Here is a 135,242-nt window from a genome sequence, read left to right as displayed (position 1 = left end):
CATTCATTCACTCTAATTTAAGGTTTCACATGCCGGTAATACATTTTAACGTTTTTAGAAGGTCTCTTTCTATAAGTCTATAATATATAACTAAATTATTGTTGTATGTAAAGTAAATAAGGTTTTAAAAATGTTTAAGAAGCTTCATTTAAAATTAAATTAAAATGCAGAGCCCCCCAGACCGGTGGCCAGGACCTGGGCAGTGTGAGTGCCACTGAAAATCAGCTCGCGTGCCGCCTTCGGCACCCGTGCCATCAGTTGCCTACCCCAGAGCTAGACAATTGCAGGCTGGAAATAAGGCGCACATTTTTAATGGTGAGAATAATTAACCCTCCTGGAACAATTTACCGAGGATTGTGGTGGATTCTCCATCACTGATCATTTTAAAATCAAGATGGGAGGTTTTCCTAAAAGCTCTGCTCCAGGAACTATTTTGGGGAAGTTCTAGGACCTGTGTTATCCAGGAGGTTGAATTAGATGATAATGGTTCCTTCTGGCCTTAGAATATATGAATTTATGAACTGCATTAAACCCATATGTGAACGCTCTTATTCAGAATTAAAACGCCTTAATTCGGTTTAGCTTAATTCACTTAGCCTGCTGCATACCCTGCTTGCTTCAGAACAGCATCCCCTACCACCCTAAGGGAGTCATTCCCACCCACTTTAAGACTCCTTTGTGCTCCCATGTTCTAAAGGGGCTTGCTGAGTCTAGTTATTTGGACTCAGATCCTGAAAGCTTCTCAGGTTGAAAACTTGGAAGCCTGAGCCTTAGATTCTAGCTGCCTATAGATTCCTCTTCTAACTAGAATTGGGCCCCAAACTAACCTTTCGGGCCCCAAAGGTCTCCTCAAACTTTTGGTCCAAATCTGGACCTGACTCCACATTTTGTGTATGAGGCTGAACCAAAATCCTGGATCCAGAGTGACACTGGTGTCTGCAGTGGTGCCCAATCCAGAAGGTCAAAAATCAAGAGTCAGGCCATTCAACTGCCTTAAAAATTATGAGTTTTTTTTTTAAAAAAAAAGACACTTTGGGTTCTTTTTATTTGCCTTCTGCTTCCTGAGCCTTTCATGTGGCCCTCCGGATGGGCTTTCATGCCTCCACTCCCAGAATGGTTAAGAAAAGTCCTTTTAATTTTTTAAAGGGAAGCTGACATTCTCCCTTATTCACAGGACTCCGGGAGCTGGGGCTTTCTGAAAAGCACCAATTATTGCAAGAATTGGCAGCACTGAGTTGGCGACATGGATCTGACCTTGATGGGTGCCCTCAGGCCGATGAACCAAAACCAGAGGATCCACCCCTAGGGCATAGTGCGCATATTCTGAACCACAGTTTTGCAGGCTACTCACTGTGGAGTTCAGGGGTCACCTCCCATGCTTTGCAAGAGCTCGGCTTTCTTCTGCTTTCCCTCCCAACTGGCTGTGCATAACAACAGAGGCTGTGGCTGGGAAGCTCAGCCCTTAAAGGCACAATTCCCCACTACACCACACCAGTGTTCTCCAGCGCGATAAAACATGCGCCCTCAGTGTGTATGACATGCTCCCTTCTGCGTCTCATCTACCTTTTTGTTCTGTGTCCGTACTGCACCTACCACAGTGGGGATGCTAGTTCATGACTGGGACCCCTAGGCGCTACCGTAATACACCAAATAAATAGTAATGTACAGAACCTAGCACAAAGGGATCTTGGTCCATGTCCGAGGTGCCGAGACACTACCATAATACACCTAATAAATAATAATAATTTTTCACTGCCCCCAGCTCAGGGCTGTAGCCAACCCACATGCTCTGTGGGGCAGGCAAAGAGGGCACCGCAAAACCCGCACTGACTCGTGAGTTCCGTGCCCACCTCTGGTTTATTAAAAGAGGGTATGTTGCCCCCTCCCCACCCCCAGCTCCTGCAGTAGAGCCTCCCAGCAGCGAGAGCATTCCTAGCCCGTGCCTATTTCCCGCCGGGTTGTGCTAGGAAGTGATGCGTCTGGGAGCCCGTGGCCTACTCAGAACACGAAATGCTTTTCTCATGGGTAAGGGGCCCAGGGCTGCTTGCTGCAGCCGGGTGTTCCACTGATGCGTCGCTCCAGTTACGGCTGCTTCACGCCTCACGCCCCCGCGCTCCCACCCACTCTGCTGCTTTCCGTGTTCGCACCAGAACCCGGCGTGTCACTGCAGACAGCCGAGCTCCCCTTCGCGCTGACGGGTTTAGAGAGCAGGGGAGGGCAAACTTTTTGGCCTGAGGGCCGCATCTAGTTTTGGAAATTGCATGGAGGGCCGGTTAGGGAGGGGGTCATGGCCCGGCCCCACCCCTATCCGCTATCCGCCCCCCGGGACTCCTGCCACATCCAACCCCTTGTTCCTGATGGGCCCCCTAGGCCTCCTGGCCCCTCCACTACCACCCCGCTCCTGTCCCCTGACCGCTGCCAGAACCCCTGCCCTGACTGCCCCCCGCCACCCCATCCAACCCCTCCTCTCGTTCCTGATGGCCCCCAAGGACCCCTGCCCCATCCAACCACCCCTTCTCCCTGCCCCTGACTGCCCCCAGAACCCCTGCCCCTGACTTCCCCGCCGCCCCATCCACCCCTGCTCCTTCCTGACTGCCCCCGGGACACCTGCCCCATTCAACCCCTGTTCCCTGTCCCCTGACTGCCCCTGGAACCCCTGCCCTGACTTCCCCGGTCACCCCATCCAACCCCTGCCCCTTCCTGACTGCCCCCCTGGGACACCTGCCCCCATTCAACCCCCCTGTTTCCCGCTCTCTGGCCCCCCCGGCCCCGATCCACCCCCACCCCTGTCCATCCCCCTGAACTCACCTTCCTTCTGTCCAACCCCCCAGCTCCCTGCCCCCTTACCGTGCTGCCTGGCACATCGGTGGCTGGCGGCACTACAGCTGTGCCGTCCGGCTGGAGCCGGCCACACCGTCACCTCCGTGCAGCACAGAGCACCGGCTCAGGCTGCAGCTCTGCAGCTGCGCTGCCCCAGAAGCTCACATCCCTGCTGCCCAGAGCATTGCACCAGTGGTGGGGCGAGCTGAAGCTGCGGGGGAGGGGGAACAGTAGGGGAGGGGCTGAGGGCCAGCCTCCCTGGCCAGGAGCTCAGGGGCTGGGTAGGAGGGTCCTGCGGGCCGGATGTGGCCTGTGGGCCGTAGTTTGCCCAACTCTGGTTTAGACTGAGAAATGGGGGGTGGGTGGTGGTGGGGGAGAATCTTCTGCTGCTCAGGAGACTCAGATCTTCCTGTATGGGGGAGGTGGCAGGACCGCCCCGGGGGGGGGCAAGTGGGGCAATTTGCCCCAGGCCCCGGGCCCTGCAGGGGCCCCCACAAGAACATAATATTCTATAGTTTTGGAACTTTTTTTTTATGAAGGGGCCCGCGAAATTGCTTTGCCCCAGGCCCCCTGAATCCTCTGGGCGGCCCAGTGAGGTGGGATCTAATGGTTAAAGCTGTGAGTCAGGTCTCCTGGGTTCTTGTCCCAGTTGTAGGCGGTAGTGGGGTTAGAGCGGGGGCATCTGGGAGGCAGGACTCCTGGGTTTTATCCCTGGATCTGGGAGGGGAGTGGGGCTGAGTAGCCAGAGCTGGGAGCCAACCTTCCTCAGTTCAGCTGCCAGCTCTGGGAGGGAAGTGGAGTCTAGTGGGTGGAGCAGGGGAGGGTGGGAGTCATGGTACGTGGGATCTAGGATGAAGTGTGCCAGTTGTTTAGCACAAGTGACTGGGAGTCAGGAGAGGTGCAGTCTAAGCCATCCGAAGGGAGGGAGCTTGGGCCGATGGTTAGATCCAGGTGAACGCCAGGCCGCTGGGAAATGCAACCCGTCGGGTGCAGCAGTGACAAGTCCCGTGCGGCCTAGTGGCTAAGGCGTTGATCGTGTTCTCCAGCTATTCTTCTATAGCCACATTATTTAACGACAGTACAGGCCTCCAAGGGCCACATTAACCAATCCCTCTGTCGCCTCGGCATGCTCCCCCCTTTGCCATTGGTTCCCCTCCTCCTGCCTGCCGTCCGCACCATTCCTCCCCGTGCCCCAAGACCCAGGCCAGTCTGAGCAAGGTCAGTCTCCCCTTTTCTCGCCTCAGCCTGACTCATACTCCCCCGTCCCTGATCAACACATTTCAAGCGCCCGTGTGCCCTGCTCCCTTCCCGTGCGTCTCACACACCCCTTTGCCCCCCCTTCCCTTTGCCCATCCCCCTCCCATGCCATCTCACACACCCCTTTGCCCATCCCCCCTCCCCTTTGCCCAGTCCCCTCCCATGTCATCTCATACACGCATTTGCCACATTTGCCCATCCCCCCTTCCCATTGCCCGTCGCCCCCTCCCATGCCATCTCACGCTCCCTTTTTCCCATCCCCCACTCCCATGCCATCTCACGCTCCCCTTTGTCCAGCCCCCTCCAATGCCATCTCACACTCTGGGGCACTGTACCTTGGGGAACACCCTGCACCTCCATGTTCATCCTTATAATATGACTGTGTGGTATCCAAAGCAAATTTTTTCATGTTGGGTGTCTTTGAAAGGCTCATGATGCACTGAGCACTGTTGTTATAGTGACGTTATAGGGTCTAATTTCCTGTATATAGTTATGAGGCTGAAGATGTGTCTTCATGGCTTAAAACAAGCCCAGGAAAATCTCTCCAGGAGCAGAGGCCCAGGCAAAACGCTCCAAGTTCACACCTCATCAGGGCATGGATGGGACAAACCCAGCCCAGCCCCACAGGATCAAAGGACACTGGCCTAGGCAGCAACAAGGATCTGTTGGACTCTCAAGTGAGTCACCCCCCTTCCCTGGGTCAGTTTGGGTCTGCGATGAGGTGATGCTCACCTGACCCTGAAGTGGGGGAGGGGCAAAGCCAAGAGGGAAGAAAGGACGTGATAAAAGGGAGAGATGTTTGCCAGGTTCTTCCTCTCTCTTCCACCTGCATCTACAGACACCACCATCAAGCGTTGAAGCGCTGATCAGAGGGGAGAGCCTGGCTGAAGGGCAGCCAGCCAGCCTGTGGTGAGAAGCATCTCAGTTTGTAAGGGCACTGAAAGGGTTAAGATCAGTTTAGAATGCATTTTGATTTATTTATTGACCAAATCTGACTTCATAGAATCTCAGGGTTGGAAGGGACCTCAGGAGGTATCTAGTCCAACCCCCTGCTCAAAGCAGGACCAAACCCAACTAAATCATCTCAGCCAGGGCTTTGTCAAGCCTGACCTTAAAAACCTCTAAGGAAGGAGATTCCACCACCTCCCCTAGGGAACCCATTCCAGTGCTTCAGCACCCTCCTAGTGAAAAAGTTTTTCCTAATATACAACCTAAACCTCCCCCACTGCAACTTGAGACCATTACTCCTTGTTCTGTCATCAGGTACAACTGAGAACAGTCTAGATCCATCCTCTTTGATACCCCCTTTTAGGTAGTTGAATGCAGCTATCAAATCCCCCCTCATTCTTCTCTTCTGCAGACTAAACAATCCCAGTTCCCTCAGCCTCTCCTCATAAGTCATGTGCTCCAGCCCCCTAATCATTTTTGTTGCCCTCCGCTGGACTCTTCCCAATTTTTCCACATCCTTCTTGTAGTGTGAGGCCCAAAACTGGACACAGTATCCAGATGAGGCCTCACCAATGCTGAATAGAGGGGAATGATCATGTCCCTCGATCTGCTGGCAGTGCCCCTACTTATAAAGCCCAAAATGCTGTTAGCCTCCTTGGCAAAAGGGCACCCTGTCGACTCATATCCAGCTTCTCATCCACTGTAACCCCTAGGTCCTTTCCTGCAGAACTGCTGCCTAGCCACTTAGTCCCCAGCCTGTAGCAGTGAATGGGATTCTTCCGTCCTAAGTGCAGGACTCTGCACTTGTCCTTGTTGAACCTCATCAGATTTATTTTTGCCCAATTTTCTAATTTGTCTAGGTCCCTCTGTATCCTATCCCTACCCTCCAGCGTATCTACCACTCCTCCCAGTTTAGTGTCATCTGCAAACTTGCTGAGGGTTCAATCCATGTCATCCTCCAGATCAGGGGTCAGCAACCTTTCAGAAGTGCTGTGCCGAGTCTTCATTTATTGCCTCTAATTTAAGGTTTCGCGTGCCAGTCATACATTTTAACGTTTTGAGAAGGTCTCTTTTGATAAGTCTATAATATATAACTAAACTATTGTTGTATGTAAAGTAAATGAGGTTTTAAAAATGTTTAAGAAACTTCATTTAAAATTAAATTAAAATGCAGAGCCCTCTGGAACCGGTGGCCAGGACCCGGGCAGTGTGAGTGCCACTGAAAATCAACTCGTGTGCTGCCTTTGGCATGCGTGCCATAGGTTGCCTACCCCTGCTCCAGATCATTAATGAAGATATTGAACAAAACCGGCCCCAGGACCGACCCTTGGGGCACTCCACCTGATACCAGCTGCCAACTAGACATGGAGCCATTGATGACTACCCGTTGAGCCCGACGATCTAGCCAGCTTTCTATCCACCTTATAGTCCATTCATCCAGCCCATCCTAGTTGTGCTTTGACTTATAGTCACTTAAAATCTTTTGTAGTTAATACATTTGTTTGTTTCTTCTACCTGAAGCAGTGAATTTGGTTTGAAGTGTGTGTCAGAGGCTCCCATTGGGATAACAATCCGGGTACATATCGATTTCTTTGTTAAATTGACGAACTCATATAAGCTTGAAGTGTCCAACGGGCATAACTGGACACTGCAAGATGGAGGTTCCTAAGGTTATGTCGGGGAGCGGAGATATTGACTAGTGTCATTCGGTTGCACAATCCAAGCAGCTTTCATGCTAGAGACAGTGTGTGAATGGCCCAGGAGTGGGGGTTCTCATAGCAGAGCTGGGTAAAGCTGGCTCCCAGAGTCGAGGATTGGAGTCACGTTGCAGATCACCAGTACAGATAACACCACAGTGGCGCAGCGAGCAGGGTATATAGACAGTTTTTTACTTCAAGTGAAGTTCAACAAACTTTAAGCCCTGATGTTTGTGATTTTAAGTGAGTCTTAAGTGCAGCGGCTAAGAACAGTCAGGAGGAGGTCGCAGTTTTGCTATTTTCTGTTTGTTTATTTTGAGAAAAGGAAGTAAGAACAGGAAAGCAGGAAAATGAGTGAAAGCAGCGAAGCGATTGCGAAGCCGGAGCTTTTTAGGCTGCAGGTTGCAGAAAAGGCGCGGGAGCACCAGGGATTATTACAACGGAGAGAACTGGAGCTAAAAGAAAAAGAGAGAGAAGAAAGACAAAGAAAGCAAAGCCACCAGCTTGACCTGCTAGAGAAGCAGAAGCAGAACCCCCCAACCCCAACGAGTCCCATCACTCCAAAAATCCACAAATGGGAGCACTTATGTCCTGCAGGCAGTGAGGAGGACGATACTGCTGAATATCTGACTACCTAAGGCTGTGTGTAAGACGTGAAATCCCTGATGATAAGAGAGTTCCTACCCTGATTGTGAAATTAACCGGTAAAGCTCGGAATGTATTCCATGGAATCCCCATTGAAGATGCTTTAGACTATTGTCAATTTAAAGATACTGTTTTGCAAAGTTTTCCGATTACCCCTGAAACAGAGAGAGTTCAATTTAGGAATCTTAAGAGGGATATTGGGCTGAGTAATGGGGAATATGTAAATAAAATGAAAGAGGTGTTGGGAAAATGGGTGAGGGGTTCCTTCAAAGTGGCAAGTTTTGAAGGAATGTTGGCGCTTGCTGCGCAAGAGCATTTCCTAAGCGTATGTAAGGCTGAGGTGAAGCAGTGTCTGTGGGCTAAAGATGTAAAGACTGTGGATGAGGTGGCTTTTTTAGCGGCCGCCTTTGAACAGATTCAGGCGTCTACTGAGGGCAGGCCACAGAAAGGGGGGTTTAAAACTGGTGGGAAGGGAGGGTCCCATTTTGCCCCTCGGAAGAGAGAAGAGGGTTGGGAGCCTAAACATTCTCTTACCCAAAAACATCCTTCAACTGCTAACCCTCATCCCAAACCTCCTGGAAAAGCAGAAGGGCCCAAAAGGTGCTAGCAGGGTAATTTCACTGATCACCTGAGGAATAAATGCCCTGTGCTTGGAGGAAGCAGGCAAGCAGCAGCCCATGCTAGTTCTGCTGTCCTCAATGCAGGAGCCCATCACATTGGTTCTGTGAAGTTAGCCTCTGCAGATCCAGATATGGAGCATGTTAAGGCTGTCCAAATTAATGGCAGTGAATGCTTGGGGCAGAGGGTTATAGAGGCCCAGATCTCTCTGTGGTGTGGTCCCAAAGGCCAGTAATGTTGCCTGGCCAAATGGCAGAGATCATAGAGGTGAGTGAAAGCAGATTGCTTATACTTAGATCTCATAGAGCTGGAAGGGACATTGAGTCTAGCCCCCTGCCTTCACTAGTAGGACCAAGCACTGATTTTTGCCCCAGATTTGTAAGTGGCTCTTTCAAGGATTGAACTCACAACCCTGAGTTTAGCAGGCCAATGCTCAAACCACTGAGCCATCTCTCACCCCTCCTGCTGCTACTCATTAACATCCATGTGGTTTGGGAAGGTTTGGGAAGTGTTTTGACTGTGGGGCCAGGGCCAGGGACCTGCTCCTGGGTAACGATTTTTTCCGTGTAGCTCAGGTTAAAGTATTTGCCTTCAGCAGGAGGGGTTTTAAGCTGGGACCCCCGAGGGAAAGGGAACTGCTGAGAGAATGGGAGAGCGTCTCCTTGATTCCTCTGCAGGGGGAAGCCACATGCTTCCAGGGGGGAGGGTGCTTGTGTCGGAGAAAAACAGAGTTTTCACTCTTTGGTTGGGTGCAGCAAAGTCAGATACTTTATTAGTTTTAGCAATTGCGTGGAGGGAGAGAGCTAAACAGGTCTCTCTCCTGGTAAACAATTCCAGCAGCATTTCTACCTTTTGTTACTGACAATAATAAGCAACAGCTGCATTTTGTTTATACATAGGTTATTTTGATATTTTTTTTTATTTAGACTATAGTTTACATTCCATATTTAACATAAGGTCGCAACAACTTTTCACATGGTTCTTTTTCACTCGCCTTACACAATTTTCGCTTTTACAAATCTTGCATTATTAGGGTAACAGCTGGCCTGACGCTTGCTCACAGAAGAGACTGTTTGCATTGAAATCCCCTTCAAATTCCTGTCAGTTCTTGCTTTACTTTTACAGTTGACACCAATTCCTGCATGGCAGCTGGAGGCAACACCACATCAGGGAGGGATGGGGCTGCAATGCCTGCCAGGGAGAGAACTGTGTTGTGGCGGCTCGTAAAAGGCTCGAAGCAGGGATCAGAGCCTCACCGTGAGAGGTGCTGCACTGACGTGGAGTAGACAGTCCCTGCCCCAAAGCATTTACCGTCTAGGTTAACAACAAGATGCAACAGGGGGAGGAAACAAACCGCTAGAGAGGGAGGACAAGGTAACAACCGTATGAGCGTGTTCTCCGGCAGACTAGCTGTGCACCCAACGTAGGCATCATTTCAATCATCTCTCGAAAGTGCCTGGTTGTGGTGTATCTATTGGGTTCCCAGGAAACGGGGCGGGCGGAAGCCCGCCCCATGCTAATGGATCCCCCCCCCGCAGCCTAAGGGGAGGATCCACAGGACCTCAGAAACCCACTAGAACTGTGCAGGTTGTTAGCTGCCAGCAGGTCGCAGCTGAACCAGAGGCAAACCCAGCTCCAGGGAGCAGAGAGAAATGTGTCCCAGCGGAGAGCCCAGAGAAGGGGCAGGGGATCTCAGAAACCACAGAAGTGGGTGCAGATCCCTGTCACTCTGCAACACAGGGAAGCAGGGCGCTTCTACGTATGGGAGTGGCTGAGACTAGCTCCTTTCCACAGAAGGCAACAGACACTCAGGAAAGGTGTTGTCGATGATTAAGGAAACTGTCCCAGTTGTTAGCTGGATGAGTTTTGTAGTTGAACAAGGGATAGACCCCTCCTCCCTAGGGAGCACAGAGGAATGTGTCTTAGGAGGGGGCCCAGAGGAGGAAACTGGGGGAGGAACAGGGGTGGGGTACACTGGTCATTTGGGAGAGGCTGCCCAGGACACAATGACTGAGTCAGCATCTGTCCACCCAGTTTTGAGGGGGGGACTGTGTGACCGACTTCCTGGAGGGGAGCAGTCACACAGCTGACTTCTCGGGGACAGAGAAAGGGGTGATGGAGGCTGCCCCGATCCAGGTCCCCGTTTTCCAGGATGCTATTTCTGAAACGTGTTTGGAAAGTAACGGTGTCTTTTTACATCAAGATGCAGCTCCAATGCCTGGAACAGCAGAGGAGTTGAGACCAGGAAATTGCCAGGTGGTAGTTTGTGAGAACACAAATGACTCAATTGGCAGAGAAGGAGGTATTTTTCCCCAGGCTGGTGAGACACTGAGAGCAGTTATGGAAAAGCTGCTGGGAAAAGGTGCTTTTGATCACACCTAGCCCAGAGATCACAGCCCTCTAGAGGGCAGGGAAGGACTCAGTGCTGGGAGGGGGAAACACAGGGTAACCCCAAAAGGGAGCTGAATTTTCTGCATATGTACAGTCCTGGGGTTGGGAGATCATTCCCCAAAGGGCCAGCCAATGTGCAGGATCCCCCTGGACCCTTATCTTGCCAGACACCCCAAAATTCCAGAAACATGATTAAATTAAGAGCCCGCACAGAGGGGAACGCTGGAGGGAAGGAAAAGCCAGTGACTGATTACATGGGAGAGAGTCAAAGGACACCATGGGTAAAGAACAAACTAACCTCAAACTAGAATAGCTGAGCAGAGGGTGTGGCATCATACAGATAATTGTAAAGGCACATCTGTGATAAAAATGTTGGTCTTAATGTTAAGTTTTGGGGATAAGAATTTTGACATGGATGTTAAACCTTATGATGATGCTACTTTTCAATTAATACCTGTAAACAGACCACAGCAGAGAAACCATAACACACCTGGTTTGCTGGGTGAGGGGGAAACTGAGGCATGCTGCCTCATGGCCTTAATGGCTGGATGCCAAGAGAACTGTAACACAAACTGCCTTTGAGATAGTCAGTGACTAACTCTCTTGCAGTAAGCTAAGGGGGCAGGTGTGACATTCTGTACCTCAGGGCAACACCCTGCACCCCCCATGTTCACAGGTTTATAATACGGCTGTGTGGTATCCAATGCAAAAAGTTTGTCATGTCGGGTGTCTTCAGAAGGCTCACGATGCACTGAGCATTGTTGTTATAATGATGTTATAGGTTCTAATTTCATGTATATAGTTATGGGGCTGAAAATGTGTCTTCATGGCTTAAAACCAGCCCAGGCAAAAACTCTCCAGGAGCAGAGGCCCAGGCAAAACTCTCCAGGAGCAGAGGGGCGGTTCACACCTCATCAGGGCATGGATGGGACAAACCCAGCTCAGCCTCACAGGAACAAAGGACACTGGCCTAGGCAGCAACAAAGGATCTGTTGGACTCTCGAGTGAGTCATTCCCCTTCCCTGGGTCAGTTTGGGACTGCGATGAGGTGATGCTCACCTGACCCTGAAGGGATGAAGGGAGGGGGGGCAAAGCCAAGAGGGAAGAAAGGACGTGATAAAAGGGAGAGACGTTTGCCAGGCTCTTCCTCTCTCTTCCACCTCCATCTACAGATGCCACCACCAAGCGACTGAAGTGCTGATCAGAGGGGAGAGCCTGGCTGAAGGGCAGCCAGCCAGCCTGTGGTGAGAAGCATCTCAGTTTGTAAGGGCACTGAAAGATCAGCTTAGACTGCGTTTCGCTTTTATTTCATTTGACCAAATCCAGCTTGTACTTTGACTTATCATCACTTAAAATCTACCTTTTATAGACAATAAAGGTGTTTGTTTCTCTTTACCCATGAGTCTGTATGACGTGTGGGGTAAATCTGCTCAGGCTGGCGTGTATCTACTGTCCATCGTTGAAGTGGTGAACCAATTCATAAATGTGCACTGCCCATCTTGAGCAGTGCAAGATGGTGTATTCCCGGGGTGGTCCCCTTTGCCCATCCTGCTTCGCATATCATTTCAAGCTCCCCTTTGCCCATCCCCTTCCCATGGCATTTCACACTCCCGTTGGCCCATCCCCTTCCCATGACATCTCAAACGCCCCTTGGCGCATCCCCCCTTCCCTTCGCCCCGCCCCTCCCATGCCATCTCTCGCTCCTTTGCCCATCCTGCTTCGCATATCATCTCAAGCTCCCCTTTGCCCATCCCCTTCCCATGACATCTCACACTCCCCTTGGCCCATCCCCCTCCCATGCCATCTCAAACGCCCCTTGGCCCATCCCCCCTTCCCTTTGCCCAGCCCCCTCCCATGCCATCTCTCGCTCCCCTTTGCCCATCCCGCCTTCCCATATCATCTCATGCTCCCCTTTGCCCATCCCCTTCCCATGGCATTTCACACTCCCGTTGGCCCATTCCCCTCCCATGCCATCTCAAACGCCCCTTGGCGCATCCCCCCTTCCCTTCGCCCAGCCCCCTCCCATGCCATCTCACAATCCCCTTTGCCCATCTCCCTTCCCTTGCCATCTCACGCTGCCCTTTGCCCAGCCGCTTTCCCTACCACAGGGGTAGGCAGCCTATGGCGCGGGTGCCGAAGGCGGCACGCGAGCTGATGTTCAGTGGCACTCACGCTGCCCAGGTCCTGGCCACCGACCCGGGGGGGGGGGGGTCTGCCTTTTAATTTAATTTTAAATGAAGCTTCTTAAACCTTTTAAAAACCTTATTTACTGTACACACAGCCATAGTTCAGTTCTATATTATCGACTTATTAGAAAGAGACCTCCTAAAAACGTCGCAATGTGTGACCGGCACGGGAGACCTTAAATCGGAGTGAATAAATGAAGACGCGGCACAGCGCCGCTGAAGGGTTGCCGACCCCCCCGCCCCCCCATCTCAGTCTTTTCTTTCTTTCACCCTGACACCTCCTCTCTCGCGTCTCCCGTCTTTCTTTCACACTCGTCAATTCTCTCGCCCTCATCCCTTTTCTGTCTCCGGCTCCGCTCCCCCCGGCTCCCCATGATGAGCGGGTTTCTTTCCCCGCAGCTCTTTCCTTTCCTGGCCCCGGTGCTGTCAGTGGAAATTCTCAGCCGCGCTCCCGCTTCCCTCGGCGCCTCCCTCCCGGGTCCGCCCCGCGCCTATAAAGCCCCGGGCGCCGGGCGCCGCTGGCTCATTTCTGCCCCGGACCTCAGCCCCAGCTCGGAGGGAGCAGCCGCCTGCCCCCATGACAGCTCCAGAGCGCAGCCAGGACCCCGAGAGCCTCCTCCCCGCCGGCTCCCGACGCGCCTGCCCCTGTCGGAGCCTGGACTGGTGCCTGCTGCTGGGGCTGTGCGCCCTGGGCGCAGCGCTGCTGGCGTTCGCCTTGGTCTCGGCCTGGAGGGTCCTGCCCCGGCCGCTGGAGACCCCGGAGCCTACCCTAGCCTCGCCCAGAATGAGAAAGGTAAAGGGGGCGGCGGGGAGGCGTCTGTCCAGCCCATGGTCCCCTGTCTGTCTGCCCCAGCGACCGGGGCCCCCTTCTGTCTCCCTGCCCACAGGGCAGGGGTCTGTGTGTCCGGCTAGGGCAGTCCCCCCTCCCCTCCTGCCTGTCTGTTCCTGGCAGCCTGGGGATCTGTCTCTCTGGGGAGAGGAGGGTCTGTCTGTCTGGCCCCTGTGTGTGTGGAGATAGTGGGGTAGGGTCTCTCCCCTTGGCTAGCTGTCTGTCTCCCAGCCCTGTGGGGTCCCCCCTCCCACTTTCCATACCAGACCTTCGCGGACCCCTCTCCAACACTTCAGGTGTAAATACCCACGTGCACAGATTGTTTGGACAGCCATTGCTTAACCTCCTCACGAGCGAGGAGCTGTACGCTGAGGAAGGGTGGCCTAGGGGGTAGGGTGCTGGCCTGGGCCGTGGGAGACCTGCGTTGAATTCCCAGCTCTGCCACAGACTGTCTGTGTGACCCTGAGCAAGTCACTTCATCTCCCTGCCTCAGTTTCCCCACTCTTCTTTGTCACAGGAGTACTGGGCAGTGTTCAGATGCTACAGGTGAGGGAGGAGGACGGTGTGAGGTAGCTGATTCTTAATTTTCGGGCACAGTGGGTGATTTAGGGATGTGACACTTTAAGCCCTAAATCATCTGTCAGCTGCCAGTAGTTGCTTGGGGTTTTGTCACAGATCCTGCCAGCTAAGCAGGACTGGGAGCGGAGGTGCTGGAACACTTTGTATAGTGGGTGATGCTGAGAGCCACTGACCCAAACTGTAACCCCTGTATGTAATGGAAACCTCTTCAAGCTAGGAGCAGCACCCCTAGTTCCATCACCTATGACTGGGACTCCATTTAACCCAGGGATCGACTTGCCACCTTGGGGCCCAATTTCTAGAGGTGCTGGGTACTTGCGACACAAACCGAAGTCAACAGCGGCTGCAGGCATAACTTGAAAACCAGGCCTGGGACGTCACAGGCAAACATCAGCCCCGAAACCCCAGTGTCCGCCTTTGCAAAATGTCACTCTGTGTGACCGGCAGGCCGCTGGAAAGTCCTTTGCATTCCCAGCTGACAGCGTCTCGGCTCTCGAGTTCTGCATCTCAACTTCCCCAAAAATTTGCATGCGCCCGGGTCCTGCCTTTGAGTCTACATCCGTCGGGCCTAATTTATATTATCTAGTTGGTGCTGCCATATGCGCTAAGGTGTCTGGAGTGGGGAGGGGGGGAATAGTATCTTGTCTGATCCTTGCGGGAAACAGCTAGTCTCTGAGCATTGTCAAGTGCATCTTTTTTTTGTAAAACAGCCCCTCTCTCTTCCTCTTTTCAGGAGGCTGGTGCTCAGATGATGCCCACAAGCAGTGAGTATTTTACAGTTACTTGACATTAATGGCTCCTGTTTTCCCTTTCCTGAAGGGGGAAAAATGGGAGTTTGGGGGACCTAAATTCTGTTGAGGCTCTGGGATGGGAGACTGATACGCTGTTTGCTTCGCTGACATACACAAACCAATGTATCTGCTGTCGCCTGCGGCAGGCTGGATAATTCCCCATGCTCCACCCCCTCTGTCCATCAAAGGAGACTCTCAGACTCAGGCTGTTTGTACAGTAGGGAAATCTGTCTCTGTCACGCTGCAGATCTAAGCAGGTTTGAGCTGGACCGATGCTTAACATCCGACTAAGCCGGTGTTCATTTAATCAGGTTTCGGGTTTGCATCGGAAGAAGTGGGCTGTGTAGCCCACGGAAGCTTATGCTCAAATACATTTGTTGGTCTCTAAGGTGCCACAAGTCCTCCTGTTCTTCATTTAATCAGGGGTGCTCTAGCCTCTAAGCCAGAACCCCAGACCACATTACACTTTGGCTGCAATGCCAAACCGAATTGTTGTCTACTCCTGCTCCTTTCGGCAAACATCCCATACAGGGAGTAGGTTGCTACCTTCACTGTCTTGACTAAATTCACACTCTAGTTATATTCTGCTGACCTAAACCACAGACATACTTTCCGTTGGATAAGTGAGATCCCCCATTTGCTTCCTCTCTGAAACTGTCACAGGAGTATTGTGAAATGTTCAGACATGAAAGTGGTGGAGGAGAAAGGCGTGAGACAGATGATTGTTAAATTCAAGGGCACAATGGATGATTTAGGGATGTGACCTAAATCGCTCGTAAATCTGTTCTGCTCCACCCCAGAGGTGGCTGCATTTCCATGGGAGACATCAGTGATTCTGAAGTACACCTCTACCTCAGTATAACGCTGTCCTTGGGAGCCAAAAAATCTTACCGCGTTATAGGTGAAACCGTGTCATATCGAACTGGCTTTGCTCTGCCGGAGTGCGCAGCCCCACCCCGCCCCCGGAGCACTGCTTTACCGTGTTCTATCCAAATGTGTGTTATATCGGGTTGTGTTATATTGGGGTAGAGGTGTATAAAGCTGGTGGAGTCAAGCAGTGAGTGCTTTTGAGATCTCTCTGGGTGAAAGAGCCATAAAACAGATGGTGAGGTGGGGCTGATTTGGTATTTCGCCTAATCACTAGAACGCTGGGGTTCTCCAGCCTCCTGACTTGGACAAAGGCATCGTTACAAAGCTGTGTGGATATATTTCCCAGCCTCCAAAGAGTGAATTGTGGGTATTTCTCTCCCAGCAGTGATTGATTGATGCTGTATATTTCCAGGGCCACCTAGAGGATTCAGAGGGTCTGGGGGAAAGCAATTTTGGGAGCCCCTTCCATAAAAAAAGTTGCAATACTATAGAATACTATATTCTCGTGAGGGCCCCTGCGGGGCCTGGGGCAAATTGCCCCACTTGCCCCCCCTCTGGGCAGCCCTGTATATTTCATGAGCACCTCACCACTCCTAGAGTCAATGAGAGTTGTCTTGGTTACACATGCTTGGGAGAATCCAATAGGGTGTCTAGAAATGGGGCGCTGTGACCTAAAGACTCCGTTAAGGCAGAGCATAAAGAGAAGGCCGTGAAGATAGAAATCTAAGCTGTGTTGCCAGCAGCGGACCCTAGAGAGTGCTTCAGCTCTGAATACGTTGTTCATGGGTCACGCGAACAGAGTCCAGGCCACTAGATTGACGTGAGTCGTGTTGGCGTATTCTGCAGCATGTGACCTTCTCCTGCCTATGGGAGCAGGAAGGAAATGGTTTCACTGCTTGCAAAATTAAAACCAGATGCGGAGAAGTCGTAAGGCAGCAGTCCCAGTGTGAGGGAATGCCTGAAAAGCCCCCTGGCTCGGACCCATGAGCTCGTACTGGGGCTGGATCGCCAGTAGACATAGCACAGGGCTCTGCGGTAGGATGGCACCATCCTGCAGGGAGAAATCCCTGAGCTGAGGATTGGGGTGAGGACGTGTTGTCTAGTGGTTAGACAACCCCTGCCGCTAAAGGAGAATCTCTCATTAGCTCTTGTCAGGGCAGAGCCGGACACACGGTTGAGCAGTTAAGACTCCATCCAGGAGAGGTCACTGTGGTGCATGCGTTGACTAGCCAGGTCACTAGTAGACTCCCATACTTTGCAGGCCCCAGCTCTTCTATCGCCCTTTTCATCAGTGCTTTGCAAAGGGCGTGATCATTCTCCCCATTTCGCAGCTGGGGAAACTGAGTCTTTATCCCCGTCTCTTCAAAGATGACTAACATGCCTTCCCTCTTCTACCCTGTTTCTGCAGCTGTAATCAAGGACAGAGTAATGGAGTTCGATCATCTCCAGGGTATTGATGGAGTGATTTTAAACTCCCACTTCAACTACAACGACATTTCGCACGCGCTGGAGGTGAAGGTCGGCGGCCTCTATTTTATCTACGCCCAGCTTGCCGTCAAATGCATTGCTGATAAGTCATCTTGCAATAAGTCGCAAACAGTCAAACTGATCATCTGGGCTCTGGACTCTGGACTCTGTTCGCGTGAGCTGTCCAGGGGCACCCACAGCCCTGTTCTGACCATCTCCCTGCGCTTGTCCACCAATTCGGAAGAGACCCTGTCCAAGTTCTCGGCGGTTCTGCGGCCTCTGAAAAAAGGCGACTCACTCTGTGTGAAGATGGACACTAATAACACAGACATCGAGAACTGGCAGCTGGACCAAACCGACAAAAAAGACAACTTCTTTGGCCTCTTTAAGCTACCTAGTTCTGCTGAGTCAGTGGACCAGTAGGCGGGAGCAAGGACCTTAGCGGTGGGAGTGGCAGTCAGTATATCGCCTTCGGTTCTCTCGGACTCTCTGCTAGAGGTTGTGGAGGGTAGATTCCACCTAGCAAAATTCCCAGGGTAACAACCAACAGCAGACACTGGGAAAACACGGTGTGTTGCTAGCTCTGGCATGGCACCGTCGCTTTGAGTGGCGACAGCTGGTTTCCATTCGAAGCAGGCCTGAAAGGGAAGGAACACGCTGTGAGGCGCGCTCGCCACACCGAAGAACCGGCGTGGGTCTGGTTTTAGCGATCAGTGATATTTATTATGATGTGTTTCTTTAGCATTCTGTAATTTATTGTAAGCAACTGGGAGATTGAATGAACGGTGCTGCTTTTTTTTTTATTTGTGTGTGGGGGTTGCTTTAAATGTTGACATGGACAGATATATTTCCATTGGGGCACACAGCAACCTTAATACTGATGTAGTAATTCCCGTGACGGTCAGCATTATGATTATCCGATCATTGCTGCACGTGGTATTATGCCATCCCTTTGGTCTTATGGTGCTAGTGTATGGTGCTGATCAGTATGGTTTAGCCATTGCCCACTGCTGGCTGGCATTGTAACTGCTCAGTCATGTGTCATAGGCCCTATATTGCTGAAAGCTACTGGAGATTCTCTTTTAGTAGAAGTAGATTGAAGCCCTAAGAGGCGACAGATTTGTTACAAGAGGGTGTTTGCCTATTTTGCATTCTGTGATTATGTATCTTAAAGTAGAGAGTGTCAGCATCTGTGTGGCCCCTCCCCCACCCCAAATTAACTACTAAAAATACACCTATGAAAATGCATCTGTTTGAAACTTAATTGGAAAGAGTCCGTTTAGAATTTAAGCAGCCTTCTGCCATGCTCCTAAAATTGGGTCTTATTCACTAGCACAGTGTCTCGTCAATTTCCATTTCCTGGTTGTGGTGTTAGCTCAGGGTGGAAATTGACTAGCTGGTTTCCACTGTACAATCTGAGTGACGTGTAAACAGCGTAAATGGGATTATTAAAAAATGCATTTAATCCCTAATAGTCACTTGGTCGGGGGTCGCAACAGCTTTCACAGGAGGCTTCTTGAGTTATTTAAGAAGATTGTGATTATTTTTAAAGCAATTTAGAGATGCTTAAATTAGCAGATACAACAGTTGCCAGGTTTCATGACTTTATCATGAGTCTTAGGATATTTAGTCCTTTTCTTAAAGCCCCAGGCTCTGGTGTCATGTGAATGCATCAACTCTCAGGAATCATTTTAACAAAAATCAATCCTAGCTCTAGTTTGTGGAGAAATGCTGGAAAAAAGTGGCCCCCTGAAGTGCAAAATCCAGAAAGCAAAAGAAATCCCAATTTTATTTATATCCTTTTAAAATCTCCTGATCTTTTTTCAGCCAAGCTCACGATTTTTGTGCAGCCTGACTTGTGATATTTTGAATGCTTGGGACTGGTAACCCCTGCACAGAGAACTACAATCATGCCAATAACTTCACTTGAAACGGCACTTATCAAAGGCTCGGGTCTATCACTGCAATAGCATTACTCAGAGTAAGATACTATTCTGCACGCAGAAAGTGAGCAGTGCTGGCTCCTAAGTTATTGGGGCCCTGATCTTTTTATTAAAGGAGATGAGACTGCAGCTCACCTTGACTTCAGCTGGAGTTGGAGGGACTTTGCACTTCTGGAATAAAGACTTCCATAGCTCAATGCTGTTCTCTTGCACTCATGCTCTTCAGAACCCCTTAGGTAAAGCAACAGTGGTTCCAGACCTGTGTGTTTTTAATACATTGTCTGTGAAAGTTTGTCTGACATTCAGATATATGCATTTTCTTCCTCCATACTGGGGTATATTTAATATATGACTATACAGTTTAAGTATTTATTAGCAATACATTTTTATTTCCAGCCAGTGGATTAACCCACAAGAACTAAGGTAAACTCAGTCATGAGTGAGTTTAGAGGAGTAGTTTCTTAACCTTTTCCATCCTTTACAAAAAGCATCTAGAGATTCCCTTTCCTCTCATCTTAAAAAGTGTGAAAAGGTGTAACCCCATAGGCAGAGAACCTCTGATTTTAGGACACTTGTTCTCTGGTGGCTGGAAATAACTTGTTCTCATTTATTTAAATAAGGCCTGTACCATGTGCATGGGAACAGCTAAGACTCAGGTGTATTATTGTCATATATGCTCTAACTTGTTTTGTAAAAACACTTCTGGAATATATATACTATATATTTAGTATGCACTTTAAATTGCTTATTTATTTTGATACAGCAGTTAAAATGGACGTGTCCATCAATAATAAACTATTTATACTCAAGAGTCCGCATGAGCGTGCACTGTATTTTATAATCTAGTTTCTTTGATCCTTTTGGGCCCAACCCTCCAGTCGTACTGTTGGAAGGAGGAATGTGAGTTGAGGCAGATCAGAATCTGCTTTTCTGTGTTAATTATCCGGCAGGTGTTTCCGTCCTTTGGAAAAAGCCGCACTGTCTAACCCAGCCTTTCTCCGCTATCCCCCCAGTGGTCGGTCAAAATTCAGTTTGGCCTTAGATCGAAAGAACTATAAGTCCAGTAATGAATAGCTCTGGATTGGTCTGGGGAGATGGAGCCTATGCGGCTTTGTAAGTTTGTCACATGGCCAAAACTTTTACAGGTACCTTTGCTTCTACATCTCCAGGCAGATGGATCTTGAGCCTAAGGCTTAAGAAGTGACCTCAGTTGGAGAGGTGGGTGCTGACCATTTAGACACCAAGGGCCTGATTTTCACAGTTGGCTGCTAAATTCAGTGCCTGATGCTGACAATGTTGGTCTCCGCCATCCCATGGTGAGTGACAGAGCTAACTCCCATAGGAATCCTTTGCTCTGCCCTCTTCCACTCACCCTCAGAATTGTTCTTGTTATCTTGGTGCAAATCGGAGCAACTTCATTGCATTCTGTGGAGTCGCTCCACAGCTGCCCTGGGGTAAAAGAGAGCAGAATCTGCCCCATGGCTACTTCTCCCAACCTTCTGGAGGTTTTTTCCTACGGTAAAACTTGAGCGACATTCCAGAGTTGTGGTCGTCTTATGGTCCATCCATAGGAAGATACCCAACAGCTGATCGGGAGGGAGGGGGAGGCGCTGATCGGTGGGGCTGCCGGTGGGAGGCGCTGGGACCAGGGGTGGGGGAGATGATGGGGGGCTGCTGACGTATTACTGTGGCTCTTTGGCAATGTACATTGGTAAATTCTGGCTCCTTCTCAGGCTCAGGTTGGCCACCCCTGGGCTAAGGCCTTTGGCGAGGCAGCCATAAGCCGGTCACATCCTCAAATTCCAAACTAGTCCCATTGAGATAAGGTGGTGTTGGGCTGTTAGGAATACAATCCTGTCCTGATAATGCCGGTCACCACCAGATAAAGGCGGTTAAAGAAAACTTAGTTTGATAGCATCCTGTCTGGCAAGAACTCACTTCTCAGTAGTTGTGGTTGTGAAACCCTCAGTTCTGTATGTTTTATCTTTATTTGGGCAAAATCTGTTAGTCTTTCAGGTGCCACCGGACTCCTCTTTTGTGGATACAGACTAACACAGCTCCCCCCGCCCCCCCCCTCCCCAATACTTGGCACTTTTCTCTTGTTAAGCTGTCTGGTTCTCTAATTGTTTCTGTCTGCTGTATAATGAATCTTGCTAGGTGTAAGTTAATTAGGGTAGTGGGATATAATTGGTTAGAGAAGTATGTTACAATCTATTAGGACTGGTTAGATAGATTTCAGTAGAATGATTGGTGAAGGTGTAGCTGAGAATATCACTATATAAATTAGGGGCAATCAGGAAGTAAGTTGGGATTCGAAAATAAGGAAAAAGGAACTTGGATTTAAGCTGCTGGAAGTTCACCCCGATAAACATTGAATTGTTTGCGCCTTTGGACTTCGGGGATTGTTGCGAGAAGGAGCAGGGACGTGGGAGGGTGAAGGAAGAGGCCCTCTAACACTGCTTTGAACCGTTCCCGAGTGGCGACACATGACCGATGTCTCCCCTCACCTGGCCCTCAAGCTTGGAACTGGCTCCTCATGGTACATCACGGCCTGACGCACTTGGCACCTCAGCTCAAGGGTGTGACATCAGGCCCCCCAGCCTACCCATCGCAGGGGAGCTCCCTGCACAGCAGGGAGGAGACGGAGACAGGCGCTGCGGTCATGGCCCCAGATGCTCATATCCTTCCACCCTCTCTGGTGGAAACTGACGTGAGCTCAAGGCCAGAGGCATCTCTCTCTCTGTCTCTGCGTCAGCGCCACCTCCTCGCTCCCTCCTAAACAATAACAAGGGAAGTCTACACAACAACCCACACAAAGCTAACCACATCCCTAGCGGTGACAATGTGAGCGCCAACTCGCCCCTGGTTTTAATCCTTTCCTTCCCTGTGCGATTAATGATCTCGGGGCCTAAGTGTCAGGTTCGGCTGTAAGACTCCTGGCTTCACTTGCTTGGGCGTGGCGCTGCCCAACCCTGTGCCTCAGTTTCCCTAGCTGTTGCATAGGGAGAACAATCCGTCCCCTTGTTCAGACTGTAAGCTCTTTGTTTCTTGCTATGTGTCTGTACAGTGCCTGGCATGTTGGGGATCTTGTTTTTGCTAGGGCACTCGAAGTGCTGCTGTGATGCAAGGATTGGTGGCAGAGGGGGCACACCCTGAAAGGTTTAGCATCTCTTCCCCTGAAGTGCCAGGATGAGTGGGAGTCCAGTTCCCAGCAGGCCATTGCAGTGCAATGGTTCTGTGGGAACAATGCTGCCCACACGTGATGGCGCCAGAGTGACATGCAACCTACTACTGCTGCTGACTCTTTAGAGGGGAATTCTGCTTTAACTTACGTGGTGGTGGCTTGGGGGTTTGGATCAGGCTTGTAATTGTGCTTCCCCGTAAAAGTGATTTAATATCCGCGTGTTGGGAACTCTGCAGGAGCACGAGCTGCGTGCAGAGCTCCCAGCTACTCCAGTTCTGTCCCCTCCCAGCAGGGGGTGCTATAGGGATGGGCCTGGCTGGGTGCTGTAGTGTGGAAGCAAAAGTGCTGGGTGTGAGGGAAGCCACTCTGTGCCTCAGTTTCCCCACATATAAAAGGGACAATGCCAACTCTCTTGCGAGGGTTGCATGACATTAACTTTTTCTCATCTGGCTCTGGCAAAGCTCTAAATCCCATGAGCTGGAAGGGGCGGGACTCAACCCCCGCCTCCCCCCCGCCCACCTTTGACAGCAACGCTTCCCAATTGCACAACGCTTTCCTGTCTTCCTGGGCCGGAGCTGGCAGCCGATGTGGTCTGAGGCCTATGGGCCTGGCAGACGCCTTTGTTCCATTCCGCTCCGCACAGCATCTACCGCCCTGGGCAGATCAGGGAACAGGCTGGGGATGTAGAGCCGATTGCATCACGCCACGTTGCTAATAAAATCAAGGCTCTCGGGGCAAAAAAATCATATCCTGTTGGCTCAGCCAGTTAGAGACCAGGAAAGGAGGCGAATGGGTCAGAAATGGTTCAAATGGCTCATTTTTAAAAAGTGGGGGGGTTTTTTGTTAAAAAAAGTCTGGCATTTCCCCCTCACTTTTTGTGTGTGTGTGTGGGGGTGGGGGGGAAATCTGAAATTGCAAAAAAAAATTAGCCTTTTAATAGTTTTTTCTTTCCTTTCCCCCTTGTGGTTTCCTTCCCCTTTCACATCTTATTTTTATCTCTCTTTTGACTTTTTTCCTCAAATCCCATTTTTCTTGCTGAAAAACCAAATGTTAATTTGAAGATCTCATTAAAAAAAAAAAACTTCCAAGGGGGGTGGAGCAGAATAGAAAATGGAAGCAGCAAACAAAACAAAACAAAACAAAACACCCCCCCCCTCACAACCGGATCAATTTTAAACTCCACTAAATGAACATTTGGAGATTTTTTCATTCCCCCCCAGTTGTTTTTCTCTTTTCAATGAGTTGTTTTTTTTTTGCGAGGGGGGCAGCATGTGGGGGAATTGAACTCTCCCCCTCTGTGTTTCCAGGCTGGATGGTAATTCTGGATAAATACGGGAGGTGATCAATACACACGAAACATCTGATGCGGCTGAGAAATGAAGCGGCGACGTCAGTCATTCTGCTGCTGGTCCAACGGGGCAGCACTGAGGTGGGAGGGGGGGTTTTCCCTTGTGGGTGGACTCCAAGGCGTGCTACGCTGAGTAGGTCTCATCCCAGCCGCAGTCAGTTTCCCAGGGCGCAGTGCGGAGGCTGTAAGATGCAAGAGCAGAAGTGGAGAAACTGAGTCCTCTCTGCAAGCAACTGGGACTGGAGGAGCTGGGAGCTCCCCCAACAGCCAGGGCTCCTGCCCCTTCCCTATAGCGCCCCCTGCTGGGAGAGGCTGGGCAGGAGGATCCAGCCACTCGACCTCTTGTTGTGGTCTCAGGGAGATGGAGTTGGAATCCTGGTGGCACCTCACCACATCCACCGGACCTATTTCCTGGGGCGATAGACCACAGCATGGAGCTGATTCACTGACAACTCATCCGCTTGCCCTAACTCACTCGCCCTCAGAGCTGTGGGCTAGAACCCAAGAATCCTGGTTGCCACTTCCCTTCCTCTGACCCTTAGCCCAGATCTCATCCCCAGCACCTTCTAATAGAACCCAGGAGTCCTGACTTCTCCTGGTCCAGTGCTCTACCAAACCAGATCGTAAACCAGAACCACATTCCCCCGGCCAGAACCCAGGAGTCCCACCTCCCTGCTTGACTCACTAGATCCCACGCCCCTTCCAGAGCTGGGTCTAGAACCCAGCAGCCCTGAAGTCCCAGCCCCCCAACACATGTTACGCCATTAGCCAAGGCCCCTGCCCCCTGGCTAGCCCTGTGGAAATGTGGTCCCCGCCTCATATGATCTAAGCAAATATATTTGGTTCCCAGAGCTCTTCCTGTCGAAGCTGCTCACTAGGGACTGGAGATGCAATCCCTGGGCTGGTTCACCCCCCACCGCCCCCATCGGGTCTGCTCCCGCAGATCAGGGCTAATGAGTTTCTGTAAGAGGCTGGCAGCATAACAAGCCTGAGAATGATGAGAACCAGGTGGCGAGACGCTGGGGAAGCAGGGCTGCTGGCTGAGCTGTCGCTGTGATTCGCACTAGCTAATTGCAGTTCTCACCCTGCCCTTGGTTTGACCCAGATCCACAAAGGGCCCTAGGTGCCCAAGGCCCTCCGTGTGGGGGTTCCTGTCCCCCCAACACACACTTGAACGAGCGAAAGGATTTCTGAGAACAGGATTTCTGAGCTACGTGACATTTGGGGGGATGCCTCAGTTTCCCCTGTTGAAGCTGTTCCATTGTGGATCTAATTCAAATACCCCCTGGAGCAGGGCGGGTGGGGTGGCCCCTGGTCTCCCACCTGAGTGCTCAAACCACCAGTCTAGAGAGTCATTCTCAGTCTCCTCTCTGTGACCCAATGGCTCTTTAATGATTTAAGCCAGTGGTTCCCAAAGTGGGGGTCCCCCGTGGGTTATGCAGGGGTCCGTCCCTTGAGCCAGGGCCGGAATGTGCCAGAACAGTGTTCCGGCACTTCTGATGCATGGCAGATGCTCTTTTGTTCTCAGACGGCACCGTGACCTTGCACACACTGAGTGTGAGAGGTCTCACTGGCGGGGGCCTTCTCTGGCTGGCGGGGGCATTCTGGCAGTACCAGGACTGAAAGTCAGTCAGATGCCAAAGGGATCCTGGGTAGCAAAAAGTTTGGGACCCGCTAGTGAATGAAATGCGTCGACCCCGAGGCGCTGACTTTCTAACGGGCCAGGTGAGGTCATGCATTTCGTCTCACATCTGGCTGGCTGAGGCTGTTGTCACTCTGTAGCACAGGGCGAGGGGTTGGGAAGCACCTCTCTTGCTCACACAGTCTAATTAAGCTCACACCGGTTCCCTCCCACAGCTGGAGATAGAACACAGGAGTCCTGACTACCAGGCCCCTGCGCTAACCACTAGACCCCCACCAGCCCCTCTGCTCTAACCACTAGACCCAACTCTCCTCCCACAGCTGGGGACAGAACCCAGGAGTCCTGACTCCCAGCACCCCCTGCTCTACCCACTACAATCATTCCCTCCTTACCAGTTTTGCTAAATCTCATATTTTCCCCCTCCCCACCCCATCCGCCCTTAGCCCCTGTCCGTGTTTCAAACCCGCCGCTTGCTCCAGCAAACCTGGCCGGCAGCGAGCCAGGCAGGAAGCGCGTGAAGCTCTGGTTCTGATGGTACCGCCCAAGGTTCGGCTGAGGCGGCTGCATGGGAGAAGAAGCTGTTCTCGGAAGGTAAGGGGGGGAGTAGGAAAGAGGGGGTGGGGAGAGGGGATTTTGGGTGAAAAATAGCACGAGCAAAATTCCATCCTCGGACCTGGCCCCCGCGGGGGCTGCGGTCGGGATTCTCAGAACGGAGCAGACCGGGGGCTTTTGGCACCCGGGTCATGCTTATCTCTGCCCATCAGGATGCATCTCAGGTGCATGCTGCTGGGCCCTGGCCTATTTAGAGACAGAGGAAGCTGAGGTCAGAGCTGGTTGGGGCCCTGAGCTTGGGTGGGGAGTTTACGTGCCGGAAAATATAAACAAACAATCAACAACTTGCATGCCCTGCACCTTGCTGTTAACACACCCAGCAGTGCTAGGGCCTTACCCCTGCTTTAGCTATGGGGAAACTGAGGTCCAGAGCCACACGCCCAGGGAGGCAGCAGGGGCATTAGGAATCAACCCTACAGCTCCAAAGAGACGAGTGAGCTGAGCACCCCACCCACTGTACCATCCTTCCCCTCTGCTGCACCAGCCCTGCTCAGTAGGTAACCAGAAGGCATTGAGACCAGTATGTAACAGCCCCCAGGCATCCTGGTTTAGTTGAGGATTGGCCCTGCTTTGAGCAGGGGGTTGGACTAGATACCTCCTGAGGTCCCTTCCAACTCTGCTATTCTATGATTAAGCCTTCGCAGCCTGGTACTGCTTCTCTTCCTTGTTGCTGAGATCCCAGGGTGGCACAGGCAGCTGGCATTGCAGCCAGCGCCGGGCCCAGCCTCAGCGCCGTCCAGCTGAGGAGCGCAGAGTACTGAAAAGAAAGCCCAAACCTGCCTCTCCCCCACAGGGTGGGTATTATCGCTCCAGTGTTACAGAGTGGGAAACTGAGGCACACAGCCAGGAAGGGACTTGCCTTAGTGAATCCCTGGCAGAGCAAGGAATAGAACCCAGGAGTCCTGACCCAACACCACCCTTCGTCTAGCCCACTAGACCCCACTCCTCTCCCAGAGCTGGGAGCAGAGCTATGGAGGGCAGACTCCCAGTCCCCGCTTTTCTGACCATTAGACAGGGCCGGCTCCAGGCACCAGCAAAGGAAGCAGGTGCTTGGGGCGGCCAATGGAAAGGGGCGGCACGTCCGGGTCTTTGGTGGCAATTCGGCGGCGGGTCCCTCACTCTCCCTCAGAGGGAAGAACGTGTTGCCGAATTGCCGCTGAAGAATGAAGTGGCGCGGTAGAGCTGCCGCCGATCGCGGCTTTATCTTTTTTTTTTTCTTCACCGCTTGAGGCGGCAAAAAAGCTGAAGCCGGCCCTGTCTACCCCACTCCCCTTCCAGAGTACAACCAGGTCCCTCTTTGTCAAGTTTGTGAAGGGACTGCTCAATGCAACACAAAATAAATCCATGCACAGGAACTGCAGGCTGGGAACTTGCTGCTTTGTTGAACCACATAGCAGCAGCGTGGGTGTGGTGGGGGGACCACCCTCTAACTAAACAGGAACAAAGGGAGGGGTGGAGCATGGTGCTAACCATAATACTGTGGGTCACCCAGTTAACCCCTGGATGATCACTTTACTGGTGCAAGGCACGGCCCTCCCCAGTGGGATTCTAGGTATACACTTAATGCAGCTTGTTTACTGATGCTCTAGGCGCCAGTCCTGGGACAGAGGTGGGCGCAAACTGTGCTCAGGCCAATCTGAGATTTCAGCCCAAGCACCAATGCCTGATCCCCATGAAGTTATCCAGCATGGACTCTAGGGAAGAAGATTTAAGGCCTGGGCTACACAATGATTTTGTACCCATATAAGTATATTACGGTAGCACCTAGGAGCCCGACTGATGGACCAGGACCCCATTGTGCTGGGCGCTGTATGTTATTATTAGGTGTATTACGGTAGCACCTCGGAGCTCAGTCTCATAGACGTATAAACTTTAAGGCCAGAAGGGACCATCACGATCTTCTAGTCTGACCCCTGTGGACAGCACAGGCCACGGACCCTCATCCACCCATTCCTCTAGTAGGCTCCTAACCTCTGGCTGGGTTAATGACTCCCTGAACTCTTGATGTGAAGACTTCAAGTTACAGAGCAGCCACCATTTGCACTAGTTCAAACCAGCAAGGGACCCGTGTCCCATGCTGCAGAGGAAGGTGAAACCTCCCCAGGCTCTCTGCCAATCTGGGGGGGAAAGTCCTGCCTCACCCAAAATGGGATGATCATTTGGCCCCTGAGCATGTGGGTGAGACCCACCAGGCAGACACCCGGGAAAGAATCCTGTGGAGTAACTCAGAGCCCTCCCTCCCGAATGCCATTGGAGGTGACCTCATCAGATCATCCCTGCGAGCTCAGTCGTGAAGCCAGTTCGGTTTGTTACACTCGCCGTGGGAGGCTGGTCCACTCCTCTGATGGTTAGAAACCTTTGCCTAATTTCAGGCCTAGATAACTTCCCCCTGGTGTTCATCCGTCTGACTTATTTATACAGAGCAATCAGAGCTCCTCTCGGCCTTGGTTTGGTTAAACAAGCCAAGCGCCTTAAGTTTCCTTTCGTCAGGTAGCTTCTCCATTCCCCTCATCAGCCTGGCAGCCCTTCTCTTCACCTGGTCCAGTTTGAATTCATCTGCCTTAAACATGGGAGCAGGACCCCCTTGTGTGCACATTATTTATTAGGTGTATTATGGTAGTGCCTAGGAGACCCAGTCATGGAGCACCACCTCCTTGTGCTGGGTGCTGTACACTATTAGGTGTATTACGGTAGCACCTGAGAGGCCCACCTCCTCACTGAGCTGTCTCTATACAAACACCGATTAATAATCCCTAGCTCTTATCATCGTTAGCTCTCAAAGTGCTTTACCAAGGAGACCAGTATCATTATCCCTATTTTACAGATGGGGAAACTGAGGCACGGGGAGGGAAAATGACCTGCCTAAGGCCACCTATCAGGTCAGGGGCTGAGCAGGGAAGAAAACCCGGGTCTCCTGAGTCCCCATCCAGAGCCCTACCCATAAGGCTGTGCTGCGAAAGAGGTAGGGATATGATTTGTTTACTGCTATGGTAGAACAAGACCCAATGGCTGGACGTTGAAGCCAGATAAATTCCAGTTAAAACAAGGCACATTTTTACAGTGCACGTGATTAACCAGTGGAACAAACTGCCAAGGGAAATGGGGGATTTTCTATCGCTGGAGATCTTCAGATCAAGACTCCGTCCCTTTCTAGAAGATGCATTAGCCAAATATACAAGTTACTGGGCTCAGCCCAGTGGGGCTGGGTGTACTTCTCTGGCCCATTACACCGGATACCAGCTCGGATGATCTAACGGTCCCTTCTGGCCTTGAAATCGATGGATCTATCCAAACCCCCTAGTATGGCTGGAGATAAACTGCTCTAAAGGTATTTCATATCCCGTCCCATATAGGAATAAACTATACTGGGTACAAGCACCTTTACACTGATATAACTGTGTCACACTATGTTGGGGCGGGTTGTATCTGTAACCATAGTCTGCTGTAGTTAAAGAGACACAACTTTTGCATACAGACAAGTGCTTTGAGATCTACTGATGAAAAGCACTAGATAACCACTAGATCGTAATTAATAATAACCTAATAATAATAATAATTGTTATTATTAAGGCCAAGAGCAAACTCCCCAGCTGTCTGGCGGATCAGACCAATGGTCCACCTTGCCCCGTATCCAAGAGTGACCTTGCAAGAAGCCCCCCCTAGTGGTCACGGGTGGGTCACCTGCCCCTAATATCTCCCACTCCTGACTGCAGCATTTGCGCCCTGCTAGGCACACTGTGTTAGCATGGAGCATGTCGCAAACCCTGTGGGCTTTAGATCCTTCCCTTTGATCATTTTGCTCCAAAGAGGAAGGGGTTTCCTACATCAGCCTCCCCTCTCTAGCAGCCTGGCTTGGAATCCTGTCCGGGGTCACAGAGAAAAGTTTTGTGGCTACTTCCTAAGTTGTAAGGGGATGTCGTAAAAGTGGTGCTTAGCTGGGCCAGATTCAGGACAATTGGCTGCCTCTGTTCAAGAGCAGGCCAGGGCTGGGACAGCAGGGGCAGAGCTGAGAAATCCCCCTGTGCCAAGCACAGCAGGCCACTCACTGATGGCTTTTTCGCTTTAACTATGGAACAGGAGCGCCCTCTGCTGGAGCTGAGGCCCAGCTGCAAGTGATCCTGACAGCTCTGCAGAAGGGAGATAAGGTGGGTGAGGTAATAGCTTTGACTGGACCAACTGCTGTTGGCGAGAGAGACAAGCTTTCAAGCCACATAGAGCTCTTCTTCCGGTCTGAAGTCACATGATGGGTGCATTAAGCCCTAGGTGATCCTAAACTGCTGTTGTGTGGCTGTATAAACAGCTGCTGCACTCCACCTCAGAGCCAGCTGCATCTCAGCATCAGATGAGGTATCCTTGTATAAACAGCCTCCATGCCACACCCCAGAGGTGGCTGCACCTCAGCACCAGGTGAGGGATTCCTGTATAAACAGCCGCTGTGCCTCACCTGGGAGGCAGCTGCATCTCAGCACTGGGAGAAGGAGCCATGGATAAACAGCTGTCACACCCCATCTCAGAGGCAGCTGCATCTCAGGGACAGATAAGGGAATCCCCATACAAACACCCCGGCTACCGCTGCAATTCTGTGCTGGGCAAGGGATTCCTGTATAAATAGCTGCTGCACCTCACCCCAGAGGTGGTTGCATCTCAGTGCCAAGTGAATCACAATGGCATCAAGTGGCAGAGAGTTCCACAGATTAACATTCCATTGTGTAAAAAAGCATTTTCTGTGATTCATTTCAAATGTGCCACCTTTCCATTTTATTAGTTCCCTGCTTGTTCTTACACCATCAGAAATTGTACACAGGAGCAGCTTTCTCTGTACCATCCATTATTTTAGTACTTAAAGAGAAGGATCCCTATATACAGCCCATGCTCCTCACTCTAGAAGTGGCAGCATTTCAGTGTCGGCCAATGGATCCCTGTATAAAACAGCCCCCAGATCCCAGCCCAGAGGTGGCTGCATCTTAGCACAGGGCAACAGATCCCTATCTAAATGCCTACTGCCTGCCTCCTACCCCCTTAATTTTAAAGAAGCATTTGTCTCTATTCCATCCACTATTTTATACCACTCCAGCAATTCAAGGCAAAAGTCTCCTCTCCACAGCTGATCAAAACATGCCAATTATTTTTTATGGGAAATTTGGGATGGGGACATTTTCTTTTTTCAATTTCCCGCTCATTTAAAAAAAAATTCGATGAAAAAAACAAACACGAACCCTGAAAAAATTCCATTTTTTAAAAACAAAGTTATTAAAAATGGCCAGTTTTCAGTAAAAAAAAAAAAGGTTTTCAACCCCCAGACCATTTTTAAACAACCCCCCCACCCCAGATTTTCAGGATTCCTCCATTACATTTTTTCTCATCAAAATATGGACAAAAAGCTGTGTCAAAAACGTGGGCAATTTTGCAGAAAAATTAGGGAGAAATGTGCATTAAAAAGGGGGGGATGGTGTCAAAAATGAGGAAAAAAAATTAGGGTGAAAATTGCAAAATAAAGAAAAGAAAAGTTTTTTAATGAAAACCTTTTCACCAGCTCCCATCCCGCGTTGCCTGGTCCCGCTTACCCTACAGTGCCCTCTAGTGCCCCCAAAAGGTATGGCACTGACTCATTGCAGGTTGCTGTCATTGGCTATAGCGCCGACTAGTGTTCCGTGGTAGGTATTGCATCCATCTACTCGCTCTTATTGGGTCTGGGTGAGAACCGTGCTTTCAATAGGTTGGAACAACTTTGCAGACCGAAAGCTTTGCAGCTGAACCTTCCACTGTCAAACACCAAAGCTTTTTCCTTTTCCTAAACCAGAAGAAAAAGCCTGTGACTCACCTCAAGGCGAGACTCCGGCTGACCGCGCCCTCCCACCTCTTGCCTTTGAAATACAGGCCGGGCTGTGAAAGAGGAGGCCGTTGGCAGGGCAGGGGGAGGTGGGCTTTGAAGTGGCACCTCACAAGATCCCAGGCGCTAATTGCACAACTGTAAAAAATATTCATAGCTATAAGCCTGACTCATAGCTGGAGGGGGCTGTGTGCTACTTTCACTATTGCAAAGCACAGATTGCAAGCTCGGAAGCCTGCAGCGAGGAGACAGCACAAGCTAACAGATGCCTAGGATGGTGAGAATCTCTGAGCTGGGAGCACAATGGCCGCTAAATCCACCCCTGCAAACAGCCCCGGGGGGCGGGGGCGCTGCTTCTTGGTTACTCTGGTCCTGGGCTTGTGGAGGGTTAAGAAGGCTTTAAACTATCTTTGAGTTCCCTAGTTGTTATTTGTATTATTGTAGTGCCTAGGAGTGGCAGCCACGGACCAGAACACCCCATAGTGCTAGGAGCTGTACATTATTTATTCAGTGTATTACGGTAGCACCCATGCACTCTCATCACAGCCCAGGACCTCACTGTGCTAGGCACTGTATGTTATTTATTAGGTATATTATGGTAGCACCTTGGAGCCCCAGTCACGGCTCAGGACCCCTGTGTACAGACACAGTCCCTGCCCTCAGAGAGCTGACAATCTAACTATAAGGCAAGGGACAGATGGACACAAACAAGGACTCCCTGAGACTCTGTTGGCCCCTCTATTCTTTAGGCTGTGGCTGGTACTTGGTCAAAGTTAGAGCAGCCTCAGGGCTGCCCTAACTCATGCTCATCACTCTCCACAACGGCCTCCTATGAGAAGCAGAGAAAAGCCATGCCCCTGAGTCCTCCCCTCCACCAGCTCAGCACCACCCAGGGAGGCAGCATTGTCTGGGAGGTGGCTCTACCCATGTCCTTTATAGAGCCTTAATGCCACTTATGCCCTTAGGATCCCTTAAGCAAGGGGGGCTGTGCCAAGTGCCACTGAGTCCCTGGCAATGACACCACAGGTGCTGAATTTTATTTTTCCTGGTGGGCGCTTCACCCCCTGCTCTGTTCTGAGGCCCCACCCCCCACTCCACCCCTTACCCTGAGGCCCACCCTCACTCCGCCTCCTCCCACCCCTGCTCCTCCTCCTTCCCCGAGGGGCCCCCCTGTCTGCCGCTTGCTGCTCTCCCTGAGCACCTCCTGCCAGCTGCCAAACAGCTGATCGGTGCCCCCACCGAACAGCTGTGGCTGGTGTGTGCTGAGCACCCACTATTTTTTTCCCGAGGGTGTTTGAGCCCTGGAGCAGCCACAGAGTCGGCGCCTATGAAAGACCCCCCTGCCCCCTTCCTGCACATTTAAATCTCCAGGGTTGTACACAGCTTAAAAACGACTTTGGCGTCTAAACTTGAAACCTGGGGAGGAGCAACTGTGTTGATCCCTCCCAAGGCAGGCGAGTACCCGGATCTGAGCGGAATTCACACACCGGGATGTGCGGGAGGAGAGACTTAATGTATGGCAGGGTAAATCAGCAGGGCCCTTTGGCACCCTCTAGTGGCAGTGCTGCTCATGGATGATGAGCTGTAGACTCGCATGCGTTCATACTCAGAGCTCCTGGGTTCAATCCCACTCCTGACAGCCACTGTGTTACATTAAATAAAGCCAGGGATTTCAATAGGAACTCCGCTGTGGAATCACCACAGCTTGAGTTCCACCGTTGTCTCCCTTGTTACCACACAGTGGCTGAATGAGGTACTGCCGGCAAATGCATCAAGAGGGCCACAGCACGTTGCAAGCTTCTGTCGAGGATACGGCGTGAAGAGGGAGATGATCGTGTCTTTTTCTTGCTTTTCGGGGGGGCCCATGTCCCAGTTGTACCTCTGAAAATCCCCCCCCCCAGGCAGCTTAGAGTGGCAGGTGAATAGTGAGACGGATGAACAAATGGATGGCTAGGCTGATAGATGGCTAGAATGGATAGACAGCAAGAAGGCGAGATGGAGAAACAGGAAGACAGGCTGGTGGATGGATGGACAGACACACAGAGGTGGAAATGGGGCCCTGACAGAGCAGGGAAGGTACTTGGTGCTGGTGGAATATCTGCTACTTTGTTTTTTTTTTTCAACCTGGGGCAACCAGGGAGTTTCCTTGCAGGGAGAGAGGTGCCAGTCAGTCACTAAACTACCGGCAGACCGTGCTCAGAACTTCTCAGCGGCAGCCCAGCTCCTCCTTTTGCAAAAGACCCAGCTCCTGCCAAACAGGCGAAAGGGGAAGCTCTTAGAAGCACTGACCCTATAGCTAGGGCCCTACCAAATTCACAGCCATGAAAACGCGTCACGGACCGTGAAATCTGGTCTCCGCCCGTGAAATCTGTATAATGCAGAGGAAGAGCACACAAAAGACCTTTCACAGGGGAGACCAGCGTTTCTCAAACTGGGGGTCCTGCCCCAAAAGGGAGCTGCAGAGGGGTCGCAAGGTTATTTTAAGGGGGTTGCGGTATTGCCACCCTTACTTCTGCGCTGCCTTCAGAGCTGGGCGGCCAGAGAGCAGCGACTGGCAGCAGCACAGCATGCCATGCCATCCTTACTTCTGCGCTGCTGCTTTCAGAGCTGGGCGGCCGGAGAGTGGTGACGGATGACTGAGAGCCCAGCTCTGCAGGCAGCGGCGCAGACGTAATCGTGGCAATACCATACCGTGCCACTTCTGCGCTGCTGCTGGCAGGGCGCTGCCTTCAGAGCTGGACTCCCGGCCAGCAGCCACTGCTCTCCGGCCGCCCAGCTCTGAAGGCAGTGCCGCCGCCAGCAGCAGTGCCGTCCCTACCCATAGGCAAAGTACGCAGCTGCATAGGACACCAGGAAATTCCTACGTAGCTGCGTGCTGCTCCAGCCCCTGCTCTGCCCCAGCCCAGCCCCCACTCCACCCCTTCCCCAAAGCCCCCGCCCCTGCTCCACCCCAGCCCTGCCCCCACTCTCCTAGGGTCGGGCCTGCACTCATCGCCGGCGGTGGGAAGTGCAGTGATCCGGAACTGCTTGGTGCCACCGGTGAGTGTTGGGGGGAGGTTCCCCCACTGCCCCCCAAGCCAGCCCCCACCACTGCAGAGGCCTGCCCCCCCCTCCGTGGAGGAGGGGGCTGCATAGGGCCCCAGAATGGCTAGGGATGGCCCTGTGCAGAAATAAGGGTAGCAGTATCACAACCCCCCCACAATAACCTTGTGACCCCTCCCCCAACTCCTTCTTGGGTCAGGACCCCCTACAATTACAACACCCTGAAATTTCAGATTTAATTAGCTGAAATAATGAAATTTACGATTGTTTAAATCCTATGACCTTGAAATGGACCATGAATTTGGTAGGGCCCTTACCTAGAGCACACGCAGGTGAGCTGTTCTCATTCCTTTCCAGTAGAGGGCAGCGGTTTACCCCCACCCCCACCCAGCCCACTACCCCAGGCCTAAATCCCTCCAGCAGGGGGCAGCAAGGACACGGACACACGTATACACACAGCTGGTTTCCGACGCAGTGTCTGGCAGGCTGGGCCCATGTGCCTTCCCCTTGCAACACAGCATCCTCACGGGTACGTAGGCATCTAAGGCCCGTGGGCCTTGGGGCCTCACCCCAGGGACCTGGCCTCGGGGACACCCCCCCCCCCCCACACGGGAGCCATCAGCAGAAGGAAGATTCCACCCGTCAGGGAGCGTCTGAAATCTCCACGGCCGCCTGGTTTCTCTTGCCCTCATCTAGCCGCTTTCCCTTTGAAGAGAGTAAACTTCCTGTTTAGAGCATTTCTACTCGGAAACCCGGCTCCCCTCCCCCACCCACGCCCCAGCACAGATAAGAGCAGCCCCAGCAGGCTGTTTCCAAGCACAGCGGCCCGATATCATCGCAGCCGCGGGGCTGTATACTCCCTCCTCCACCCCCAGCCCCAGCCCCCGGGGGCCGTGGCCCCAAAAGGCCCCTGCTCTGTCAATTTCCCCCCTCCTCCAGAAATTTGCTAGCAGCAGAGGCGGGGGCTGGAAACTGATTTCAAGTACCAGGGGGGAAAGCCTGCCGTTCCCTGCCTCACAGCAGGCCCCGCGCTGCACCGGGAACTGGGGGAATCCAGGGCCCCGTGCAGCATGGCAGGGAATAGGGGAATCAGGACACCCGTGTCCTCTTCCCAGCTGTGGGAGGGCAGTGGGGCTGGTGGTCAGAGAAGGAGGGGCTGGGAGCCAGGACTCTGGGGTTCTGTCCCTGGCTCAAGAAGGGGAGTGGGGTCTAGAGGTGGGGGGGAGAGGGTCTGAGAGTCAGGACACCTGGGTTCTATCCCAGGCTCTGGGAGGGAGTGCTGTCTAGTGGTTAGTTTGGGGTGGGAGTTGGTTTATATGCCACTGAAATGTATCTGCTTCTGGGGCGGGGGGGTTGGTGTGACAGCTGTCCAGCAGCCACACAACAATACTGCACAGGGATTGTGCACCCAGGGGCTGAAATGCAGCTGCCTCTGGGGTGGGGCGTAGCAGCTGTAGGACGGCCCCTGGCAATGCAGCACCCCTGTTTAAGACAGGAACTGAAGAGGACTCAGGGGGAACCGTAGTATGACCAGGTGTGAACACAGGCAGGACGTCAGAGTTCACAGCCGTACGCTCTGGTAAAACCCCAGTGGAGCGTTAATGACCTGAGCGCCTGGGACCTGGGCTCTCTCTCTCTTTCTCTTGCCCCTTATCTTGAAGATCCATCTTCCCCTTCTCGCTTCAGCAGCAGCTCGAGAGCTCCACAAACAGCCAGGAGGCAGCGCGATCAGCGAGGCCCACCTCCATCGCGGGCACGGCCGAGATAAGGGATTCGCAGAATCACCCACAGCCCATGGTTCTGCTGCTGCTGCCGGCAAACCCTCCGGTGCCTAAAGTAGGTCGAGGCAGCCACAGGCCATCGAGGTTGCAGCGAGAGCCTGAGTGCAGCAGAACAAGAAGCACAAAAGCCCCATGAACAATGGAGAAGCCGCGGGAGTCTGCCTGGCACCACGCTGACCCTTGGCATCAGCTCAGGGCCGGATTTAGGGACAGGCGACCCTGGGCACTGGGCCCCCTAAAAGCAAGAGCAAGACATTGGTCTTTTCCTCTTTGCTCCCGGTCGTGCCCTATCCTCGACAGACGCTTGCAACGTGCTATGGCATTTGCCTGCAGTACCACATTCAGCCACTAGCAGTCGCTGTGTGGTGGCTGTGTGGTAACAAGAGAGACAAAGTGGAACGCGAGCTGGGTGGCTGCTTTGGTTAGTAAATGCCCCCTCCTCGAGGAGGACTCTGGGATTCCACCACCAAGCACGTGTTGAAGTCCCTGGTTTTATCTGATGGAACACGGTGGCCGGGCTTGGGGGGTCCCGGGTTTTGGGGGTGCTGTTTTTGTTGTTTACAGATTCTTGCATGCAAATGTATCGTCTTCTACGACCGGGATAAATCGTGCCGCAACGGTGTGAAAGGGGCTCCCAAGGCAGTAAAAGATAAAGGATTCAAAAGTTCAACAAATGGAAAGGATGTGGGGGGGGCGGGGCCAAAGACACTCGTCTCCTGGGGCACCATTGGTCTAGGGCCGGCCTTGCGTCAGCTTTTCGATGGCTGGCGTTGAGACCCGTGACAGCACGGTTGCAAGACCCCCCTCTATTGTCCCCTCTCAGGAGCCCCAGCTTCCCCCCACCTTGCTCCTTCCCTTCCCTTCCCGGCTCACCCTCGGGGGATGGGTCTATCCCACTTCCAAGCCGCTCCCAGGAGTCGCTGTGGTTTCGGCAACAGCAGGCGAGGGCCTGGCATGCTCCCAGCTGCGACGTGTGAAGCCAGTTGTTGCGATTGCCATGTGTACGCAGCAAAACACCCAGCGCCTTACCTCTTTTCACTGGCCACCGGCGAGGCAGTAGAAAAACTGGCCAGGCTGGGCAAAAACCAGCCAGTGGCAACCCAAGCCCACCCCCAGCCCAGCATGCTCAAGTAGTGCAGGTTTCACCATATGTGGCATGTTATACTAGTGCCAGGATTTACGCTGCCAGCTTCTGCACACAGATATCACAGCTCCCCTGGGAGATAGACCAGGTTGTCTACAGGTCACGGAAGGGGAAACTAAGGCACAGAGAGGGGAAGTCCAAGGTCACACAGTGAGTAAAGAACCCAGGCGTCCTGATTCCCAGCCCCCCCTGCTCTAACCACTATACCCCACTCCCCTCCCTTCCCAGTGCTGGGGATAGTCACCAGGTCCCTGACTCCCAGCCCATCACCCAGCGGACCATGCTGCCACTCAAAGATCTCAGCTGCTGAGAGTCATTCTCTACACAAACAAGAGCCATCTTGCTTTGATTAATTTTCTTTCTTCCCACTTGCGGGCTCTGAATTTTGCCATTTCATTGTTATAAATATCCCGCCTGTAGGTGCCCGCTCCCCCCCAGGGCCTGTGGGTTTGCAGCGCTGAGTAACCCGGCGCTGTTTCTTTTACTGTAACGCTAGTTCCCCGATGCTTATCACACCCACAGCCACCCAAACTCTTCTTTCAAGTCGGTTTCATTTCCCAGGGCAGCGCCTGTTGCTTTGGCACAGAGATTCAGCTGTCGGTGGGGAGGGGAGAGCCGCCCCCACCCTGCACCACCCCCTCGGGTTGGATTGGTTCCCGAGCTGATGTGCATCTCTTAATGCTGAATCCTCTTTAGACAGGGGCTTCCCCTTCTAGTCTGTAGCCAGCAGCATCGAGCATCTTGAATGCAAATCCACGCCTCAGTAGAGTAATAGATCCTAAAGCTGGATCATCTAATCTCACCTTCTGCATGATATAGGTCAGAGCATTGGTTTCCATTTTCTACCTAGGTGACATCAGTGGTCCCAATAACCATTGAAACAAGTGCCCAATGGGAGCCCAATTGAGTTCTGAAAGAACTCAAATGTGAAGTTGCGGAACTATTAACTAAGGTTTGTAACCTGTCCTTTAAATCGGCTTCGGTACCCAATGACTGGAAGTTAGCTAATGTAACACCAATATTTAAAAAGGGCTCTAGGGGTGATCCCGGCAATTACAGACCGGTAAGTCTAACGTCAGTACCGGGCAAATTAGTTGAAACAATAGTAAAGAATAAAATTGTCAGACACATAGAAAAACATAAACTCTTGAGCAATAGTCAACATGGTTTCTGTAAAGGGAAATCATGTCTTACTAATCTATTAGAGTTCTTTGAAGGGGTCAACAAACATGTGGACAAGGGGGATCCAGTGGACATAGTGTACTTAGATTTCAGAAAGCCTTTGACAAGGTCCTCACCAAAGGCTCTTATGTAAATTAAGCTGTCATGGGATAAAAGGAAAGGTCCTTTCATGGATTGAGAACTGGTTAAAGGACAGGGAACAAAGGGTAGGAATTAATGGTAAATTCTCAGAATGGAGAGGGGTAACTAGTGGTGTTCCCCAAGGGTCAGTCCTAGGACCAATCCTATTCAATTTATTCATAAATGATCTGGAGAAAGGGGTAAACAGTGAGGTGGCAAAGTTTGCAGATGATACTAAACTACTCAAGATAGTTAAGACCAAAGCAGACTGTGAAGAACTTCAAAAAGATCTCACAAAACTAAGTGATTGGGCAACAAAATGGCAAATGAAATTGAATGTGGATAAATGTAAAGTAATGCACATTGGAAAAAATAACCCCAACTATACATACAACATGATGGGGGCTAATTTAGCTACAACGAGTCAGGAAAAGATCTTGGAGTTATCGTGGATAGTTCTCTGAAGATGTCACGCAGTGTGCAGAGGCGGTCAAAAAGCAAACAGGATGTTAGGAATCATTAAAAAGGGGATAGAGAATAAGACTGAGAATATATTATTGCCCTTATATAAATCCATGGTACGCCCACATCTCGAATACTGTGTACAGATGTGGTCTCCTCACCTCAAAAAAGATATTCTAGCACTAGAAAAGGTTCAGAAAAGAGCAACTAAAATGATTAGGGGTTTAGAGAGGGTCCCATATGAGGAAAGATTAAAGAGGCTAGGACTCTTCAGCTTGGAAAAGAGAAGACTAAGGGGGGACATGATAGAGGTATATAAAATCATGAGTGATGTTGAGAAAGTGGATAAGGAAAAGTTATTTACTTATTCCCATAATACAAGAACTAGGGGTCACCAAATGAAATTAATAGGCAGCAGGTTTAAAACAAATAAAAGGAAGTTCTTCTTCACGCAGTGCACAGTCAACTTGTGGAACTCCTTACCTGAGGAGGTTGTGAAGGCTAGGACTATAACAATGTTTAAAAGGGGACTGGATAAATTCATGGTGGCTAAGTCCATAAATGGCTATTAGCCAGGATGGGTAAGAATGGTGTCCCTAGCCTCTGTTCGTCAGAGGATGGAGATGGATGGCAGGAGAGAGATCACTTGATCATTGCCTGTTAGGTTCACTCCCTCAGGGGCACCTGGCATTGGCCACTGTCGGTAGACAGATACTGGGCTAGATGGACCTTTGGTCTGACCCGGTATGGCCTTTCTTATGTTCTTATGTTCAGGACATCTCCCGCTGGCTCTCAATTCAGACTGGCGGCCTCGCTGGGAGATGCTTTAGTCAAACACAAGCAATGGGGCTCAAAACAGGGCAAGGAGGTGAAATTCTCGGTGGTCTGAGAGTCTCTTCTGGCCTTAAGCTGTGGTCAAACTAGAGAATAGGAGAGCACGCCTGGTTTTCAGCGGGGGAAACTGAGACGCAGAGGTTTACCTAAGGTCACTGGCAGAACTGGGAATGGGAGGCGGGCACTGGGACGCAGCCTCCCACTGCAGCGAGGCCACGTGCTCCACTGACGGTGCCGTCAGCTTCCCGAGGCGCGTGGGGGACTGGACTCGGCCCTACAGCTGAGTGAAAGTTTTCAGCTGAAACTGTTGTGGTTGAAAAATGCAGATTGGCGACGCCGAGCCACTTCGTGAGGTTGAGTCGGTTATGCTAAAATGTTTTGGCTGTAGCAAAACCAAACAAAAGACAGTCCTAAAACCCCCCAAACATTCCGCTTTGACATTTGCAGAATGAAGTTTTTCGGCTGGAAATTAATTTCCATTTCAAAGTTTCCTATACATTTTTAAAAAAAAATAAAACATGTGTGGAAATGGACCAGATCATGCTTGAATCTGATCCACCCTGGCAATTTCTCTGTTACTAACAATATTGTAATGTCATATGTGTGTGTGTGTGTGTGTGTGTGTGTGTGTGTGTGTGTGTGTGTGTGTGTGTGAGAGAGAGAGAGAGAGAGAGAGAGCCCTCTGCTCTCTGCAATACTATCATGAACTGAGTAATGGGTGTGCAAGTGAGCATGTGTGACTCCACTGCCCTCTCCTGGATTCAAACAAAACCACAAAGGTGGGTGTCAGACTCCAAACACCTGCCAGCAAAGGGAGATTCTCCTGTGCTCTTAAACTAGCAGCAGGCAACCACACAGGCAAAGTCCTAAATGGGCTGCGGGCGGTTTTGTTATGCTCATTTGCACTTCTCTAGTTTCCTTGGGCTACAAATGGTGAAACTGAGGTGGAGCCAGAGGAAGCAACTTGTACAAGGTCACGCACTGAGTTACTAGCTGGATGTAGAGCCCAGGAGTCCTGACACCCAGAGCAGCTGCTGTAACCACTAGACCCCGGCTTGGAATCAATGTGTCCTGACTCATAAGCCCTGTAACCACTTGACCGGACGTCCCTCCTAATGCTGGCTGTCACAGGGCATGGCTGCCGCGTAGCATCCTCTGTTGGCCAAGCACAGCACTGCATCCCTGCCTCAGTTTCCCCTCCCCCAGGTTTGGTCTCTCCCAGAGATTCATGTGGCTCGGCCCTCCGGCGGGGGCACACCCAGAATTCAGGATAACTAAAAGCCAGACAAACTACAAGTCCTTTCACCCCACGTGGGTGCCTCTTCCCAGAGGGTTAGGGTTCAGGATCTGTGGCTCAGGATGGCGCCCTGCCTCTTTCTCTTCTGCAGAAGCCCAGCACGGGACATCGCGCTGGGTGGTGCTTTCCCCACCCTTTTACGAGGCCCAGGTGTTTCAGGCTGTCACCTAGCCGCAGCTCTCTTAGGCCGGGAGGTGACTAATCGCTCCACAAGGCAGGCTCCCTTGCTCCAGGCCTCCTGTCCCTCAAAGGCCAGGCCACACTGGTACCCCAGGCAATGGGCCAACCATGACTTGGCTTCGTGATATTGTCCCCCTGAGCTGAGCTCTCCTCCTGCTGTGTCCATATGCCCCACTTTTCAGTGCCACTGAGCCACAGCCCCTGAGCTCCGGCTGCAGGAGCTGATGCAGAGCTGCCCTCGCCCGCTGAGCCGTATCTGGTCACGGCTTGCAGCAGTCAGGAAATCCTCCTGCTCTCATGTGGTGGGACCTAGAGGGCCAGATAAGCAAGTGCATGCGAGAGAGCAGAGCACACGCTGCCAAGCTGATGCCGGGCGTTTCCATCACAGCCAGGGGCCCGGTGCATAATGGGCTTCTCATCTCTGGCACCCCTGGATCTCGGAAAACCGTGGACCCGTGCAGGAAGCATTCTCAGACCCACTCATCCCTCAGGTCAGGAGTGGGGACTGTAGCCATCATCCACAGCTCCCTAAAGCCTCCTGCACTGGAGCTAATCACTTCATCCACAGCTCTCAAAGCGCTTTGCATAGTGTCATTATCCCCATTTTACAGGTTGGGAAACTGAGGCACAGAGCAGTAACGTGACCTACCCGAGTTTGCCCAGCAGTGCAGCTGGGAATAGAATCCAGGTCTCCTGAGACCCAGTCCTACCCACTAGGCCATGCTGCTTCCCTGCTCACACTTCCACCCTGAGCAGGAAAGAGAACCCAGGAGTCCTGACACACAGAGACTTATGCGGTCTATCCCTGGGAACAAACCCCAAGAATCCTGACTCCTCACCCCCTTCCTCTAACCACTAGACCCCACTCCTCCTCCAGAGCTGGGGCTAGAACCCGGGAGGCCCCATTCACGGCTTTTACCTTGGCCATGAGGCTGTCGCTTTTTGCTCTGAGGCTGTAGCAGTGCAGACAGCAAATGCCCTGCTCGGCGCCAGTTCAGTTGGTTACTCAGTTAACTCACTCTCTGAGACCAGGGTGCAGGCCCAGGCCAGGTCAGTTTGCGGTCATGGCTGAGGCTGCAGCGTGATCCCCAGGGAGGTGAGCCTGTGCTAGGCTCTCATGAACTCAGCAGGCTTCCACCTTGTACGTGCTTGGATGGGAGACCACTGCAGGAAGCATTGAAAGCTGGGGTGGGTGATTTCCACTGAGTCAGTACGGAACCCAGGGCCCCAGTGTGGTAGCAAGAGACGCTACATTTCGGAGGAGGTGTAAAATCCAGCTCCTGACCGCTTGTGGTCATTAAACATTCCTCCAGTGCATTTGGAGGGGGCGCACCCTGGCCAAATGCCGTCCCAGGTATTTCCATTCAGCCTCTTTAAAAGGTCCCCCGTCATTTGGATTCTTCTTCATTTCCTAACCGAAACTGCCCTGGAGGATCGCTGTGTGCGGTCGAATAGCTGCTGTGTGCCCCCCCCCCCCCCTCAGCGAGGGCTGCATTTCAGAGCTGGGTGAACAAGCCCTCTAAACTGAGGGCCAAATTCTGCCCTCTCACTAACACCAGGTGTAAATCTGTTACGCTGGCATCTGTCAGTATAAATGGACTTCGGTGGAGTCATTCCAGATTCACGATGGTGTCACCGAGAGCAGAAGCTGATGCATCAAATAAAACTGAAACCTCGGGTTCAATAAAAGGTCAGGTTAGTCCCAGGGAGCTTTGGGACCCAGGGGTCAGATCCCCAGCTAGTGTAAATGGGCCCAGTCAATGGAGCTCGGTTCATTTACTCCAGCTGGGATGCTGGAATCTGTTGTAGGTTGCTGGAGGTGCACTGGGCCTGAGTCAGATCAGACAATCTAACCCCACTGTTTTCTAACGGAGTTACTCATTTACACCAGGGGATGGGAGAGCAACCTTCCCAGAGCAGACGCAAGGCCTGATTCTTCTCCCATCGACACCAGGGTCATTCCAGTGACATTATGCTCTGGTGGGAGTGAGAAGAGGCAGCAGGCTGCTGGCGTTGGGGTAACAGAATTGCAGCGCCTGTTGGGAATCCTCAGCTGACTTCAATGGAGTGACACTGATTTATACCAGCGGGGTGGGGATCTGGCCCCATTGACTCCAATGGAGCAATGCCGATTTGCACCAGCTGGGAGTCTGGCCCTAGGTCTCAAGCAGGGACTTTTGCTTCAGAGCGGTCGCATCACACAGGGCCGACCAGAGAACTCATTTCATGTCAAAGCTCAGCAGATGAGCTACGGGTAATTTTTACAAGGCAGTGACCAGTCTTTGCTCTGTCCCTTTGGGGTCTCCAGGTGCTTTACAGACACCGATTAACCCTTAACGGCAGATTTGCCAGTCACTTCAGTGGAAGCCAGATCGGGCCCAGGGAGGTAGTTTACATGGAAAACCAGTGGCAGAGCTAGGAACAGAATCTGGGAATCCTGACTCCACCAGCTCCTGTTGTCTTAGACCCCACGGCTCTCCCACAGTGGGGAGTAGAACCCAAGAGTCCTTATTCACGCTGGGAATAGAACCCAGGATCCCCTGCTCTAACCACTAGACCCCCCAGCCCGCTCCCGGAGCCGTGATTAGAACCCAGGAGTCCCAATGCCCAGCCCACTATCATATTAAGACTGCGCTTCCTCCCAGACCCAGGCATTGCAGGTCCTGTGGGAGACAGGCCCGCAGCCTCCCATGTCCACTAGGGAGGCAGCATCCAAGGGTTGGAAGGATTCGATCGTTATCTGTGTCAGTAAACCCCAATTTCACCGTACACAACCACAAACTGATGACAAAAAAGATTCCCATTGGTAATCATCGAAATTGACAGATGGGCAAAGTGAGAAAAAAATGCTGCCTGAGAACGTATTGGGGTTTGATTTCAGATCATTTACTTCGTATATTTTGACACGCGATGTTTGACCACTTGTGTCTGAACCGTTATAAAGCTTTCACAGTTGAAATCTCAACCTTACTTAGTTAAATAATTGCCTCCCCCCACCTCCCCATCATCCAGCTATGAACATTGAAACCGATAAGAACAGGAGGGGAAAAGCTACCCGTAATTTTGCACAAGTGTGAACATTTGCATCAATAAAAAAAGTTTAAAATGTCTAAAATAAACATCAATATCATCCATCAAATTATCAACAAAATAAAAATCAAATTCTGCCCCCCACCCCCACCCCAAACATGCCCAGTGGCCCTGGGGTAATGGATAAATAACCATTAGATACAGCTGCTCCCTGAATATCAGGGAATACTCACTGGAAAATAAATAGGTGCACACACTTACATACATTCACAGCGGCACACAAAACAGCGCAGGGAATGGCGGGAGCCGGGCCATATCCCCAGCGGCTGGAAATCAGCTTCGACTCAAGGACGCCAATGGATCGACACGAACGTCTCCCAGCCGGAGATCTGGGCCTGTTACGCAGGATCCTTCCCTCTGGTAAGTCTTATATCAGTGCCGCTTCCACGAACTTCCTCCGGATTTACACCACAGTGAGTGAGAGGAGAACCTGGCCCGTTCTCGCCCAGGGTTAAATAGCGAGGGCCCAATCCTCAGCAGGGATAAGCTGGCATTGCTCCATCGCAGCCACGCTGATTTGCACCAGCTGACGAGATGGCTCTCTGCCCGAATCAGGATCAGGGTCTTCCCCATGAGCAAAGGGAACGGCAGGATTTGACTCCGTCAAGCACCACCAGTTGCTAAGCAGAACTGCAAGCCAATTAAATACACTTCCCTCCCACCATCACCCGGTCAGCTGGCATAAACAAGCATGGAATGATTGAAGTTACACTGATGTACAGTGGCTGAGGGTTGGCCTGCCTTGGCGACCTAGAGGCGAAATGACCCATAGTCCCTTGTGGTAGCCAGTTTCTTTGTCTTTCCACTTTCAAAGCTATTTGAAAACCCGCTGGACCTGACGGAGGGACAGTGGCCGGCTACGCAGGGGACAGCATTATGGCCTATAACACAAGGGTAAGGGAGAACCATCATCCCTGTTTTGCAGCTAGGGAAATGGAGGTACAGAGAGACAAGGTGACTTGCTCATGGTTTCACAGCAGGTGGGTGGCACAGCTGGGGATAGAACCCAGGAGTCCTGACTCCCAGTCTCCCCCGAGCAAACTGCTAGAGCCAGGTCCCTTTCCCAGAGAGAGAATAGAACCCAGGAGTCCTGATTCCTAATACAAGGCCTCAACTGGAAGCCCACCCTTCCTTCTTCTGAGCTCTGTGACCAGCCTCTGAAGTTTACCTCATGAGCTGGATCCAGTCTGGGGGGCATATTAGACCGGCAAGGTGCAACAGTATTTTGGGGGGTGCTGGGTCAGAGGGATGGTCCACGTAGGAAAACCATATCAGTGGCAGATTAAAAAGCACAAGGCCTCAACCCAAAACCCAGCAGTTGCGGCTCCGGGAAGGGCCCGCTCAGATCATGAAGGTGCCAAAATAAGTCCTGGTGCCGTCTCTGATCTGTAGCACCTGTCTCTGTGACACCTTGACGTAAATCTGCTCCTCCTCCTCCAGGTGGAAGATTCCTCCCAGGAAGCTGTTTTGCCGCCAGAACCCACTATCCTTCCCATTGCAGTAAAGGATCAGGTTCTCCACAAGTTTCATCTCCTCGACATACCTGGGGGTCTTCTTATAGATGCCATGATAGATGACGGAACTCTGGCCCTGCTGAGAGCAACTCTGCGCCATGAGATGGACCTTGGAATAGATGTAATAGTAGCCGGGCTTGATGCAGACCAGAGAGCCGCCCTGGTAACCCACGTCATGCAGGAAAGCCCAGTCCTTACTGTGTTCCCACTGCAGAGAACCGTTCCCAGAGGTGGTGAAGGCTGCACCTGGGGACCACGATACCCACAACATGTCAGGCCTCAGCTTAGCCCAGAAGGAGGCATAACTGGGGAGAGAACCCTGGAGTCCTGGCCCCATCCTCCCTTGCTCTAATCACTGGACCCCATATCCTTTCCAGAGCTAAGAATAGAACCCAGGAGTCCTGACCCCATCCTCCCCCACTGTAATCATTAGACTTCACTCTCCTCCCAGAGCTGGGAACAGAACCCAGGAGTCCTGATCCCATCCCACACTGCTCTAATCACTGGACCCCACTCCCCTCCCACAGCTGTGAACAGAACCCAGGAGTCCTGATCCCATCCCCCACTGCTCTAATCACTGGACCCCACTCCCCTCCCACAGCTGTGAACAGAACCCAGGAGTCCTGATCCCATCCCCCCACTGCTCTAATCACTGGACCCCACTCCCCTCCCACAGCTGTGAACAGAACCCAGGAGTCCTGATCCCATCCCCCACTGCTCTAATCACTGGACCCCACTCCCCTCCCACAGCTGTGAACAGAACCCAGGAGTCCTGATCCCATCCCCCACTGCTCTAATCACTAGACAAGACGCCCCTCTACAGCAGAGGCAGCAGACTAAAGGAGGACTTCAACCTACCCAAGACATGAGCTGCTGGCTTCTCAGCATGAAGTTTCCGGTCTGCAAATGAGACAAACAAACAAACAAAGGCCCAGCTGTGAGATCAGGCCAGTTCCGAGTCCTCTGTCCCCAGCGCGGGCTGGGGAAGAGCCTCCTGGGGCTGAGTTCTGGAGATGGCCTGGATCTGAACCCAGTTCCGGGTCAGAACTTTGCCAATGGAGCCAGGCAGAGCAGCACCCGGGATCAGAACTGGGACTCACCCTCCACTGTAAAGCATTGGTGCCCTGTGTCGTCCCCCCCCAGTAATGTCACATTCATCTTGTCCTCCATCTGCCTTGTTCCATTGCACCCTCATCACATTCCCCACACTCACTCCATTACACCCCCGTTCCATTCACCCCTTACTGTCGCACCCCCTCTCCTTCCCTACCCCACCACCCGTCACCACTTCCTTCCACTCTCCCCCGCGCTGGGTCTAGCCTGCACTTTCATCGGGGCTGCTATTTAATTTCTCTCTCTGTTTCCTTTCTGTCTCATTTCCACACACACCACGGCCCCCCCCCCCTCCTGCCGCACGCTTCACTGCACCCAGCTCAGAAAAGACTCCCCCCCCTCAACCCCCGGAAAGCAGTTGCGGGGGAGGATCCGCTAGGCAAACATGCTGCGTCGCGTTGTATTGCAGTGAACCGTCTAGCACCTCTGGGCCTCACTGTCCTCTGCTGGATGGGTTTGGAACTGCTTAGCCATGTGTCAGAGACCCCATCCTGCTAGCAGCTAAAGGGAGATTTTCTGTTAGGGGGAAGCGTTTTTGCAGGAGCAGGGTCTGAGCCTGCAAGTCCTAGGTGGTTCTTTTGTGGAGCATGGCTGCAGAGCCATCCAAACCCATCCCATGGCCACTATTCAACTTCCTAGGCCGGAACCTCAGATCGTGCAAAGCAATGGAGCTCCTTTGACTTCAGGAAAGCTCTGCTAATTTGCACCAGCTGAGGATCTGGTCCACTAAAAGCAGTAAGCTCACTGGGGCAGGAACTGTCTTTTTGTTTGTATTTAAATTGTACAGCACCTAACACAATGGAGTCCTGGGCCATGACTGAGGCTCCTAGGTGCTACTGTAATACACCTAATCAATAATGTACAGCACCTAGCACTGGGATCTTGAGCCGTGACTACTGTATACGCTACTGTAATAAAAATCCACCACCCTGGCAACATCCTCAGCCCCCACCCGCTGTACCAAATCAAAACCACCTCATCCTGTACTGGGTCTTGCTTTGCGGCACAATAGGGATACTCAGAATGTGAAAGCAGCAGCAGGGACAGGACCAATCATTTCTGTTCCAAAAAGAGCTGAAGGAGAATCTCTGTTCAGTGTTGGGACTATGAAACACAGATGAGCAGTTCTGATACCATCCAGCAGAGGACAGCAGCACTCATACTCACTAGCCACCTCGTTACTGTGCTCTTGACCAACATAATCAACACAACATATTATTGTGCCACTGCCAAGTCAATATCATCATCATCCCTAACTCACTTATATATCACTTTACATCAGTGGACTCCATAGGCCTTTACAAAGGAGGTCAGTATCATTGTTCCAATTATTGAGAAGGGGAAACTGAGGCACAAAGAGGGGAAGTGTCTTGCCCAAGGTCACCCAGCAGGCCAGTGGCATAGGTGGGGCTAGAACCCAGGTCTCCCAGTTAAAGGCTCTGTCCGCTAGGCCACACAACCTCCAAATACCTGCAGCCATTAACATCATCGCAAATTGCGCCCTGAGCAGAATGGTACCCCGGCGCCTCACGCTAGAGTCATCGATTCTGAGGCTGGAAGGGACCATTTGGATTATCTAGTCTGACTTCCTGTATAACACAGGCCGCAGGACTTCCCTGGATTAGTTCCCGTTGGAACTAGAGCAGGTATGTTAGAGAAACAGCCCATCTGGAATAAAAAAATCCCAGGGATGGAAAATTGGAGCCCAGTGCTCGCTCCGATCCATTACATCAGAGTCACTTTGCAGGAGAAGTTTCCTCTCCTCCCCCTGCCACCAAGAAAGGCTATATGTATAAACCACTGAGAGTCCCTGAGGCTATGAATAAACCTTGGTTGACCAACCCATTTCAAATAACCCATTGCAATTCTCTGCACTAGCACACATCTCTGTCCCTAGCGTGGAAGGGCTGATGCAGAGCTGATAACCAGAGGAAATGAGGTGGGGGTGTGGAGACAAGGGGGCTTTGTTAACAGAGATTAGACCCACCCCTTGTCAGAGTCACACTAGGCTTTGTGGAAACTCACTTCTGGGTACAGACTGTTCATTGAAAATCAGTCAACCAATGAATTTGGGGGGAGGGATAACTCAGTGGTTTGAGCATTGGCCTGCTAAACCCAGGGTTACAAGTTCAATCCTTAAGGGGGCCACTTAGGGATCTGGGACAAAAATCTGTCTGGGGGATTGGCCCTGCTTTGAGCAGGGGGTTGGACTAGATACCTCCTGAGGTCCTTTCCAACCCTGATATTCTAAGATAGAGCCAGATCTCTGGCTGGTGTAGACAGGGATTTCTCTGCTGGAGTCAACAAGGCCAGATTCCAAGCTGGTGTAAATCAGCAAAGCTCCATTGGAATCAATAGGCCCAGATTCCTAATTGGTGTAAATAGATGTTGCTCCATTGAAGTCAATTGGGCCAGATCCCTGGCTGGTGTAAATGGGCATTGCTCCACCAGAGTCAACAAGAGCTATACTGATTTACACCAGCTGAGGATCTGGCCCACCACATCTGCTTGGGAATAAATGGGTGAATGTTTTTATAACAGCAGGGCAGGAATTCTCCTCTCCCCGCTTTGACACGGGCGTAACGCCGCTGGCAAAGTCAGAGCAGCGTAAGGGAGCTCACAGTCAGGCACTGGGAGATTGTAGCTGCATTAGGGTGGTTCATTCTCCTGGCCAAACCCCTCAGCTGGTGTGAACTCAACAGGGCTACTCCAATTTGTAGGGGGAAGGGATAGCTCAGTGGATTGAGTATTGGCCTGTTAAACCCAGGGTTGCAAGTTCAATCCTTGAGGGGGCTATTTGGGGAATTGGGGTAAAAAATCTGGGGATTGGTCCTGCTTTGAGCAGGGGGTTGGACTAGATGACCTCCTGAGGTCCCTTCCAACCCTGAGATTCTATGAATTTACAAGAGCTCAATTCCCATTTAGGCATCAACATACAGATTTTCCAGTGTTCAGCACCCCAGGTGCCTCTGAATATCTGGCCTTAACTTAGGTCCCTTTGGGTGACTGTCAGAGCCCAGGCCAACTGATTTGGATTCATAAGGCTTGTGCTACAGGGCTAAAAATAGCCATATAGACATCTGGGCTCAGACTGGAGCCCGGACCCTGAGACCCAGAAAGACGGGAAGGTCCCCGAGCCCAAACATCTACCCCACAGTGAAATAGCCCTGCAGTCCTAGACCTGTGAGCTGGAGTCAGCTGACACAGGCCGCCTGCAGGTGTTTAATTGCAGTGTAGACATACCCTGTGTAATTTAGCAGAGCACTTCTGGGAAAAAAATCTGTCCTTCATTGGGAGAACCGAGCTCTTAAAATCTGGTCTGAGTTTTAGGGGGCTGGCAGCTGAGGGTTAGCAAAAAGGGGAAGAGATTTACCTTGAATGGACTTCTCAGAGATGGCCCCTGATTCCTCCTAGAATACAAAATACAAGTCTGTCAGAAAGGCCACACACTCACACACACACACACACAATCATAGTCCCGGCCTCACTCACATTTTAACCCACTAATTTCAATGGAGTTATTCTGGAATGACACCTCTACATGTAAAATTCACGGCACGTCCCATCTATGGCTGGGTGCCGGTAGGCAGCAAGCAGCTCGTTCTGAGAGGCCGAACTCCTAATATCAGAGTAGGATGAAAATATTCCATCAGCATTTTTTTTTCAATTGAAAACATTGGGCTTTTGACTAAACAAAAGGGTGGGGTTTTTTTTTTGAAGGAAAAGGCCTGATTTCCTTGAAAACTTTTGATTTTTTTTTGGTCAGCAAAAAACAAACAAACACCCAACTCCCAAACCCTGAACATTTCCAGCCAAATAGTTTTTGGGTTTTGTCTGAAAAATTTCCGGGGTTCGTTTTCTTCAATAAAAGGTTGACATTTCCAGTGGCTTCCCCCCACCCCCATTTTCTGACTAGCTCAACCTCCCTCCCTCCCACTGGAGCTGTGATTGGCTCCGCACCAGGCAGGATCAGACACCTGGCTACGTGGGGTGTGCAGACACTGTCATGATTCTGCCAGTGACATTGGCTGCCCAGCTGGAGACGCTTCGGGCCTGATTCTGTGAGGTGCTGAGAACCTGGGGCTCGCCTAGAGTTTCAGGTGCTTGGGCCCAGACCTTCAAAGATATTTAGTCACCAAACTCCAGTGCCTGTGAGGGTCTGAGCCTTGGCATATATGAAATTGAGGACTGAAATGCTGCAGCATAACTAAAATCTTTGGGGTTAATAGGGGGCTATCTGCCTGAAATTTAATGGCCTGTGATAAATAGGAGGTCAGACTAGATTGTCTAATGATCCCTGCTGGCCTTAAATACTATGAAACTCAGGCTGCTGGACTCCTGGCTCTGTGCCTGAACTTAAACCCAGCCTTGTAACACGTATTTGGATGCAGTTTACAAGCACATGTGGCTGACCCAGGTTCTAACACAGTTTGTGAGGGCAGCACGAGCCAGGCCAGCTCATGCTGGGATCCGCTCCCCTGGTAGCCCAGGCTAGTAGGGGAGGTAAAAGCAGACCCACAGGGGCAGGGGCAATTCAGACTCCCAAAGGACTCCCTAGCTGCCCCTCCGGCCTGTTCTCCTGCCTGCCCCTGTGATCCCCACGGTCAATGCAGATTTCTGCAGGGGTTCTTGGGGCTCGGTGGTGGAGGGGGTTGGTTGTTGGGGTGGAAGGAAGACCCCTGAAAGGAGGGGGCTTGGACACGGTCCCTGGATTTTCCTGCTGTAGAGACCCCCCCAGGAGGAGCAGCGGCAGGACCTGGGCCTGAACAGTTTTGAGATTCCACAGGAATGTTTGCAACCAGCTGGCATGGGCGCCCACATGCACAATGGGGCTTGAAATGTGTCTCATGTTATGAGGTGTGTACACACACACCGGGCGTTCACACACACAGACACACACAGTAATGCACCAGAGTGCCACCCCAACCTACACACACACACACACACACACACACACACACACACACACACACACACACAACTTCAACCCCATTTATACACACAAATCCATACACACACACCCACACCGGGTGTTCACACACACAGACATACACAGTAATACACAAGAGTGCCACCCCAACCTACACACACACACACACACACACACACAGCTCCAACCCCATTTATACACAGAAATCTATATACACACACACACACACTCTCTCAGAACCACACAGTGCCCTGTCAGAGCACACAGACACACCCGGGCTCACCCTAGCAAAGCCATGCTGCCCATTCCCAGCACACACACAAACACAGAATGTCCTACACAAGCAGGTGTGCACATGCCAGTCCTGATTCAACACACACTCCAGGTTAACACAAACATATTGTCCCATACTTCTGCACACAGCCCCGTCGCAGCACACAGACACACAAACCGATGTCAACACATGCACAACTCTGCTAACACAAACCTGCGCTGTCCCATACTAACAGACATGAGTCCATCCAAAATCACATAGTCCCATCACAGCACACACACACACACACACACAGAGCCCTGTCCCAGCAAACACACAACTCCATCCTAACTTACACTGTCCCAATGTGCCGCACACACAGTTCCATCCAAACTCTCTTACAAACAGCTCCATTCTAACACACAGATGCTGCCCAGACCCCGCACAAGCGCACAAACACATGCCCAGATCCCGGTCCCAGCAAATGCCTAGCTTTATCCTAACACACACACACACACCATGTCCAAATTACAGCGCACGCATGCATACACACACACACAGCTCCTTCCCAACATACATGCAGTCTGCTCATTTTCACATTCCAGCAGACACACACACACACTCACACACACACAGAGCCCGATCCCAGCACACAAGTACTGTCCAGACACCGTGTCACTACACCCCAACCTCCAAGTGCATACTGGCTCATTTCCCTAGTACTGTGTACACACATACACACGCGGAGCCCCTTGCCATCCCCTCGTGCACACACACACACACACATCCCATCACTGCCCATGCGTGACGCAAGACTCTCATCTCCCAATCCCCTTTCCCAGTCACTCACCCCAACCTGGGACGTCGCCTTCTCCAGCTCTTTCTGGAAGCGGATCAGGAAATAGCCTTCGGTGGCCACGCCAGCCAGGGCTAAGATGACCAGAGAGGCCAGGAAGAACTGGCTGTGCCAGCACACCCGTCGCTTCCTCCTCATGGGCGGGACAAAGGGGACCCCGTGTTGCTGGCCGTCCACCACGAAGACAGAAGGATACACCACCCCATCGCCCATGATTGCTCTCGGTGGAGCAGGGGAAGGTCCACAGCAGAGCCCGGGAGAGGCTTATGGACTTGACGGCAGAGCCAGAGGCAGATTTGACGCCGTCTCTAGCAAGAAGAGGATTGATCATCCCCTCTGTGGCCTGGGTTATGTATCTGAGCCTGTGACGCCCACAGCCCCGGAGAGGAAACCACACTATTACCCAACTGGCCTCTGTGTCCTTACACTTTTCTCTTGCTTGGCTGGGTGGGGCTACCCTGCCAGAAGCCACGCCCCCTCCCCACCCCCCTCCTACCCCTGGCTTTGCCTCCCTGCGGGAGCACATGTCTTTCTGCTAGCAGCCCCAGGCTCTCTGTGCTTTCCAGTGTGTGGTAGGAAAAAGGGACCTCCATGGGGATTTCCCAGCCCCGAATAACTCCCCCCTTCAAGAGCTTCACGCGAGATCACCCGGATTCATAATTATAATCAGCTACCTCGGTTATCCATGGGGATCAAACCCAGGCCCCTCAGTGTGCCACACACCACCCCAAGTCACTTGAAGTAAAGAGCAACTCCTGCTGTTAGAGGTTAACCATCAGGCTGCTTTAGTTGCTAGAGTCAGCACTAAGACCCCTCCCTAAGGTGGGCACTAAATATCTTATTATTGCTATTATTTATGAGGTGGGTTATAGTCGTGCCTAGGACCCCAGTCCTGGAGCAGGATCTCATTTTGCTACAGGCTGTACAGACAGAACAAATCTGTCCCCCGCTTCGCAACCCCAAACTCCCACCGCTGAAACCATCACTTTCTGTCTGAATCGCAATTAATTACAAACTGGCTTTTCAAGCACTTTTTCTCAGGGGGAAACACTTCTCTGGCCTCGCGCCTCTTCAGCTGGTTGGGCTGAATAAAACGGGGTTTCTTTTGATCAGGAAGGGGCACCTCTCAGGGTTCTGCCCTCCAGTGATCGCAGCATTGGCTTTGCAAATCGTCATTAAAATAAAATAAAGTAACAATTCTCCGAATCGCCCCGTCCCCTGAGCTTGCTGCCTGCCTGTTTTAATGATGCACAGAGACCCGCCCATAGTTACACAGTGAGCCTGTAAGAGAGCCGGGAATGGAACCCAGGAAGCCTGGTTCCTAGATAGCCACTCTAATGCATTCCCCCACCAGAGCTGAGAGTAAGGGTATGTCTATACTGCAATTAGACACTCGTGGCTGGCCCAGGTCAGCCGACTCAGGCTCATGGGGCTCCGGAAAACCTGGCCGAAAAGGGACCTTGGCAGCACTGCCGACTGGGCCACTAGAAATCTGCTCAGCAGAAGTGCAGTGGGGTTCTGGGGTTAATGCAGGCCCCCTGCCTGCCCTAGCTCTGTGCGGCTCCCGGAAGCGGCCACCAGGTCCTTGCAGCCCCTAGACTCATGGGTGGCCAGGGAGGCTCCACGCACTGCTCCTGCCCCAAATGCTGGGTCTGCAGCTCCCATTGGCCAGGTCCCCCTCCCGCACCGTAACACCCTCCTGGAGCCCGCACCCCCCCAACATCCTGCCCTAGCCCCCTTCTGCACCCCAAACTCCTTGTCCCCAGCCCCACCCCAGAGCCCACACCCCCAGCTGGAGCCTGCACCCGCCGCACCCCAACTCCCTGCCCCAACCCAGAGTCCCCTCCCGCCTCCAAACACCCTCCTGGAGCCCACCCCCACAACACCCCAACACTGTGCCCCAGTCCCCTCCTATGCCCGAAACTCCTCATTCCCAGCCCCACCCCAGAGCTCACACCCCCAGCCGGAGCTTGCACCCCTTCCCGCACTCCAAACCCTTCATCCCCAGCCAAAGCCCTCAACCCCCGCATCCCAACTCCCTGCCCCAGCCCAGAGACCTTCACCCTGAACCCCTCATTTCTGGCCCCACCTGAAGTCCGCACCTCCAGCCCAGAGCCCGTATGTCCCCCTGCACCCCAACCACTGCCCCAGTCTGGAGCCCTCTCCTGCACCCCAAAGCCCTTATCTCCAGCCTCACCTCAGAGCCCACAGCCCCAGCCGGAGCCCTCATCCCCAGCTAGGTGAAAGTGAGTGAGGGTGGGGGAGAACGAGTGACGGAGGGAGGGAGGGGGGATGGAGCGGACAGGGGTGGGCCCTCGGGGAATGGGCAGGGCAGGGGTGTTCTGTTTTGTGCAATTAGAAAGTTGGCAACCCTAGTTTAATTGCGGTGTAGATGTTCTGGCTCAGGCTGGAACCTGAGCTCTGGGTCCCTCCCCACTCACGGCATCCCAGGGTTTTTCTCCAGCCTGAGCATCTACACCACAGCTAAACAGCCCCTTAGTCCGAGTCCCTTACCCTGAGTCGGCTGACCTGGGCCAGCCGTGAGTTTTCAATTGCAGTGTAGACATACCCTAAGAGTCTGGACTTCCAAGCCCCACCTCTAACCCACTAGACCCCTCCCCTCCCAGAGCCAGACAGAGAACCCAGGAGTCCTGGCTCCCAGCCCCCCCTGCTCTAACCTGCTAGACCCACTCCTCTTCCAGAGTGAGGACGAGACTCCAGGAGTCCTGACTCTCTGTATCTTGTTCTGACTCACTAGGGCACAGACTTTTAAATCCTTTAATTAATTTGCCAGGTCACTAGGAGCCTTTGGATGACGAAGTCGCCTGGTAACTCTCCATGGGCACCACGGACTTGGGCTCACGTGGAACTACACAGATAAAGAACATTTCAGGGATGTGGGACAGGAGGTGAAGAAGAGGAAAATCCAAGGTCTCTTCTCGGAGATCTTTCTGGCTCCGAGTGAGAGACAGGACAGGCCGAAAATACTGGAGATGACCCATCAGCTGCAAGAGTGGCGGGAACGTTAGGACACATTTCAGGGGAGACGTGGCTCTATGAATGGGATGGCCTGCATCTCACAGACAGGGGGCTAATCTCCTTGGCTGAAGACTAGCTGGCACAGGCGCTGACTTTCCAATATGCCGGGGGATGCTCGACCCCCAGCTCTGCCCCAGGCCCCACCCCTGCTCCATCCCTTCCTCCTAGGCCTCACCCCACCTCTGCTCTCCCCTCTTCCCCAGAGCCTCCTGCACACTGGTGGGTGGGAGATGCTGGGGTGGGGGTGAAGCTGATCGGGGGGGCTGCATTTTTTTCCCGTGGGTGCTTCAGCCCCCGGAACACCCACAGAGTCAGCACCTATGCTAGCTGGAGCAGCCAGGAGGGCATTAGACTAATAACATGAGGGGAGGGTGCTTGAGAGGCAACAGTGGTACAAATTCCGTGAGCAAAGCAAGCAGATACGACGACGAACGTGAGAACGTTTTCCAGTTGCTGATGTGCTAAGGCTAGAGGTGTGGGTAACCAACAAGAGGAATTGGAAACGCCTATGGAGGAGATGACGTTTGATATAACTGGCATTACTGAAACGCGGCGGCGGGACAATTTGCATGACTGGAATGTTAAAATCTCTGGTGCAGGAAGGATGGAGTGGGTAAAACAGGAGTGTGGGGGAGTCGGCACTTGGCATTAAAAACACAAATTGTTTGCTTCTGAGTTATTGATAACTCAGACTCACAGGATCTTGAATAGCAACAGGCGTTTTGCAGCATGTGGGTGAATACCCACTTGCATCGAAGAAGTGGGTATTCACCCCACGAGCTCATGCTGCAAAAAAACGCTGTTTAGTCTATAAGGTGCCACAGGATTCTTTGTTGCTTTTACAGATCCAGACTAACACGGCTACCCCTCTGATACAGGATCTTGAATGTGTATGGATCCATGCGCTCACTAACAAAGGCCTGGATGGGGTACTGGTGGGGGTCTGTTACAGCTTACCGGATCCAACCAGAGAACAGAAACTCCTGCCTGCAATGCATGGAAATAAACATTGTGTTCTTATGGCAGACATATGCTGGAGGTCTCAGACAGCCAGGAAGGAAAACATCATTAGAAATTCTAAAAGTTATAGATGATTGTTTTCTAACACGAAAAGTATTGCCCCCATATGAAGCAACTATTTTGGACCTCATTATGTCATATAAAGATAAATTAATCACTGGACTGGAAGATGGTGATGCGGGACCAGTGATCATGACCTGATTACATTCAATATGGACAAACAGAGGACAGTCCTGACCAGTAATACAGATACTTGTAGAGCCCTGTGCGGATACAACATTTGTATCTGCATCTGAGCCTCGATCTGCAAAAATGGTTCATGGATATCTGCATCTGCAGATATAAAGCAGATAGCTGCAGATTTGCAGAGTTTTACATACTTGGTCCTTCAAAAGGGCTGGTTTCCCAAAACTGAGGAAAATTATAAACAAAATTGATCAGAAGGGAAAAAGTTAGACAGAAAAAATGTGAATGAAAATTGGGAGTTGTTTAAGAAGAGTTTATTAGGTGGCCAAAAGGCCACAGTTCCACAATCAAGAAAGGGGACAATTTTGGCAGAAAAGCTCATTGTGGTTCAGTGGCAAAGAGAAGGACAATTAGAAATAAAAAAAATAATATATAAAAAATGGAAAAAGGGGGAAATAAATAGCAATCAATATAAATGGGAAGTTATGAAATATAGGATATTGATAAGGGAAGCTAAAGACATTGGGTTAAAAAAAATCTATGGCTGGCAGGGTTAAGGACAATAACAGGAGGGTTTTTTAAGTATGTTAGGAACAAAAGAAACCCTAGCAATGGTACAAGCCCACTACTAGATGTTCTGGCACTGGTGAAATTGTTAATAATGATACTGAAAAGACAGAAGTGCTCAATAACTATTTCTGATCTGTATTTGGAAAGAAGCAGAAAGATGTACTCAGATCCAAAGCTCATTGATGTCAGTAGGAGTTTTTCCATTGATTTCATTGGGCATTGGAACAGGCTCAGACAGCCTGTCTCCTGAGGTGACTGGGTCAAACCAACCTAAGTCATCCCAAATGACCAAAACTCATTCCAATTTAGTAGCTCTTGAATGGTCCTGGTTTGAAATTAGTTTGCTGGGTCTCAGTCCAGTTCCAGGATGTCATAAAAACCCACCCATAGTTTTGTGCTAAATTGGGCCCACCTTGGTAGCAGTTTCAACAGAAAAGCCAAGGATTGAAAGGGACATGGCTATTTCTTCTCACCCTCTAAGATGTCTCCTGTAGACTTAGGAGCATATGTGGGGCGTGCAGCAACTTGCATAGAAGTGGGAGGCAGGGCACAGGTTGTAGGAGGGAAGAGAGTTTGGAGAAGACCTCAGAAAGTCAGTCTGCGTGCCCATGGCTAGAATGCTAGCCACAGTTGCAACACCTCTTTATATAAACAGCTCTTAATAAAAAGTTTAGTTTTAGAAACAGGAATCCTTCCTGGTTATTAGCCAGTATGAGGCACATGAAAAATGGCAGCTGTGGTCATTTGAGCGAGAGCCATGGCAAAGAACAGAATTTGGGTCTAAAAACAGAGCAAAAAGGCAGCATGGAGGAGCTCAGACCACCGGAAATGCTGGATTTCTGGACAAAAAACCTGGCACAAGCATGGAAGCAGTAGAAGCAAGAACTGAGTCTGTGTACGAAGCTGATCACGGATGTAAAGATGAGAAAATCAAGGTAAAGGTTTTATACCATCTCTTTGGGAGGAAAAGGACAAGAAGTGAGACAGACACTGTGGTCAGGAATAAAGCCCAAACTGTTGGAACAGCTGATAATGATGTTGGTGAGTGCAAGAAGGCCAGACACAAGCAGACTGTACAGAGAAACTTTTTTTTTTTAAACTCAAATCCAGGAAGCGGAAAGATGGAAGAGACACTTACAATACAGAGCTGAGAACTCCAGAGTCCACATGTAACTTTGGAGTCATTAAAAATTCCCCACAAAAAAGTGGGTGGAACATGCGATTCCAGCTTACAAGTGAGATTGTTGAGAGATCCAGATCTAATCCTAGGGAAATGCATCCAAATAGCAATGGTAGCTGAACTGTTCAGGGAAAGGATCAAAACAATGACAGCCACTAGCACAGAATAAATACGCAGATTCAAGCCAGAGGAATGCAGGAGAGAGAGACACGGACCGAGAATGCAGGTATCATGGTCCAACGTATGTACTGTGGAAAGCAACATGAAAGGCAGAAAGAAAACGCCCTGCCGATGGCCTCAGACCCAAACAACAACACTTTATGTCCCAACGCTGCATCTGTCCCAGGAATTAAAAAAGCAGCAGTACGTGCAGAGACTGAGGATGCAGAGATGTTCAGTGAAGAGGAGAATATCTGCCATGTGACTCGAGCAGTGTCGATGACTCAGTGTCTTCACACTGCAGAAGGAGGCTGCCGCCTATTCTACTGGCATAGCTGCAATGATGGGATTGTATCAATGAGCAGTTCGGGTCCTGCAGGGTTGCGGGGACAGCTGCAATGCAAGCCAAGCAGCCCGGGCTGGTCTTTTACAATGAAACCATTCTGAGGCCAGTGGGCAAACGCAGGCTCAGAAACCAACCAAAGGAGAGATGTTATCACAGGAGTACCGCCACCTGCTGGGCACTGCAAGCATGGATTGGGGAAGCACATGTGATCCCTGTTGGGAGGGCAGGATTCCCTGATGTTAAGGCCAGAAGGGACTGTTTTGATCATCTAGTCCAGGGGTCAGCAACTTTTCAGAAGTGGTGTGCCGAGTCTTCATTTGTTCACTCTTATTTAAGGTTTTGCGTGCCAGTAATACATTTTAACGTTTTTAGAAGGTCTCTCTCTATAGGTCTATAATATATAACTAAACTATTGTTGTATGTAAAGTAAATAAGGTTTTTAAAATGTTTAAGAAGCTTCATTTAAAATTAAATTGCAGAGCCCCCCAGATTGGTGGCTAGGACGCAGGCAGTGAGAGTGCCCCTGAAGATCAGCTTGTGTGCCATCTTTGGCGCACATGCCAGAGGCTGCCTACCCCTGATCTAGTCTAACCTCCTGCATAGGACAGGCCAGAAGATTTCACCGAGTGGTGGCTGCCTCCAGCCCACATCCTGTGAAAGAAAGCAGGGTAAGAACAGTAACACGCACCAGATGTTCTTAGAAATCTACCCCAGGCAGGAATTGAACTCCTAGCCTGCGGAAGGGGGAGGAGGGGAGGGCCAGATGACTGCTTTCTTCCTTAAGGCACCAAATGACAAGGCTGGTGAAAACTTATTCTCCAGGACAGCTGTGTGTTGGTTACTTTCAGAAGCCTGGCTGGTTGAATCTGGATAGCGTGACCCTCTATAACAACCTGGTGGTGGGTTGTGCTGGAGTCATCTCTGTACGGTATCTCATCTCATCTCATCTCCTCCCCTTGCACAGCCACAGTGACTTCCTCACCAGCCCCACTACTGCTAGCCCCAAGAGGCCTGTTATCTCATCAGGATCTGTGGTTCTGGTGGAAGCTGTTTATTCACTTTCTCACCAGCAGGTATCTTCTCCTTCCCCACCATGTCAGGAGCTCTGAAGCTTCTGGTTGTGCCTGACTCATACCATGGCCTGTACTGGGTGGGCTATGACCGGAGTGAGTAGGACTGGAATTCCCCAGACAGGGGTGTGAAGGCTGTAGATTTTTAACCAGGGCCAAATAGAAAAACCCAAGGGCCTTCTTCAAACTCTCGATGACTTCAGCGGGAGCTTGTGTAATAATTTGATCATCACCAGGAACTGAACTCAGGCTTCCCAGAGCAAAGAGCACAAGACGCTACAGCTTGAGATAAGCAGCTAAGCCCGCCTGCCTTCAGTTATAGCACTCAGACGGTTACGTTCAAGGCAAACACACAGAGAAGTTAGATAAAAACCTAAAATATTCTTGTTGGAAGGTTGCAACATAAAACCACTTTATGTCTTAGAATCCAGAACCCTAAGGCACAAGAACCAAAAGACAGCGAGAGAAAGCAGCTTGCTCCCTAAGATAGAAAGACACAAGTCAACCCCTCTTGCGGTAGGCTGGCTTTCTGCAGGCTGACTGCTGAAAGACCCAGATCATATGCTTCCCTGCAGAGCCTCTGGACTTCCAAGAAGGACCAGGCCATCCCTCACAAATATAAAGTGATAGCTTGTCATTTTAACACCGGTTTCACTACACCACACACGTCTCAGGGGAACCGCTCGCTCGAGGAGATTGCATAACATGTGCTGAACAATGGGTTAGATTCATCTGCCACAGACAGACCTCAGGTCTGTAACAAGATGACTCCACTCAGGGTTATATTGTGACCCCTTTCATTCATTCACTGATTGGATGTGTAACTGGATTGGTTCAATCCTCCCCATCTCCCAGGCCTCCGTGAAGGAGGCTATCCCAACATGCACTGCAGCATGTGGGAAAATAGCTGCCGTGCTCTGCACCAGCAGCTGAGGCATTATGGGAAAGCTGCCCGTATTTCCCACCCCAGATGCACACCGGTAACAAAGACAGCGATCCCCCACAAAGCCACTGAGGTTTCTCAGCACTCGTCCGTGACACTTGTTTATCCCCTGACGCGATGGAGGGTTTTGTTTTACTGTGCTTCACCACACTGACCGGATACAACCCCCCTTCCGCTTCTCCCCCCGTCGCCAGCGCTAGCTCAGTGCCCCTTCTGCCCACATACAGCAGAGAGCCTGCAGCTGAGCTGCTGTCAATAGCACCTGCGGCTGGGCAGGCAGGGCAGAGAACGCCACATGATGGGAACAGTGAGTTGAGAAGGAAGTTTATGTGAGCACCTAGCCACATCAGGGGAAGAGAGGGGAGCTTATATTGAAATGAGGAAACCATCTGAGCCAGAGGCTCAGCTCTGCCCGTGCCCCCTCGCTGCGGCTACAGCTGGGTGCTGTCTCGCCACCGCACAGGGGCAGGCATGGAGGTTTTACCCCACTCTAGAGCACGGTGTGCAGGAGACCCCATTAACAGGCAGTAAGGCTGTGAGCATCCACTGTAGGAGGGGGTGTTTCCTCCCCCCACATCCCCACTGGGCTGTGAGCTCCCAGCCCCAAAGATCACACCCTGGTCAGCATCCCCCAGTTTAGCAAAGCCGGCTGCTGAGAACGTGCAAGAGGAAGAGAGGAACGTGCAAGAGCCTGTGCGTTCATTCACTCACTTCTCCTCCTGCTGCTGCTTTGGCCCAGATAGTCAACCCGGGGCATCTACAGGGCGGCCTCTGAAAATGTGTGGCCTGATTTTCAAGGGTGCGGCGCATTCTCAGTTCCTGCACGAATCACTGGGAACCACTGCACGAATCTCCTTATTTCCAGAGCTTCAATATGGATTTAAAAGCATAACTTTAGGGACCCTGGTTTGAAAATGTTGGCCCTGGAGCAGATTTTCCACAGGTATTTAGGCATCTAAAGATAAAGGTATCTAGGGGGATTTTCAAAAGTGCCCAAGCAGATGAGGCACAGGCTTGGGCACTTCTGAAAATCCCATTAGGAACCCAAATAACTTGGAAACTCTGGCCTTTACTGGTTTAAGCTTCTAAGACAAAGTTCTCCAATTTATCCTCCAGAGGATAATGCTGCCTTGTGCCTAAGTAGCTCCTTGGGAGACATGTTAACTAGAGCCCTGATTCAGCAGAGCGTTTAGTCATGTACTGAAGTCTATCCCCATTCAGTCAAGCACATGTATAACTTTAAGCACACGCTTAAGTCCCATTAGGATGTGTTGAAGAGACAGGGACCATTTTTTTGTTGTGTGTTTCTACAGCACCTAGCCAACGGAGCCCTAATCCAAGAGTGGGTGAGTCCTAGATATGTCTGCATTATGAATAATCAATAATAATATTAAGTGCTTTGCTGAGAGTAGCGAGGGACTGCTTACTCAGGGCCCAGAGAAGAGTGGTTTTTAGCTATGCAGGAAGCTTTCTGAATTTCAAACTCTCCAGCCCACCTGGATTCTCTGTTCATGCCACATTGTTTAGAAAGGAACCAAGGTATAAACTGTGTAAGAGAATCATGGAATCATAGGACTGGAAGGGACCTTGAGAGGTCAACTAGTCCAGTCCCCTGCACTCAAGGCAGGACTAAGTATTATCTAGAACATCCTTGACAAGTGTTCATCTAACCTGCTCTTAAAAATCTCCAATGATTGAGATTCCACAACCTCCCTAGGCAATTTATTCCAGTACTAGCCAGGAAGTTTTTCCTAATGTCTAACCTAAACTGCTCTTGCTGCAATTTAAGCCCATTGCTTCTTGTCCTGTCCTCAGAGGTTAAGAACAATTTTTCTCCCTCCTCCTTGTAACAACCCTTTATGTATTTGAAAATGTTACGCCCCCTCCTGGTCTTCTCTTCTCCAGACTAAACACACTCATTTTTTTCAGTCTTCCCTCATAGGTCATATTTTCTAGACCTGTAATCAGTTTTGTTGCTCTCCTCTGGACTTTCTCCAATTTCATAGAATGGTAGAAGACTGGGGTTGAACGAGACCTCAGGAGGTCATCTAGTCCAACCCCCTGCTCAAAGGGGGACCAATCCCAACTAAATTATCCCAGCCAGGGCTTTGTGAAGCTGGACCTTAAAAACCTCTATTGAAGGAGATTCTACCACCTCCTTAGGTAACGCATTCCAGTGTTTCACCACCCTCCTAGTGAAGCAGTGTTTCCTAATATCTACATTTGTTCACATCTTCCTGAAATATGGTGCCCAGAACTGGGCATAAGACTCCAGTTGAGGCCTAATCAGCATGGAGTAGAGCGGAAGAATTAATTCTTGTGTCTTGTTTACGACGCTCCTGCTAATCCATCCCAGAATGATGTTTGCTTTTTTTGCAAGACTGTTTCACTGTTGAGTCATATCTAGCTTATTAAATGTTAAGCTGTACTATACTGTTCAGACAATAGGTGGAGCTATAAGTAATATACTTAAGGTCACAACATTTCCTGGCGGTGTATTAAAGGATTTTATAGTGAACACATCTGGTGTATCTCTCTGGGAAGGAAACTCTGTAGCCGGTCCATGCTGTACAACAATCTGTTCTGCAACCTACCATGTACAAGCACGACATGACATGGTGTCAGAAGTAAAAGTATCCTAACTGGTGCCACAGGAGAGCAGAAATGGAAGGAAAACAGCAATGAAGTTTGCAAACAGAAGGAACAAAGCACCAAAGGTTGCAAGATCTTCAGTGCCCCAGAGAACTTCAGCTTTGATAGACCTTGGGAATGGACAGACTGGAAGCAACATTTTACAAGATGTTACATTGCTACAAAATTTCATAAGGAAAGTGAAGATATCCAGTTCTCTTTCATTGATGCTATGGGGAAGCAGGAGACCACATCTTTAAATCTTTTATCTTTACTGAAGACAGTCACAGGGTGACTATGAAAGGGTCTTGGCTCTGTTTGATGCATCATTTATACCTCAAAGAAATGTGGTTTATGAAAGAACATGTTTTCACTAGAGAATTCAGGAACTAAGAGAGCATGTTGAAGCTTTTCTAAGAGCTTTGCATGCACTAGTTGAAAACTGATTTTTGGATGGCAAAACCTGAAAATATCAAAGACAGGCTGGTTATTGGGTTAGCAGAAAAGAACCTTTCACAGCATCTGCCGTTAAAGACAGACAAATCTACCCACAGCGATACAGATAGCAAAGCAGTCTGAACTAGTCAAACAGCAGAATAAAAGGCAGGAGCAAACTGAAACACCTGAAACTAGCTTAGATGCTGTAAACACAAGACACCATAAAAAGCCCTGAGGCTCTGAGGCTAACTACAAAGCATTTCAGACCAAATGCACAAGATGTGAAAAATTTCATAGCTCAAGCTATGTGTCCAGCTAACAGTGACACATATAATAAATGCAAAAATATGGACATTTTTGCAGATGTTTGCTGTACTAGGGCAGTCAGGGAGCTGACTACGACTGCAGACAATCAAAAGCCATTGTTCTGGGATGTATCATGTGTGATGAAACAGGGCCAGCCTGGACAGGGAAACTGAATATTCAGGAGCAGATGTGACTGTCGTCTCAGAAGGGCCTTACAATCATCCCATACAACCACTCCCAGAGCTGAAATCACCTATCACAGACATGAAAGTGTATTTAGAACAGCATGGACCAGTGCACCACAAAAACAACTTACAAAGACACTTGCATGTGGTCAAAAGATCAAAGACCAACAACCTTCTCAGACAGGGCCAGCTCCAGAGCCCAGCGGGGCAAGCACCCGCGTGGGGCGGCCCTTTCCCGGGGGGGGCGGCAGGCTGGGCCGGCAGACCTGCCACAGTCATGCCTGCAGGAGGTCCACCGGAGCCCCGGGAGCAGTGGACCTCCCGGACCTCCCGCAGGCATGGCTTGCTCAACCAGAGCCGCTGGACCAGCGAACCGCCCGCAGCTGCGGGAGGTCCAGCCGAGCCGCGCGACCAGCGGACCCCCTCCGCAGTCATGCCCGCGGGAGGTCCGCTGCTTCCGCGGCTCGGGGGCGCCTCCCGGGCATGATTGCTTGGGGCGGCCAAATTTGTAGAGCCGCCCCTGTTCTCAGATGCGGCATGATAGCCATGATGGGCCGAGTGAGAAAGGTGCAAGAACATGACAGAGAATTTGGTGATTTTGAAAGGAGCTCCTGTACAAATAACCTCAAGAGACACTGCTGAACCATCTCGTGTCCAAACATCTCCACTACACAGACCCTGGAAGAGACTAGTTGCAGATTTATGTAAATTCTGAGGACATCAGTACCTGGTCTTAGTTGGCTATTTTTCCAGACATCTCAAAGTAATGTACTTGAAAGACATAACATATGGCAGTGTTATTGAGAAACTGAAGTGCACTTTTGTTCATTTTGGTATTCCAGGACCACTAGTGATGGACAACGGACCACAATTCACCACAGCAGAATTTAAATCATTCCAAACGAAATATGATTTTGATCATATTACCAGCAGCCCACATTATCCACAAGCAAATGGAGAGGCTGAGAGAGCTGTACAAACAGCGAAGAAAACCCTACAGCAGGAAAAATCCATTCCTTGTTCTTCTGAGCTACAGATCAACACTAACAGCAGCTACCAGTACAACTCCTGATGGGACGACAACTCAGAACTACAGTTCTGGCTCTGGGAAATAATCAGTCTCCAAAGTGGCCTGACATATGTCACTAAGTTAGAGACCTGCAAGTGTGTTTTTGTGACAAACTGGCTGGAGAAAAAGGATGGAGAACTCTAGCTACCGTGAAGAAAAAGAAGTCATCGCCCAGATCACATGTGGTCGGGACCAATAGTGGAGAAGTTCAACAGAAACCTTTGACATCTAAAGAAAAATCAACAGAGCCAACTCTACAGAGGGTGGATGCAGTCCAAGATGACGACACCTCACAGATTCCAAACCAATCAGAGAGTGGGACAGCCAGATGGCCAAGTTTGACATCTTTGGGTCATGTAATTAGAAGACCAGTATGATTCAGAGACACTCAAGAGCGTGAGCCAGACTGAACTTTAAAGATGGCGTGATCGCATTGGCAGCGGGTAAAGCTTCCCCTTGGGGAGGCTAGCCCACTGCCCTACCTCTTCCGACTGAGGCCAGTCCCCTGCTCTCTGTCCCCCCATGGCCCCAGCCCCTCACCCCATGGCCTTGGCTGGGACAGCAGCAGAGCTCTTGGCCCCGGCTGGAGCTCTGAGCCTGGAGCCCCACCCCTGTTCCACCCCTTCCGCCCATGGCCCCACCCATTCCACCCCTTCCCCTGTGGCCCCACCCCCATTCCACCCAACTCCACCTGTTCCTCACCGAGGCCCCGTCCCCCACTTGCTCTTTTCCCATACCCGCACTGCGGCCTGGAGACCGGAAAAAGCTCTGTGCCTGCCAGCCCTGATGCCATGGCAGGGGGAGATTTTTACGGGGGCCCCAAATCCACCACTGCCCCACCCCCCTCCAGCAGTGCAAGGTTTGGTGAGGTTTAGCCTCCCACAGCCTCCATTATGCGCCACCCGTGCATGATCCTGTAAATAGTAGGAATGTAAAACCAAGGGGGAGAAGTAATCGAATATTAAACTGGATTATACTGTTTAGCCACTATGTGGCGCCATGTGCAACCTACATTACTTAAGCTCCTAAGGGCTGGTCTACACTGACGGGGGGGGGAAAATCGATCTAAGATACGCAACTTCAGCTACGAGAATAGCGTAGCTGAAGTTGATGTATCTTAGATCGATTTAAAATTACTTATTTCACATCCTCACGGTGCGGGATCGATGGCCGCCGCTCCCCCGTCCACTCTGTTTCTGCCGCTCGCGGAGCTGGAGTTCCGGAGTCAATGGAAGAGTGATCAGGGATCGATTTATCATGTCTACACTAGATGTGATAAATTGATCCCCGATAGATCGATTACTACTACGATCCGGCGGGTAGTGTAGACGTGGCCTTTTTTTTTTTTTAACAGCTGTTCCTGGCAGTGCATTAAAGGATGGTATAAGCGAACACATCTGGAGTCTCGCTCTGAGAAAGAAGCTCTTCTGTCAGTCCATATCTGGCACAGAAGCCCAACCTACTAGTCACAGTCCTGCAACCCACCATGTACAAAGTGTACATGACAAACTGCACACATCAAATTCCTCACTACTTTACTCTGGACTTTTACTCTACCCTTGAACCTGATTCACAGAGTTTTAGGCCAACAGGGACCATTAGATCATCTAGCCTCATCTCCTGTATAACAGCGGCCAGAGAATTTCACCCACTTACCCCTGTATTGAGCCCAAGAACCTGTGCTGGACTAAAGTATATCCAGTCTTGATTTGAAGACGTCAAGAGGCGGACAATCCACTGCTTCTTTTGGGAGTTTTTTCTTGTGGTTAATTGTCCTCACTGTTAAAAACTGGTTCCTTATTTCTAATTTGAATTGATCCGGCTTTAACTTCCAGCCTTCGGCTCTTATACTTTTTGCTGCTAGGTTTTGCCACCCAACCTATCCCCTCTCATTCATTACAGAGCGGTCACTGCTTGCCTCTGATCGGCCCATGGTGCCAGCACCGCCCCCCACAAATATCTGCAAATCTGTTTCATTCTCCCCCTTCAAATCTCTCCTCAAAAAAAACCTTGACAACAGTTTGGCTGCTAGTGCGCAGAGACCAGTCTTTTTGCTCTGTGATTGTACAGAGCTTGGCACAGTGGGGTCCTGGTCTCTGAGGCCCCCTAGGTGCTCCAGTAATCATCACCAGCTTCTTTTCCCAACCCCAAGGTTGGGTAGGGCCAAGCTATGCTGATACAAAATAAATAAATAAAAAATATAAGATGATTAACGAGCCTTTTAGTACCTGGTGTTTCCTCCCCATGAAGGTATTTACACATTAACTTAGTCGAATGTACCCATGGCCCTCATAATTAGCCACATGATCTGTACCGTAGCATTAGATGATGTTATATTTGTAAAAATCCACCACAAGAGATCTGTGTAAGAAGTCAGGCATTTTATAATCTATGGAAATGATTGGTAAGGGGGCAGAAGAGGAAGTACAAGCAGGCGAGGGGATATTACACCATAGGAATGTCGGAATGAAGGTGTCTCAGCCTTGCGTGATGGTGCAGCTGAGCTCAGACCCTCCCATCTGGACTCTCGGCGTGAGTGCTGGTTCTGCGTTTAAGTCGGGCAGCCGACCATGGTCATGGCTTGGGAGAACTCTTCGAATTCCTCGCACAGCCTCTGGAATTCCTCCTCCTGGCAGTCTCCCTCATTTGGCCACTTCTCGATCCAGGTGTCCTTGCTAATGATGTAGGTGATCCTGGAATGGAGAAGAAGGTTTGTGCCTTTGATCTCAGGATTTACTGAGTAATCTACCTGCGTGGCTCCTTGAGGCTGGCCAGGCTTTGCCCTGTTGGCGCAGCTCACACCCACGCTGGGGTAGGCTGGGCCACATCAGAGGCTGATGAGTCTGTTGCAGCCTTGGCTGATGAAGATGGGTCTTTTAGCTCAGGCAGTAGAGGCTCCTGCTTTAAAGTTCCAGAGGTCCCGGGGTCAACCCATGCCATCGTCCACTCATCCAGGATTCTGATGTAGCATTGGCCGGAGTCTGAGGACCACATCTGACTTGCGTAAGAATTGAACTGACTGCATCCACGTTTATCTCTAATATGGAGGTGGAGTCTAGTCAGAGACTAGAGTTCCCAGCATGCAATGCTCTGCATTCGGCCACACATCTATTAGGATGGACGTCTCTGAAGAGGCAGCACCCTCTTTGTTAAAGAGGAAGGCCCCATTTTGGAACTCCCTGGTTATGGGCTTGGAAGACCCTGGGCTACCAGGGAGAACAACTCAATAAGGAAGCTCAGTTGAAGATATTGGATAAACTAGACAAAAGGGCAACTGTTTCAGGTCACACATCGTAAAGAGGCCCTCTCCTCTGGTCACTTTCTATCATCAGGGGGTGTCCCTGGCTATTGTCCCATCATGTCAGATCCTAACAAGTCCCCCCAAGAATCTGACCCAACATTGCTAATAGGTAGGGCCCTTACACATTCATGGCCATGAAAACTGAGTCACGGACCGTGAAATCTGGTCTTCATTGTGAAATCTGGGTATTGTGGTGGGGGGCAGGGTCATGGTATGGCCACCCTTACTTCTGCACTGCCTTCAGAGCTGGGCGAAACTGCACCTGCAATCTCCAGCCCGACAGCGCAGACCTGAAGACGCTTGGAGGGTAGGCTACTTACTCAGTTTTCAAGTCCCACAAGTCACTGCTGAGTCCCCAGATCAAGTAGTTGTTGTTAGGCTCCAGCCTCAGAGACTCCCTGCACTTCACGTGGCTGATGAACGGGCGGGTTTGTCCTAGTGGATTTTCATCAGTCCCTGAGGAAGAAAGAAAGATGGTCATTTAGATGTTCTAGGTAGGGGAGCCAGTGGAGCTTGTTTATTAGTGTTCGGAAGGGGGAGCTCTTACCTGCTTTAATGACTTGCAAAATGTTCATCTTGTAGGTGTCATGAGTGTTTGATTCTTCAGTTCCAACAAGCCTGGCTTTATACACTGAGGGGGAAGAAAGTGACACTGGTTAAAGACTGTAGCAGTTTTCTCTAGGAAAACTGGTGTGTGGTCAACTCACGGAGAGGCAGAGAGAATTAAGCAAACAGGGTAGTAGACCTTGATCCATTCCGTTTGTTCTAAGATTCCTCCAGGGCTTGGATTAGGAGTTTCACATCATTCTTTTGATCTGGTGCTGATAGTGACATATGTGTTAGACAGACAGTTTCATCAGAGGACGTTTTGGCAGCTTGTCATAAGAACGGCCATACGGGGTCAGACCAAGGGCCATCTAGCCCAGTATCCTGTCTACCGACAGTGGCCATTGCCAGGTGCCCCAGAGGGAATGAACAGAACTGATAATCATCCAGTGATCCACGTCCTGTCGCCCATTCCCAACTTCTGGCAAACAGAGGCTAGGGACACTATTCCTGCCCATCCTGGCTAATAGCCATTGATGGGCCTATCCTCCATGAACTTATCTACCGTATTTATCGGCGTATAACACGCACTTTTTTCCCCTGAAAATAGGGGGCAAATGATGTGTGCGTGTTATACGCCGATATAACCACCCCAGGCAGAAAAGAAAAGCGCCGCCCCCCCCACCAGCGGCGCGGAGCGGCGCCCTAGCCCCTGCCCCACTCCCGAGCAGCGCGGCCCTAGCCCCAGCGGCCCGAGCCCCGCCCTCTCCCGCCCAGCGGCGGGGCCTGAGCCCCGAGCCCGGCCTGCGCGAGCCCCCACCTCCCGAGCGGCGCGCCCGGCCCTAGCCCCCTCCCGAGCGGCCCGGCCCGAGCTGCCTTAGCCCCCGCGCCCCTCCAGAGCGGCCCGAGACCCCGTCCTCCCTCCCTCCCACGAGCGGCCCTGGCCCTAGCCCCCGCCCCCCTCCCGAGCGGCCCGGCCAGAGCCGCCTTAGCCCCGCCCCTCCCGAGCGGCCCGAGACCCCGTCCCGAGCGGCCCTAACCCGCGAGCACCGCCTAGCCCCGCCCCCTCCCGGCGGCGCGCCCGGCCCGGCCCGAGCCCCCGAGCGGCCTTAGTCCCCGACCCTCCCGAGCGGCCCGAGATCCCGTCCCCTCCCCCGAGCGGCCCTAGCCCCTGCCCCCTCCCGAGTGGCGTGGCCCGACCCGCCCGAGCCCCGCCCCCTCCCGAGCGGCCCGAGACCCCGTCCCGTCCCCGAGCGGCCCTAACCCACGGAGCACCGCCTAGCCCCGCCCCCCTCCCGAGCGGCACGGCCCGGCCCGAGCCCCCGAGCGGCCTTAGTCCCCGACCCCCTCCCGAGCGGCCCGAGATCCCATCCCCCCGCCCCCCCCAGCGGCCCTAGCCCCTGCCCCTCCCGAGCGGCGTGGCCCGACCCGGCCCGAGCCCCGTCCCTCCCGAGCGGCCCGAGACCCCGTCCCCGTCCCCCGAGCGGCCCTAACCCGCTGAGCACCGCCTAGCCCCGCCTCCCGAGCGGCGCTGCCCGGCCCGGCCCGAGCCCCCGAGCGGCCTTAGTCTCCGACCCCCTCCCGAGCGGCCCGAGATCCCGTCCCCCCTCCCCCCCGAGCGGCCCTAGCTAAATTTATTTGAAATTTAAGTTTTTTTCCTGAAATTTCCCCCTTAAAATGAAGGTGCGTGTTATACGCCTGTGCGTGTTATACGCCGATAAATACGGTAGTTCTTTTTTGAACCCTGTTATAGTCTTGGCCTTCACAACATCCTCTGGCAAGCAGGGGCGGCTCTACCTTTTTGGCCGCCCCAAGCAGTCATGCGCGGGAGGCGCCCCGGAGCCGCGGGAGCAGAGGCTCGGCTGGACCTCCCACAGCTGCGGACGGTTCGCAGGTCCGGCGGCTCCGCTTGAGCTGCCGCAGTCATGCCTGTGGGAGGTCCTCTGGAGCCGCGGGACGAGCGCCCCCTCCGCAGTCATGCCTGCGGCAGGTCCAGTCGTCCCAGGGCTCCGATGGACCTCCCGCAGGCATGACTGCGGCAGGTCCGCCGGCCCAGCCTGCCGCCCCCCCGGGAAAGGGCCGCCCCACGCGCGTGCTTGCCGCGCTGGGGTCTGGAGCCGGCCCTGCTGGCAAGGAGTTCCACAGGTTGACTGTGCATTGTATGAAAAAATACTTCCTTTTGTTTGTTTTAAACTTGCTGCCTATTCATTTCATTTGGTGACCCCTAGTTCTTGTGTTATGAGAAGCAGTAAATAGACATTTCCTTATTTATTTTCTCCACATCAGTCATGATTTTATAGAGGTCTATCATAGGTGCCAATTCCGAGGGTGCTCCAGGGCTGGGGCACCCAGGGGGAAAAATTGATGGGTGCTCTGCACCTACCAGCAGCTCCCTGCCCCACCCCGGCTCACCTCTGCCTCCTCCCCTGAGCCCGCCATGTCCCCGCTTTTCCCCCTAGCTCCCAGTGCTTCCCTCCGCAAAATAGCTGTTTTGTGGCAGCAAGCGCTGGGAGGGAGGGGGGTAGAGGGGGAATGTGGCGCGCTCGGGGAAGAGGTGGGGCTGAGGCAGGGATTTCGGGAAGGAGTCCAATAGGGGCAGGGAGGGGGCGGAGTTGGGGTGGGGACTTTGGGGAAGGGGTTGGAATGGGGACGGGTGGGTCAGGGTCAGGGCAGGGGTGGAGTGGTAACAGCTAACTTAGACCCCATCATTGTGTATGTATAGTTGAGATTACGTTTTCCAATGTGCATTACTTTGCATTTATAACTTCAAGAGCTGCACCTAAACTGGGGTTCACAGAGTGAGTGGCCAGGGTGGCCAATGGAGACTCCAGATTGATACTGTAAGCCTTCTATTTGGGTCAAAATGGAGAATTGCAGGCTAGAGCATCAGATCGCAATCTGAATATTTCTGTGCAAGAGGTTGGATTTGAATTCTTAGACCCTCTGGTTTGGGCTCTGAGTTGGGTTCCAGATCAGAAGAGGTCTATTTTCCAGATCTTGTTGGTAAACAGGATCTTATCGTGCAAACAGCTGATTTTGTGAGATTTCTGCCATTTTGGGGACCCAAAATCTCATGAGTCTTTTGTACTGATAAATCCAAAACCTACCCTTAGTTCAACCTCAGATCCAGCTGTAAGTCTGGACCGTGTTTCTACTCTCAAAATGTAAGACTCTGCAGATCCAAAGAGCAGTTTTACCATAATCGACTCCAGGTTCACATGCCAACTCAATTCGTCTGTTCAGGTTGATGGGACCCGTCATCTTGTGCTGCAGGAAGCAGTTTTCTGCGGGGGAGGAGGAAGGAGGGAGTCACCAGGGAAGACATTCAAGTAGACCTGGGTGAATTTTTTCAACCGCAATTCATTCAGCACAAAAGGCAGACTCAACGATACTGAAACGTTGTGCGAATTCGTGTCAAATTCGCCAAATTGTTTATGAACTTCCCCTCCCCAAATTCTGAAATATCTAAACATTAAAAGCGCTATAGGAGAGCTAGGGTGTGTTATTACGGGCTCCAAGAACCTGTATTCTAGCCTAGGAACAGGACCCTCCTTACCCTCTGCACACCGACAAATGTCCCCATGACAGATCTTATTGAGAAAGCCGCTCTCTTTAGGCAGGTGGTAGAACGTAGTGCATTGGTCAGCTACAGAATGAGCAGAGAATCACAGGTTAGTAGATTTTAAGGACTCCAGGCACCATTGGGATCTCGCCTGACCCCTTGCATCACACAGACTGTAGAATTTCACCCGCCATACCCGCATCAAGCCCATATCTTGTGACTGAGCCAGGCGCTGTTGTTTAGAAAGACATCCAGAGATGGCCCCATCACTTTTTACCAGCTGTAAGGGTGAGCAACAGGGAGGAGGGGCAGAAAGGAGGGAGGGAGGCGCAGGGTCTTTGGGGGACGACGCGGTGCGGGAGCAGGGCTCGGGGAGAAGATGCGGCACAGGCTTGGGGCTTCAGGTGCCAGGGCCACAGTTTGGGCACCGGTGGTCAGACCACTTTCAGGAAGCTTCCGCCGCTCCTGATGGGAAGCGTTACCCTTCATGCAGATTAACACCCATTAACAAATTGGAGCTCTTAGGGGACAACCCTGAAGTCCTTACTCAAACCAAAGTCTCACTGAGGTCATTGCCAGAGCATTGACTGAGCAAAGTGAGAGTCCCGACTGAGATCTGGAAACAACTCAAGCAGTGAGAGAGATTTTAATGTCTTGAGTCTCTTGGGGAGACCTAGGCAGTGCTGTGCCCTAGCAGAGGAGGCCAACTGGCCATTTTATCTAGAAATGACCCTGAGTCAAATCTTGTATCTTCTTTTCATAGATTGAGAGCTTTTAAGGCCAGACTAAATGTTAAACTACTTATGCTAACCAATCTGTTCCACCTTGCCTTTAGCAGTGACGCTCGGAGTACCTTTCCCAGACCTGAAGAAGACCTCTGTGTCTCAAAAGCTTGTCTCTCTCACCGGCAGAAGTTGGTCAAATAAAATACAATATCTCCCTCACCTTGTGTTTTTAATTCCATGATGACATCAAAAGATTTCCTGTGGTAGCACGTTCCAAAGATTTATTGCTCTCAGCTTCTGAGCAGCCCAAGCTTTGTGGAAGTTTGGATCTGGATATGAATTTCCTGAATCAGCTGTATTAGATTCTTGTATCTTCTCTTAGACAGAGACCAAGGCCAGATACTACATAGGAAGGCATGAAATGCACCTTACTGTGCCACATGGCTTGTCTGTTCTTTACTGCTCCCGACTGGTGATCAGCTCATGCTTTGATGCATGAAGAATGAGAACTCTTGTCACTTTCATTCTAGCTAGTGTGACTACCCCCGTTTTCCTTATTCATGCACCTGATCAATTTCTGTATTCCCATAAGCATGTTTGCTGCCATGATAACAGAGAAAACTCTTCTGAGTGTCTGGGGGAAAGGGACATATTGGGCATGACCCCAGGGATGAGAAAAGGTACAGCCCACTGTTACCTAAAGAGTAATACTCATAGACTTTGACAGACCCCGGCTGAATGAGACCAACTTCAAAAAATTGGTGAGCTTTAAACTGCAGGCATTCCTCCTCCGTATGTGAAACCTAGGTGGGGAAAGAACAGAAAAGGAATGCTTAGATCTTTGGAAAGGAAGAAATAGCAGAGGAGACAAAAAGGCATGAAAGAGAGAAAGGTTGAAGGAGAAAGTGATACACGGGGGATCAGATTCAGTCGTTGGTGTTAGCTGGTGCATCTCCCATTAAAGACCATGGGTCCTGTGCACAATTTATCCTGCAGGCGATTCTGCCATCAGTTATACCTGGGTGTCTCTGGGGACACCTGGGTGTGCAAACTGGCTAAAGCGGGAGCCTGCAGCAGTAGTTCCTGAATTTTAAGATCAGAGAACGCCCTTGTAAAGTCTTACCTTGTCCAAGTAGATGATGAGGGTGCTTCTGTCCGAAGGAGAGCGGTCAATTTCATACTTGGAAATGTATCTGTCAACCCCTCTGGAAAGCTAAACACAACGAAGGAAAACAAAAGGTATCATGGTAAGGCAGGGACGCAAAATCCTGAAGCTGCACCAAAATGAGTTAATCCCCACTACTAAGCCATACAATATGGATGTGATCATATCTCCCTCTAGTGGCAGGCCTGTATAATGCCCGACCCTATTTCGAGCTGAGTTACTGCTTTAGGTCATGTGCAAGAGGATAGGGCTAAGGGTCCCAGGTACAGTCCTCACTGACGATCATGATTTCTGTATGCATGGGGGCCTGTTTCACATAGGCAACACAATACTGCCTGATGGTAATGAGTTTCCATTGCTGACCAGAGGAGACCTGCTCTCCTACAACTGAAAGGCTCCATGGCCTGATGCCATCCAGCCTCTAACCTCCTCGTGTAGCTTCCGCATCTCAGACAGTGGGAAGAACCTCCCCCAGCTGGAGCTTTAAGCTCTGCTTAGCCTGAGCCTTCCTGTTCTACTGAATAGCTCGGGTGATTTCGACATACTCTGGTCAGATCCTCCACATCTGGCGAGAAGCCCGTGAGCATGGAGACATCGAGGATTGACATTGTGGCATCAACTGCACCGAGGTACCTAGCAGGGAAAAGAAAATGCCCTTGCATTAAAATATAACACCGAGAAACCCATTTTGATATTGACTTGCCAGTTCTTAATATTTTTCTGCTGTCCTCTAGGAAAATCTATAGCCCATGAGCATCCATTCCCATATACACCCATCTCTCTCTCTCTCTATCCCCACGTACACCCCTCCATCTCTCCCCACCGTATCCATACATTTCTGAAGCTCCCACCAACACAGTATGGTATTAAGCGGTAAATCACATCTGTCTGAGGCATTTAGAGCCAGATTTACTAAGGTATTTCAGCACCTAAAGCGTTTTACCAAAGCAGATCAGCAGGTTAGGTGCCTAACTCCCACTGAACGTCCATGAGAGTTAGTCACTTATCTCACTTAACTCCCCACTAGGCACCTAACTGCATTATTAGGCCATTTAAATACTTTTGTAGATCTGGGTCTTTTTCCTTGCTTAGATGCTCCAGGTGCAATGAGGGACAGTGAAAAATTAAAAACCCCAAAACCGAATATTCTTTGCAATTTGATTCAAATTTTCAAAATTCAATAAAACCCAAGTCGATTTGCATGGGAAAGAAAACAATGCAACATGTAGCATTTTTACACTCAAATATGGGCCTTCCTTCCTTATTTGAGTGGAAAATGCATCCTTTTCAAATATGTCGTGCCTGAAAATCAACAGGCACTGGAACAAAATGTGCTGCTTTGCTTGTGGAACTGGCCATTTGGACAGAAATTCAACAAAAGTTCTCATTTGTTGAAATAGCCTGGAATAAGAGGAGGAACTAGTTGCTTGGAAGTTTCTAGCCAGAACGGTTCCATGACAATGCTGGGAATTAACTATAAAGTCTATTTATCTGTCCCTTTCTCTCTAGGTATTCTTAATTATTGTAGTGCCTAGAACCCCAATCATTGTAAAAACATAGACCCAAAAGGCGTTCCCTGCCCCAAAGGTCTTACAGTCTAAGGATAAGGCCAGATATAACAGGTGGATACAGACCGACGGGAGAGCCCAAAGAAACAGTGAGACAATATTGGCCAGCATGATGGGCACTGGCCTCAGCTCACCCACTGCCTAAGCATTGTCAATTTTTTTTTGTGGGCATTAAGGCAAAGGAGCATTTAAAGACAAGGTTAGAGGGACAGTGAGGTAGCTTTGTGGAAACGTACATAAGGTACTTCTATGGCTCTCATCGCAGCAGGGCCTAGCCTAGCCTCTTCTCTATTCCTGACCTAGGTATTTAAAGCATGCCAACCAGACAGGGACGGTGCAAGGATGTTTCGCGCCCTAGGCGAAACTTCCCCCAACTTGTCCCCCTCCACGCCCCCACCCTAAGGCGCTCCCTCCTCGCGGCAGCTCCCCCGCTCCGCCCTGAGGCGCCCCCCTTGCGGCAGCTCTCCACCCCCCACCCTCTGTCCTGAGGCAACCCCTGCCCCAGCTCACCCCTGCTCCGTGCACGAGCACAAGCACCCCGAGTACACCGTCGCTGCTTCACTTCTCCCGCCTCCCAGGCTTGCGGCGCCTAAGCTGATTGGGAGGCGGGAGAAGTGAAGCAGCCACGGCGTGCTCAGGGAGGAGGCACCCTCATGGGTCCTTGAACCCTCTGTCCACATATGTCCTCTCCATCCCCACTCAGACACCCACTCCCTCAATCCCCATGTGTCCCTGTCCCACCTTCTCCCAATCAGCTTAGGCGCCGCAAGCCTGGGAGGCGGGAGAAGTGAAGCAGCCACGGCGTGCTCGGGGAGGAGGCGGGGCAGAGGTGAGCTGGGGCGGGGAGTTCCCCAGCGTGCCGCCCCCCCACCTTACTTGCTGCAGATGGCCCTCCCTGCACTCCCCTGCCCTAGCTCCCTCCGCCTAAATGCGGGTGGTGACAAGGGCGGCCGAAGATCTGGCCGCCGCAGTTGCTGCCGAAGAAAATGGTGCCCCCCAAATCCCAGCACCCTAGGCGACCGCCTAGGTCGCCTACATGGTTGCACTGGCCCTGCAACCAGAGACTTTCCTTGAGGAAGCCATCGCAGGATTTATACCAGACCAGTGCATGCTGGGCCAGGATCCTCCCATGCAGACCAGCAACAAATCCAGCTGTGCTGCAGTGTGGTCTAGTGCATAAAGCACTGGAGTGGAACTCAGGAGACTTAGCTTCTATTCCCAGCTTTGCCCCAAGCCTCCTGGGTGAGGTTAGGCAAGTCACATCACTGCTCTGTGCCTCAGTTTCCCCATCTGTAAAATCGGGGTCATGATACTGTTTTCCTTTATAAAGCACTTTGATATCTCCTAATTACATGGGCTAGATAAGAACTGGGGCTCGTAATAGTTATTCAGTAACACTGATCCTTATTCTATGGAAGTGTGTCCTGTGTAGCAATATTCACAGGTTCTAAGGCCAGAAGGAACCATTGTGATCATCTGCTCTGACCTCCTGTATAACATGGGCCATAGAACTACCCCAGAATAATTCCTGTTTGAGTTAGCACATATCTTCCAGAAAACCTCCCCGTTTTGATTTTAAAAATTGCCCATGATGGAGAATCTGTCACATTCCTTGGTAAATTGTTCCGATGGTTAGTTACCCTGGCGGTTAAAAATTTACACCTTATTTGTAAATTTGACTTTGTCTAGCTTCAACTTCAACATTATCATTAAAGGTCAGTGTTGTCACCTGGTGCAGATTCTGATGAAGACTGAACGCAGGGCTCCTTCCGGCATCCTAGCTATAAATGTTTCAAAAGAGGAAAAAATATTTTTTGGTGTAAGTTTCATTTTTGTTTTGTAGAAAGCCCCAAAACTTGGAAACTCAGCACTTTAATTGAATAGATCCTAGAACTGGGGTGAAAAACCCGCGAAAGGAACCAGCCACCCTGAAGGATGCCTGACACACAGGCTAAAAAGCAGCCATGCCAACTCTTGTGATAAGTCTTACAATTTTTGTTGTTCTTCTCCCAGCCCCAGCTCCTGGAAACAAAAGATCACATGAAAATCTCAGCTTTCACTTAGCATAAAAGTCCTTTTCTAGACCTTGAGCTTGTGGAGAAAAGCTTTAAAATGTGAAGTGGGAGCAACTGAAAGAAACCAGAAGGCAAAGAAAACAAACCCCAAATGTATTATTTTAAAAATCTCATGATTTTAAGCGGATGTCATTGTTTTTTGGGGACATGACTAATGGGTTTTGAATGCTTGAGTTTGGCAATAGTGAAAAAGCCTCTCCCACAGACATGTGGTTTTGTGTTATCAGGAGAGAGAAGCCTGAATCAGAAGCTTGGATCTGAACTCCCTTGAACTTTGGAAAGTTCAGAACTTGACCCAAAACTCCTGGCTGGTCCTGAGCTCTCCAACAGGCCAAGACAAAATCCTGGCTCTGGCATAGGCCACATCTACACTATGTGCTAGGGGTGTGATTCTCCGGCTCATGCTAGCTCTCATCAAGAGTATAAACAGTAGTGTCGCTGCAATCAGTACTCAGCTAAGCCGTGCCTCGGTTGCCTTACCCATGGCACAGCAGAGACATCACTATTTATACTCATGCTAGCTAGATGCGCGCTTGTGTGGGTATGTGAGCACCCCTGGGCCTGTAGTGTGCACATGGCCCAGGGGTTCTCAAACGCGGTCAGGACCCCTCGGGGGGGGGAGGGGTGTCACAATTTTATTACATGGGGGGTCACGAGCTGCCAGCCTCCACCCCAAACCCTGCTTTGCATCCAGCATTTATAATGGTGTTAAATAGATAAAAAGTGTTTTTAATTGGGGGGGGGGGGTCGCACTCAGAGGCTTGCTATGTGAAAGGGGTCACCCAGTTCAAAAGTTTGCGAACCACTGACAAAGCCTCATTGTGTGCTCATGTCTCCATCTAGTGGCTCATATCAAGAACAGCAGCCAGTTGAGTCAGCCAAGTTATTAGCTAAAGAAGCAACAGGTCCCATTTTCAGCGCTGATGGCTGTAAGTCCGAGCCCACTGACAAGTGTGATGACTCTACCCTGTGATGAGGCGACATAAATGCTCCCAAACTTGAGACCCTTATATCTGAACGGAGCTCTAGAGCTGAGCACCCAACCCTAGGGAGAAGGGTGGACCCAGTTCTAAACTTGGTTCAGACTCATCTCTCATTTAGAGGGAGCGAGTCCCATGCCTGACTTTTCATCCATATTGTATTGTGGGATAATGAGATGTTCTAACCCTGCTGAGCACAGGTGTCATGATGACAGCATGCTTGTCCTGCAGCTGGACTGACCCTGTGTCGGAACCTGTAGTGCCTAACGATAACTAATATCAGCAAAAGAAAAAAGACTTAAATAATAATAATATCTAGCTCTATAGTATTTTTCAATTTCATTTTACAGTGTCATTATCCCCATTTTACAGCTGGGGAGACTGGGATACAGAAAGGTGAAGCAAGTTGTCCAAGGTCACCCAGCAGACCAGTGGCAAAAAGGGAACAGAACCCGGATATCCTGAGTACCAGGCCAGCGCTCTGTCCACTAGGAAACATTGCTGAATTTGCTAATCTAGATGCCTTGACCTCACTATTACTTTACACCCCACCCAACTCTGCACTGGTCCGGTGATTAACCCACAGTTCCTGGCTTTGACCCAAACTCCATGGGAAAGTAACTGAAATGCTCTGTTCCCCCTGTGTAAAGGGAATAGGAATCCTCCCTTTGGCTGGTTAGATTGGAAGCTCTTTGGGGCAGGCACTGTCTCTTACCATTTGTATGTACAGTGTCTGGCACAATACGTCCTTGATCTCGGTTGAAGCCTCTAGGTCCTGCTCTAATACTAATATTTCTATTCTGGTCCTTCCACTCTGTGCATCCTGTTCTCCTGGTCTTAATTTAGGCTGCAATTCTGGAAACATTTATGCACATATTTGATTTTATGCTTCTTTGACTTCAATGGGACTTCTCATGTGTGTAAAGTTAAATACTTGTGTAGGTGTTCGGGTAGCGATAGCAAACTTAACCTGTCAGAAGGTAACTTACCATTCTGGGCTTCCCTGACAGACACCTTCAAGTCAAAGTTCTTACACTGAGATGTATCCTCTGGTATCTTTGCATTGTAAACCGTTACCACAGTCAAGGTTCCTTGTCCGGTGCCTCTCGCTCTCACAACGAAGTCTTTATTCAGCCTAGTCTGTAAAGGATCCACAGTCAGATTGGGTGACTCTTACATTTCTTAATTTTAAATAGGCCAGTGCCAATGAAACATGCCAGACTGATAGCCTGCAAGATTTCTGATGTTCTCTATATGCCAAACAGGTGCAGGGCGAGCTTCATACACGCCTACTGCCCCTTAATGTGCTTACATTTGTTCTTATAAAGCAGTATATAAATGCTAAGTCTTATTACGGAAGGGAGTTCACTCTCATTCACCCCTTCAGCCGTTAGCTTCTCTGCTGAGCCTGTCAACAAGAGTGATGGGGATTCACCATCAGTGAACGGAGACCTCCCAACTCATCTCATGCAGGACAGTAAACATCCATCTGATGGTAATGCCCAGAGCTGGTCAAATAACTATGGAGCTGGATGAATAAACTGATCTTTTGGTTTGCTGACAGGTCCAAAAAAATTGGCAAAAAAAATTAGGTTCAACCCAAACCAAATCTGAAAATTACAAAAAATTTTGGCAAATCAAAAAAAAAATCCATTTTGGGTGGAAAGAAGCCTTTGTTAAGGGGTAGATTCACAAAAGGGAAGCAGGAAGAGGTAGTGCTCTGCTTGTGACTTTTAGCTCAGTGGTCAGGGACTCACCTGGGATATCGGAGACCCTTGTTCAATTCCCCTCAGCCTGTGGAGAAGGGTTTTGCACTGGGGTCTCCAATATTGCACAAGGGTGTCCTAGCCACTGGGCTATTGGATAGTCTCATAAAGGGCTTTCTCAAGCTCTCCAGTTCAAGCTGTTCCACTTTTCAGAAATAATGACTCTCACTGGAGCAAATGTACATGGAGCAAGGGTGGGGCTGAGCACACACTGGGAAAAAGAAAAAAGTCAGCGTCTGTGGTGCCTAAGGACCCTGAGATTGGGCAGTGGCTGGACTCCTTTCAGACTGCAGGAGCATGAAGCACCCTGGGCATCCAGAGCCCAGACGCTTGGATTGCCCTCACAGCCGTCCTAGCGCATGATCAGGAAGGGGCACACAGTAGGATCTGTGGCCGCAGGAAAAAACAGTACCTCCGCCGTTCTGAGCACCATAGCATTCTCATACTGAATCCTGTAAGTGAGGGGGTTGGCACGGCCAGGCAGAAGAACAGAAATATCCAAATTCAGCTCCTTGTGTAGGGGGATGTCTATCTGGTACTGCGCAAGAGCCTGGAACACCATGATGATAGCCTGGAAGACCAGGAAAAAGACAAGAGGGTTACACCTTATTGTCCTATTGCCACGAACCAAGGGCCTGCATCCCTTTTGCTCCTGAATTACCCCAGTGGCCTGTGAATGAGATCAGAATCCAACCCTGACTGCTTAATGAATAGGAACTGAAAATACAACAGTTAACTCTCAGCGTTAGATGTTACACAGGATAGCAGGAGGTATATTTTTGTGCAGTGATGAACATATAGTCATTAACACAAACATGAGACAGCCCAGTAGCAGAGGCTCATGTGGAAATGGTTATCCATCCACTATAGGCCACTATAGGCCTTATGTTTAGGTTAGACATTAGGAAAACTTTTTAACTGTAACGATAGTTAAGTACTGGAACAAATTACCTAGGGAGGTTGTGGAATCTCTGTCATTGGTGTTTCTTAAGAACAGGTTAGACAAACCCTGTCAGGGATGATTTAGGTAATACTTCGTCCTACCTCAGTGCAGGGGATTGGACTAGATCAGTGGTTCTCAACCAGGGGTATATACGTTACCCTGTGGGTACACAGGGGTCTTTCAGGGGTTATATCAACTCATCTTGATATTTGCCTAGTTTTACAACAGGCGACATAAAAAGCACTAGCGAAGTCAGGACAAACTCAAATTTCATACAATGACCTGTTTACAGTGCTCTATATACTATACACTGAAATGCAGGTACAATGTTTATAATCCAATTGATTTATTTTATAATTATATGGTAAAAATGAGAAACTCAGCAATTTTTCAGTGATAGTGTATGTGACATTTGTATTTTTATGTCTGGTTTTGTAAACAAGTAGTTTTTAAGTTGAGGTGTCACTTGGGGGTACACAAGACAAATCAGACTCCTGGAAGGGGTACAGTATTCTGGAAAGGTTGAGAGCCACTGCACTAGATGACCTAATGAGGGCCCGTTCTGCCCTATATTTTTATAATTCTAGGATTAATAGGAGCCATGTCTCAACTATATGGGGCATAAAATTAGTGGCAATTTATAGACATAAAAAGTTACATATGAAGTATGTATAACAGCGAGGATCATTAACCATTGGAACAATTTGGGAAGAGTCATGGTGGATTCTCCACCACGGGCAATTTTTAAAATCGAGATTGGATGTTTTTCTGAAAGCTCTGTTCTAGTTCAAAAATGAATTAGACTGGGAAGCTCTACGGTCTGTGTTATACATGAGGTCAGAACGGACGCTCAAAACCGTCTCTTCTGACCTTGGAAACGATGAATTTATATTAGGTTATCATGTCCACCTCCTGGACTAACACACAATTGTTCCCTATGGTGGAGTCTCCCTCTCAGTGGATCAAGTGATGGGGTTTCCATTCCTTCTATTGGGAGATCTTCCCACAAAACATATTGTTATGCCTGCCAAAGATTATACTCACTTGGGTAGATCCATACCCCCCTTCATAGAATTTCTGCTCTGTCAGCCATCTGACTATGGGATTGAGCAATTCGTACTTCTTCGCGCGCAGCAAGGCCAGCAAAGCGTACGAGGTGGCCTCAATGCTGAAGGTGGCGGCATTCGTGTCTTCCCAGCGATTTCCCTCTAAATGCGATAAAAGAACGAGAACTAGAATAATCTTCACCAGGATACAGAACAGCACGTTCTGAGCAGCTCCAAATGGAAAATACCACCTTTTGAACCATACCCATGTGAAGAATGGTCAGTGGGATGCAAATCCATAGCTACATAGATATTCTCACAGAAAATATCTAAGTGCTACAGAAAGGACAACTGGTCTTGCAGTTAAGACTCTGGCTTAGGACTCGGATCGGGGCTCAGTTCCCAGCTCTGCAACAAGCTATTTTGGACAAGTTGTGATGGACTGGGAATGTTTTCTCTGAATACTGTGTGGGTGCCTCAGTTTTCCCTATGCATTTCTTAGGTATCTAGGTGAGGGGATCAGGGTGTTTGATTGTTACAAAGCCCAAGAAGGCCCCTGTGATACTGTCTGCACAGAGAATGGCCAACACCCTGTCTCCTGGCAATTGATGGCCTGGGCCCCTCTGGAAAGATGCCAACTGAAGGTGTTGGAGAACAAAGAGATCAGGTGACGTCCTGGCCCGGGAAAGAGACAAAAGCCAGAGAAGAGGGGCTGGAGAGTTTCAGTTTGGAGCTGGCTGGGAAAAAGGAGGGGAGCCCAGATGGGGCTCTGGCCTCCCTGGGGCCCCCCCAAGATGGACCTAACTGAGGGGGTGCTGTTGTCTGTACCTGCAAGACCTGTCTTGGACCGTGTTCCTGTCATCTAAATAAACCTTCTGTTTTACTGGCTGGCTGAGAGTCACGGTGAATCGCAGGATGCCGGGGATGCAGGGCCTTGTCTCCCCCAATTCCGTGACACAAGTTGCATAGGGTACATATCTACTGCGATAAAAGACCCATGGCACAGCTGCAGCTGGCCCGGGTCAGCTGACTTGAGCTCCTGGGGATCGGGCTGCGGGACTATCAAATTGCAAAATTGTTTGAGTTTGAGCTGAAGCCCCCACTCTGGGAAGTCCCAGCAGGGTCTCAGAGCCCAAGCTTGAGTGGCCATGCTGCAGTTTTCTAGCCCCATTCCCCAAGCCCTGCAAGCCCAAATCAGCTGAGCCAGGCCTGCTGCGGGTCTTTTATGGCAGCATAGACACTCTGGGTCTTAGCTTCCCCATCAGTCTGCTTTGTCTATGCAAACTGTGATTTTCAAAGCAGCCTGAAAGAAGTAAGCAACCCACTCCCATTGGGCCTAATTAATTTGAATAGGCGCCTTTGAACTCGACTTTAAGCATCATGGGATAGGGACTGTCTCTTGCCAGGTGCCTAGCAAAAGGGGGCCCTGATCTGGGTTGGATGTCACTGTAGAACAGATTAGAATAATATCAGGCCAACTAGACAATACTCACTGTTAAACAAAACCACACCAAAGTCTCAGCTGTTGTAGATCTCGCTAGCCCTTTGATCACTCCCCCGCATGAGCACCCTCCCAACTTGGCCACATCTTTCCGGTACTGAGTACCTGCCAATAATCTACCTGTTGAAGCGTTCATAAGCACTTTCTCGCTGTCCAGTTTCTCCATCAGGGCTAAGGCATAGGACGTGAGAGCCACTGTGTAAGGTCTTCTCAGAGATGGATACACTCTGGCTAAGTATTCCCCAGTTTTGTTAATGCCATTCTTCAGACTCTGAGAGGTCAAAAAAACCCAAAACACATCAAGAAACCAAACCCATTGATCAGGCTGAAATTCTATTAATTTATATATTTTTACATTACATAGTTTAAAAAAACCCACAATTCGTTGAATTGTATTGTGGGTGAATTTCATTCTCTCCGCACACACCCGTCCACCACTGTGCCTTAACTTTGACCTAGAGGGGCTCCCCTAGAGGTTAGAGAGGGGAATGCATCCTCCGTGGTCCACTTGGGTCTTGGTCCCCCTGGTGAAACGGCTAACATGGGGGCCAACCGGGAGCGTGAGTTTTGTGATCTAGAGGCCTGTCTGTCAAGAACTGTGCAGATACACTCTCCTTCCACAATTCACTTCCCAAAGGAGAACTAAAAACCTCAATGACATTTTTCCATCACTGCAGGTCTGAATTTGGGGGGAACAAGGTCTCTAGAAGTGAAAGACTCCATATCCCATTGACAATCCATCGAGCTAGCCACTCCCTCTGAATACGTGTTTCTATCAAATACTGGAAACGGAGACCAGGCTGGCCTAGCTGGATGGGCATATTTGGACATTCCTCTTTCTTACTGGCAATAACAAGGAAAAAAGAAATCAGAAGAGGAGGATGGTCTTGCGGGGATGGCATTGGGCTGGCAACCTGAGCACTAGCGGCAGGGTTGGATAATTTTTGGTGGTGCCCAGAACGGGTCCAAGTCCCGTCCCCTACCCACCTGCCTAAGGCTCTGGGAGGGAGTTTGGGTGCGGGGTTTGGGCTCTGGGCTGGGGCAGGGTTTGGGGTGCAGGGGGGTGTGGGTTCTGGGAGGGAGTTTGGGTGCAGGAAGGGTGAGGTGGTTGGACTCTAGGAGGGAGTTTGGGTGCTGGGTGTGGGCTCTGGCCTGGGATAGGGGTGTAGGAAGGGGTGTGGGCTCTGGGAGGGAGTTTTTGTGTGGGAGGGGTGAGGGATCAGGCTCTGGGAGGGAGTTTGGGTGTGGGCTCTGGGAGGGGGATGGAAGGATGCAGGAGGGAGTCAGGGGGTTGGCGCTTACCTTGGGTGGTGTTGGCTCCCAAAAGTGACCCGCACACCCCTCTGGCAGCAGCTCAGGGAGGGGAGACACCTTCCTCCCCCAGGGGCTGCAGAGACATACCGGCTACTTCCAGCAGTGACACAGAGCGGGCAGGCAGAAAGTTGCCTTAGTCCCACTATGCTGTGGGTGGTGGTGGGGGTGGCCACCATGGGCCCCCAGCCCGGGCCCTTTTAAATAGCCTGGGGCCAGCAGGCAGGGCCAGAGGATGCTATGGGGGAGAGAACCATCCCCAAACATTGGTGGAGCCAGGCCCCTGGGCTCTGAATATTTCTGGAGCCTGGGCACCACAGGCCCATACAACTGGCTACCCCTGAACCTGGGTTCAATTCCTGGTTCTCCTACCCATTTCCTGCATGGCCTTGGGAATATCAGTTGTCTCTCCATGCCTCTTCCCCCCATCAATAAAAGGGGGTAATAATACATCCTTGCTCTGTATAAAGGTAATAATTGGAGATATACCAATCTCTTAGAACTAGAAAGGACCTTGAAAGGTCATTGAGTCCAGCCCCCTAACTTCACTAGCAGGACCAATTTTTGCCCCAGATCCCTAAGTGGCCTCCTCAAGGATTGAACTCACAACCCTGGGTTTAGCAGGCCAATGCTCAAACCACTGAGCTATTCCCCCATTTATTTTGATGGTATGAATCTTTGGAGCAGGGATTTGCTGTTATTACAATATAAATCTAAGCTCCTGGAGGATTGTGCTGAGATCTCTGGAGGACGTGGAATCTGGCAGATTTGAGTTCACATGTGAACTCAAATCTGTCAACTCTATTCATTCCTTTAGGCCAAATTTTTTCCAACACGTGTTCTCGCACCACATCTGGAAAGGCAAATAACGCGAATAAATGAAGATACATGACAGACATACTCACAGGGACCTGATTGTCACAAATGTCTTTGGACTCCAGCAATGCAACAAGAACGAAAGCCGTTAGTGATGCCTCAGGCTCAGCACCCTGGTACCCTCCCTAAGGGGGAAACAAAGAACAAACCTCAGGAACAGAATTCATGACATCTATCTACCTCTCTACGTTACCGAATCTATTGATGAGATTTTGCTCTGCATTTTTAGTACCCTCATCACTACAGTATCTGGGCACCAATTACAATAACAGTATTGCAATGTTCTGACGTCACACCGTCACGGCCATGCATCAAATGCAATGTCACAGCATGCCAGCCCCAAAAAGAAATGATCTATCTACCTATCCCCACATAACCACTATCTGCTTCCTACATCCTCCATGGCCCAGCTTACAGCCTCATGAAATTGGTAGCTCTCTCCATGGCAGTGTCAAATGTTATTACTCCTGGGGGAATACTGTGCCACTGCAGATACGCAGAATTAATGTGTCCTGCAGAATTTTTTTCCGGCAGAAAATACATTTCTGCCCAAGAAGCGCTGCAGTTCCACCTTTCGCTCACTAGAGGCCACTATGGCACCAGAACAGCCTGCAGCATGAATGCAGTTGGTTGTTCGGGTGCCACAGCAGCCTCTGGTGAGCAAAAGGCAGAACTGCAGCGTTTCTGGGGCAGAATGTATTTTCTGTGGGGAAAAAAGTTCTGTGCATGCCCAGTGGTGCAGAATTCCCCCAGGAGTAGAAGTTAATCACAGCACCCTGCCTGTGGAGCCAGGTTAGGACAGAGTGGCGCACACAGGGCTGCTGGGGGGGGGTGTCCATAGGCTGGGGTTCAGAATGGCCACTGGGGGACAGACTGGGGCAGGAGCTAGTGGGCTGACATTGTTGAGGGAATGGGGGAGGGAAGCTGCAGGGACACATAGAATCATATAATATCAGGGTTGGAAGGGACCTCAGGAGGTATCTAGTCCGACCCCTTGCTCAGAGCAGGACCAATCCCCAACTAAATCATCCCAGCCAGGGCTTTGTCAAGCCTGACCTTAAAAACCTCTAAGGAAGGAGATTCCACCACCTTTCTAAGTAACTCATTCCAGTGCTTCACCACCTTTCTAATGAAAAAGTTTTTCTTAATATCCAACCTAAACCTCCCCCACTGCAACTTGAGACCATTACTCCTTGTTCTGACATCAGGTACCACTGAGAACAGTCTAGATCCATCCTCTTTGGAACCCCCTTTCAGGTAGTTGAAAGCAGCTATCAAATCCCCCCTCATTCTTCTCTTCTGCAGACTAAACAATCCCAGTTCCCTCAGCCTCTCCTCATAAGTCATGTGCTCCAGCCCCCTAATCATTTTTGATGCCCTCCGCTGGACTCTCTCCAATTTATCCACATCCTTCATGGGGATGGGCGAGGGGGCTGCAGAAACCCATGGGGATGGGAGGTGTGGGGACAGGGGCAGATGTGCTTGACTGAATGGGAGAGGGCTTGGGGTCAGCCAGGGTCTACATGGGGGAGGCTCCCCAGCTCCTTAGCAATCCTGCCCTGCCCCCCAAATAACCTGTTCCTTGTTTCTCGCATCCATACCCAACAGCCCTCCAGCCTGACTTCCCCAAACCTTTTCAGTGCTTCTGACAGGTACAAGAAATATAGTTCTGTATTGTCATTTAAACAAACTACTCAAAGTCCTGTATTAATATGCCTAGTAAGGAATCTATGTGTCAAAAAACATTGCCAGAATCTTTTTTTTGGTCTATATTGTTACAGACGTACTTGCCGACAGATATTTTGAAATAAATTACCAAAATAATTTAAACTGGCATGATTATATTGTTATTTTGACAAATAAAATGTACAGAATTTTAAAACATTGTGCGCAGATTTTTTAATTTTTTGGCACAGAATTCCCCCAGAAATATGTTATGTCCCTGTTTAAGCAGACTCAGAAATGCCAGCAATAGCTACAAATATAACCCATGCTTACTCAGGGGGATGCAATTTCACAAACACTGGGCCAAACCAAATATTTACTCAGCTTTTACTCACTTCTGCTTCAGATAAAATTTCCATTGACTTCAACAGAGGTTTTGCCTGGGTGAGGATCCAGTGAGAAAGAGTAAAGACTTCAGGATCTGGCTTAGTGAGTCAAACTGCTGATTTAGGGAGTGTCACGCTGCTAGGCTGAATAGAATGGGGACAGTCTGTGGGGTATTAGGGGAACTAAGGTTAAACTTACCATCATACTTTTAGACATCACAGGAGCATTTTCCTGAAAGATGCCATCGGGTTTCTGCTTTTCTAGGATCAGCCATTTCACAGCCCCGCAGATAACTTCAGGTTGTATGGGCACTAGCTTGCTAGCCAGGGCAAAGACCTTCGCTACATACGCCGTCAGCCTGAGGGGTTAACATGCAGAATCAATCAGGTCAGAAGGTCGCTCCTGCCTTCCTGAAATTCTCCTTGACACAGATGTTTGAGCCAATGTGTTACCGTCTGTGCTGAGGGATGAGTTAAACGTGTATGAAAACTTCACCAATAATTGGTGTCGGGACAGGTTTTGTGTGGATCAACCTAATCAATCAGTTGCAGTAACTTAATTACTTGCCCACAAATAAGCGGGGGGGGGGGGGGAAGAGGGGTGAGATTAGAGACACACGAATGCTTAGAAATCTGTATGCCACAGAACTTCCTGCAGTAACTGGGTTTTCACTGGCATTCCACCATCCAACTACTAACCAAGTCTTACCATAGGCGCTGACTCCATGGGTGCTCCGGGGCTAGAGCACCCATGGGGAAAAATTGGTGGGTACTCTTCACCCACCGGCAGCCAAGCTCCCCGCCCTGCTCCAGCTCACCTCTGCCTCTGCTCCGCCTCCTCCCCTGAGTGTGCCGCATCCTCACTTCTCCTCCCAGCGCTTGCTGCTGCGAAACAGCTGTTTCGCAGTGTAACAAGCTGTGGAAGGGAGGGGGGAGGAGCGGGAACACAGCACGCTCAGGGGAGGAGGCAGGGAAAAGGCGGGGCCGGGGATTTGGGGAAGGAGTCCAATAGGGGCAGGGAGGGGCGGAGACTTTGGGGAATGGGTTGGAATGTGGGCGGGGCAGGGGTGGAGTCGGGATGGGGCCTGAGGAGGTGGGGTGTCGAGCACCCACCGGTGCCAGGAGAAGTTGGCGCCCCGAGTCTTACTTTGCTTAGCGTGAAATATGATGGGATCATGACTAGTAGAGCTGTGATTATAGAATTTGTGTGCGCCGTGGACACCTTCCCACTGGGAACTGTACTGAAACCCACCAAATTCATTTCACACAAGCCATCATGTTCTAACAAACACGTGTTAGACCTCTACTGATCTAAGCCACTCTGGTGTCAGCAACCATACAAGGAACCACATTCCATTACCAATCTCTGATGCTGTCAAGTCCCCTCCGTTTTTAATCCCCTGGTGTATTTTTCTAAAGATCCAGTTCTACACATGAAATTTGTCCATTAAGTGTAGCCAGGGGAATAGATTGCTCTGGCTCATGTCTTCCAGAGGAATGGTATACAAAGGAGAAGCTCTACACAATGCAGCAGAGCGTTATAGAAAAGCTGCCTTTACCATGTGCTTGAGAGTGATTTTGAATAGGCTGCATAGGAGTGGTCGGGTTTCTTATATGCCAGTTGCTGTATGTAACCTGAAAAGGAGAAAGAAAGGTCTTTGAAATGTGTTGTGCACCTCTCCTGCCTTGTCTCTCCCATCTGTCATCCCTCTCCTCTTTCCTCTTTGCAAAGCACCATCTCTGCCCTCAGCTACCTGCTTGCCTCCATTCTGTGTTTGTTAGCAGCAGTCAGTTTGACTGGGAATCCAGTCCATTGAAGCAACTAAACCGAGCACTCCAGAGATCAGGATCCAAGTCACTTTCATGCTGGCTCAGGCTAATGTGCTCATCACATTGAAATTCTGCTCCTAGTGCGCACAGGGCCGTGAGCCGAGCATGGCACAGATATCAGGTAGGAGGAAATCTAAGAGGCAGCACAGGTAATTGAAAGAGGAGTTCAGTCCCCATGACACATTCATACCTTGGCCACTCTATAGAGACAGCTGCAAGATGTCCTGGGTCAGATGTGGCGAGGATTTTGGCAGAAGCGGATTAAGATTTGTTGGGGCCCGGGGCACAAAGAACATTTGGGCCCACCACACCCTGTGGGACGAGGGGTGCCAGAACTGGGGGGGCTAGGAAGGCCACCCCCCTACACACACACTTTTAAAAGTGCAAGGTCATTCCCGCCCAGTTTTTAACATGGGCGGAATAGCCTCGGTCAGGCGTGGAGCAGTGGTGGCATGGGCGTGGTTTGGGAGAACAGGGGAGGCGTTGCCCCCTCAAACTGCAAGCCTAGGGCCAGAGGCGACAGGAGGAGTGGTGCCACAGGTGGTGGGTGAACCACCAACTCGGGTAGGCTAGCCCCCGGCCCACCCCTTCCACCTGAGGCCCCGCCCCTGGAGGGGGCAGGAGGCTGGACTGGAGCCCCTGCCCCTGGGTCCCACCGGCAGTGGTGTGCCCCAGGTGGTGGGGACAGGGGCTGGGAGATGTTCTCAGGCACCCAGGCCCTCTCCTCAGAGCAGGTGGAGGGTCCAGGGCTTCCCACAGCAGCTCGGGCTCCCTGGGAAGCTCTTACCATTGCCTGGCTCTGGCTTCTCCAAGGGGAAGCAGGGGACAGGGACACGGTTCTGGTGCCAGCCCCCTACATGTCTAACCAGGTTCCGGCGCTCCTGCTGGGTCCCCCAGATTAGATTTTGGCAACACCGATATGTGTCCCGCTAGGAACTGACTTGAGATCCATCAACTGAGCCCACAAAGACCCCCAAACAGCCGTCCCAAAGTAAGTTTTTTGCTGTTATCAAGATGGAACAGATTTTAACCATCAACTATGTACATCTGTCCCACTAGGAAGTGGGCTAAGACTCACCAGTCCGGAAAATAACAGTTTAATTGTTGAGGTGAGATGGATCTGAGCTGGAAGCATATGGAAAATGGTTCTAATTATAATCCTGGGGGAATTCTGTGCCACTGCGCACGGGCAGAATTTGTGTCCCATGCAGAATTTTTTTTGTCTGCAGAAAATACATTCAGCCAGAGAGGTTCTGCAGTTACACCTTTCACCCACCATGGGCTGCACTGGTGCCAGAACGGAGGGTGGCTGCTCCCGGGTGGGAGCGGCCCCAGCTGCAGCTAGGGAAGAGAAAAGGCTGTGTTCTTCAGTGCTCTGCCCATGGGGCCAGGTCAGGAGGCATGGGATATGGGGGGGACGGACAGCATGGGGCACATGGGGCTGCTGGGTGTGTGTGTCAAAGATGGGTTCAGAAGGGCTAGTGGGGGGACAGACTGGGGCGGGGGCTGAACGGATGGGTAGGGGAGGGATACATGGGAACAGACAGAAGAGGGGTGGTTGAGTGGGGGTTCAGGGACATGGGCACAGGGGGAAGAGGGGTGGCTAAGTGGGGGTGCAGGGTTGCATGGGGAGGAGGTGGCTGAGTGGAAGTGCAGGGACACATGGGAACTGGGGGTACAGGGACACTTGGGGACGAGGCAGATGTGCCTGACTGAATGAGAAAGGCTAGGGATCAGCCAGGGTCTGCAGCGGGGAGGCTTCCTAACAATCCCTCCCCCCGACCCAAAAAACCCCACATGTTCCATACTTCTCCCACCCACACCCAACAACCCTTCAAATCCATATCAAGGCTCCTCCCAGCCATTACTACCCTCTCCCTCAGCTCCACCTTCACTCCCGGCTCCCCCAGGCCTTTGCACTGCTTCTGAGGGGTGCAGGAAATACATTTCTGTATTGTAGTTTAAATGAATTACTCCGAGTTCTGTAGGAATATGCCTAGTAAGGAATCTATTTGTCAAAAAACATTTCCTGAAACTTTTTTGTTGTCTGTATTGTTACAGACAAACTTGCTCATGGGTATTTTGTAATAAACTACCAAAATAATTGAAACTGGCATGATTATATTGTGTTATTTTGACAAATAAAATATGTAGAATTTTGCAGAATTTTAAAATATTGTGAAAAAACTTTTCATTTTTGGCACAGAATTCCCCCGGGGGTATTCTATAGGTTGACACCACTCGCCTTAGCCATCCTGTCCCCCACCCAATAGCCATATGCAGGAATAACCAAGCCCTAGTAATGAACAGGAGTCTGGAGAAGGTCCTGCTGTCACCCAGGAAAGCCTCTTACCGGTCCTGATCAGGTTGATGGCTTCAGCCCGGCGATTCACCCCCATCGCCTCCCACTGGTTGGTGCTGTCCAAGAAGTAGGTGGAAATGACCGTTGGGGTCAAACTGATCATGTTCTGTTCCCCACAGCCAGAGGGCACCACGATAAGATGCCCCAGCTTGGCCCCGTCGATAGAGTTTTCTACAACCTGAGCCACGGGGTTTCCTGGCCAAGAGAAGAACCTGGTGTGAATTCAAGCATGGGAGTGGTGGCTTGTGGGAATGGGGAGAAAGTGACCCCTCAGTGGGTTTTGTAGACTTAACACTCTGAACCTGAAATGTGCCTCAATGCCCCCTGGAGTCTGGGGCACCCACCACCCTGTAGAACTGGGTCCTAAGACTGGTTCAGTTGATCCAAACCCCTGCTGGGACCTTGCAGATTGGAAGAGAAGTCAGTGATGTGGAGTCTGGGTATATTTTCAGTGCAACTTGTTTCATTTACACTATGCACACCAGTCCTGGAGCAGAGGGAGTTGCAAACAGCATGCAGGTCAGTCCTCTCTCTCTCTGGGATCTTGGCCCCAAACACTACTTCTCAGTTCCCAGGGAACAACTCTAGCAACAGAGATGAAAGCAAATGCTTCTGCTGCTTTCCACAGCTCCCCTAAAGAAAATTCACAAAAAGAACACCACCACTGTATTTCTTCCTCGACTAAAACTCGCTCGCACACTAGGAAAAAACTTGTAAGAGTGTGTAACATTTGGTCCATTCCTTGACCTCTGGCCTAACAGTCTTACGAACTTCTGAGTTTCACTCAGTATGATTTCTAAGCACTTCACAATCACAGGCTCTTATTTACCAGTGATGGAGACTTTGGTTTCTGGTACAGTATCTGGAATGATATCATTTATATCTGGAGCTTTCACCTTTATCATCTGTTCCCCACCTGTGAAAAGGAGAAAAGAACCCACAGTGAAAATATGAGCGTCCTGTTGGCTTTGCAGCTGCTATTTCTCCTGGATTACAGGCTCCCTGCCTTCATACAGAGCCTGAAATGATGCCCTGTGGAGAGAGATGGAGGAAGGTACTAAGATGAGAGGGGGGTGGTGACATTGCAGTCCAAACTGATTGTCCCAGGATTCATACTGCTGACTTCCGAATAAGCCAAACCGGCTGTGTGATCACAGGCATGAATTCAGCTGATTTAAAGCGATGATAAAGACATTAATATTAGTGGCCTGATTCTCCACTACTTTTCACTTTATTATTAATTATGATTATTTGTACCGCAGTAGTGCCCAGAGGCACCAGTCCAGGGCTGGGCCTCCATTCTTCCTCTGTTGCCTCCAGTGATGGAGAATCATGTCTAGTTTTGGAATCAAACATTTTCTAAAATGTTCTCTTCTACCCTTGAGAGCTACCTGTTCCATCAGCCAATAGCAAAATCCGTGTCACACTTTATATTCAAAAGTATGATTACACAGAGTTTGTAAAAGGATTGACAACTTCTTAATAAATGTTTTAATAAATGGCTAATCAATTGTTACAGATTCTTAGAGTTCAGCAGATCAATAGGTTGCTTATAACCACTACAACACCTTCTATTGATATCTGCAACACATACTGTTCATGTCTGCACCCCGCTTATAACATATAGTAATATTTAAAACCCTTTATTAACTGCTTATAAATGTGCTCAACATTGTGTGACCAAAATCTGTTTTGATTTGTGTCTGACTCCTTTGAGAGGAACATTAGTTCACTGGTTAAGACATTATCCTTGGACTGAGAACCTGGACTCATTCCTTACTCTGGTGCAGATGCCCTGTATGCCTTTGGGACTAGTAATTAATAGCTTGGTGCCTCAGTTTCCCCAGCTGTAAAATGGGTATAAAACATTTCCCTATCTCATAAGTGTGTTGTGAGGATAAGTACATTAAAGATCATGAGGTGCTCAGTGTGACACTGCACCCCATATTCTTCATAGAAATATTGTTATGATATGAATGTGGCACAACTAAGATATGTTTTATGTAAGATGGGTCATGTGAGGTATCATTGGAAATGTTCTGATCGACTGAATGTGGTTATCCAATTTGTATGCATGTATCATTTCTGTATCTGAGGTTAGGAATATTGACTATGTAACAATTACAACTATGTCTGTATTTGGGGGAACGCCCACCAGACAATAGGCAATCAGTCTCAATAGGCCATTAGGAAGAACAACAAGATGTGGAAGATACTAATCTCAGCGCCTTCCTGGGGTTGCTGCTTTGACACTACAAGGTCAGGTGATAGGCTCACCTGGTACTAGACCCCCATCGTGGGCTTTCAGTGTTTTTCCATTAAGAGGTAGCGGGGTGGGGGTGGGGGTGGGGGGTCAGACTGGGAAACAAAAGATTCCTGCCTTATGTATATTCTATTTAACGCTGGGAAGTAAGGCAATCAGACCTTTTCTCCTTTGCCTCCCATCCAAGAAGGAAGATTGCTAAAAACATCTGAAGGAAAGGCTGAGTCCAGGCTGAGAACAGGGATTTACCCTGTTAAGAGACATAACTGGAACTCTGATCTGCAGAAACTCGGCAACCTGCCTAAAACATCATTTAGGGTGAGAAATTACAACGTGTAACCTGTTTCTTTAGTATATTAAGCTTTGTTCGCATGTTTTGTTTTATTTACTCAGTAATCTGCTTTGTTCTGTTTGCTGTCCTTTATAATCACATAACATTTACCCTTTATCGTTAATAAAATTGTTTTTAGTTTATTCCAAAACCCAGTTTGTGAAATTCATATCTGGGGGGAAGGGGCGGGCAAAGAGCTGTGCATATCTCCCTCCATGTTGAGGAAGGGGGAGATTTTTATGAGCTTGCATCGTGCCTCTCTCTCTATACAGCAAAAGACAATATTATTTTGGGTTCACCCCCCAAATGAGGTGTGCACGTGAGTGCTGGGTAAACCCCCGAGCTGAATCTTCCCTCACAGAGCTGATTTCAGTCTGTGTCTGCTGCTGGTTGTGGTCTTACCTATGTCTGGGCCAGAAAAGGCTTGAGGGCCTGGCACAGCAAGAACGGAGTGAGGAAGACCAGGCTGGTGGAATGGGTGGACGCAGTGGGACTCCAGCACATCAGGTGGCACCTTGGATGTGGGGGTTCTAACCTGTCACACTCAATTACTATGGTATGTGTAAGTATCTCAGAAGGATATAATGCTGTGGTGATACATGATTGTGTAAGGCAGACAGAGGGACCAAAGAAATGTCAATATTTCACACACATTTTAAACCAGTGTGGGGTATTCCATGGAACTGATGCAAGTCTTCCATTGACAGCTTGACACTGGCAGCCTCACATGTCGCCCAAAACCGAAGCGATCCATTTGAAAATCCCCAGGCACGATCGTATGGCAGGTGCAGAATTTTTCTGGCAAGTTTGAGGCAAATTGGGAAAAGCGTTTGAAAGATACGAGGGCTCCAAAAATGAGATACCCTCGCTTGTCTATACATTGTGTGCTCACTGGGCGCTTGCAGAAGGAAAGGCACTATATAAAGACAAATCATTGTGGTTACTCACCTACTGCAGCTGGATCCAGCTGAGTGGACATAGTCTGGGTTACTCTCATCCCTTCAGGCTAGGAGGGAAGAACAAGAACACATGATCAAAGTGGAACAAAAGTTATTTGCAGCGTTGTAGCCAGGTTGGTCCCAGGACAGGGGTGACGGCATAGGCACCGACTCCGTGGGTCCTCTGGGGCTGGAGCACCCACAGGGAAAAACTGGTGGGTGCTGAGCACCCAGCGGCAGCCCCACATCAGCTCTCTCTCTCTCCCCCCCAAGTGTTTGTCACCCACCGCGGATCAGCGCCTCCCTCTCCTTCCCCATGCCCCTTGCCCAATGCAAACAGCTGTTTCGCAGCGTGCAGGAGGTTGGGAGGAGGAGCGAGGACACGCTCAGGGGAGGGGGCAGGAAGAGGCAGGGAGGGGTGGAGCCTTGGGAGAAGGGATGGAGTGGGGGCGGAGCCTGGGGGTCGAGCACCCCCGGCTCTTTGAAAAGTTGGCTCCTGTGGGCGATGGATTCTTCCCCAAAGTGGGGGGCCCATGAGGCCCCATGCCCTCTGTGGCCCTGCCCCTCCTCTCCCCCCAAAGTCCCGCCCCCCAGCCAAGCTGGCAGCTGGAGCCCAGGGCGCACCCCCTGCCCGGGGTCAGAGGGCCCAAGAGCAGCCCCCAGCCCACGTCCCCGCCTAGGGCAGGTGGAGGGTCTGCGGCTCCCCACAGAAGCCCAGGCTCCCTGGGCCGCTCTTACCTGGGCCGGGCTCCAGCTTCCGGCCTGGCCAGGGGGCGGGGCCTTGGGGGTGGAAGAGGAATGGCTGGGGGCCGGGCCCGTGGCTAAAGTGGGAGGGCCATGGTCCCTTGGTCCCCCCCATCCCAAGATAAGAGAGAGAGACAAGGGCAGGGGGGGTCAGGTAATATCTTTTATTGACCAACTTCGGTTGGTGGAAGGGACAAGCCTTTTGTGCTTCCCAGAGCTCTCCCTCAGGTCTGGAGAAAGAAACGGGAGAAGGACTGTTTCTTTTTGGTCTGGCTGCATCTTGGAAGGAAAAGGGGGAAGCCCCATTCACAGCCCCAAATGCCACCCTGGTGTACATCTCCTGACTTCAGTGGAGCTTTACCCGGAATGAATTTACCCCTAGAACCGCGCAGGGTAAGGAATTGGTGTTCTCACGGCTATACGTTGTTTCAGTTCTCAGTGAAGGACCCCTGATCCCCAAGTGAAGTCTCTCGTTAAGAGGCCAAATGGCACTGATTTTCCATGGGCAAGCTGGAAGAGTCAGTTCTGGCCCTTCTGCTCTCAAATATAACTGACTCATGTCCTCCAATATCAGACCACTGTTCACAGGGCCAGTCTAAAGATGTTTGGGAGGGTTTATCATGGCCCTCATCACTGTAGTATCTGAGTGCTTCACAGTCTTGCATGGATCTATTGCTACAACCCCCCTGGGACATAGGGCAGCACTAACATCCCCATTTCACAGATGGGTAATTGAAGTGCAGAGCGACTAAGTGACTTGCCCAAGGTCACACAGGGAGACTGTGACACAGCAGGGAATCAAAACCAAGTCTCCTACGCCCTAGGACAATACTTTAACCACTGGACCATCCTTCATGTGCAGTGAGGGCTCATGAGAGGATTCTTTGAGATACACCAGCAACGTTTTCCATGAAGTGTGTGAGAATATCTTTAAAACGTCCTCCCACAATTTTACTGCAGAAATGGAGCCCTCTGAGGGCGCTGGTCCAAGGAGCAAGACACTAGGGGGTTTAGCAGCTGAGCTTGGGTCTCTCATGGGACACCCTGCAGACACACCTGCAGAGTTACGTGCAGCAACTAGGCCATTAACAAAGCTGCTGTGGTCACTGCAGTGGAGAGAAGGAAGTGGGCTGAGGACAGAGGTGCTAACTTCTGAGGTAAGGTAAAGACCAGATTCCAAAGACAACCTAGCCAGGCCACCGGCTGCTTGTCCTGTGACCAGACAGGATGGGCCTGTGACCCAGTACATACCACGACCTTCAGCTTCTTCTTCACACCGTCGGACATGGATGAGTCCCACACAGCTGCTTTCACCTCTACGTCATGCAGCCCTAGCTCCAGTGGGACGATCACGAGTGGCACCGCCCGGGAAGACATGGGCTCAATGTCCAGGATCTGCCGATATTTCGTTTTGGAAGAGGATGCGCTGCACAAAGCTGGATTGTGTAACAGCTCCATTCGGACCTGGGAAGTGAGCACAGGGGCAGCTTTTACCCAGAGAAATACGGTAACCAGAGGGGAGCGGTTCTCTCTGTTACAAACGGCTGCTTTGCTGGCTGGGGTCTGAGGGTCCGATCCTGCCAGGTGCTGAATGCCTCCAGCAAGCTCAAGGTGCTCAGCATTTTGCAGCATTTCTCCAAGAAGAAGTCCTATAACAAGGCTAAAAAGCACTGGTTGATGTGTTATGAAGCCAAAGGATCCAGACCGGCAGCCTTTAGAAACCCAAGTACCACATTTGTCCATAGATCGGGGACAGGACAAGCAGTAGCAGGGCAAGCTCTGCCTATTCATCCCTGCCTATTGCCTATTCAGTCTTTAGACTGACGGCTGAGATGGACAGAAAGAAGGCCAATGAATGTCAACTGGGACCATGGCTTTGCGATGAGGACACTGGGGTGAGGATGTCAGCAAGCATGTGGATACGGGTGATCCAGAGGATATAGTGTACTTGGACTTTCAGAAAAGCTTTGACAAGATCACAAACCAAAGGCTCTTGAGCAAAGTAAAGAGTCATGGGATAAAAGGAAAGGTCCTCTCCTGGATCAGTAACTGGTTAAAAGATAGGAAACAAAGGGTAGCAATAATTGATCAGTTTTCACAGCCAAGAAATAAATAGCGGGGTTCCCCAAGGATCTGTACTGGGACCTGTTCTCTTCAATATCGTCATAAATGATCTGCAAAAGGGGATAAACAGTGAGATGACAAAGTTTTCAGACAATACAAATGTACTCAAGATAGTTAAGTCCAAAGCAGACTGTGAAGAGTTACTAAGGGATCTTGCAAAACTGTATGACTGGGCAAGAAAATGGCAGATGAAATATAACGTTGAAAAGCACACAGTAATGCACATTGGAAAACATAATGCTAACTATATGCATAAAATGATGGGTCTAAATTAGTTGTTTCCAGTCCAGATAGAGATCTTGGAGTCATTGTGGATAGTTCTCTGAAAATATCTGATCAATGTGCAGTAGCAGTCAAAAAAGCAAACAGAACGTTAGGAACTATTAGGAATTAGATAGATAATAAGACAGAAAATATCACAATGCCACTATATAAATCCATGGTATGTCCACACCTTGAATACTGCTTGCAATTCTGGTCACCCCATCTGAAAAAACATACGCAAGAACTGGAAAAACTACAGAGAAGGGCAACAAAAATGATAAAGTGGATGGAACAGCTTCCCTATGAGGAGAGATTAAAAAGACTAGGAATGTTAATGTTAGAAAAGAGATGACTGTGGGAAGGGTATAAGAGATTTATAAAATTATGAATGATGTGAGGAAAGTGAATAAGGAAGTGTCATTTACTCCTTCACATAACACAGGAACCAGGGGTCATCCAAGAAAATTAATAAGCAGCAAATTTAAAACAAATGTAAGGAAGTATTTCTTCACGCCCTGCACAGTCAACCCGCAGAACTCATTGCCAGGGAAATCTTGTAAAATCCAAAAGTATAATTGGGTTTAGAAAAGAATTAGCTAAGTTTATGGAGGACAGGTCCATCACTGGAATTAGCCAAGACAGTCAGGTGCAACCCCATGCTCTGGTTGTCCCTAAAACACTGACAGCCAGAAGCTGGGACTGGATGACAGGGGAGGGATCATTCGATAATTGCCCTGTTCTGTTCATTCCCTCTGAATCACCTGGCACTGGCCACTGTCGGAAGACAGGATACTGGGTTAGCTGTACCACTGGTCTGACCCAACATGGCCGTATATTCAGAACTACCACTAGAGGACATTTAAGCCCACATTACAGACATATGTCCCATTCGGAAGTGAAACCGTGAACTCATTTAGTCAGACGGTGACCAACAAGCAGCCCTTATTTTGGGAACGACCTTCTGTAAATACACACTATGAATGGGTTCTGTTTGACCTGATCGTTTTAATGCGTCTATTTCAGGACAGAATCAGCTTGGCATGGGTCATGTGTGACTCCCGCATTGGGGAAGGGTGGGGGCCTGAGTGTTGGAAGCTCCCTAGAAGTATGTGTGTGTGTGTGGGGGGGGGGGGGGCCACCAGCACCCGGACCGTGGCCCTGCCCCATGCTCCACCCCAGTCCCCACTCCTGCTCAGCCCCCTCCCCTGGGGGCCCTCCCACTGCTCACGCCTCTTCGCTTCCTCCCCCACCCGCCACCTGACACCCTCGTCTCTCTGCCTTTTTAAGAGAAGAAGTGCAAGTGGCGAGTGGGGGAGGGGGTGAAGAGGTATGAAAGGCAGGTATGGGAGCCTTAGGGGGTGTGTGGAGAGGCGTGAGAGGTGGGTGGGGAGGTCATGGGGGAAGTGCGGGAGCAGAAGAACATAAAACATAAGAATGGCCGCACTGGGTCAGACCAAATGTCCATCCATCCCAGTATCCTGTCTACCGACAGTGGCCAATGCCAGGTTCCACAGAGGGAGTGAACCTAACAGGTAATGATCAAGTGATTTCTCTCCTGCCATCCATCTCCACCCTCTGACAAATAGAGGCTAGGGACCCCATCCCTTACCCATCCTGGCTAGTAGCCATTAAAGGCAGCATGAGAGGCAGGCAGGGCGGATTCGGGGGAAGAGGCGGACCTGGAACGGGAAGAGGAACAGTGTAGGCAAGGCCGGGGGAAGAGCGGAACGCAGGAGTGGGGCCTCAGGGCGGAGCGTGGGTGAGCCGCACTGTGTTTTGGGCTTAGCCTCCCCAGGCCTATTATACCCATTGCTCATGCAGCTTGGGGCCATAGTTTTCTGTGTGGCATGGAGATCTCGAGTTGGGCATGCCTGTATCTAATGGCCTGTCTGAAGTGTAACTAGCAATGCAATATCTAGGTGCTAGATGCGAGTTTACCTTGATTTTGTCATCCTGATAGTTGTAGAGAATAGCCCGGATCTCCACCTGCTCGTTCCTCACTACAGAGTAAGGCAGCCGGAGGTCGATGAAAAAGTCCTTCATCACTGTTATCTCGTAGGGGTCAGCCACACAGATCCCTGCAGTAGGAAAGGACCCCGGGTCAGGATCAATGGGATTTACGCTTTAATATTGAAACCCATTTGTTATCACCTGGATTGCTCCATCTCACTGTGAGGTTTTTAAGGTCCGTTGCTGCCTGGAGCCCCTTTTTCCCCATTCGAATTTCTATTGGCTCACTTCAGCAAGCTGGCTGTGTTCCTCACCTTTGGTCTCGGAGAGGCTCACGGCCAGCACCTCCCAGGTAGTGATGGAATCCTTCAGGTAAAAATTCAAGGTCTTGGAAGAAATTCTACAAGGAGAGAGAGGCAGAGTTTTAATTTACAGAAGGAAGAAGCTAGGTCTCATGGACATTCTCAGTCCAAGAGTCTAAATCCCAAATTCACCCACCCTTAAATGAGATCGGACATTGAGATCCTAACCAGTTATAGACACTGACTTCAGCAGTGGTTGGACATACTTATGGCATGCCTTTTGTTTTGGGGCAAAAATATAGCATGGAACAATGGGCCAGGTCAGTAGAGATTTACTGACTTACACCCACTGTGGATCTGGTCCCGTGAGAACCACAGAGCTACACCCTCTTACCCATCTCTGTTTGGCAGCTGGGGCAGCTGTTCCACTTGCCATAACCAACTCTCTGGAAAGTGGCTCCTCGAGGTAATATCTTCATCTTGTAAGAACCCTTCATCAATGTGACCTGGGATGTTAAATCAGAGGTAGTTAGCCGAGCTGTGAAATCCTCAGTGCCCTGCTCTGAGATTCAATAGGATGGCAGTGATGTTGTGGCATAAACCGTTATGTTTTGATGCCACCATGTTCTGGGGTTGTAGCATAGGTGGATGGCTAGATGGGAGAAGGTGCCAGCCACCCACATTTGGTTGCCTCTCCCCGCCCACAACATCCCAGAGTGACGTGCTCTTCTTCTTTGGCTGATTCCACATATGGCGAGCCTCTTCCAGCTGCCCATGCTCTGAGACACGGATCTCACCCAGTGAACATGAGCAGCACCGGCTCGGGTGGCCCAATATCCTTCCACCGTCCCTCCTCTGAGTGATATTAAAACCCTGGTACTTGCTTCGTGACAGTTCCAGGTGGAGCTCCCGCTGCCTCTCGTCCCGTATCGTTTTGATATAGTTGCAGCAGTCGAGGAAGGCCTTCTTGCACTCGGCCGTATCCAGGATGTACCCAGCCCGCTTCTCACAGCTGTGCCCCATGGGGTTCTCATACATCCCATCTTCGCAGCATTTCTTCACTGCCTGGTCCTGGTACTCTGCCGCTGAAATGTACAAACCACAAGGTCTCTCCTACTGAGCCAGTTGTGTCTCGCAATGTCTCAGTCCTCTTTACTCTCTAGTGGAGATGGGCAAAGGGCAGAGGAGAGTCAGCGGGTGAAATGTACACCTTCTCCCAGCCCGCCAGAGTGTATGTTACCCCAACATAGACACCCTTACACTCACACCACCTACAGGTGTGTCTCACATACCCCCCTTGCGCATCACACCCTGTAGGTGAATCTTTTCCCAGTGATACATACAGCAGTGCTTCACCCACCCTCCATGACATGCAAATGAACATCTGGCCCAGAGTCGAAGCCGACGTAATCCTCACCGGGAAGGGACAGAAGAGAGACGTGCAGCACGAAAAGCAACAAAAGAAGGGTGCTGGAGTACGCATGGGAAAGTTCCTTCCTCATTTTCACATAAACCTTCTTCCAGCTCCTTGGAGTGCACAGTAGACCAGCCTAGATTCCCCTACACCAGCTGTTCCAGTGCATCACGCAGACAGCTGCATCTGAACACAACTAAAACTCCACTTTCCCTATTCTTGATTACGGCGAGCACCATGCTCCACTGAGTCACCCAGGCATCGTCCTCATCTCTCCAGTACAACAATACACTAGGGCAGAGGTTATCAAACTTTAGCAACCCGAGGACCCCTATTTTGATTTAAAATTTTTCGTGGTCCTCCAAACCCCCTGCTCAGCCCCAGGCCCCATCCCAACTCCACCCCTTCCCCCAAGACCCCACCCCACCTCTTCCCTCCCCTGCTCCATCCCTGCCTTTCCTTTCCCCCGGTTCTTTCTGCCCCCTCCCCTGAGCACACCCCATCCTCAGTCCTTCCCCTCCCTCCTAGCACCTCCTGCACGCTGCTGAACAGCTGTTCCCCGGTGTGCAGGAGGTGCTGAGATGGAGGGGGAGGAATTGATCAGTGGGGCTCATGGACCCCCTGGAGTACTCTCGTGGACCCCAGTTTGAGAAATGCTGCACTAGGGGGACAGGTGCATTGGGAATTTTGCCTTCCTCTAAACCGTCGGATGTTGGTCATTCTTGGGAAGCAGGATATCCCCCTTGCTGGACAGATGGTTTGACCAGGGATGACAATTCTTTTCCCCAGTCTCACTGGTACCTACTTTTGTTTGCCTTATACTCAATGAGCTGAACGGAGCGACGCCGGCGTTTTGCTGGCTGGGGACACTCTGGCTCTGCAGAAAGAAGTGAGAAACCGAAATGAAGCTCTGGACAGAGGGGAGCTCAGTCTTTGTGACCCAACCAGCCCTTAGCCTCCCTGCTGAGACTCAGCTGGCCATTGTGGTGATGGCTTTTGTGATGTAACAATCACACACTGCACGTCTATGCCCCATTCATCCAAGAACCTCAAAACACTTTACAAAGGCAAATATCATTATCCCCAGTTGGTAGATGGCAAAGCTGAGACACCCAGAGGTGAAATGACGTCCCCAAAATCACGCAAATGGCAGAGTCAGAAATGGAATCTAGGCTTCCTGAATCCTGCATCCTACTGCAACCCATCTAACATACCTCACTGTCTCCAAGAGCTGGGAACAGAACCCAGGAGTCCTGATTCCCTGTCCCCCTCTAAACTCTAGGTCGGGGTAGTCAATTATTTTTTGTCAAGGTCCAAATTTCTGGGTCAAGGTGTAGTCAGGGTTCAGACTCAGACTAAATAAAAAGATTTCGGGGTCCATTCAAAAGCATCTGGCAGTCCGGATTTGGCCTGTTCTAGGCTAAGCCGCCTTCTCTGAACGCTTGTCCACTGGGAGGCAGATTGAAACCATCACAGCACAGACCACCAAGAGGCCGGCTTTCAATTGCTACTGTCCTGGGGCAGGTGAACAAAGACTTGGAAGTGGACGGTTTTGAAACCCTGTTACCAATACCTCGAGCCACCCAGAGATCAGCCAGTCTGTGAAGCTAGTTGCTGAATGGGGAGGTAAGCAAGGAGTTTCAGATCTATGCAGTGATACCTGATCTCTGGGGTGTTGAAATCTTAATGCTGGTCTCCAGGCTCAGTCCAGCATCTGCAAACACACCGATATTGTCCTTGCCACTGCCAGGTGTGCACCCAATGTCGCTTTTCTCCACAGAGTCCCAGATCTGTGACGAGTGGGCATAGATAGGAAATCATTATGAATCGTGGTATTTTGTATCTATATAGGCCTGGACTTCCACAGAGGTCTAATTCCCCTTGGTCCCTTTGGACTCCCAGCCAGAAGGGTCTCAAAGCACTTTACCCGCTGAAGACTAGATTTTGCTCTTTGAATGCTACGGATTAAAAATGCTCTTTTTGTGTCTGGTGCAGGTTGACAGACTTGAGCTGGCAGGGCATGGGCTAGCACTCTGAAAATAGCCACGTAGACAGTGCCGTGAAGTGGTGGCTTAGGCTGGAGCTCAGGCTCTGAAGCCCACGCCCCTTCCTCGGCGCTGTCTATATATTTAGAGTGCTAGCATGAGCCCCATTAATCCACGTGTGTCGACTAGGGCTGGGAAGCTTGCTCCCGCTTGCTCCAAAATGCTGTGTAGACGTACCATGAAAGATCATAGCCACCTCTAGCATGGTGTTGGAATGAGAACTGACTCAGAGGGAGGAAGGCAGTGGTGCTGGAACACTTTCTAGAGTGAGGGAGCTGCGCCCCTTCCTCCCTGTCCATGCCCCCTGCTGCCCCCTAGAGCTGGGGCCGGGAGCAGGACCATGGCTCCGGGAGCTGGGGGACGGGACGGGATAAGGGGGCCGAGGCTGGGGCCACAGCTGGGGATAGATGTGGAGCCCTGGGTGCGGGGCTGGCAGCTGAGACTCTTGGCACAGGGCTAGGAGCAGGGGGCTGGGTGCGGAGCTGGCAGCCGGGACCCCAGGCCTGGAGCCCTGCCCCATGTAAAATCAGGGGGTGCTGTAGCACCCCTCACACGCCTCGTTCCCGTGCCTACGGAGGAAGGCCTCCTTCTGAATCACCAAAATTACTTCTTGCAGCTCCCTGGGTTTCCTTTAAAGTCTCCCATTCAAGGACTGAACTGACCCACCCCTGCTTTGATTGAGTCTGAGGAAGAGTCCACTCCAAGGAGTTCGCTCGCAAGCAAAAAAAATTCTTGCTATTACCAAACAAAATCTCAGCTCAGTACCTTCCACCCTGTAAAACACCACCAGTCACAGCCAATGTCCCGATGTTTTCATGGCCCACCTTTGTTTGCGAAATCTTGTGTTTCTTGTTCAGAACATAGACTCCCTTGTCCACGGCCACCAGCCCGACACGCGCTCCAGCATCTCCTTCCACTTTGATTGTCATTGAGGACCCTGGCTTGTGGATTCTATTGTCCGCCTTGGTGGCTCCTTTCACCACCAGCTATTTGGAAAAGGGCGAAGCAAGGGGGTTATTTTATGGCAGAGGGAAGCCATTTACTTCCTTTCTTAGCATAAAAAAGTAGAGTAAATCTGAAGCTGATTCTAGATTCCAAAGAAATCTATTTATAGACCTTAATTTCTATCTATCTTTCTATTGCATCTCTAAGGAATCTCTTAATTGTGCATTGACCCAGGAGACGCTGAGAGCTGAATCTTGTCCCATTATTCCTAAAAATGACTTTTTGTGTGTTTCGACTCTCCAGTCATGACTGAATGGTGCCCTGGTCTCAGTTGTGCTAAAGGAGGAGGAAAAAGAAGTCTGAGCCCTGAAGCGAGAAGAAAATCGTGGATAATAGTGATGGCTTTATGACAAGTGTCAATTTCTATTAACAGGCCTAGACCCAGAGGACCAGAGAGAAAAATCAACCCACCGTTCCCATGCAGGTGTCCTGGACGTCCATCCAGACTGAGTCTGCTACAATCTCTGAATTTTCTACTTGGTAGTAAGCCACGATGCGGAATGAAGGGATGAGGTCTGGAGTGATGGGCAGAGACATGGTCACCAGATTTTGTCCCACTTGCTTGGCCTGTCTTCCAGCCCGGATGATCTTCCCTTTATTCAGGATCTAACAGGGAAACATGAGACATGGGTTGTGAAGGACAATGAACCTCATCATGCACCTGGACAAGACCAAGAGACTTGGAATGTTTCAGAGTCTAGAGTTGATGGAACTGGTTGAGGACTGCAGGACCTGGCTCTGAGGTGTGGAGGGTCTGGTATTCAGATACTCTTCAGACTCCCAAATCCAAGCATCATCCAGTTTAGGACCATCCCTCACGACTGGAATGGGTTAGATGAGGAACTGGTTGGAGCAAAGGCCTGGGAGTCTGGACCCCTGGATTCTACTTCTGGTTCTGCATGGGAGTGCGGTCTAGTAGTTAGAGCAAAGGACTATGGGTCAGTGATGGATTTAGAGTTAGTGGGGCCCTGTGAGCGGCTTCATTTTTGGGGGGCCCCCCCTTCAGGACCCAGCCAAGAAAAAGAACATTCTCTTATCTCTCCTGTTTTTCATTCTTTTCCTCTTCATCCTCCTCCTATATTATAAAGTAATGGAAAGTAAATGAAAATAAAGTGAGGTACCTTGACTGTGGCAGGGGGTTGGGGGTGCAGGAAGGGGTGTGGGCTCTGGGCAGGGGCAGGGGTGTGGGAGGAGGGGTGCAGGCTCGGGGGTGGGGCAGGGGGTTGGGGGGTGGGAGGTGGTTAGGGGGGCGGCACAGCTCCCAAAGCGACCGGCACACACACCCTTCCAGCAGCGGCTCCTAAGCGGGGGAGGAGGTGGAGGGGTTATCCAAGATTGCTCTGTGCGCTGCTGCCCTCAGACGCCGCCCCTGCAGCTCCCATTGGCTGCAGTTCCCAGCCAATGGGAGCTGTGGAATCAGCATGGAGACACCCTCCCCCCCCACCAGGGGCTGCAGGGACATGCCAGCTGCTTCCAGGAGGGAGGGAGGCTGAGCGGGCAGGATGCCACTTCAGCTCTGCTGCTGGCACATCTCTGCGTGCCTCTTAGGGGAAGGGGGGCAGCGGGTCTCCATGCACAGCCCAAGGCAGAGGCAGCGTGTGGAGCTGCCATCACCCCCGCTAGGGGCACGCAGAGACATCCCAGCAGCTGGCTGCTTCCTGGAGCGGTGTGGGGCCACCGGCCACGGCATGCAGGCAGCCTGCCTGCCTGCCTGAGCCCTGCTGTGCCACCAGCTGGGACTTGGGGCAGGTTGTCAGATAGTTGTGCTGCATTTTGGGGGCCTCCCTGTCATTGAGGGCCCCATGCCACCGCACGGTTTGTTTCATGGTAAATCTGCTCCTGCTGTGGGTGCATCCTTCTATGTGCATCTGTCTTACCCCTCAATTCAGACTTTGATTGCAATACAATAATGTTTGGGGAGTCTCCTCTAATTTCCCAATCAGGACTTTGGAGAAACTAAAGCAGACTCCTGTCCCCAGATAATCCATCCTCAGTTTATGTTCAGCCTTGAGAAGATGACATTGGGGGTTTAGTCAGTGCTGGGTGGCTACTCCAGGCCATGTAGACATGAGTAATAAAGCTTCTATGCAGGGCTTAAATTCAGCTGGAGCTTTCCAGTAAATATTTTCAACCTCCCTTGAGTTTTTATAGGCTGCTGGGGGGAGGTGTGGGGGACTCCGGGAAATACTCTATAAGAATTTAAGCCCTGCTTCTGTGTCACTATGGAGTCTTCAGTACCTGGATGTAAAAGGAGAACCTACTATCTTGGAGCACAACACTTACCAGGTAGGTGAAGTACATGTTCGTGTTCTCAATACTTTGGCTACTAGTTTTCAGGTGGAAGTTCACAAGTAAGTTGCCTCCAGGTTTGAGTTCAGTAGAGGCGACTGCCAGATGAAGATAATTTTGAGATCCTCCTTGGGTCTTATAGGCTTCAGCCACCATGGACTTATGGGCCTGGCGGTTCTCTGGGAGGTCCCTACGGTCAGTTTTTACCTGGAAGGTTCAGGGGAAAAAAAAACAGTGTCAGTTAAACTAAATTTGAGCCTGAAAACAGTCTTTAACACATCCGTCTGGGCCAGATTCTGTTCTCAGTTACACTGGTGTAAATTCAGAGTTGCTTCAGATTTACATCATTTTCATAAAAAGCAGAGTCTGGACCCTAAATCTTTAAATAAATAAAAACTAGTTCATTAAGCCAAGAAAAATTAATGACCTCCAATCCTTATTCTAATAGCAGCACCTAGTGCTTTTCATGCCTGGCTCTCAGAGAGCTCTACAAAGGAGGTCCCTAGTTTACACAGTGGAAACTGAGGCACAGAGAGGGGAAGTGACGTGCTGAAGATCGCATGGCGAAACAGTGGCAAAGCCCGGATTTGAACCCAGGCCGCCTGAGCCCAAGGCACAAAGCTGTATTGCCTCCCTTCAGGTATTCTTAGTGTTGCAGAAGCTCCCATTCAGTTTCTTTATATAGTTTAGTGCTTTGAAAGGCCCAGGAGACTGAAGCCTCTCTAGCCACAGGACAACCACAGCATGGACTCTGGCAGGGGAAGCTTCCCCACATGACCACCCATCACTGTATCTCAGCCTGGGCCCTTCCCGTATTAAGAAGGAAGTTTAGTCTCTATGGCCCAGTCAATCTTTGGCTTCTCTGGCGCCCTCTTCCAAGCCCCAACCAGCCAGCCCTCCATGCTGTTGCATTTTCATTAACCATACAGTCAATTCCTTTAGTTCTTTGCCAGATATCTGTGCACAAGACGCTGCCCCTTATGAAATCCAAGTCACAGGCCGCTGGAAATGACCTGATCTCACCCGGTGTAGGGAGAAGGAAGTTCAGGTGCTATGCCAGCCTGAGATGGAAATAGTGGTCATATTGAAGCTGCATCACGATTATCCACGAGTTTCCCACGCCTGATGTAGGGCTCTGTACAAAGCCCAGGGTGTCGCCCGGAGGGGGCTGCCCAGTGGGTGCACACCTCGTGCCCAGCCTCCCGTGATACTGGAAGGTTACTCACAGTGATGGCTAACTGGGATTGCCCCCCAGGTGTGTTGATAACCAGCTTCGCCGTCCCATCTCCCTGAGTCAGCCTAGAATCTTGGGAACCATCCACCTTAACGGGAACGCGGGCTGCTGGTGAGCCATCAGGGTTTGTAACGTAGACCTGAGATCAAGGGGAGACAAAGGGATTACTGCCTAGCATTGTGTTGGACTAGGTTAGAGATTCTGTGAGTGCATTAAGCAACGGAGACACAGACAGGAGAGAATGATCGCACGGCTGCCCCACCCTCCAATTTCACTGCCCTCGGCAGTTCCGCACTAGCGCCCCTCTACTCCCCAGGCCTGTTGCTTCCCAATTCTCCCCTTCCTCCATTCACCCATTCCCCACCTCTCTCCACCCCTCAACCCTGGCCTCTCCCAAACCTTTCTTCTTACTGCATTTGAACCTCAGGCTGCAATGCAGGAGCAAATATACATCTAGCTGCATACTGAGGGTATAGCTACACGGCAATCAAAGGGGTGACCACAACATGTGTAGACATACCCAAGCTAGCTTTGGTTTAGCTTTCTGGAATAACAAGAGCAGTGAAGCTGCTGCAACACAGGCTAGCTGCTTGAGTTCACATCCAGGGTCCCTGGCAGGGTTTTACAGCCTTCCGTGGCTTCACTGCTATCATTGCTAGATCAAAGCTGGCTCAGGTATGTCTACATGGGCTGCAGTCACACCTCTGATTGCAGGGTAGACATGTAACCTGAGCCAAACAGCCCTGGAGCACTGGGCCCAGCAAACAGCCTCATTATGAGAGTGGAGGAGTCTAGAATCCTGAATGCGCCTGTTACTGGTACAAGGCCCAGGAAGTAGCATGCACTGTCCTAAGGTGTAGGAGTGACCTCACGCCACATTTTGTATCCAGTGCCACTGCACCGCTTCCTAGATAGACTGTCAGCTTTGAGAGAGATTCTGATCTCAGTTACATCAGCATGAATTGATGTCAATGGAGATACTCCGGCTTGAGATAAGAACCCGGCCCTTTGTCTCCCGTTAATACCCCAAAAAAGGCCTAGATCCAGCCAGAAGAGATATTACCATGAGTTCAAAGGGCATCCCTGGCTTGAAGTACTTGGGTGTTTTTGTGAAGTGGATTTCATAGGGAGATGTAACAATGTTAATTCCAGTTCTTTCTGCTTCCACCATGTCGCTGCCTGCAGAGAGAAGCCACAGGAGGAGTTAGGAAAAGCTGTTTCAGGACAGATTCTGATCTCATCTTCCCCACTGTCAGTCAGGAATAAATCTACCGGGGTCACTCTATAATTATGCCATAGTAATTAACTGGAGGATCTGGCCTGGTGTTTCTAAGGTACAAGGGACCTAAGCCATGAAGGGCTTTATAGATCAAAAGCTATGTCCTGAATTGCTTACCAGACTGCGTCAAAACCGTCACAGTAACATAGATTGAGTGGCCGATGAGCTCCCTCAGGTCAACGAAACGGTTCTGCAGCATTGCTCTGGTTAGCTCTGCTTCCCCATTCCCGTCAGTTATCTAGAAAGAGAGAAAGGGTTTCTTAACGTCACATGCACACACGTATGCGCGCAGCTGTCGGCTCCCAAACTTCCATGGGTTTAGAGCAGAAGGCAACTTTCTCCGAATGCCCCAGGTTGGTCTTCTACCCGGAGCCAGAGGATTGCACCTGGAATGGCATCGATTGTAGCCCACTTTGTTATTAGTGTCTGGGGTGGGGGAGAACCCTGGTGTCCACAGGTCTCAGCGTACAACTCTGAGCTCTGTAGTCTCTGCTGCTGCCCCTCTATCTTTGGGTGGTGGGGTGACACATTGGAGAGCTCCTCGGGTACATATGGTTCACCGGCAGCACTTTGGCCACCCTGCTATAGGGAGCAATGGCGCAGTCCCTATGCTATCCCTTTAACTCCTCTTCTGTGGTGGCTGCAGAGGGAGCTGCATGAAGCAGGCGTGGCAGCGAGGGTCATGGCAGCAGAGAAGCTTGAGCCGATGGAAAATTCCCTGAGCCCACAGCCCTGTATGGGCGAGTAGCACCTACAGTCAGCTGGTGGGAGAGAAGATGGGCAGCTTTTCAGGAGCCACCTACCACTTTATACGTAAGAGCACATTGGGACTTTGTGCGGGATTATAGAGACACACAAGTTGGCTCTGCTCCATCTCACGTCCCCACCCCACACTGATCTTGACTACAGCCCTTGGTGGCATTGAAGGTAAACACCTGATTAAGATGATGTACACTTGGGGAGGCTCTTAACTACTTTATTAGTGAGGGCGCATCACTTCCTCAGCATTTCCCCTCCGAGAACGGGCATTACCTCAATTCTCTTGAGTGACTGGGGGATGCTTTTCTTCTCATCGCCTATCTTCACACCAAAGAGGACAAAGGCGGTGCCCTGTAAGTCTTTCCCATAGAGGAACCTGAAAGAGGAGAGGATGGGTAAGAAAAGCCCCATGGAAACCTCCTGAGAACCTGTGGTGCTGGCTTGTGGGTTATACCAAAGAAATTCCCATCGTGGTCTCTTGAAAGATACCATGTGCCCTTGGTTAAAGGTGGCCCAGTCACAGATCAAACTAAAATAACTCATTTGTTTTCAATTAACCTCTTTCTGATGTGCTAGCTGGAGGAAGTGGCAGAAATAGTAGATGAAGGAACTGAGCTGTAGCCACGGAGTTTGCTTATGGGTCAGGCCAGGTTTCAGTTCCTCACCAGAAGAAACTTTACTTTGGGAGAATAGCTTGCTGAATGTTTCCCCTCTAAACTGTTTTTCGATGGCAAACTGAGTTATTTACCAAACAAAATTTTCTGTAAGAACTGTCTGCTTTCCATAGGGGGAAAAAATAAATCTATTTTTAATTGAAAAATTGAATGCCTGAAAACCCAAAATATTTAAATTTGGAAATGCTGCCATAATGCCTCCTGGGAGTTGTAGTTCTCTTGTCTCATGTGCCCATTCTCCTCTATGGGCCCAGGCCGCCCAGCCAGACAGCATCTCCCATGATGCACCAGGGCCAGGGACTCCCATGATGCACCGCCTCCCCTTCCACTCTACCAGCTCACAGAGACACCCACCTCGCGTTGATATGAATTTTGAGGTCCTCGTTGCCATCTATGTAAAAAAACTTTTCAGATGGCTCCAACGTGACTTCAAAACTTGGTAACACTGGAGAAACGAGAGGGGAAGGAGAGAACGTTGAAGGATGGTATGGCTGGTCTATAAAGCCAAATTGAATAAAAAGTCTCCTCTACAATGGGGTCAGGAGATTAGAGAGAGGAGAGCTTTCTGGGATGAATGAAGGACAACACTGGGGATTCTTACCATACTCTTTGATGTCAAACTGTGCAGTGAAGCTCTGCTGTGGGGAGTCTTCATACCTAGCCACAATACTCCAGGTTCCCAAACTACAGGGGAAAATAAAAAGAAGAATGAATGCTCCTAGCACTTATTTTGCTATGTCTGACTGGCCCTCTTCTTTCTCCAGGGAATTTTATTGGCCTGTAATGCTAAACCTAAGCCATGCATTGATCCCAAGATGTCTTCAGGTCAATAAAGATGACAGTTCGCCATCTTAGCTTCTGCCAATCTAACATACGGTTGCAAAATCTGCCCTCCTTGGGGCAGGGGTGAAACATGTTGGGTAGGAGGACAAATTCGGACGGGTTCTCCAATCAAAAAGGGTTTGGACATTTATATGGCTCCTAAGAATAAAAACAGTTAATGCTAACAACAATTCTGGAAAGGTTCTTAAACCTCAGGCTTCAGGGCTTAAGCCAGTCTCTAAATATCAGGATGACACTGTGATAGGGATATTATCCCACATCTGCCTACTTCAGAGGCTCTTACGCTGTCCTCTGCACCATCTGGTGGTACCACTTTTGGCCCCAGAATATTGGACTAGATGGATCTTGAGTCTGATCCACTCTGGCAATTCTTATGTCACAATCACTGTGTTATTGGGGATAGAATGCTCTCAGTAGGAAAATTGCCACCATGTGTCCACATCTGCTTTAAACACTGCTTAGGAGGTTATCATCTCCAGGAAAGGCCCGTAGGTGAAACAGCTAATGAATCATACAGATAAATCTTCTGTTTCACTGCCTGATCTCTGTTGGTCTTTATTACTAGGGCCCTACCAAATTCCTGGTCCCTTCTGGTCAATTTCTCAGCCGCAGGATTTGAAAATTAGTCAGTTACACGCAGTGATGAGCTGCCAAAATCTTAACAACGGGTTCCCTATAAAAAGTTCTGATTTAACAACGGGTTCCCTATAAAAAGTTCTGATTTAAGGGATGTGCGACAGCATGTATTTTTTGTACCAATAGGGTTACCATACGTCCATATTTTCCCAGGAGGTGATTAAGAACCGAAAAGCCTGACATGTCCAGGAAAATACAGATGTATTTTAACCCTACCTAAAGTTCTTTTTTAAAAAGATGGGGCTGAACTAGAAATGAGCTCCGTTTCACATGTGTGGGTGGTGATCAGGGACAGTCTCAATTTTTGGGTCTTTTTCTTATATAGGCTCCTATTACCCCTCACCCCCGTCCCGATTTTTCACACTTGCTGTCTGGTCACTCTAGGGTGTGCACATGTGTGGGTCCCAGCTGCTCCCTGCCCCCCCCCTCATTGAAGCAGGTGTGCAGGGTTACTGCCCTGGGAACTGCAGGGCACCAGTGGATGTGGGGCTGGCTGCAGATAGGGGCGTGGGGCAGGGCTAGCTGGAGGCAGGGAGTGACACGGGCTGGCTGTGGGCAGGTGATGCAGACGGGCGGGCTGCGGGTGGCTGTGGGCAGGGGGTGGCTGCGGGCGGCTGGGGGCAGGGGCGGGCTGGGGGCAGTGGGGGGCTGTGGGCAGGGGCTGGCTGCAGGCAGGGGGTGGCTGTGGGCAGGGGCCGCAGGCAGAGGCTGGCTGTGGGCAAGGGCTGGCTGTGGGCAGGGGCCGGCTGTGGGCAGGGGCTGGCAGGGGCTGGCTGCGGGCAGGGGTGGCTGTGGGTGGCTGGGGCTGGCAGGGGTGGCTGGGGCAGGGGGCGGCTGGGGGCAGGGGGTGGGGCAGGGGCTGGCTGGGGGCAGGGAAGGCGGGGGAGGGGCTGGCTGGGGGCAGGGAAGGCGGGGGAGGGGCTAGGGGCAGCTGTGGGCAGGGGGTGGCTGGGGGGTGGCTGGGGGCAGGGACGGCGGGGGAGGGGCGCAGACACTCACAGGGGGGGTGGGCTGGGAGCGGCAGGACGCAGCCGGGGACTCACCAGGCAGCAGCAGGAGCCCCAGGGCCAGAGGTCCAAAGAGCAGGAGCAGCAACAGGGCCAGGAGGCAGCTCACATGGCTCTCGCAGCACAGCGCAGCGCCCCCCGGCGGCCGGGAGGAGGAATTACAGGCTTCCCAGGCAGAGCCCATCAAAGCTTCCCTCTAGGGAAGCTAGTTAACAAGCGGTTCTAAAACCGCTTCTAAATTTAACAACGGGTTCGCGCTAACCGATGCGAACCGGCTCCAGCTCACCCCTGGTTACACGTTATCTGATGTTTACATCTGAAATTTCACAGTGCTGTAACGATGGGGTTCCCGACCCAAAAGGCAGCTGTGTGGCGAGTGGGGGTCACAAAGCTGTTGTAGGGGGGGTTGTGGGATTGCCACCCTCACTTCCATGCTGCCTTCATAGCCTGGCTTCCTGCAGCTTCAGGAGGTACCAGAGGTGGGTCTGATATCCCCCCAAGAGTGGCGGGGAGGAACAGGACTTACTCTTCTGCTGGGGCCTAGCAGCTAGAGCCTGGGGAGCCCCTTGCCCTGCCCCTCTCCTTCCCCTCCAATAGCTAGATTTCATGAGGCAGGGCTTATTTCACAGTCCGTGGCACGTTTTTCACAGTCATGACTTTGGTAGGGCCCTATTTATTACATATGCATATGCTGACATTTAGGGCAACTTACCTGACAATTTCAGGTAAGTGATGATTCATAGGGAAGATCCCGCCTTTGCTGGGTGACGATACAGATTCCCTCTTCACAATAAGGCCCTCAGGTGTCTGGCAAGTAAAGTCAGGTCAGAGTTTAGAGATGTCAGAAAACATTGTGAATTGTTCTGCCCAATACGATCATGTGGTTTTAATTTGTGGGGTTCCTAATAAAATATTCTGAGGTTTATAAATCAGCATGTAACAGTCAGTTGCTTCAGCTGCTTTGGTTGATGTGATGCAGCGACCCCTTGGAGAAGGACCCCCTGTTCTTTGCAAATAACTAACTCTTACCTCAGACCTGATAAACTTACTACACCAAACACACGTCTTGCAGGGTGTTTATCCTTGAGGAATAACACGTATGGTATCTACAGAAAGCTTGCAACTTATCAAGACTCAATCATTGCAAGATTGCTCAGCACTGACTGGAGGTTTGGGGATGGGTTTGGGGGAGGGCGTTATAGAACTGATGAATGAAATTGTTTTTAATTGTTCACTGTATTAATGTAACTTCATAAGTAAAGTTTTATGAATGAAACAACATTGATTCATAAAACCGGTTACCCCAATAACTGGCTAATTGACAATTAAGATGCTTGTTAAGAGCCAGAGCTGTTCAGCCAGCTGCCCTTGTAAATTTCAGTGTCAATCCAATTCCTGCTTAAATCACTGGGACTTGCACTGTTTCAGTACTGTAACTTCTGTTCATTGTTTGCCATATTGTAATTCAAACTCCATTTTAAAATGCTTAAAAGCTTGCTGCAACCTTCATTTTTGCAAAACCCTGCTGTAATCTTATTAGTTTAGTTTTGATGTGTGAATGAGGTATGTATGGATGATAGAATCAACCTCCAGCACCAGCCTGTCCTGATGAAACAGAGTTCAAACACTAATGTCTGAAGATGCAGACAACGGCCCTAACAAAGTAAGAAGAGTCCACCCTAAAAAGAAAAGAACAAAGGAATAATAGAAGGAAGATCAAAGCCAGGTCCGAGGCTGAAAGTCCCATCTGCAACTGATGGGTGATTAATCACACCGAACCCAGAGGCAGCGTGACACAGCAAGACCTATAGACTCTTGATTCAAACTAAAAGCCTATAAAAAAGATGGGTGAGATGGAAGACTTTGGGGGGTAACGTTCTGCTGCTAACATGGGAGGGCAGACCCAGCCCTTCCTTGTGCCCGGCTTTCCTGGCCAGTTAGCCGCCACAAGCTATGAATGCAAGCTGCGAAATCAAGCCATGGACTTAAGCTATGTTCAGGACTGGTAACTATTCAGCAGCTGCAGAACATCTGATGAGTATGTGTGAGTGTGTAGGTATTAGGTATTAATTATTGGTCATAAATCAAATTGTGTTATCATAATAAATGTGGCATCTTTGCCTTGTTCCCTGAAATCATCCTGTGTAGTTTTGTCTACATAATAGCGTAATATGCACTTCACGGACATGTCATGAAATAATGTAAAAATAAGAGAAACATAACAATATATACATAATTATTATAATTATAAATATATTCTGAAACAAAAACATGTTTGAAACAAAACATTGATGCTTTCTTAAAACAACCTTTTCCGCTTTGAAAATATTTTGTTGCAGAAATTTAGTCAAAATCTGTTTCACCAAAGATCAGATCTATTCGTAGCTTCCACTTCAGACCCATGCTGGCTGCACAGCTCCCTTATCAATAACCTTTCTACCCTCCCAAAGTGCTCCCAAAACCTTCCTCCAATGCTACACACATCTCCAACTGAACCATGAAACCGCTCAAACAGCACAGCTGCTCCTCCAGAACCATAGAACTTTCCTAGTCAATGACAGCAGGAAACTTTCCAGGCATTAGGTTTACAAGGTGAGGCTTCAATCAGCTATTAACTCAACTCCTTGCCTTACCATGTTTTTATATGTTTGCAGAGTTGTTGTAGCCGTGTTGGTCCCAGGCTATGACAGACAAGGTGGGTGAAGTTATATCTTTTATTCTGTTGATGGAAGAGAAACTTTCCAGACACACAGACCTGAAGAAGAGCTCTGTGGAGCTCAAAGCTCGTCTCTTTCCACCAACAGAAGTTGGTCTAATAAAAGATATGATCACACCCACCTTGTCTGTCTCATGCTACTACTGGAGTGTTTACATTCAGTGATGCTAGTTAAAACAGTTTAATTTACAAAACTCAATTCTTACACCTAGACATTGTGACGAAGTGACAGGAAAATGTCTTACATGAAATTCAACAATAACTGGTTTCGACACTGGTTCCAGTTGATGGCCCACAGAGAAGATTCGACAATAGACTGAAAAAAAAATTCAGAAGGCAAATTAATGGTTGTTTCTTTGTCAGGCCTTGGGTTGGTTTATTTCACTTTAAGCAGAGCCCAATCTGAGTATATGGGTTAAAATATAGGAAACAAAAGGTAGGATGAAATTAATAGGCAGAGTGTTTAAAACAAACAAAAGGAAAAACACACAACACAGAGTCAACTTGTGGAACTCATTGCCATGGTATGTTGTGTGAAGGCCAAAAGTATAATTGGGTTCAACAAAGAATGAGCTAATTTCATGGAAGATTGACCATCTTGGCTAATAGCCATTGGTGGATCTGCTCCAAGTGTCCCTAGACCCTCAACTGCCAGGAGCTGGGACTTGACAACGGAAGATGGATCACTCGAAATTGCCCTGTTCTGTTCATTCTGATGAGGGCTTTGTGACTACATGTGTATGCGTCATGAGGAGTTGGGCTGAGATCAAAAGATTCTATTTCCCATAGGCCACAGAACAGCTGTGAAATGTAATGGCTGTGTCACTACCAACCTAAAATGGGACTGAAAAAAAATTCTGAAGTGATGGGGTCCATATCCCATTCCCATCCAGGTCCAATCTGTCTTTGGTGCTTATATGGCCCCCCTTTCTGTAATATATGGGTGCCTCACAATCTTTAATGTGTTTATCTTCACAACACATCTGCAAAGCCGGGCGGTGCTTTTATCTCCATTGTACAGATAGGGGAACTGAGGTACAGAGAGGCTAGGCAACTTGCCCAAGGTCACACACAGTTTGTGGAAGAAGAGGAACTTGACCACCAATCTTCCAAGACTTAGACTAGTACCCTAACGACTTGACCATGCTTCCTCTCTTCCCCCATCAATATCGAAAGCTCTGAAGACTCAATGGAAAAGCCTTGAGGCATCATTCACTAATGTTTTGTACCTTGTGTCCAGAGTTGAGTGAATGCTTTTTTTTTTTTTTGTTCAGTGGCCAAACTGAAAAATCCCCCCAATTTTTGTTGTGGGTCAACATGAAACGGAAGTTTGTTTGGTTTTTCTTGCCAAAACAAAATGATGATATATTATGACAGGGCAATGCCCTTGCATGCTGTGTATTATGACTGGTCAACATTTTGTTTCGGGTCAAACAAAACATTTTATTTTGTTGAGTTTTCTGGTGGTTTTTACTTAAAAGCAAATTTAGCTGAATTTCTAAATGGAACATCATTTCCAAACAAAATGTCAAAATGTTGTATTTCAAAAAACGTCAAAATGAATCATTTTGACTTAAAAAAAATCATCTTTTTTTCAGTCAAAACTATTCTCCAAAATCAACCTGAATTTGTGAAGAGTTTTGGTCAAGCCAAAACTGATTTTTTTGGAGCATAAACTATTTGTCTGAAAAATTTCATGCAGCTCTACTTGTGTTATCATTTACCCCAGGGCAGAGTAGAGTAAAATGCTACCTCTGGCATGAGTGGAGAGTTCTGTTTTGGGAGCAATTTAGGTCTTATTTGCACAGGTGTGACTGATGACCCAAGGTGCAAGGCAGCAGATGATCAGATGTTAAGATATATGACAGTTCCCTTGCATGGAGTGTACTTCAAATAGTCAAGTACCAATGAATGGTAACATACTCCTGGGGATGGGGACTTAAGAAGCCACTAATGAAATATGGAAGAATTAAAACCAGAAGATGAGAGAGACAATAATCTCCACAATATGCAACCTGCAGCCCTGCTGTAGCTCTAAAATGAAGTCAGTGCACCCAATGCCCAAAAGGGGTCAGAAGAAGGCAGTACCCGTAGATCCAGGTGTGTAGATGGTTTTATCCGTCTGGATGAAGATGTAGCCACTGTGGAAGGTGACCAGAACCACTTTCTCCAAGTTGAATTGTGGGCTTCTGGCTTGCACAGCCACATACTGTTTGACATCTTTCTTTATGTCTTTGGTAGGAACCTGAGTGAACATGAGATTATTTAGTGTGGAGTTATTGGTTCAGCAGGTCAATGGTCACAATGTATAAAGTATCCATGTTGGAACAGTGAAACTCAATCATAAATCATGCTAGCAATTCTTACAAAAGTTACAAAGCTCCATGAGAAACACTATGTCATAAATTTCCCCTTGATCCATCTATCTCAGGGGCAGGCAAACTTTTTGGCCTGAGGGACGCATCAGGTTTTGGAAATTATATGGAGAGCTGGTTAGGTAGCTCGGCCCCCACCTCCTATCTGACCCCCGGGACTCCTGCCCCATCCAACCCCCTCTGCCCCATCCACCCCCCTCAGGACCCCAGTCCCATCCACCCACCCCGTGCTCCCTGTCTCCTAACTGCCCCCAGAATCCCTGCCTCTGATTGCCCACTGCCGCCCCATCTAACCCCTCCTCTCATTCCTGACTCCCCCCAGGACCCCTGGCCCATCCAACCACCCCTTCTCCCTGTCCCCTGACTGCCCCCCGCCACCCCATCCAACCCCTCCTCTCATTCCTGACTGCCCCTCCCAGAACCCCTGCCCCCATTCAACCCCCCCTGTTCCCTGCCCTCTGACTGCCCTGACCCCTATCCATACCCTCACCCCCGACCACCACCCCAAACTCCCCTGCCCTCTATCCAACCCCCCTTGCTCCCTGCCCCCTGAGGCTGCAGGGAAGGGGGAACAGCCGGGCAGGAGGGTCCCGCGGGCCACAGTTTGCCCACCTCTGGTCTATATGAATTGTAAGATCTTCAGGACAGGGACTGATTCGTAGACTTTAAGGCCTTACCCTGTGTTTGTACAATACCTAACAGATTGGAGCTTTGACTTTGCTTAGGGTCTCTGAGCACTAGAATATGAAAGTGTAGTCTAGTGGATATTAAAAGAATGAGTTAAAAGTAATTTCAGCTCCTACCCCTGCCTTGGATCCTTGCCCCCTACCAATTTTTGTGATTTACAATCACGTTTTACTATTTTTTTTAAACCTCTCCCTGGGTGTTGTGGGAAAATTCCACCCAGACAACAGAAATTCTGACAACTAAGTAGACAGGGGGAGCCAGTGAAATTGAAAATCTCCCCTTTCATGTATCAAATGCACAAATGGGTGTTAGCTTTAAACCACCTTTGCACCCTCCTTATCCTGGGCTGCTCCATGGTATCAAGTTTATTTGGACAGCCCTAGGGACCTGACTAAGTTACAGCAACCTCCGAGGGCTGCCCCGTGGGCTGCAGCCCAGGTATGACGGTCCACCCCAGCATGCCTCCTATGCCAGGGCTAATGAAGGGATCCTCAGAAGGCAGCTTTATTCCCCCAGTGCTTGGGCCTGAAGGTGTCATGAATAGTTAGTAAAGGGTCACCCATGCAGGGGTGTATGAGTTTAATGTGCTTCCATTCGGATTACGGAATGCACCTGCCACCTTCCAAAGGCTGGTGGATGGTCTACTAGCGGGATTGGGAGACTGTGCAGTTGCATACCTCGATGATGTGGCCATTTTCTCTGATTCATGGCCCGATCACCTAGAACATTTGAAAATGGTTTTTGAGCGCATCAGGCAGGCAGGACTAACTGTTAAGGCCAAAAAGTGTCAAATAGGCCAAAACAGAGTGACTTACCTAGGACACCAGGTGGGTCAAGGAACCATCAACCCCCTACAGGCCAAGGTGCAGGCTATCCAACAGTGGCCTGTCCCAAGGTCAAAGAAACAGGTCCAATCCTTCTTAGGTTTGGCCAGATATTACAGGCGATTTGTACCACACTACAGCCAAATCGCTGCCCCACTAACTGATCTGACCAGGAAAACCCAGCCAAATGCAGTTAAGTGGACTGCTGAGTGTCAGAAAGCCTTTACCCAGCTTAAGGCGATGCTCATGTCGGACCCTGTATTAAGGGCCCCGGACTTTGACAAACCCTTCCTAGTTACCACTGAAGCATCTGAACGTGGGGTAGGAGCGGTACTCATGCAGGAAGGACCGGATCACAACTTCCATCCTGTCGTGTTTCTCAGCAAGAAACTGTCTGAGAGGGAAAGCCACTGGTCCATCAGTGAAAAAGAATGTTACGCCATGGTATATGCCCTGGAAAAGCTACGCCCATACGTTTGGGGCCTGCAGTTCCAGCTACAAACTGACCATGCTGCGCTAAAGTGGCTTCACACCAACAAGGGAAACAACAAGAAACTTCTCCGCTGGAGCTTAGCTCTCCAAGACTTTGACTTTGACATTCAACACATTTCAGGAGCTTCCAATAAAGATGCTGATGCACTCTCTCGTGAAAGTTTCCCAGAATCAAGCGGCTAAAAACTGTTCTTAATATGTTTTCATGCTTAGTAGTCGATGTAATAGTGCATGTGTTTTATTACTCTGGTTGTTTTACAGTTCTAGGAGGAAATCGCCGCCAGTGGATCCCACTGTGACGATTTGGGGGGCGTGTCATGAATAGTTAGTAAAGGGTTAAAGCGTAGTGCCTGGTGGGCACCTGGCCTGAGGACCAATCAGGGAGGAGAATTTGAAATTCCTGGGAGGGAACTTTTTCCCTCTGTGTGTATGTGTATTGTTCTTAGCCGTCTGGAGTTACAAGAGTCTAGACGATTTAATCAAGTCTCTACAAATTCCACCTTTCTGAACTAAATTCTTCTAGTCAAGATAGTGAGTATTAGAAAGATACTTGGTGTCCTCACCTAATAATCCTATGCTTGCAATTCTGTGTGTTTGTTATTGATTATTCTTAATTCTGCTTGTACTGGTTGTACTGAGAAGGAGAGGGGATTCTCTCCAGAACTTAGCAAGGTTATACCCTATGACTGTCCAGCTTGGACTCATAGAGATTCTGTATTTTCTTGTTTTCTTTTAATAAATTCTTTCTATAAAGATTTGATTAAATTCCTTCCACTGTGGATAGCGGAAGGGGCTAAGACGCTCTCTCTCGGTGATTTACAGAGTGGCTAGCAGAGAGGGAGGGGGGAAGTGGGCTGCTTCCCTGTGTGTGGGAGATTCAAGGAGTTTGAATCAAGGTCTCTCTCTCTCCGGAGCAGGCTGGAGAGAGGGAAGAGAGGGGAGGGGGAAGGTTCCTCCTCTGTGAGTTGATCTGTGTTCCCAGGGAGTGTCTTTGAAGGGAGACAGGGGGGAAACAGGGGTGTCCCGGCCCACGTATTGACCGCGGTGGTGGCAGCAAAGGGGACCTACCCTAGGATTTTGGGGTGGGGGAAGACATGCGGGTCCTCACTTTGAAACCGCCCAGTTTCAAGTGAGGGTGCAGACTCTGACAGAAGGGATCCTCCCTGGCCACATATGGGGCTTTTATGGCCCCTTTACACCACTTTGGCCCTTTTACCTGGTGTAAAGAGGCCGTGAAAGAACTGATGATCTCATCCCTCATCTCTTTCCATGATAACGAATTTAGAGGACAGGAGTCCAGGGCGGGGGAAGGGGCGGATAGGAGGTGGGGGCCGGGCCACGACCCCCTCCCCTAACCAGCCCTCCATACAGTCTCCGAAACCCGATGTGGCCCTCAGGCCAAAAAGTTTGCCTGCCCCTGATATAGGCAATGCAAAAGGCAAAGAAAGGACTACAGGAACACTGACTACTGGGGGATTTTAACCAACTGGCTAAGCAATTTATTTTTCCCTCCTCTTTTGGTGGAAGTTACCCAAAAACATCCGTGTTCCCAATGCTAATGACTTTACTGAGATTCTCACGATAGTCAATATTTTCCCTCAAAGCTCCAGCTCCTGGATTCACGTGATTAGATGCAAACCTCAGCTTTCCTGTTTTTAAACAAGGATGTTCTCATAGTTGCAGAGAAAAGCTTGAAAATGTGACCCAAGTGCACCCGAAAGGCTCAGAAACCAGAAGACAAACAAAATGATCGGGGGCGAGGGAAGCACTTATGATTTTTAAGCCAATCTTGTGACTTCTTGATGTCTGACTGACACTTTTTGGAATACCTGGGGTTGGCACCATTGAAACATATATTGTGATTTGGTTTAACCATTTGTTTTGCTTGAGTGATATGAGGCTGGGGTTTTACGCACCTTTATTATGGCAGTGCCCATCATTCCATTGGAAGAGTTCAGGTTGGTTTTGACTTGGTATAAAACGAGCCTCTTCAGAGGGAAGTCTTGTACGGTGATTGTCACCTCGGTTGGAGTGGTGAGGCCATGGGCTTCCACCACGACCTTTTCTTCGCTCTCCACCCGCAGGACGTTAGGGGTGATCAGAGTGTATCTATGAAATGTTTATTCATTTACAGAAAATCTTTGACAAGGTCCCTCACCAAAGTTCTTAAGCAAAGTAAGCTGTCATGGGATAAAAGGGAAGGTCCTCTCACGGATTAGTAACTGGTTAAAATATAGGAAACAAAGGGTAGGAATAAATGGTCAGTTTTCAGAATGGAGAGAGGAGGTTAATAGTGGTGTCCCCCAAGGGTTTGTACTGGGACCAGTCCTGTTCAACATATTCATAAACGATATGGAAAAAGGGTTAAACAGTGAGGTGGCAAAATTTGCAGATGTTACAAAACTACTGAAGATAGTTAAGTCCCAAGTACACTGCAAAATGTTACAAAAGGATCTCACAAAACTGGGTGACTGGCAAACAACATGGCAGATGAAATTCAATATTGCAATGCACATTGGAAAACATAATCCCAACTATACATATAAAATGAAGGGGTCTAAATTAGCTGTTACCACTCAAGAGAGATCTTGGAGTCATTGTGGATAGTTCTCTGAAAACATCCACTCAATGTGCAGCGGCAGTCAAAAAAGCAAACAGAATGTTGGGAGTCATTAAGAAAGGGATAGATAATAAGACAGAAAATATCATATTGCCTCTATATAAATCCACAGTACACCCACATCTTGAATTCTGCGTGCAGATGTGGTCGCCCCATCTCAACAAAGATACATAGGAATTGGAAAAGGTTCAGAAAAGGACAACAAAAATGGTTAGGAGTATGAAATGGCTTCCATATGAGGGAAGATTAGTAAGACTGGGACTTTTCAGCTTGGAAAAGAGACGACTAAGGTGGGCTATGATAGAGGTCTATACAATCATGACTGGTGTGGAGAAAGTAAATAAGGAAGTGTTATTTACTCCTTATAACACAAGAACTAGTGGTCACCAAATGAAACTAATAGGCAGCAGGTTTAAAACAAACAAAAGGAAGTATTTTTTTCCACACAGTGGACGGTCAACCTGTGGAACTCCTTGCCAGAGGATGTTGTGAAGGCCAAGACTATAACAGGGTTCAACAAAGAACTAGATAAGTTCATGGAGGATAGGCCCATCAATGGCTATTAGCCAGGATGGGCAGGGATGGTGTCCCTAGTCTCTGTTTGCCAGAAGCTGGGAATGAATGACAGGGATAGATCACTTGATGATTACCTGTGCTGTTTATTCCCTCTGGGGCACCTGGCATCGGCCACTGTTGGTAGACAGGATACTGGGCTAGATGGACCTTTGGTCTGACCCAGTATGGCCGTTCTTATCTTTTTATGTACTACATTTTAAAGTCCATCTGAGACACCCACTTCCCCAAGCATGCCTCCTGCCTCTTCATCACCAATGAGCGTCATACCCTCCCTGCCCACCTCTAAACCACAAAGTCCAGGAAATGCAGAGGAATGCAATTGGCCGTATAAATCACCTTCTCTCTCGCTGTCTCTTGGACACACCCACCCAGCCACATACACACACACATACACACCCACCCACACACACACCCCATTCCTCTAGCAAGTCAACAGTTGCCTACCACGGTCACAAATGTGAGCCTCAGACAACCTAATTCTTTCTTCTGTGGGATGACAGGGTTCCTATGGAACAACTCTGTTTCCTAGCTTGTGGCTTTGCTTTGGGTGTTATTTGCCTGTTGGAATTTTAACTCGTTTAAAGGTGCCTTTTTGTAGCTTCATAATAGCAGAATTTGGGAACTATATTCTGTGGCTACTAGTAAGGCGCAAAGGGTCATATCTGAAGTCTCCTTTGGGTAAGCTTGCATAAGTTGGTGCCAAGCCATAAACACATTCACTGGAAAGAATCTCAAACTAAAACTCCAGGTGGGGACATCATTTTTTGAAATCTAGCTCTTGGCCCACCCCTAAGATTTACACAGCATGGGCAAGCAAAGTTCTCCCTTCAGTGGGAGAGACGCAGCCAACCATGCCTGCTGCAGACCTCTCAGTAATGAGATCTGAATTCACAGGAATGTACAAATGCACAGGCAAAATTGTTACCAAGTCTCAATCACTGATTTTCATCTCAAAGCTGTTTCAAACCAGTGCAACGTTGCTGACTTCAATGCAGTCATTCCTGATTTACAGCGCTGTAAGTGAGAGCAGAATTCTGCCCAATGGGAGGGTTGCCTTATAGAAATTATTATAGAAATTTGGCACTAGAATTCCATTTTTCAGGTTACAGCACTTCCAAATTCCACAATCCTGAAATAATTTGAAAATGAAGGAGGTTGACAAAGATCAGAGCAAACGGGAAAGAGAATTTCTGAAGCTGGCTCCCACTTGTTAGGGAATTTCAGTGAAGGAAGAAAAATTAAGAGTAGGCTCCACTCAGACCAGTCTAAAGAACCCCAGGTTAATATCCTCACCTGCTCAGAATCATGGGCGGTACTTACATTTGGCTTTGAGAAACGGCTGGGAAACAGAACCCAAACACGGCCAGTAGGTAGAGAACACATCCCTCCATGGCGATGAGGGTTGAAGTAGTAGCTCCTAGTGGGTTATTTATATTCAGAGTCCAATGTAAACCAAGCCCTTATGCAAACCAGTGAGCAATTATTAAGTTTTGGGAAGGAGCCAAGACAGCTTTGCATCTTAACAGAATGACCTAGGAGGGATATTTGGACTGCTAGTTTGATGTTTGTTCTCTTATTTATTCAAGCTAGTGACAGCCAAGAATGGCCAGGCTCAAATCTAGGGATGGGGAAATTGATCAAAACACATCTTGTTCAGCTCTCCACAGGGAACCAAGTACAAGGATTAGGAGTCAGGACTCCTGAGTGTCATTGCTATCTCTGCCACTGCCTCATCATAGAACAGGGGTGAGCAAACTACGGCCCACAGGCTGGATGCAGCCCGCCAGCCATTTTAAGGCAGCCCTCGAGCTCCTGCTGGTGAGGGGGGCTTACCCCACTCCAGCGCTCCAGCCGGGGAGCAGGGTCAGGGTTACCCCTGTCCCGATTTTTCACATTTGCTCTCTGGTCATCCTAGTTCCAGGACTAGCTGCTCCAAGAAGCAGTCATTAATGATGTCTAGATATTTTATCTCTGCATCCTGTCCCAAGGTGACATGTTCTCAGGCAATATGGGGGGGTAGTTGAAATCCCCCCTTATTATCGGGTTTTCTGTTTTTATAGCTCTCTAATCAACCTGAGCATTTCACAATCACCGTTACCATCATGGTCAGTAGTATATTCCCTCCTGTTATACTCTTACTGTTCAAGCAAGGAATTTCTGTCAGAGATTCTATGATACTGTTTGATTCATTTAAGAGTTTTACTATATTTGACTTGTTGCTTGCTTTCACATATTGTGTCACTCCTCCACCAGCACAACCTACTCTGTCATTCCTACACAATTTGTATCCTGGTATTACCATGCCCTATTAATTATCATTACAATTTCTGTAATGCCTATTATATCAATATGCTAATTTAATACCAAGCATTCCACTTTGCTTATCTTCTTATCCAGACTTCTTGCACTTCTACACAAATACTTATAAAATGTGTCAGTTTTAATTGTCTGCCTTCATAGGATGGAATTGGACTCTTTTTTGTTTGACTGTTTCTCTTCAGTTCCTTCCTATACTTATTGGGGATATGTGTCTCGTTTGTGAGTACTGCACCCTTGCAAGAAATGCAATCTTAAACCAGGGGATTTAGGGTTTGACATGTCTAAGCCCCGGTACCAGAAAAAAAGATATACAAAGTTAAAATTAGAACAGGAGTACTTGTGGCACCTTAAAGACTAACAAATTTATTTTAGCATGAGCTTTCGTGAGCTGCAGCTCACTTCTTCGGATGCATAGAATGGAACACACAGACAGGAGATATTTATACATACAGAGAACATGAAAAGGTGGAAGTATGCATACCAACAGGAAGAGTCTAATCAATTGAGATGAGCTATCATCAGCAGGAGGAAAAAAACTTTTTGAAGTGATCATTAAGATGGCCCATAGAAGGTGTGAGGAGAACTTAACATAGGGAAATAGATTCAATTAGTGTAATGACCCAACCATTCCCAGTCTCTGTTTAGGCCACAGTTAATTGTATCTAGTTTGCATATTAATTCAAGTTCAGCAGTTTCTCTTAGGAATCTGTTTTTGAAGTTTTTTTGTTGCAAAATTGCCACCTTCAAGTCTGTCACTGAGTGGTTAGAGAGGTTGAAGTGATCTCCCACTGGTTTTTGAATGTTATGATTCCTGATGTCATAAAAAAAAATTAAAATTGAAACCTATCAAAAGCATGTGGCAATGGACAAAAAACCTAAAGCGATGCACTAATGCCAACAGGGGAACTAGAAATATACACAATAAACTAAATAAGATTGAAACGGACACCAGTTAGCACTGGCTCACAGCCATGGGTAGCAAGAAGGAGCTGAGTGGAGGCTGGGCAGCTCTGCCTATATGCCCTCAGCACAGGGCATGAGGACAGTGAGGGTGCATGGGCACTGCTAGCCTAAAGACTCTGATCTCAGATGCATGGGGCAGATGAACCCCAAGAGTGGAATAATATAGACAAATGTTCCAAATGTTTAAACTTAGTTCTAAGTTCCAATGCAAAAAGTAATCCCCCCCCTAAGGGGTCCAGCTGCAAGCCAGCAAAAAGTTAATAGGGAAAAAAAAGTTATCAGCCGGTTTCCAGTAATAATGGTTTGTTTTCTTGGAATTGGACAAGTTAGTTGGAAGTGATCCAAGAATGGACAGTCTCCAAAATATGCAAATAGCAAAATATTAGACTATGGCGGTATCAGTCATGATTCCATCGTTAAGGTTGGCACCAGAAGTCTATGGTAAGCTTAACATCAATCCCCCCACTCCCATACATACAACCCTCTCTGACTTTTATGGGACAGGACAGTCTTTGGTAAAAGGGTTAATCGTGCAATGTCTGTTGGCCTCCCTGGCAGAGGGTTAGTATTGTAGGAGGACAGGCCTGACTGCCCCTGATCCTGCATTGCACCAGCCTCCCCCACAAACTGCCTATCAAGTTTGGTGGGTGGATTATGGACTCTGATAAAGGCTGAGTGTTGGGTTTGGGTTGTGTCCAGAAATCTCCTGGGTGAACGATATCATCTGCAGAATGCTCTCTGCTCCAAACTTGCCCTCAGCTTAACCAGGAGTGAAGCCCTTTCTGCCCCAAATTTACCACTGTTAGGTTTTGTTTGTATTCTGGGTTAGATCTAATACCAGAAGAGGACCTGTTTTTCCTGCTCTGGCTTGAGCATGGCTGATGCCACTTTTTTTTAAATTAAATTAATATTACAGAACAACAGTGTAGTCCCTCCAGCTAGTCGTCTTGTGCCTCCTCCGAGCCCAGGGACACATGGGACTGGGCTGGGGTGTTGGATTTTCACGAGTGGGTTCACTCCAGTGCCTGCCCTCACAGGCCATAAAATTTCACCCAGTTACTGAGCCCAATCACTTGTGTTTGACTAAAGTATATTGCCAGAAAGGCAGCCAATCTTTATTTGAAAAATCTCAAGAAATGGAAAGTCCACCACTTCACTTGTAGTCTGTTCCAAATGTAAATCTTCTTCACCATTAAAAAATGTGCAGCTTGTGTGATTTGAAATAGCCTGGTTCTTGTTATTCCTTTCTCTGCCAGATTAAGGAGCCCTTTAGTATCTGGTCCCTATTTCACAAAAGTCGTAAGATAAGAAGGCAAGGTATACACTAAAGGATTGAATAGCTTGTAAGTTAACTGGTGGAATAGAACCACCTAAGCATAAATGGTTCAACTTGTCCATAGCCATGGTGATTTAGTTTAAGAACTCTCCCACTTTTGCTCTGCATCCACACTGGGATTGTTCTCATACTCAGACTTTTAGGTTAGAAAGGGCCATCACCATCAGCTAGTCTGTCCTCTGGCACATCACAGGCCACAGAACCTCGCCCACTCATTCCTGGAATAGGCCCCGAACCTCTGGCCAAGTTACTGACGTTCTCCAATCATGATTGAAAGATTTCAAGTTCCAGAGAATCCACTATTTGCACTCATTTAAACCCGCAAGTGACCTTTGCCCATGCTACAGAGGAAGGCAAAAACCCTCCAGGGTCTCTGCCAATCTGACCCGGGGGAAAATTCCTTCCTGACCTAAAACCTGGTAATCAGTTGAATCATGAGCATGTGGGCACGACCCAGCAGCCGGACACCTGGTAAAAGAATTCTCTGTAGTAACTCAGAGCCCTCCCCATGTAGTGTCCCATCACTGGCTATTGGAGATATTTGCTGCTAACAGTTTCAGACCCTAACCCTTTCTTCTTTTTCTAAATCATTTCAGTTGCTCAAGGAACCTGTCCCAGAGCTCCTGCCATAGCTTCCAGACGCAGTGCATTCTACATCCTAAAAGGTGCATTAAGGGACAGAAATGAGAGGACTTGTGTAATCGGTTTGTGTTGATCTCCAGCCACAGTGGCACCAGAATGATTCCAATTTAAACAGCCAAATTCTAACCAGTTCTTAAATCAGCTCAAAGTGAATCTACAACTGGCTATTAGACTGCTTGGAGAGAGTGAGCGTGCTGGGGTGTGTGTGTATATAGAGCGTTGCATATCTAGTTCTTAGGATGGAAAATAACAGTGTTGACAAGCCTAAAAAGGACTATGAAGAACAAAGCATTAAGGAGAACTAGCCATCTCATGGATGGCAAGGTGTCTGCTGTAACTCCATGCTGCCTTCAACCACAAGACAAGCAAAACAATACACTCCAGCATATGGAATCTGCAGACCTGCTATAGAGCTAATGTGAAGTCAATAGCTTCCCCCCGCTTCCTATTAGAAGGGATAAGTGGAATACAGTACCTGAAGACCCAGGTGTGCAAATGGCTTTATCCATCTGGACAAAGCTATAGCTCAGGGATCGGCAACCTTTGGCATGCGGCTCGCCAGGGTAAGCACCCTGGCCAGGCTGGGCTGGTTTGTTTACCTGCAACGTCAGCCGATCGCTGCTCCCACTGGCCGTGGTTTGCCGCTTCAGGCCAATGGGGGTGGTGGGAAGTGGCAGCCAGCACATCCCTCGTCCCGCACCGCTTCCCGCAGCCCTCATTGGCCTGGAGCAGTGAACCACGGCCAGTGGGAGCGTGATCGGCCTAAACTGCCGACGTGGCAGGTAAACAAACTGGCCTGGCCCACCAGGGTGCTTACTTTGGTGAGCCGCGTGCCGAAGGTTGCAGATCCCTGATATAGCTACGGTAGAAGGAGATAAGAACCACCTTCTCTGGTCCAGGGTGAACTGGAGGACACGTGGCCTGGATGAACACATACTGTTTTTGCTTGGAATCTTTCTTCTTGTCTTTGATGGGAACCTGAATGAGGAGTATCAGGGGGTAGCCGTGTTAGTCTGGATCTGTAAAAGCAGCAAAGAGTCTTGTGGCACCTTATAGACTAACAGACGTTTTGGAGCATGAGCTTTTGTGCATGCATCCAACGAAGTGGGTATTCACCCACGAAAGCTCATGCTCCAAAACGTCTGTTAGTCTATAAGGTGCCACAAGACTCTCTGCTGCTTGAATGAGGAGATCATGGCTCTGGGAATTCTTCCTGGTTTCAGTCACCAGGACAAAAGATACTTTATGCAAAAAAGGCTTTGTAGTGATAATGAATTAAGTAATAGATTGATATTGACAAGACTTAGTAAGAGAAAGTCCATAAAAATCAAGGCCGTCAGGAGCCTGGTACAGCCACACACACAATTCCTTCAGCAGCACTTGTAGGAATATTAAAGAAGGTTTATATCAGACATGGTTTATATATATATATATATATATATATATACACACACACACACACACACACACATATGAAAACTGATTTATTGTTAGAAATGATTTATTGTTAATTGAGACTTCACAATTAAAGGTTTACATTAGAAATAAATGTGATTCCCGAGATTTAGCCTCTAACCTGCAAGCCACCAGCTGTGTCTGTGTGAAGCCTGCTCAAAGAGATACTTGATATAAAACTTGTTAAACGTCAATTGACTCTAAGTGCCTGTTCTCTAAGTGAAACTTTGTAGTCGCTACTTTACTTTGTAAGGGCAGCTGTAAGCTGTTAATTGGTTAACTGAGCCGCCAATTGACTCTGTAATCGCTACTTTGTAATCACCAAGGTAAGCCCAAAACTGTAGCTGTTATAGTGCATAGATAGAAACCCCTATCTTCTGTAAGTTTTTATCTCACTTTATTTTTGAATAATAAAAGACAGGGAGTCTCACATAAATTGTTAACACCCCAAAAGACAAAAAGACAGTAAAATAGATGGGATTAAGATAGAAAATGTATGTGAATGAGTGCCTAGTTTAAATGATGAATGAATGGTTAGGGAGTTGCCAGCCTAAAGAGTTCAGTGTCGGCCGAAGAACGTGTCAAGTGGAATCAACCAGGAATCCACCCCAGCACCTCAAAGGAAGGAAAAACAAACATCTGACAGCTTGGAGCCAGCCACCTGCTGATTGATTTAACAACAGCAGAATGAAGCAACTCTCATGAGCTAACATAGGGAAAAATCCCTATAAAACTGGACTCTGAAGAATAAGGACTTTGAGTCTATGGTTCTGCTACCACCCTACAGGAGCATCAGGTGCGCACCTGACCCGGACTCGGCTCCACTCTTGTGTACAGGATACCTGGCCAGTATTCTGTCACAGGCAACTTTTAGGCTGGTAACTATAACATCTATACAGAACTTGTATGAATGATTGTGTGAATGGATATACGAGTGTATAAAAAATAAGTAAGTAGTCATAGGAATAAGTAGCCAAACAACGTTGTTTACTGCTATCCTTTGATTTATTATGGTATTTACAATAAATGTGACAGCTGTCTTACCCCCTTTAATAAGATCCTGCTAGTTTTTATTGGTATAACACACTGAGGTATCATAAGACAGTGGATCTGCTCAGTGGAGAAGACTCTCGGTGTAGGGGGATTCCCTGGATGGCATAAAGCTAGCATAGGTGGCTCTTTGCCCTCCCCTCTTGCAGCCTGTGTCATAGCGTGTATGCTCTGAGGAAATGGGGGTTTGACTGAAGCAGGCTCTGTACTCAGGCTACGAGCACCCTACAGGGAGCTGCTGTGTGTAAATTAGAGTCGCTTTGAGGATGATCTCAATTATGCCGGAGGCTGGACCCAGAGTACAAAGAGGTGGCTTAAAACTGTATCAAATGTACCTGGGATGGAACAGATAATCCAGACTTAAACAAACAACCAACCTCATCTATGGAAACTGGATTCAACATGTGGATAGGGCTTTAAGACCAATGTATTCTCCAATCAAGTCCAGATACTCACCAAAAATATTACATCTCCAAAATACTGTATAATCGAGGTGCTGGTTGCGACTCTGTGATTAAAGTTGATACCATGAGTCTGTTATGGTTGCACCTAAGGATGGCTGCTTCTGGCTGAAATGAACGCCAGATAGACACATGCTCTGTGGCAACTTCACTACAAACAGACCATTGCAGGAGGAACCACTTAGAAACCGAGCGACTGTAGGAGCAGAAAGCCATGGAGATTAGTTACTGACAGATGTCCAATAAATAATAATTAGCTCTTAGATAGTACTTGTCATCAGTAGATCTCAAAGCTCTTTACAAAGGCCAATGTCATTGCAATGGGGGTGCACTCACCTCTCATGAGCACCCCCTGGCTGAGTGCGTGTGCCTGGACACACTCTCTACCCAGTTTGTGGTGGGCCTTTGCTGACTCAGCTC

The 135,242-nt window shown here is 49.8% G+C and overlaps 3 protein-coding genes across 3 annotated transcripts; 1 reads left to right on the top strand and 2 right to left on the bottom strand.

Moving 5' to 3' along the window:
* Positions 1-13,107: 13,107 nt before the first annotated feature.
* Positions 13,108-19,852, top strand: LOC120390855. Its single transcript, XM_039513783.1, has 3 exons — positions 13,108-13,355; positions 14,704-14,734; positions 17,040-19,852. The coding sequence occupies exons 1-3, from the start codon at positions 13,140-13,142 to the stop codon at positions 17,519-17,521; spliced, it is 729 nt and encodes a 242-aa protein (XP_039369717.1). The 5' UTR covers positions 13,108-13,139; the 3' UTR covers positions 17,522-19,852.
* Positions 19,853-44,563: 24,711 nt separating this feature from the next.
* On the bottom strand, positions 44,564-53,859 carry TNFSF14 (TNF superfamily member 14). The gene is made up of 4 exons (XM_039513798.1): positions 53,450-53,859; positions 50,790-50,826; positions 47,162-47,203; positions 44,564-46,549 (listed from the first exon to the last, which is right to left on the bottom strand). Exons 1-4 carry the CDS (start codon positions 53,666-53,668, stop codon positions 46,131-46,133), a joined length of 717 nt encoding a protein of 238 aa, XP_039369732.1. The 5' UTR covers positions 53,669-53,859; the 3' UTR covers positions 44,564-46,130.
* A 15,104-nt stretch (positions 53,860-68,963) lies between these two features.
* Positions 68,964-128,001, bottom strand: LOC120391020 (venom factor-like). Its single transcript, XM_039514221.1, has 40 exons — positions 127,917-128,001; positions 125,317-125,509; positions 121,111-121,267; positions 119,268-119,338; positions 117,019-117,113; positions 114,422-114,504; positions 114,175-114,265; positions 113,420-113,522; positions 112,505-112,625; positions 112,172-112,287; positions 111,101-111,247; positions 109,869-110,081; positions 107,997-108,191; positions 107,405-107,566; positions 106,196-106,325; positions 105,341-105,412; positions 104,006-104,206; positions 103,516-103,627; positions 103,134-103,219; positions 102,808-102,947; positions 99,733-99,945; positions 97,748-97,805; positions 95,035-95,121; positions 94,197-94,400; positions 91,573-91,648; positions 90,213-90,372; positions 87,992-88,087; positions 85,881-86,046; positions 84,273-84,436; positions 82,698-82,856; positions 81,509-81,659; positions 79,194-79,245; positions 76,442-76,529; positions 75,855-75,944; positions 75,429-75,534; positions 74,001-74,090; positions 73,642-73,728; positions 70,446-70,529; positions 70,219-70,354; positions 68,964-69,290 (listed from the first exon to the last, which is right to left on the bottom strand). Exons 1-40 carry the CDS (start codon positions 127,985-127,987, stop codon positions 69,149-69,151), a joined length of 4,968 nt encoding a protein of 1,655 aa, XP_039370155.1. The 5' UTR covers positions 127,988-128,001; the 3' UTR covers positions 68,964-69,148.
* Between the last annotated feature and the right edge of the window lie 7,241 nt (positions 128,002-135,242).

Source organism: Mauremys reevesii, linkage group 25 (genome assembly GCF_016161935.1).
Source record: "Mauremys reevesii isolate NIE-2019 linkage group 25, ASM1616193v1, whole genome shotgun sequence".
Lineage (NCBI taxonomy): Eukaryota > Metazoa > Chordata > Testudines > Geoemydidae > Mauremys > Mauremys reevesii.
Note: the sequence above shows the minus strand (reverse complement) of the source record. Positions and strands in the feature narration are given on the sequence as shown.

Coding starts and splice junctions, on each gene's coding strand:
- TNFSF14 (XM_039513798.1), bottom strand. CDS start 53,668: ATGGGCGATGGGGTGGTGTATCCTTCTGTCTTCGTGGTGGACGGCCAG. Junction 50,827..53,449: donor AGGCGACGTCCCAGGTTGGG/GTGAGTGACTGG, acceptor TTTGTATTCTAG/GAGGAATCAGGGGCCATCTC. Junction 46,550..47,161: donor GCCAGCAGCTCATGTCTTGG/GTAGGTTGAAGT, acceptor CGTGGTCCCCAG/GTGCAGCCTTCACCACCTCT.
- LOC120391020 (XM_039514221.1), bottom strand. CDS start 127,987: ATGGAGGGATGTGTTCTCTACCTACTGGCCGTGTTTGGGTTCTGTTTC. Junction 125,510..127,916: donor GCCGTTTCTCAAAGCCAAAT/GTAAGTACCGCC, acceptor AACATTTCATAG/ATACACTCTGATCACCCCTA. Junction 112,626..113,419: donor AGTCACTCAAGAGAATTGAG/GTAATGCCCGTT, acceptor CTCTCTTTCTAG/ATAACTGACGGGAATGGGGA.
- LOC120390855 (XM_039513783.1), top strand. CDS start 13,140: ATGACAGCTCCAGAGCGCAGCCAGGACCCCGAGAGCCTCCTCCCCGCC. Junction 13,356..14,703: donor CCTCGCCCAGAATGAGAAAG/GTAAAGGGGGCG, acceptor TCCTCTTTTCAG/GAGGCTGGTGCTCAGATGAT. Junction 14,735..17,039: donor TCAGATGATGCCCACAAGCA/GTGAGTATTTTA, acceptor CTGTTTCTGCAG/CTGTAATCAAGGACAGAGTA.